At 34.4% G+C, this 144,179-nt stretch overlaps 11 protein-coding genes and 2 pseudogenes across 14 annotated transcripts; 3 read left to right on the top strand and 10 right to left on the bottom strand.

The window, feature by feature from the left end:
- Positions 1-2,474: 2,474 nt before the first annotated feature.
- Positions 2,475-3,762, bottom strand: LOC147392242 (uncharacterized). Its single transcript, XM_086457757.1, has one exon. It carries the CDS (start codon positions 3,395-3,397, stop codon positions 2,501-2,503), a length of 897 nt encoding a protein of 298 aa, XP_086313883.1. The 5' UTR covers positions 3,398-3,762; the 3' UTR covers positions 2,475-2,500.
- A 12,345-nt stretch (positions 3,763-16,107) lies between these two features.
- EMB2770 (pre-mRNA splicing factor-like protein) lies at positions 16,108-19,489 on the bottom strand. Its single transcript, XM_086458302.1, has one exon. The coding sequence runs from the start codon at positions 19,357-19,359 to the stop codon at positions 16,270-16,272; it is 3,090 nt and encodes a 1,029-aa protein (XP_086314428.1). The 5' UTR covers positions 19,360-19,489; the 3' UTR covers positions 16,108-16,269.
- Positions 19,490-25,397: 5,908 nt separating this feature from the next.
- LOC147392240 (putative polyol transporter 4) lies at positions 25,398-28,645 on the top strand. The gene is made up of 2 exons (XM_086460235.1): positions 25,398-25,873; positions 26,847-28,645. Exons 1-2 carry the CDS (start codon positions 25,654-25,656, stop codon positions 28,196-28,198), a joined length of 1,572 nt encoding a protein of 523 aa, XP_086316361.1. The 5' UTR covers positions 25,398-25,653; the 3' UTR covers positions 28,199-28,645.
- A 3,860-nt stretch (positions 28,646-32,505) lies between these two features.
- Positions 32,506-39,595, bottom strand: LOC147392239 (cold-responsive protein kinase 1-like; annotated as a pseudogene). Its single transcript, XR_015183136.1, has 7 exons — positions 39,571-39,595; positions 38,935-39,029; positions 36,583-36,695; positions 35,575-35,785; positions 35,246-35,482; positions 34,061-34,211; positions 32,506-32,946 (listed from the first exon to the last, which is right to left on the bottom strand). The product of XR_015183136.1 is annotated as a cold-responsive protein kinase 1-like (transcript).
- A 4,992-nt stretch (positions 39,596-44,587) lies between these two features.
- On the bottom strand, positions 44,588-51,525 carry LOC147392238 (cold-responsive protein kinase 1-like). Of its 2 annotated transcripts, XM_086459650.1 has the most exons (7): positions 51,288-51,525; positions 50,671-50,748; positions 48,662-48,774; positions 47,780-47,990; positions 47,444-47,681; positions 46,267-46,417; positions 44,588-45,121 (listed from the first exon to the last, which is right to left on the bottom strand). In XM_086459650.1, exons 2-7 carry the CDS (start codon positions 50,744-50,746, stop codon positions 44,783-44,785), a joined length of 1,128 nt encoding a protein of 375 aa, XP_086315776.1. In that variant the 5' UTR covers positions 50,747-50,748; positions 51,288-51,525; the 3' UTR covers positions 44,588-44,782. The 2 variants fall into 2 exon arrangements, with proteins under 2 accessions (XP_086315776.1, XP_086315777.1); XM_086459651.1 differs by lacking the exon at positions 48,662-48,774 and having other exon boundaries at positions 51,288-51,524.
- Positions 51,526-56,282: 4,757 nt separating this feature from the next.
- On the bottom strand, positions 56,283-64,227 carry LOC147392237 (cold-responsive protein kinase 1-like). Its single transcript, XM_086459492.1, has 7 exons — positions 64,068-64,227; positions 63,411-63,541; positions 61,612-61,724; positions 60,343-60,553; positions 60,014-60,251; positions 59,001-59,151; positions 56,283-56,780 (listed from the first exon to the last, which is right to left on the bottom strand). Exons 2-7 carry the CDS (start codon positions 63,484-63,486, stop codon positions 56,442-56,444), a joined length of 1,128 nt encoding a protein of 375 aa, XP_086315618.1. The 5' UTR covers positions 63,487-63,541; positions 64,068-64,227; the 3' UTR covers positions 56,283-56,441.
- Positions 64,228-67,746: 3,519 nt separating this feature from the next.
- On the bottom strand, positions 67,747-72,300 carry FLS2 (Leucine-rich receptor-like protein kinase family protein). The gene is made up of 2 exons (XM_086459849.1): positions 68,705-72,300; positions 67,747-68,388 (listed from the first exon to the last, which is right to left on the bottom strand). Exons 1-2 carry the CDS (start codon positions 71,850-71,852, stop codon positions 68,045-68,047), a joined length of 3,492 nt encoding a protein of 1,163 aa, XP_086315975.1. The 5' UTR covers positions 71,853-72,300; the 3' UTR covers positions 67,747-68,044.
- Positions 72,301-75,343: 3,043 nt separating this feature from the next.
- LOC147392235 (Leucine-rich repeat (LRR) family protein) lies at positions 75,344-86,204 on the bottom strand. Its single transcript, XM_086459493.1, has 21 exons — positions 85,986-86,204; positions 84,561-84,624; positions 84,313-84,449; positions 84,124-84,210; positions 83,119-83,194; positions 82,292-82,366; positions 82,097-82,166; positions 81,940-82,017; positions 81,755-81,815; positions 81,561-81,639; positions 80,020-80,110; positions 79,106-79,166; positions 78,966-79,033; positions 78,683-78,756; positions 78,063-78,200; positions 77,737-77,841; positions 77,339-77,463; positions 77,159-77,255; positions 76,308-76,382; positions 76,014-76,069; positions 75,344-75,679 (listed from the first exon to the last, which is right to left on the bottom strand). The coding sequence occupies exons 1-21, from the start codon at positions 86,048-86,050 to the stop codon at positions 75,604-75,606; spliced, it is 1,758 nt and encodes a 585-aa protein (XP_086315619.1). The 5' UTR covers positions 86,051-86,204; the 3' UTR covers positions 75,344-75,603.
- Positions 86,205-95,464: 9,260 nt separating this feature from the next.
- Positions 95,465-102,466, top strand: LOC147392234 (E3 ubiquitin-protein ligase AIRP2-like). Its single transcript, XM_086458334.1, has 5 exons — positions 95,465-95,850; positions 99,469-99,619; positions 99,707-99,773; positions 99,864-100,098; positions 101,852-102,466. Exons 1-5 carry the CDS (start codon positions 95,771-95,773, stop codon positions 102,060-102,062), a joined length of 744 nt encoding a protein of 247 aa, XP_086314460.1. The 5' UTR covers positions 95,465-95,770; the 3' UTR covers positions 102,063-102,466.
- Positions 102,467-109,002: 6,536 nt separating this feature from the next.
- On the bottom strand, positions 109,003-111,096 carry LOC147392233 (pentatricopeptide repeat-containing protein At2g21090 pseudogene; annotated as a pseudogene).
- Positions 111,097-117,487: 6,391 nt separating this feature from the next.
- Positions 117,488-121,788, top strand: LOC147392232 (Tetratricopeptide repeat (TPR)-like superfamily protein). Of its 2 annotated transcripts, none has more exons than XM_086460136.1 (2): positions 117,488-117,815; positions 120,307-121,788. In XM_086460136.1, exons 1-2 carry the CDS (start codon positions 117,549-117,551, stop codon positions 121,564-121,566), a joined length of 1,527 nt encoding a protein of 508 aa, XP_086316262.1. In that variant the 5' UTR covers positions 117,488-117,548; the 3' UTR covers positions 121,567-121,788. The 2 variants fall into 2 exon arrangements, with proteins under 2 accessions (XP_086316262.1, XP_086316263.1); XM_086460137.1 differs by lacking the exon at positions 117,488-117,815 and adding an exon at positions 117,836-120,192.
- Positions 121,789-123,883: 2,095 nt separating this feature from the next.
- LOC147392231 (aspartate--tRNA ligase 2, cytoplasmic-like) lies at positions 123,884-131,019 on the bottom strand. The gene is made up of 10 exons (XM_086457551.1): positions 130,417-131,019; positions 130,218-130,328; positions 129,884-129,997; positions 128,655-128,945; positions 128,449-128,559; positions 128,269-128,322; positions 126,997-127,076; positions 126,761-126,876; positions 125,320-125,434; positions 123,884-124,211 (listed from the first exon to the last, which is right to left on the bottom strand). The coding sequence occupies exons 1-10, from the start codon at positions 130,915-130,917 to the stop codon at positions 124,085-124,087; spliced, it is 1,620 nt and encodes a 539-aa protein (XP_086313677.1). The 5' UTR covers positions 130,918-131,019; the 3' UTR covers positions 123,884-124,084.
- A 1,413-nt stretch (positions 131,020-132,432) lies between these two features.
- Positions 132,433-135,217, bottom strand: LOC147392230 (E3 ubiquitin-protein ligase RMA1H1-like). Its single transcript, XM_086457552.1, has one exon. The coding sequence runs from the start codon at positions 133,488-133,490 to the stop codon at positions 132,546-132,548; it is 945 nt and encodes a 314-aa protein (XP_086313678.1). The 5' UTR covers positions 133,491-135,217; the 3' UTR covers positions 132,433-132,545.
- Positions 135,218-144,179: the final 8,962 nt, after the last annotated feature.

Here is a 144,179-nt window from a genome sequence, read left to right as displayed (position 1 = left end):
AATGAACCAACCTAAAATGCTTCCCCCCTCCACCTCTCCCTTTTTTGTTTTTGTTTGTTAGTTTATCATTTTTTTTTTTTAATGTAAATATCCTAATCTATATTTTGAGTTTAATTCATGAAATTGCTGATAATTATATATATATTATAAGGTAATATAATTTGAAAGCTGGGTTTTGATCCAGGTCTCCCTGGTCCACCCCTCGGCCAATGGATACCAAGTTGACTTGTTTGAGTTGGATGAATCAAATCGTTTAAAGTGATTTAGTAAATATTGAGTCACAAAATCTTATTTTTATATAGATGACTAGTATTTAAATTATTAAAAAATCATTATTTTATATAATAATTAAAATATATAAAAAAACACAAAACCTGATTGACTTGACCTAATTTTCATAATCTTGGTCTATATTTTCAATATCTGAGATGAATCCAGTTGGTGATCTGGATTGATGACAGCAAACTGTTCGGACACAAAAATATGCTATCACTCACAAGATTAGGTATTTGAGTTAGTTTGTGAGCAATAAATGTGAAGACTTTGCACATTTGATATGATGACTTGTACATTGTCTCTTTTGAGGGGGCAAGCAAAACCTTTTAATGGAATTCTAACAAAACAATTTAAAAAAAAAAAATTATTTCCATTACCTGAATCCTAAAAACCCTTATTATTGATGATCTTGTTCCCAAAGGTAAAATTGGAAAAAAGAAGTTAAATATTCAGGAATCCTAATCTCATGAGGTTGAGAGGGCAATTAAATATTTTAATCTAGAACCTAAATACTAAATTGGATTGAAATATTACACAAACATTGTCCTCAAAATTAAAATTTTGAAGATTTAAGATAGATTTTCAAATTTTCTTTGATTCCAAGCATGTGTGTTTTTTTCCAAAGTCTTTGTGATCTTTGATGCACCATTGAAGCAAAATGTCAACGTCGAACCATCACATACAAAATGTCTGACAATTATTTCAAAGTGCTTATTCTTTCAACCTTTTGGCTTTCGACAAATTCTTATGCTGATAATTGATTTTGTAACGGAATTGTCTATAAAATGCTCTCGTACAATTTTCCACAAATTCATGAACTACAGAATTAAGATTATTCATCAAAGAATAAATTCTCCGAGACCTTTAATCGATAGGAAAGTCAAGGACATCTAAATCAATTCAAATCACCAAGGATTCTAATTCAATATAATACAATTATGTCTTATTGCATCATCCTTTCTAGTACAATTTGTTGAATATTAGTTATAATACACTGTAATAAGGTGTGATTAAATGGACCAATATAATACAATTATTTTAGTATGTTTCAATGAGAATTTGTTTATTAATTCTTTCAGGTTTCTTGTATTTCAATCAAGAGAATCAATAGATTCATGTTCTACAAAATAAGATATATATACATAAGTTTGTAACATGGAAATTAAGGTGTCCTTCCCAATATATATAGTTTTAGAACTCGTAGAGTCAACTTGAAAAAAAATTACATATCGAGTAGACTTGACCGACTAACATGATTAGCAGCTACTCGGTAACAAGTATTAAAACATTGATGCCTAGGTGAGCAATTGGTAGCAAATGGACCCCGTCATATACTTAGCAGTCAAAGAGCGAAGACGACCATGACACCATCCCAGGGAAGACACTAATTAATCTTGTTGAAGTCTTAAATCAAAACTTCCATTTTATGAACATAGATATAAGTCAACAATGGAGATCTAAAAAACCTTTCCATTTACCTAAAAAGAGCATATATAGACCTTTTGTGATTATTTAAATTTAAAAAAAACCCATTGGAGATTAATGAAAACTTTACCAAAATTGAAACTTTCCATGTTTGGCAAATCACCACAAAATTAGCTAAATTTTCTTTATCCTTGACACTAATAGGATTCACAGACCATTTTAGCATCAAGAGCCTTCACAAGAAATACAAAGAAAGAAACAAACAACAACAACTGAGTGATCAGAGATAAACAAGCAAAGACATGTTCACATATAGTTACAAATACTTGGAAATTAACACATACAATCACCCCAGATGTGGGACACCTTATCATGTATCCCTGTCTCAATCCCCAATCCTATCTACTTCTACACTGAAATCCCATCCTTCCCTGCCTTACATGTATTATATCTTTCATGAAAGCAAACAACGCACATACATACACACAGAGGAGAGAGTATGATTTGTAGTTTGTACAGCTAGTCAATCCCTGCAACAAAGATACCATTGCTCGAAGAAGCCGAAACGAAAAACGACAGTTTCAAACCCATGAACATCTCATTAAAATTTCAATACAAACCTAGAGAGAGAGAACTATAGATCATACCATTAAGAACACCAAATTAAGTAGTATAGGCATATAGGCTTATCAGATTGTAAAAAATATACAAGAAAACCTATATAAATATATAAAAAAAGGTAGTCAACTTCCACACACATACACAGAGAGAGAAACTTGGTAACAAACTGAATTTCTTATTATTTGTTTTGAGAATCATCACTTGGTTGTGAAAGATCGGTAGAGATAAGTGTGTTCAGATCCTCCCAATTCCAATAACTCGACGAATCCATTAAATTACTTGTCGCAGGTATCTGTATCTGCCATGGTGTTGGCATCGGACTGGTTGATGGGTCATCGGCAATTTCAGTTTCTCCAGTGTAATTAAACATATTGGATGACTGAAAGGGTCGACCGGTGAGAGATGACGAAGAAATGGAAGAAAGGTGATTGTCAAAAGAAGTTAAACTTGTAAAAGGAAACTTGGGGGGAGGAAGTAGAGAATTTAATGGCAGTGTGGAACCCAAGATATTGTTGTTGTTGTGGTTGTTGTTGTTAATAAAATCAGGTGGTGAAGGCATCTGTATCGACGTTGTCGGCTGGATGAAAGAATGGTATAGAATCTCAGACATGTTCTTTTGATCACCAAATGAGAAGGGTAGATGTTGTTGTGGCTGTTGTGGTTGAATTGCAACATTGGTGCCTCTTCTTTCATTGCTAAGGTGGTGGTGGTTGTTTTTGTTGGTGGTGGTGTTGGTCACCTTGTGTCGCTTGTTCTTACGCCCCCCACCGACGGGAACATTGCGAAGGGTACCTCCTTTAGTCCAATGCCTCCTACATGACTTACAAAAATGTCGAGGCTGTGATCTATTGTAATTGTTGTAGTAACAAAACTTAGTGTTAGTCGATTCACACCGTGGACACTTCAATGGTACCAACTGTTGTTGTTGTTGTTGTTGCTGCTGCTGCTGCTGCTGCTTTACTCGAGTATTCTTTGGAAGCTCTAATGCTTCTGTTGGCATCAAATTCTTCATCCAATCAAACCCGTCACCGGATACTTGTTTCGAGCTCAAACCCATATTTTTGTATACCAACATGAACAGAAGAACAACAAGCAAGACTGTTGAAACAATTAATGAATCAACCCTTTGAAGGAGGGAGAAGAATACAAATTAAACCCAAGAACAAAGGGAAGATCAAGTTCTTGAGCTTGAACAAGAAGGTGAGCTTTTTTGAAGAAATCAAAGAGTGGAGAGAATTTGATTGAGCAAAAGAGATGGGAAATTGATGACAAGTGAGCATGTCTAGAGATGAAACTGGTTATGTATCTAATCTACCTGTAAGAGAGAGAGAGAGAGATCAAATCAAATTGTTTGTTGGTTTGTATGGTAGGGAATACTATTGAATTATAGACCTTTGGTCACCATCTATGATATCCCCTCTCTTTCCTCACTACATGATTTTATAGAGGGAAGAAGAGTAACAAGGTAGGCTGTTACTTGGTCCTTAAGTTGAAAGATGGATAAAATAGGGAAACAGCACAAAAAAAGGTGAGACCTAGGTGGTCCCACACCTTCCCTAGTGCCTCAAGTGGTCCTATGAAGGAACATTTCTACAATTTCTTGTACTCCTGTGAGTTGTGCTGCAACACGGCTTCAGGCTACGCTTGCAGGCCAGTTTATACACCCTTCTTGGCGCCATCTCACCATTCTTAACTTGGAATCCACCTACGAGCCTTCCCATAAAATATGTGATTTTGGGGTGTCCAGCCTTTAAGCCCAACTAAAAGGGACCAGACAACTAGAAGTATATTTCACCCAAACCCCCCCTCCCCGGGTACATACAATATGCCATCGACCACACATACCAGGTAAGACGGGATAAATCTTTGTGAAAGGCCAATGGAGGGGGTGTGACCTCAATAATAATAAAATAAAATAAAAAAACACTTAAAAGTCAATTCTTAGACATAATCAATCAAGTTAATTGATTTTTGGTGTTTGTAGTTGTTTGGTGCAATTTATCTGGGAGTAGGTCTTAGTTTTTATCAATTAAAATCTTTTGGATCTCAAGATTTGTGTTGGTTGCTTCTAGATTCCCACACAAATCAGAATTGAAAGGCCAATTTTGGCTTCTATCTTTTGTGGAACCTAGATAAAAAAGATAATTATGAATTTTTTCAATAAATTCATGGTACAAATCGAAATCATCTAAGTTTCCTTGATTTTCTTTAGGTTTTACCCCTTTGATCCTAGCATGGTTCCACCTATATAAACAATTTGACGATCAAATTAGTATGAAATTAATAAAGTTTTAATTCTTCTTGTTTAAAAATTTTAGTACAATTTGATTTTATGATTTTATGACCTTCTTTAATAGTGTTGTGTAATCTGATGTTACATCTCAGATTTGCTTCTTTACAAGTGGTATGGCATGAGTCGAAGATATTCATTGATGGTTATAAAGGAAAATTCTTCAAGACGCATATGTAAAGTCGTGACATATGCCAATCTTGTAGATTCATGCAAATTGTTGGACCTACCATGTCATGATTAACCTTTTTTTTTTGGTGATATTGATTTACCATCTTTCATTTACAAGATGTGATTGTTGTCTGTATAGATGTTAACGAGTACTGATTCCATTGCATTTGACTTTGATATTCGAGACCTCATTCCTGATTTGAGTACAAGGCTTGTGTAATTGGCATTACCACACCATTCCCCACCCCAATTTTTTCGTTCATGGCTGAAATACTCTCAAAAATTGTTTTTAAAATTAATGAACAATTATGATCAACCAAACACAATCTAAAATGTGAAACCACTTTCACAAGACGCCCAAAATCAATATATAACTTTTGAATATTGTTCCAATTGTGAATATATATCATTTGTTGAAAATAAGTGATTTTCACATAAATGCTTCTCTCGAAAGACAAGCCACCCAAACAGACCCTAAGGCTGTCAAATTGCGGGGACAAACATACATACCTCAATTGATCCGAAAGAATGTGCCACGTGATGGATGAAAGAACATGGGGAGTTGGTTTGTAAGTAAACTCCCGGGAGTACATGATATGCACTTAGTAGAGAATTTATGTCAGAAATAAATAAGTAAAGCAGAGAGTATATAAAGTTGCCCGAAAGAGACCAAGTACGCGTACTACGATCCGTGGTCGCAGTCTGTTTCGTAGACAAAGATGTTAGTGCGCCGCAACAAGACAAAACTCAAGAGTGAGGTCGGTGGGATCTAGAGAAAGTGGTGGGCCCCAGTAGTTGTAACACTTAAATGACAGTTGTCATCACGTGATTTCTCGTGGGGTAAGTAACTATTTTAATCTGATTGGTGGCTGTGATCATCCTTTGCACGTGACAACATTATTCAAAATGTGGTGTGAAGTTTACACACGTGTTAGTGGGGTTGGTAGATGCACATTACACCATTAGGCGTGTGTTAGAGATGGTTCGGGTGGTATGATTGACATAGTTGTCTTTGTTTATTACTTAGGATTTTGGAGAGGTGTTTGGTTCAGATTCGAGAATTAGAATCCGATTTTAGATTCAAATTTTGGATTATAAAAGTGATTCTCTCATAAATTGAATCAGAAATTTGATAAACTCGTACAATTTCAAAAGAGATTCTAGAAATCAATTAGAGAATGTTAGACAATAAGATCAGTGTAGACAAGTTGAGTTGGGCGCTTGGGCATGGTCAACCTAGGCATTATATTTATAATTATTTTAAAAATAATATAAAGAGTCAAGAAAAAAACATATGCTTCAGACCATATAAAGCATGAAATCCAATGGTTGGGATTTGTATACATCCCCCTCACGACTATCAATAGTCTCAAGGAATTTGAGGATTTCTTTTTTATTTTTCAAATGCACTTTTAATTTTCAATCTTATTTGTAAAATGATCGAAAGAGTGTCTTTCTTTGAACCAACGATATTGGTTTATTTTGGTTTACTTGGTATGTGCGCAATTAGTTTTTAGGAAATTGAATGTATCCAAGGGATTTGGACAAGATATAGTGTTTTGAGAGGCCACTTGCTTCTCCCTTGCGAATTGAACCTACGGGTCTAGACACCCCTACCATCAAGAAAAGAGAACAAAAAAGAAATAGTGTTTCTTTGAAATCGAGATATCCAAACCTTTTAGAGCACCCAACTAATTATTGGACATGTGCAGTTCTCCCCTTACATGTATCAGGTAATTTATCTGGGATAAAACCTTGAGGGTTTCCCATAAGGGGGTGATTCGAACCCAAAATCTTTGCTTCCTATGTCGTGGTCTTGGCCATTAGATTGAGCTAAAATGATGAAGTCCATCCAAATTGTGACTATTGACATAGACACTAGTGATTTTTTTATTTTATTTTAATATTAATGTGTGTCCTAGGGCACCCATTAAGGTGCATTAAATTAATTAATACACCTTGAAAATAAGCATTTTGGGATATTTTTTATTAAACAAAAAATAAGAACACATTTGATATGAAAATCAATTCTCAAAATGTATTTAATGCACTTCAACGTGTGTCCTTAGGGCATGTGTTAACAAAACCTATTTATTTAAATGGAAAAAACTTTGAAGCAGAGAGCCCACTTCAAAATTTTGAAGGAACTCTCCTCATTACAAGACACGAGGAATTTCTAAGGAGGTATTTCAAATTTTGACAGAAATGTAGTGGTATAAAATAAATTCAAAGTGCCACATGTCTTGTAACGAGGAGTGTTTCTTCAAATTTTGAGTCAGACTCTGTTTAAATAGTCATACTCATATTTGTAAAATGGGACCCATGGATCCCAAGAAAAAAGATCTATGATTTCGTGTCCATGCCATGTCACCACTTAGTCGAGTATTGATCGAGTGAAGCTTTTCTAATTAAAAGATCATTATTCTATGGAAAATGATGGAATGGCATAGGGTATTTACTGCGATTCTCACAAGTCTAATGTGGGATGTGCACATAACCATAGACATGTTTCCTCGTGATACGAGTAAAAATCATCTATGGTTATATATGCATCTCCAAGTTAGAATTGTGAGAATCATAGTAAATCCTGTGTCAACTCAGCACGCCTCTTATTCTATTAAAAACTTGAGTGTATAACTGAGGACGAATCTTTACTCTAACCTTCAAAGGTATAAATTATATCTAACTCCAAATTTAGGAATTTTTACTGGAAGGAGTTCGTCTTCAAAATTCAAATCACGAGAATTGCAATTTGAATGCCCTCCAACTTCATTTTCCAACCATACCACTATTTTGGAATCGTAATCTAAATGTGTGTTTCACGCAATAAACATGCATTTATATATTTATACACTACTGCTAAGGTGACATTGGATTTATTATGATTCTCACATTTCTAACGGAGAGGTCCATCTATAACTGTAGATATTTTTTACTCATATCTCGAAGAAATAATCTATGGTTATGTGCACACCTCCAACAAGAAATGTCAAAATTGCAATAAATCCCAATGTCAACCCCAACACGTCTCTTATTTATATGGCCTTTAGATACCTCATAGTGGTAATCCATCTGACCCTAAATAAATAAATAAAGGAGCTTCAGTTCCTATTGTTTATTATTATAGTATTGGTCTAACCTTAATGATATATCGGTATTTGCATGTAGACCAACACTATTATTAAAATAATAATAAAAATTTACACGTGTGAAATTTCAAGTCGTGTAAAGTTGGGTAAACTTTTATGACTTCAGATCCTATACACCAGCGAGTTGTTTTGCAACCAAACTCTCAGTCTCAATTACGAGCCACGTTGCAGATTATTTTTAAGCCCTCTTTATTATGAATATACGGCTGAACCACTGATAGGCCAGTAAAAGAATATATAAGAAATCGACAGTTAGGCTGATTTTAATATTTAGGATCACCAATAGGTGGGCCCAGCACTCATAATCACACTATTTGATGGTCCTCGGGATCCACATATTTCGAACACTGATGATCAAAATATCTCCTTCAGGACCCACCATAACGAGAGTCTAAATTGTCTGCCTGAGTCATCATTCTCTCTTCGAAAATTATGAAAGAATGTTTTACAATCAAGATTTGACTAATTAATTAAGTTTAATTAACATGAAATATTCCAAAATATCGTGTTTCAGGTGAGCCGCCCAGTTTAAGAATATATAATTAAATATAATAAAAAAGGAATGATCCTATACAACATGTGTCGTCAATTCTTGATGGTGGGCTCCACTTGGACCACTAATCGACCAAGATTGACAACGATGCTTGGACTTAAACGTATGATGAAGAGCTTAAGTTTGATGTTATTTTATCCTAATATGGACCCCACACTCTTCATTGATCCCCACGTGCTTTAGTTGGTGAGATGGGTCCACAATGTTATGTGATGCACATGAGGCCCATCATACTCAATAAAGCATCTACCTTACATCTTACACGTGGCTTTCTTATTCAACTCTCACAAAATGATCTAAGAGAATATGGACGGCTAATAAACATGATTATTTAACAGTTGGAAATGATGATAATTATGGTTATGATGTTGATGTTGATGTTGATGATGATGATGATGTGGTACATAGGTCATGATGGACCTCATCTTGATTTCAATTTGGTTTTGATGCAATTATCGTGGATCAAAACTAAGTTTGATTGTTAATTTTAAAAAAAAAATTAATTGAAATTAAAACTCTTATTTGACCCTAATTATGTCTTTATCATTCTTTTATTTAGCAATTTTTCAGAATGATCCCAACCTACCTAGGTGACAAGCTTTGATTATATACTAATTTCAATTATTCTCTTTTGAGTATTAGTTAAAACTTGACTCAACTGAGTTGAGTGAAGTTGAAAACCTTCAACAACTTGACTTTCATGACTCAAATAAGAATATATTAAATTTATAAACGTAAGGATAACTTCAGGTTGAGTTTTTGGCACAATTTGATACAATTTCGAGCTGACTTAGTTAAATTGACATCGATCGAGTTTTAGGATTGATAAGTCGTCTCAAAATCTAATATGTATTTTAAAACAATAACATCAACTATTTTTGTACATTCTATAATGATATTAATCATATTTATCTTGAGTTGACACATATACGATTAAGATTTTTTTAGTCTCAATTTACCGTTGAATTTTCATCAGATAGATTTCTAAAAATATATTATTGATATCAACTTATTAATATCTAGAAAAATCTTCTTTTTTCTCCTCTTATCTGGTGACGAACCTCAACCGTGGATTGAGGCTAGTATTTTTCATTCGATTAAGAATAAAATCATACTTTCACCTTCTAGCTATGCATTGTATTTAAATATTTTGTGTCATGAGCTCGACGCCCATGATGAAAAAAATTGTATTTTTTATGTGTAAAGTTGAAAGAGTGCCACATGCACATCTAGTGTCACCAAAAAGCAATTATTTGGTAGAAGTGTAGGAGTACGTTTCATGCATCCACTAGAGAGTTTGTCATTCACTTCAATTACTTTGTTCATCAGTTTATTTAAGTCTTTCCATTCATGCTTTGTTTTGTCTTTGTAAAACTTTAATTTAATTTAATTTAAAGAAGGAATCTGCATGAGAATTGAGAGATTTCTTTACTGTATATTTCTTAATGGCTAAGAAATTGTTGGACAATGCCCACTTTTGTAATCCACTTTGGATTCTTCTTTCTATGTTTTTGGGATCAATCGTCATGCAAGCTTAATTTTGAACTTTAAAGTACTGTTTAAAGGTCATATTTGCTTTTCTTACTCTTGAGGGTTTTTCTCTTTTTTGGTGAGTTTCTTCTTATTGATTGTAGATGTGACCACGACCCTCAATCCCATCGTACATCCATGAGGACATAGGTGCATGGTCGGAAAGTAGCAAGTCAAAGCTGAACCAAGGCCCAAGTCATGAGTCATGAGTTCTTATCTACGAGTTAAAACCGGGTCAAATTTGATCAAACTTAGGACTTGGTCCAATTCTTGTCGAGCCCAAGTGGATCTGTCTTTGGAAATTCCAGACTGGTCAAAAGCCGATCTCGGGTGTGTTTGTAGGTGTAAATGTGCATGTGGCCGTGCATACGTGAAAAAGAAATATTCGAAAGGTGTCAGTTTGCTAAGTTGATGAAAGCTTGTAAGCGTTAATACAACAACCTGAATTTGAAACCCGTCTTCACTAATCAATTACTAACCACTAATTTGCTTGTTTATTAAACATTATGTGAAAAATTCCACCCTAACTCCCTTTAAATGTTGGTTCTTGCTCATCTTTTTTAGTTGGATGTTTTATACGATTTTCATAAACTCAATATACCTTGAATTTGATCCCATATTGTATTTTTGTGGTATCCCAAATTTATACTATTATAATGAGAAAATTTTGAGTTTTGTTGATTCGTTAATATAATATAATGGGAGGTCGAGCAAACACACCTATAATGAAAAGAGAAAAAAAAAAATTAAAAGAAAAGATAAATCAGCGTACACTCTCACGCTAACGATGTTACCACTTAAATGAAAAATATTCGAAGAAGGTCCTCTTAAACCCCTTAAACAACTTAGGTCAATAGTTCATAAACTCCAAATCGTTTTGAAAGACTAACTTATATTTTGTCTACTTTCTCATAGGACATGTTATTAATTAGCCTTTGTAAATAGCAGTCACGCGATAGAACTCGGAGTTGAATTTACCCTTTTTTTACTTCGTAATTATTTGTTCCAACCCAAGTAAAACCTAAACTCGAAGGATTAGTCTTGGGACACATGCAACACCCACACATCACACACACCAGGTAAGTGAGGGTGTTCCCTCGTGGGTGGCCCCTGAAGAATTAATGTTCATATTGGGTATCAAACTCATGACCAACAAGCATCAACTACTTATCAGGTCTGAAATTGCCATTGAGCCAACCCCTTGGGGTTTAATTTGGGTTACTAAGTTTAAAATAACGTCAATTCAAACTTCTTGAATCGATCAATTGTTATCTTATTAAGGTATGATCTTCTTTGATCCAACTGATGTTTTTGTTCATGTATTGTTATTGCATCCACTGACCAAATTTAATCGGTTCTTTGCACCTAATTTTGGTGGAACACATATATTTCAATTTATCTTCTTCTAAGGATTTCTCAATTGTATGCTGGACCCATTTCATATTTATGATAGTTGCGAAAAATACATGAGGTAGAAAATAATTTATTCAAAGATGGTTTACACGCAAACTCTTTTGGTCCCAAATCATTGGGACTATTTTTTCTAACAAATAAACGTTGGTTACATTTCTTTATTTTATTTATAATAGTAACTTATTTAGGGATAAGTGGGTTAGTTCGGAACCTACACTTGGATGTGACTCGAGATCAACATAATGAAAATCTTACATAGCCTACTAAGGAGGCTCAATCATGATGAAATGCTCTTTAATGGACCTTTAGCTTTGATTTTTATCGACCAAGAAATCACTTGGTTTCTCTAGGTGGGGCAAGAATGCCTGACTTGTCAATTTGTCCAATAAACTACTTGGGTCATGTTGCCCATGCCAGATTGAGTGTATTTTTGGGCTCAAGCAATGAATCTATTTGATATGGACCTCTTACCTATTTGAGGGATGGGTTCTGGTGGTGGGGAAGTTATTTACCTCATAATAGTGCTTTGTATAACCCCACTTAGTCAAGAGTAGGGCTGTCAATGGATAGGATCAGACTCAAAATCCGATCCGATAACTTCAGGTGTGGATCGATGTTTTGGCTTTTGATAAGGATCTGATATCTTATTGGTTCGGGATGGACCATGTCCCAATCCGCTAAGGACCCAATCCGATAATAACCCGATCTGATAATGTGTCACGAAGTATATAAATTATATTATATTTTTGTTGAGATGTATGAAGTGTATTTAGACTTTGTATATAGAATCAGGTTTGGTCTGGTCTAGACCTGGTCCGATTGTTAATGGAACGGATTTGGATCTTAATATTGAGTTTAAAAAAACTCTCATCGGATCAGTACCAAATCAACCCCGACAATCCGGACCTGATGAAAGTATACCACCATATCCAACACTTAACATCTCAAACGATTTTCGTCATATTTGCAAATCTACCAAATCCTAAACTCCAAATAGAATGATTGCAAGCCCAACTCCTTCTGAAACATTAACACTATCTATCCAACAAATTGATAATCTAATTACTATAATGGAAAATAAATGAAATTAGTTGGTAGCGAAATGTGGCGGTATGTATATAAAGGTAACTCTAGAGGTACACCTCACAAGTTCCAACCGCAGTGGTCTCAGTCATGCCGTAACCCTGAAGACGACTACAAAAAACCATTAAGTATAGTTCACTCTCTTTCCACATAAACTACACGTAAGCCAGCAAACAATCATAATTTTTTTTGTTTTGATCGATAAAGATAAATTTATTGATAACCAAAGAAAACAAAGGGGTTGAGGGGACCAATCCAAAACAGAGAAAAACGACACAAAAAGAAAGAAAAAAAAAATGACAACAAGGAATCGCAAAAACAAACTACTCTCACGACAAAGAACAATCCTTACCCCATCTCACAACAAAATCTTCAAAGAAAACCCCTCTGAACAACCATAATTAAAATGTAGATGATGAAATTCTTACAGCATCGGGTCACTTTTCCTTGCAGTAACATAGACATTCTACATTCTAATGTAAATTCTTTTATCTTGACTACACACATAGCAAAGGGGGGAACTATACACAAGAGGGAGTCAAGAAATTAAAGACGTAATAATTTCTTAGCAGTCTTAAATGTCTAAATATGCTTCATTCCCTCCCCACCCCCACCCCCACACACACAAACACACACCAGAGTTGGCATCCAATTAATTTGGCAATCGATTAGTAGAGACCAATAAAGAACACATTACAAACTCAAAATTGAGTTGAAACCATGCAACACTATTATAATTTTCTAAATATAGGAAGTAGATGAGATGAAGCATTTCCAAAGACAAAAATTAGAGCTCATGAAGCACTTTAGCAACGACACTCCATTATTTTAGATTTTCATCATCTATCATATTGTCATAAGCATATAGATGTAGCACAAATTATGTAGGAATTGAATTGGTGTCTTCAGATGCATTAAAAGTTTAAAACATCAAAGCATAATTGATTTAAGAAGACATTTTTCAAACCTTGTATTCCCTAGTCATTCTTGAAACTCCTATACATTTGATTCATTAGTCATCAAAAAGATAAGCAATATACAATGGAAAAAATTAGAGAAAAAAGATTAAGACAAAAATAAGAAAAACAACTATTATAATATTGATGCAATCGAAGAAAATAAGAACACAACTAAATTATTGACAATGAGTAAAAGTTGGAGTGCCAATATGAGCTCTTTATCATTTTCTTACTAGATTTTTTCCCCAATTTTTACTTATTACATTCTAACTTTATTGATCTTACTGACATTTTCGGCAGTCGCAATTTAAACGTGACTCCTTTTGTAATGATTGTTCAGGACAATTGTTTATTGTGCATTATGACGTAGTTTTTGTAGACACCCCATTTTTACCTGCACTTGATTTGCTGACTCGTCACAAATATTGTCCAATAACTCTGAAATGGATTTTTAAACTACTATATTAAGTAAATTGTTGAGAATGAGTAAAAGTTGGGGTACCAGTATAAGCTCTCTATCATTTTTTTTTACTGTAAAACCATCGTTTTTTTTCGACAGTCTAAAGCCATCAATTTTTTCGATATTTTTGGCAGTTGCAATTTAAACGCGACTCCTTTTGGAACAACTGTCCAGGACAGTCGTTTTCTCGACAGTCTAAAACAATCAATTCAAACGCAACTCCTTTTGAAACGAATGTCCAGGACAGTCGTTTATTGCGCATTATGACGTAGTTTTTGTAGATAGCTCATTTTTACCTACACCTGATTCGTCGACTCGTCACGAGTATTGTCCAATAACTTCGAAATGGATTTTTAAACTACTGTAATAAGTAAATTGTTGAGAATGAATAAAAGTTGGGGTGCCGTCGTTTTCTGACATTTTCGGCAGTCGCAATTTAAACGTGACTCCTTTTGTAACGACTGTCCAGGACAGTCGTTAGATAAAATCATTAGCAAGCAATAGCATCCCTTTTTTGCTAGATAGGTTGTGTTTTGCACCAACATAACGCTTAATCAATCAATAGTTCAAGAAATATCAGAAATTCCACAGAAATATCACGTTACAATCTTAAATACTACCAGAAAAAACAACAGAGACCTACAAAATTAATTAAAGAAAATTCCTTACAAGGTATATGGCACTTGAGAATGGCTTCCTAACATAAAATGGCTCTTGACAATGGCAAATTTTGCTTTGGGCATCCATTACAAAGGATCAAAAAATTATGTCATCAACTATAAGAGCTTGCGTTGAAATTTTGTGGATATTCTTATATATACTGACAAATATACAAGTTGGTAGGTAAGTTGGGTCTAAACTCATTACTTATTGATTGTGTTGCAGTTCATCAACTAAGTTATGGAATCAATTCAGCTACCGAAGTAGCAGTAATGCTACTGTGTCTCTACCATGTATCTGGACATTCTCATTAATTTAGAAAATGTAGTCAATGCACCTCATTTGGGAATCGGCTCACTTGAAGGTTTTTCTTTGACTAATAACTGAAGGTTACTGAAGTTAACATATTCAATGGTAAAAATTAAGAGAAGGGGAAAAACACAAATAAACAGAAAGCAGGATTACAGAGTACATAAATATGATGTTTATAAACTGATCATATAAAACAAATGAAAGAATTGAAATTTATATCAAATAAATATTTTAAAATGAATATATATATATATATATATATATATATATATATATATATAGGATGGCATTATTACGACCCCTATTACGACTCACATTGCGACACACCGTTTGTCTTATATGGGCAAACATGTTTGGAATGGGCTGATTTTTTGTGAGGATGATCTCTGTGATGAGGGGATCATCCTGGCAAAAAATCATCCCATTCCAAAACTTCTAACCCTATCAAAATTGATTTACAAAAATTGGACGGTCTAAAATTTTTCAACTTGTAAACATGGGTTAGAAATTTCATAATGAGCTGATTTTTGGCAAAGATGACATCCTCACAAAAAATCAGCCTATTCCAAACATTTTTGCCCATATAAGACAAAACGGTGTGTCGTAATGTGAGTCTACGAAACCCGACCCATATATATATATTTTGGAGACAGTGCCTTCAACTATTTAAGTGAGTTAAACATCAATCTCACTACCTAAATCCACATCCTTTTTTTGTTTCCTATCTCTCTTTCGATACCTTCAACTCGCATATTCTTTCGTCTTGTAAATAGATAATTTATGGGGAACTGAATGAGGGTAGGTGTGGTTTGAGCATCATCAAGTTCTGCACTTTCCCCAAGGGAAAGTTTCCATCTCTGAAATGCTCCCCAGGATTAAGAATCAGAAAGTAGATCAAGAATCTAGGACAGCCAAGTATGCGATAACCTTAACCTGTTCAAAGAAAGGAACCCATTTTTCTAAGAAGCAAGACTTGGTGTCTGATTTTCCTTTTCTTCATTTTCCACTCCTCAAGGCTTAATCATAATCAAACTGTATTGCTGCTTACATTGCACCAGTTTGAAAGTGAGCATTAACAAGTGGGAAAGAAAATAAGCATGATTAACAGATTGTACAAGATATAAATTTTAGAAAATATGCAAATCAAGTGTATTTTAGAAAATATTCAAGTGTATTCTTATCAAAAGTGTATTCTTTTAGTTCCATACCATAAAAGACATCTGACAGAGATGAAAAGATACAAGCTTTGATGTTCAAAATGATTAAGTGAAGAAGGAAAGTAATGGGTAACCCCATATTTGTTCCAAATAAACAGTAGAGTTGCAACCAAATCTACAATATGAAAGACCTTTAACATATGAGAAATTCTAGTGTTTTCCATTCTCCGCAGCAACTGCAGCGCTTTCTTCCTTACCCAAAGCAACAACCGCTTTCTTTAAAATGGCTTCTATTGGTTGATGGGAATTCTCCACAGCTTTGGAAATCACCTGCCATCTCTCACCATGCTTTGGCTCCGCTGCAATGCATCTTCTCAAGACATCCTTCTGAATCTCCTCAGACCCGTGCTGAAGTTCAAACTTGTAATACAAAGCCCAGAAATCCCCGATATCAGGAGCAAGAGTGACTGCCCTGTTGAGCCAGTTTCTTGCTTTGTCCACCTTTCTGTCATGCCAAAATAACTTTGCCACAGCAGCGATGACATGGGGATCATGATCACACCGTTTGAGTGCATCCATGCTCTTGGTTTTGCGCTGTGGACGTGGGACCATCTCAATGGATGCCGCCCACAGGATCCCACTTGTGGGGCATTCCTGCAATGCCCTCGCCATCGAAACATCCGCTACCTTCTTCTGGCCATGCCTTAATTCAGCTCGTATGGCAGCAAGCCAAAGTTCAGGGTTCTGAGGATTCTTCATCCTAGCCATAGTAAGAATTGCTCTAGCTCTACTCAGCCCATTCATCTTCTCCTCCAAACTAGCAAGTGAAAGCCACAGAGGAATGCAACTGGGGCAATGCTTCAGACCCGAATCATATGCTTCTTTAGCCTGATCCAAGCGACCAAGACGGTCTTCTAGCTGTCCAAGCATCAACCACAATTTGAAGAACGAAGGGAAGCGTTGTAGTCCTTCCTCAAGTAGTCTCCTCTCCTCCGTAGTGTTCCCCAATTCTCTCTCGACAATCACCGATTTCATCCACACTCTCTCCGTCCCTCCTCTTTCTCGGGCTTTAGCAAGAAGCATCCTCGCTCTCTCAGGCTCATGGTTCTCAAATTCCAGCTTGAACGCCGCAAGCCAAATCTCCTCGGAGTTGGGAATGGCAGCATAAGCTTCTTGTAGGATTGCTCGAGCAGCGGGAACATCTCCAGCAAGCCACTTCTCTTTGGCACCCATTAACCATAGAACCTCAGCTTGCGGCCTGTAAGTGACCGCTTTTCTTAGTACAGCATCAAGAGATTCCCTCGTTCCATGGCTCTTCTCGAGCTGAGCCGCCTTAAGCCAAATACTCTTTTTAGTCACGAGTACAGTAAGTGCATGGGCATAGATAGCTCGTGCAGTCTCAATGGAACCCCTCTTCTTACACTCCTCTGCATCGGCAACCCATGTCCTCTTTTGATCTACTTCTTCCACCCCAATTCCAATTGTGTTACGGATAATAGCCTGGCACGTTGCAACAGATCCAGCCCGTTCTGCAGCCTCAGCCTCCTTCATCCAAGATTCTCTATTTATCTCCATTCCTTCTCTTTGCAATGAACGGATACCCCTCTCTATAATCTTCCCAACCATGGAAGTATTCCCATTAGCCTCTTCTAGCTTTGCAGCCGTAATCCATATAGCAGGTTCCCTATTAAGCTTCTCCCTCGCCTTATTAAGAACCTTCTTTGCATTATCATATGTTTCTAACCTCGCAAGAGCGAGCCAGAGTTCAACATGCAAGGGACAACACTCCACAGCCCTTTGAAGCAGAAGTCTTGCATCCTCTTCATTGGCAAGCTCCACAACAGCTTTCCAAAGTCTCACAGAATCAGGGATGTGTTCAAGCCCTTTTCTCAAGACCCTACTCTTGCTCACGTCGTCGTGCTCCAGCTTCGCAGCCTGCATCCACAACTTTACTGAATTGGGAATCGCTTTCACACCCCTCGCAATAACAGCTTTAGCTTCATCCGGGCTTGCCAGCCAACACGCCTCCAGCCACACATCCTCATTACCGGGGCACTCCTCGCACCCTTTCTGTATCAATTGTCTCGCAGCTTGAATCTTCCCCGCAGCCTCCTCCAGCCTCGCCGCTGCAATCCACCCAGGAGGGTGTTTTGGGTTGGTTTGGGTGACAGACTTTAGCAACAACCTAGCCTTCTTAATGTCTGAAATCTCCGCATCACTCGTGATTTTCATACTTTTGAGGTCCGTAAGATACCCTTTTGGATCAACAACTGTTAACCCCGACACAGAATCAGAAAGCCTATCCAACTTCAACGACAACACAGTACCTCTCCCTTCTCCTACTGCGGTTAAATCCGTCACGGGCGTCTGAGACCACGGTGTCTCAGTTCCACCAACACCCCTACTCTTAGGATCCAATGCAGTAACATGTTCTTGCTCTTGCCTAGCCTTCTCAAGTAATGTATCCGGCACGGGCACGAAACTCTCGAACCGTTTCTTCTTATTTCTCAACGAATAATCCCCAATCTCCGGAATACTATCCCACTCTTGTGTCGACAAAGTATACAATTTTCTCTTCAAGTCTGCAAATTGCTCTGTAATCTTAGGGTTTGAAGCTCGATACTTCTCGATCTCTTGCTTCAACCTTGCCTCTCTTCGATCTTTCCTCCTTGAATCCATCCTCTTATCGATACTCTCCCAAACCGCATCTGCCTCCCTATCATCCTCATCATACTCCGCAGAAGCGAAGAGCCCAACATCATTCCCTTCAAACTCATCGAACTTCTGATTCTCATCGTAACCCTTCTCGTCGGCTTCTTCCTCCTCTTCTTCTTCGCCACCATGTCCTTTCCCCCTTCCACGCCCAGCCCCACCAGGTGGGGCACCCGCAGCGCCACCAATAGTGGTTGCAGATCGATCGGGGAGATCTGGCGCGGCCCGAGCTGGACCGATATCGGACCGGGTGGTGAACCCCGTCGCACCACGACCGAGACCGGCGACATAGTTGGGTGGGGGTTTGGTGTTGAGAAATTCAAGTCTGGGTCTTGGGGGAGCGGGAGCTTGCATCCCTCCAAATAGGGGAAAATGGAGAGTTAGGGTCGAATCTGGTCGAACGCCTAAATCAGAGATGATTACAGACTCATCACCAATCAATCTCTTTGGAGATAAGAAGATTCTTTGAAATTTTGTTGGAACACCAGATTTTTCTTTGATTGAGAGTTTTAGGGCTTCGAGATTAGTGGAGTTAGGGTTTAGGTTTAATGCTAGGGTTTTGTTGTCGAGAGTTTTAACGAAAACCATAGTTTCTACTTTCTACTTCTGCAAATAGAGAGAGAGAGAGAGAGAGAGAGAGAGAGAACCTGAAACGAAACTTCTCGCTCTGTAGCCTGTAACCTAGAAACCAGAAAACGATAACTGAGAGAGATAGAGAGAGAAAATCGGTTAAAATACATTTAGTCGGTTAAGTTTTGAAACTCGGTTTGGCGTCTCGTCTCGTTATGGAGACCGAGTTGTCTCAGACAAGATAAACCACTTTAACTCAGTTATAATTATTTATTCAAGTATGTTTATATGAAAATAATTATAATTTTTTGTATATAATAAGTTAGATTAAAAGATGTTTGGTCATAAAATCATATTTTACTTAAAAAATATGAATTTAAATACTAAAAAAAATTATTTTAAGTAAAACATAAAAAATCTCATTTGACTCGACTGAGTCATCTTGTTTATCTTGTGAGATATGGCCCAATCAAGACATCATGTCTATCCGTTCACGGATCATATCGAGATGACTTGAGCAAGATCGACGAGATTTGACACCACAAACCTATATCGATGAATAGCATTCTGATCTCAAAATTCAATCCAACAATTTGGACTTGAAATAAAGTATTGTGATCGTGGACGTAAGAAATCCATTTTCTATACACATGGCATATATGAAAATAATGTTCATTGCCTTTTTAATGAGGAGAGCGTAAAAGCAACTTTAATAGTCTCTTTAACCTGTTCATCTTAATTTTTTAACATCTTGGATAAATTATTTTTAACCTATTCAACTTCATCTTCAATTTATTGTCTTCAATCTCATTTTCAACTTTATTTTTAGAAATGAAAACTTCTATTGCCACACCAACTTTTACTAATGCTACCCCAAGACACATGCCAATTCTTGGTGACTTACATATGAATTGGCGTGGCATTAGCAAAAGTTGGTGTGACAATAGAATCTCTATTAGAAATCCCTAAATTTTTGTACTTAAAAGTACATTTTCTAGTCCCCTAAGATTAAGTATGTTGTTATTGAGGTTTAAGGGGGGGGGGAGGTGATGGTCTGATTGGTTTTGAGAAGAAAATCAAGTATTTTACTAATGGTTGAAGATGAGGATATTTAGATTATTTTCTATTAATCTCTTACAAAATACCTAGGTCAAGGGACATGTCATCAATTTAAAACTATTAAATATCTTAAATATTGATAGAATCATAGAAATGTTAGGGGGCATGTCTAAATCACCATTTTTATAATGCACTTGAGGATAAGCAATTCAATAGATAAAAGTATTTTGATGTACTCCTACGGTGAAATGTTCCAAAGACATTAAAAGAAAAAAAAAGGTCGACTAGTTGCACATCATCTAGAAAATATTGCACTCCAACCTGGAAAAAAAGAGAGTTAATATTTTGACTTTGTCTCTTAAATTCTTATCATATCCTTGCTTGTTACACCCACGAAAGAATTTTACACTAATATTGAAGATAAAGAATTCATTATCAGGAGCCTTCTCCCACGATTCCAAGAGGCCTCCTTCAATCATATTTTTAAAAAAGTTAACATGACTGCGAATACACTAGTTTTGATGAACGATGATTTAGGTTGTATTTTTTTGGATTGTAATTCGCTCCCTAGTGCTTTGTTATCTATTCTTGTTCAAGATAAGAGGGAGATGTGTTATGTGAGGTTGTAACTGGTTTGGGTCTGCCTTAACCCAGATAATCTTTAACGAAAAAAAAAAAAATCCATTATTAATAAGAATTCCTGCAAAATTTTATACCAAATCTATTATTAACAAGAGCTCTTGCAAATTTTTATCCAACTTGTAGACCATGAAGTTTTGAAAACTGAATATAGAGTTTATGAAGCTTTGGTGTTGTGGTGCAACCAGTCCTAGGTGATGTGCGACGAGTTGGTCCCTAAAAAAATTTATTAACTATAAACAAAGATTAAGATAGTGGAACGGTGAAAGATAATGAGTCTGATATGGACATGTTTATTTAGTGGACTTAAAGTGACAAACATGAAGTTTTGAAAACTAAATCTAGAGTTTATGAAGTTTTGGTGTTGTGGTGCAACCGGTCCTAGGTGATGCGCAATGAGTTGGTCCCTAAAAAAATTAATTAACTGTAAACAAAGATTAAGATAGTGGAACGGTAAAAGGTTAGGAGTCTGATATGGACATGTTTGTTTAGTGGACTTAAAGTGACAAACATGAAATTTTGAAAACTAAATCTAGAGCTTATGAAGCTTTGGTGTTGTGGTGCAACCGGTCCTAGGTGATGTGCGACGAGTTGGTCCCTAAAAAAATTAACTGTAAATAAAGATTAAGATAGTGGAACGGTGAAAGATTAGGAGTCTGATATGGACATATTTGTTTAGTGGAGTTAAAGTGACAAACATGCATGCCTTTGCATAACCTTCTTGCCATCAAACTCAGCTCCAATTCGAGAGGAGCGATGTTGGATATCCAATTTTCATGCACTAAAGAATCTACCTTAGATATCTCCTTCCTCAGTTTCAAGTCAAATATATAAATAAATAAATAGATCTATTGGATTTGCTTTTTTTTTTTTTTGATGAATTAAGGAATCCACTTTAGGTGTCACACCTTCCAATTGTTTCAAATCTGATATATATTAGATATGATACGCTAAGGAATCCACTTTAGATGTTACCTACATTCTTTCGAATCCAATAAATAAGGAATTCACTTAAATATATATATATATATATATAGTCGAGATGGGGAACAATTATTTGTTACAACATTTTTTACATTGTTCGGATGTCATCTATTTTACAAGATTCAGTGGCATCCGACGGTATTGTACAAAGCATTGAAAAAATGGACAACATCCGAGTGGTGATGTAAAAAGTACCACAAAGGATCCGTTCTTAGTTCTTAAATATGTATTTGATCTTAAAGTAGACCATCTCTTTTGAAAATTTATGACTTTAAAGAAGATGAATTTAAAAAAAAAAAAAATTAACTCATATCTTTACTGAAATAAATTATATTTTATAGTTGATGCTTTTGTAGATAATTTGTTGTGTTCTCGAACTAAAAAAAAAAACTTTGTAATGACATAGAAAGCCTTTTCTCATATTTTGTGATAGAAAAACGACTTGCATTTAAAGAAGAGGGAATTATATTGTCACTCGAGAAAATTTCTCACATTTTTATACTTGAAAATTGGAATGGGTAGTCACGGTTCTTAACGTAGCTGTTTTTGGTGGTTCTTGTTCCAAGTACCTCAAGAACCAACTGGGATCGACCCGCTTATACCAACAACCCTAATTAATAATCTCCCTTCTCTAAATATATATGTATGATGTGGCCCCTAAAGATTGAAACATTTTACATATTCTTTAAATTTGTCATTTTGTCCCCTTTTCAAGTCGAAAGTCTCTTCCAAACATCTAATGCGACACATTTTGATCAAATTTCTTAGTCATTTTTCTTAATGGTGATTTTGACATATCCCTCCACGTTTTGGTCAATATTACAAATGCCCCCTTAACCTAGGTTTTATACGAGAGATTAATGAAAAGTGATCTAAATGTCCTTATCTTCATCTTCTAACCAAAACCTTTGATTTTTCTCCTAAATTTTTTCTCAACATCAAGATATTAACCAAAACCCCTTGATGATTCTCCTAAAAATCCATCATTTTCAAGCTCTGGAACCTCTACAAGAAATTAATTTTAACATGTGTATCCTTGGTTAGAATCCCATCTTAACCTCTTGTAGAAAATCCTTGTTTAGTTTTTTCTACACAAAGTTTCATTTCCTCTACTTCACAAAAAATCTTATCCCATTCTTAAGGTTTAGATAGCATTTTGATGTTGAAGATGAGGGTAAATTTTTTTACGTAAGAGATACGAAATGATTGATTTTCGAACGATTCCCCGTTGTACTTCTTCAAAATTCATCTTTTATTCTTCAATTTTGAAGGTTGAAGATTGGGGATAAAAAACTTTACCCTCAATTGAACATGACTGTTTGTTTTTTTTGGGGAAAAACAAGGGCTCGGCTAGAGGTTGAAGATGAGGTTGTTTAGGTTATTTTTGTTACTCACTCGTAGAAGACCTAGATAAGAGGACATGTCATCAATTTGAAAACATGGGATGTCTTTTATATTGACTAAAATGTGGAGGGTTATGTCTAAATCATCCTTATTTTTTCGTTCTTACCATATTTCAATACGGGCCTAGAAAGAATAAAAAATCCCAAAAATTGTTGGCTTGGGAATTAGTCGACCAGAAACTTGGTTGATCGACTTGACTCGATTGGATTTCGAGGTGCTCAGACACAATACTCAATAAAATCAACTCCTTGATTCAACTCAAGAAATCATCTCATAATTGCCAAGTAGTGAGCACGGAAAAGGCTCAATTCAGGTAATGAAAACTGGACTTAGTTTAGTGACTATATTTAATACTTTATATAAAAAAAAACAAAAATAAATATTATTATTTATTTTAGAATAAAAAAACCTAATTATTGAAGTTCAAAACTAATCCTTTAAGTAAAACATGACGTTTATTTTCACTAGAGTAAAATTAATAATACTTCAATTTATATTTTAAACCAAAAATTAATAATATTTTAAACTTGTTTTTCATCAAAAATTAAAATATTATTGATTTTTGGTTTAAAATATAAATTGAAGAAGTAGTCAAAGGGTAATTCAGTCTTTTCTAATATTTAACATGATCTCACGCTCTTGAGTAAATCTCACGAAACGAAGGAAGTCAACTTCCTAAGTTATCAAAACACAAATCAAAACCTAAGGGTTTGGTCAAAACTATCCTTAGATTTTTATTTTCATTTGAAATCATCTCTTTCGTCACAAGAGTAAATATAATTCAAAGGTAATTTTTTTTTTTTATAGTAATTTTTAAAATTTATTTCATAATTCATCTAAGATAAGAAGGAATGATTTTTAAATTAAAGTAGTATAATTATAATATACCTAATTTTTATTGTAATATCTATTAATTGGAATTAATCTTCATTTTAACTTGTGTTAGGAATTCCTAAGAGATCTAGATCCTGGAGATAACAGGCAAGATATTCAATGTGAATCGTCCACCACACTTCTCATCCAAGATCCAAATATTTTGAAAATTCTGTCGAGTCAACTATGTTTTGTATTTTTGATATAAAATATTAATTTTATTTATAAAAAATAATATAAAAAAAAGATTTGTGTGATCAAACATATTTTTATCCTACTTTATAATAAAAAAATTTATAATTATTTAAATATAAATATTTAAAAAAATAATTTGACTTTGTTAAGAGAATATGTTTCAACAATAGAATCTATCGTGAAAATCAAAAGCATTGGGTGTCGTGGCAAGGTCCTCCCTAAAAAAAAAAAAAGGAGAAATCTTGAGCTCAAGCCCACTTAGTAGTCATCTAGAGGGATTTATTTTAATATATGAGATTTGTGCGGTTACTGCATGTATCTGAGGGATTTTGACGAGATATGGTGTTCTAAGAGACTAGTTGCTTCGTCCTTATTAGTCAAGCTTACGGATTTGAACACCTCATCATCAAGAAAAAAAATAAAAAAGAGTGTTTCAATATCAAATCTTATTCAATGGCATTGTGATTATGAATTATGATAGTGATGCTCTTACATCCTTTTATGTTTCAATTTCTTTTTCAGAAATAAGAAAAATATTTTCAAAAAAAAAAAAATATATATATATATATATATATATATATATATATATTGTAAATCTTATAATAAAACCTTAAATCCAGCTCATCTCCTTAGCATGAAAAAAAAAAAAAAAAAAAAAAACCCTTGCTTCCTACATTTCTATTTTGTACCTCTATCTCTAATTTATTTTTTGAAGGGAAATTAATATAAAATCCACATGTCATTCTCACATCTAATAAAGGATTTAAAGTCTTTATTCTCCATTTCAAAACCCCAATTGCATGGAAGGCTCTATCTTCTATTCAGATAAAATAAGATAAAAGAGAACAATACAAGTGGGAGATGAGTCAAATCCTTAATGGGTTTCCATTATTGAAGTTTTCCCATTTGTCCCTTCAAACCTGGGTTACTTCCGAAGAAAAAAAAGATGGCCTACTTTTATATTCAGATCTTCCAATAAACTCAATAGAAAAATAGTTCCAATAGGACCCACAAAACTACAATATGGTCTCCTCTTATATTTCGCTCCTCCTTCAGATCTGGAGTATTTTGTTCTTCATCTGCTCTGAAATTTAAGGCCTTTGCCTTCATCTCTGATTCTTTTTTTGTTTATTGTTAGAGAGAAAGAAAGAGAGAGAGATGGGATTGGTGGGTGTTGAGGAAAATGGGAACAGAGATGGGTTGTCTAACCTTCCTTTGGGAACTAAAAATAAGTACCAGAGGATGGATATGGAACTTATAGAAGATGAAGATGCTTCACATCTTCATCAGCAACAGAAGGAGAGGAGCAACAACACTAGAAAATATGTCCTTGCTTGTGCTGTCTTTGCCTCTCTTAACTCTGTTCTTCTTGGATATGGTAAACTCCTACTCCTTCTCCTTCGGTTTTTTTTTTTTTTTTTGGTATCTCTTTGATTTGCTAGTTTTTTGTAGAATCCCACATTGAAATTCTTCATGGGCTGTATTTTTTTCATGAATTGGATAATACCCACATTGAAATTCTTCATGGGCTGGTGTTTGGATGTTTAGGTGTGAACATTAAAATGGAAATAAAGATGCAAGATTTTGGTTCTATGTCAATTGTGTTTGATAATAGAGATACCCATTTGGAAAATATCGCTAGTTATTGTGTTTTGGATTAATTTTGCCTTCATCAGAACATCAGCCAAGCCCACCAAGTTGACCCTGTCTGACAAAGGAACCATTTTTCGATCTAGTTTGCTGTTTTTCATCTTTGTTGGTTTACATTAATCTAACATTGACTTGTATTGTAGAATGTAGAATACATGATCCAAAGGATTTTTCTTTGGAAAATATGGCGAGTTATCGTGTTTTGGATTTTACTCATCTTGATGTTTATTAAAATTTTGCCTTCATAAGAACATCAGCCAAGCCCGCCCAGTTGGAAAAAATGAACCATTTTTGCGATCTAGTCTGCAGTATGTCATCTTTGTTGGTTTTCATTTATGTAACATTGACTTGTATTGTAGAATGTACAATACATGATCCACAGGATTCTTCTTCTCTCTTTGTTGTCATCAGGGAGTACCCATTTTGGGGAAATGCAAGATGATCATCCTCGTCATCAAAGCCTTGTCACGTTCATCCTTTCCAATGTTTTCACGGCGATTTAGTCAAAATTATTGGTTAACAGGCAATACCCCTTTTAGGAAGTCTTCTAACAAAGCATTTTTTTCCTGCTCTAATAAGTTTATTGATGTTCTTTAGAACCAACTTTCACACCTATCTAGTACTATCTGGTTTCTATAATTTGTGACTTAATTGTATGAATCCAAAGTTATGTGTTGAAGTTCGAACTTTTTGATCTACAGACGTGGGTGTCATGAGTGGAGCAATCATATTCATTCAGGAGGATTTGAAAATAACAGAAGTGCAACAAGAAGTTCTTGTTGGTATTTTAAGCGTCGTTTCACTTCTAGGTAGTTTAGGTGGAGGAAGAACCTCGGACGCTATTGGAAGAAAATGGACAATGGGTTCAGCGGCCATTATCTTTCAAATCGGTGCTGCTATAATGACTCTCGCTCCTTCTTTCGAAGTCCTAATGATAGGCAGACTCTTCGCTGGTGTAGGAATAGGCTTCGGAGTTATGATCGCGCCAATCTACATTGCCGAGATATCACCCGCCATCGCTAGAGGATCTCTCACATCCTTCCCTGAGATCTTCATAAATCTAGGGATCCTTCTCGGTTACGTCTCAAACTATGCATTTTCGGGTTTTTCGGTACATATTAACTGGAGAATAATGCTTGCTGTGGGTATCCTTCCCTCGGTCTTTATTGTATTTGCTCTACTCATCATTCCCGAGTCGCCTAGGTGGTTGGTGATGCAAAACCGAGTTGATGAAGCAAGAGAAGTACTAATGAAGACAAATGAAATCGAGGCAGAGGTGGAGGAAAGATTAGCAGAGATACAGGCAGCAGCGGTAAATACTAATGAGGAAAAAGCTGTGTGGCGCGAATTGTTGAGCCCTTCTCCTTCACTTCGCCGAATGTTGATTACTGGTATTGGAATCCAATGCTTCCAACAAATAACAGGTATAGATGCACTTGTGTATTATAGCCCCACAATCTTCAAGAGTGCAGGGATTGAGGATAATGCCAAGCTTCTTGCTGCGACTGTATCCGTTGGGTTTACTAAGACGATTTTCATCTTGGTAGCTATTTTACTCATTGACAAAGTGGGGAGAAAGCCATTGTTGTATGTCAGCACAATTGGGATGACTATTTGTTTATTAGTATTGGCACTGAGTCTTTCTATAATGGGTGGTGGAAAGGCTGTGATCGGAATGGTGATTTTAACTGTTTGTGGGAATGTAGCTTTCTTCTCGGTGGGAATCGGTCCTGTTTGTTGGGTCTTGACAAGTGAAATCTTCCCTCTTAAGTTGCGTGCTCAAGCGTCAGCTCTTGGGGCAGTAGCAAATAGAGTGAGTAGTGGCCTTGTTGCCATGTCTTTTCTTTCTGTGTCACGTGCCATCAGCGTGGGGGGAACATTCTTCATCTTTTCTGCCATGTCTGCTCTTTCGGTCGCTTTTGCTCATATTTTTGTTCCAGAAACGAAGGGGAAGACTCTTGAGCAGATCGAGTTGTTATTTCAGAAGGGAGAAGATTGGCAAAGAGTTGAAGTGGAGCTCGGAGATGTAGAGCAACTTGTGCAGAAAGAATGATTTGTTGTATGTTGGTGAGTTTGATGAACCAAAAACTTCCCACATGTCTTATGACACTACAAGCAACTCCAAAGAGAATGGCAAGCCTTCGTAGGTTTTTATTGTAGACAATTCTATTAGAATCCTTTCTGCCAACTACATGAGTTATAGGACGTAAATAGATCCAATTTTTATATGCAAGCAAGCTAAGAGGGAAATAATCTCTCACCTGATCTAATGTCTTATTGTTTTATTTAGTAGCATATTTGACCCTATTCAGAGCTTAATGTAAACATTTCTCCTTGTAGGGTTGGTATACCTTGTAAACTATAAGATTTAAATTTTTTTTTTTTTAAATAAGAATTGGAATGTATAGGAAAATTGGGCATAAAGTAAATGCATCATCGATCTTGATCATGTCTTGTTTCCACTATTATTATATAAGATTGTTTGAGATCTTTGATTTTAGTACAGAGAGCTTAATATTTGTAATCGTGATAATTAAGTCTCTGCAATCTCTGTAATCATCTCATTAATTTTATTAATTTCCCATGGATGATTGGTCTTCCTAAACAAAAATGCTGGTACATGTTATATACTTGTATATTATAAGCTCAATACAACCGTTTAGGGATAATGCAATGTGATGAGCAGATATTTCGCCAAGTTTGAGCCAGCATTGTTTAATTGCAATATGTGTGGATTTCATCAGACATGAAGTGGGCATGGTCCAATGTTTGGTGAACCAAAATGTGGTTGCCCCAAATAGAGGACTAGCACCAACTGCACTTTGTACTGCCTCCAAATGTACGCTGAAACTTGAGGACTTGGCTTTCTCTGATTTTTTTTCTTCTCGGTTTTAGAATTTATCGCTTAATCATAGTGGGTGTAGGCAAGGAAGGTTGGCAATTGGTATAAAAATACACCACCCCTAACATGAATTTTGATCCGATATTTCATTTTGTGCATGTTAGGATGTTTCATAGAAGCGACATGTTGTAGTGGATTCTGATCAAAGTGAGGAGTAGGCAAGGTCAACTCTCTTTCAATAATATAAGACTTGGCTTTGAAATAGTAAAATGGAAAAATAAGTTTCGTTTTAGAAGAATCTCTGTGATGATGTCCAATGTCTCCAGAATATTGGTGACCATTCGTTGCAGAAGATCGGCTCATTCCTGACGAAACTTATGAAAAAAAAATGAAAATTGGAATCGAAGTTAAATGTGTTTTCATGTTGACATTGGTGGAGTGTGGTCCAAGCAATTTGAAGTAAGAAAAGTGAGAGTTATCCCTGAGTAGTGGGTTTAGGTTTCTTCTATGTGAAAAGGGGTAAGAGTGAGCCAAAAATTATCCCAAGCATTCGTTTTTAGATCAACTAGGGAAGAAACACACTCGACAAGGATAAATAAAGGTATTGCTCTATTTTATACTTTAGACACATTATTTCAAATATATTAAGGTTAAAATTATATTTATAACTAATTTGAGAGATTATTATAGGAATTTTCAGTTGATAGTCTAATTATAATAAAGATATATTCTTGTAGATAGATTATTTTGAATATAGTAATGGATCTATCTAAAGATATTTTTGAATTTAAAAAATATTAATTATTGTGGATTTGCATTAACAATACTCACCCTACTCATTATAATAGTACGGGTGGTTGGTTACTTTATTATTTCTCTTTGTTTTGTTGTATGTTCTTGTGGATTTTTGATATTTATCTACTATGTTCCAATAACTGGTATCAAAGCACTAATGAATCAAGTGTTAGTTATAATAATTGCTACAAGAGCTTTTAAAAGATCAAAGCTTTGGGAGGATCACAATGTTCAAGATTGACGCAAAAGAATTAACGTAATGTTTGAAGTAGAAAATTTAATCCGAAGATCAATTTCAACCTCTAGCAAGTATTAGTCAAGGATGTGCTAACTAATTCAACAATGTTTCCACAAGGCTCTAAAGGGTTTAAAGGAAAAGTCTTTCATGTAACACACAACAAATGAAGGTACCATGGTGTTAAGAAAACAACTGCAATCGAACCAAGGAAACGAATCGAGAGAAAGAAAACAAGATGCAATCACACAAAGAAAAACAAAGATTTTAAGTATTTCCCTCAAGATTAGAGGCAGAGCCAAGATTTCCTTGTAGTGGGGGCGAACTATAGTTGCCTGATAAGGTTCAAGAACATGAAGATGAGTGATTTTGAGAAGAAAATTCATGGGTTTTTATAATTATTAAAGGTTGTAGAAAAGGGCATTTAGGTCATTTCTTATTAGTCTATAAAAAAAGGCCAAAGTCAATGGGTAATGTCATTAGTGGGGTTGGGAGCAATTACTAAATATTAGCCAAATAGAAGGGTTTTAATAAATCCAAAAACGTGAGTTGGGTGGGGATTACTGTTAAAAATTTGTGGGGGCAAACTTAAATATATATCAAATTCTAAGGAGGATAATGTCATTTCTTAAAAAATTTGTAAGGGCAAGTGCCTCCACTGTAAATCCACCCAAAAGTTGGTAAGGGAAAACTCAAATATATATCAAATTCTAAGATGATAATGTCATTTCTTAAAATAAAAAAAAAAATTTTTAAAAAAAAAATTGAGGGGGCAAGCGCCCCTACTGTAAATCCACTTATGTTCAAGATTGAGGTACGTCCACGGATCAAACTGATTACACTATGAAGAAAAAACTAATAATTACATATTAAACTCTTTCACCAAAAACAAGAAATATATATATTCCAGAAAACATGTTTAGGGTTTTACATAATACTAGTGAAATTATGAAAATACCCTTGGATGAACATATATGCTAGCTCGATCGACGGGACGCGTGGCTTGATTAACCGTACCTTCTTATTGACCAGTACTATCAGGCCCCACAAATCACAGCACATGGATCAATTTCTTGTATTGTTTTGTGCTGGGGAATGAAGGTAGGACATGTACTGTTTTATGCTTTCTTCAATCATCCTATGAGCATCAGATTACTATGCTTCCATGTCAAAAGGAATCCATTGATAGGATGAAATCACAGGGGTACCCACATGTCCTATGATATTAGGATGGTAGAAATTGAAACCTATGGACAGTGCAAGGGTATCGTAAATTTTCATTTCAGACTGTATGATCTTGCACAAGTATGACCCTATGTCAGATCTAGGATCTAAAATTGTTCATAGATATTTCTTTTGACCATCCAAAGTTTTTTGTTCCAAGATGGGTATTGATGAGTAAATGGTGCCATATTTACTAAGATAAGGAGGGAGTTTAATCAAACCTGTTATCATTGTTGGCATGAAATGATTGTCGACAAAAAATATCATAGATCTACCTTGAGATTCATGAAAAAAGATCATAAAATGATATTTATTTATTTTGATAAAAATAGGAGATACAAATCTCAGTACTATCCTCTGTTTAACAATCAAATACAAAAATAGTGGTGATGTGTGTGTAATTTTCTTTTTTTTAGACTACACGTTTGATCAATTGAAAATTTTACTTTAATAGTGGTTTTGTTGTGCTTGATCTTCTACAGAGTTTTTGAGTGAATTTCTTCTCTCTGGACTTCGTGTTTGATTGGTTGAGAATGATTTATTGGCTTCCGAAGAAGGATTTTGGGCTTAAACTTCTCTTTAATCGGAATCTAAATCTCTTGAAAAATTTTGCTTCTTCTTTGGAGGGGAACTTGAGAGCTTCTTCTTCTATAGAGGAAGAACTTTTATCTTCTCAGAAAAAATGATCAAGGTCCCATTCCAAATGAGGGATGCTTTGATATTAAAGTAGGATAGTATTTTACATTATGGCCTTTTCTAAGATGGGTTTTACATAATTGGTTTAAATTGGGTTTGGTTATTGGTCTGATCCATTTCATTGGATTTTGATCTTAACTATGAATTAACTCGTTTGTTAGTATATGGCCCAATATTTAATGTGGATCACTTAAACTAATTGCACTATGGGTTTTATATGTGAAAATCCAAACCCAATCTATAGAAGTCCTGTCCCAAGTCCCAACTAGTGAGCCTAATTTTGACACATGAACCCATTTCTGGCTTTTAGAAGCTTTACTCTGATTTACAAAGTTTCTAAGGGCCTCCTCAAAATTTTGATGTCTACAACAATGTAGAACTTAGAAGTAAAATCAACAGTTCACACTTCTGCCAATCTCAGATACTACCTGACATTTATGATTCCATGTGTCAAAACTTCTCTGATATGTAGAAACAACTTAGATTCTCCAATTAACAATAAGAAACAATTGAAGTAGGAGAAAGAACCCAAAAGGCAAAGAGATCAACTATGAAGCCTCTGGGGCACTTGCAGGTAACTTCATCTTATTCTATCCTTAAAAAATAAAAAATACACCCAATTCTACAAAATTATGTTGGTCTCACTAAAAATGACCGCATTCAAGCTCTAGATCATCATCGAGGAATAACTTCTGTGATATTGTCGGGATAATAAGTGACAGCTTGGCTGGTAGAGTTGGTGGATGTTTTTTTATTTGATGAAGAAGGTGAGGTCCTACTGAACCCCCCCAGAATGAAAGAAGCCTGGAGCCGTAAGTTCCTTCTCATTCAACCGAATGTCTCTAGAGAGCATGCAAACAACCTGAGTCATTGAAGGCCTTCGGTTTGCTGCCGCTTGGGTGCAGAAAAGGGCTACTTTTATGTACCTGACTACTTCATCTTCTGGGTATTCTTCTAGCGTCGGATCCACTAGTTCTAGTAGTGTCCCTTCTTCATATAGCTGCCATGCCTGTCAATGCAAACCTTCAATGTTACGAGAACTACATGTTGGGTATCAAAATAATGCCAGAGCAATATGCCACAAGTGTAGAAAGTCAAATCACTACATAAGTATGAAATGTAGCATTGTTTGTTTGAAATTGAAGTTGTTCTTCCTTTTTTCAGTGTTTTGTTAGGTAAGGCAGGACTTAACATGCAATCTACTGTTTAGGACATAAATTAGAGCACCACCTTTGTTTTTGATGCATGGGTGCCCAGACTTGGTCTGACTATTCCCATAGACACGTGAATCACTGCACATTTTTTTTGGAGAGCTGCTATTGGTGCCCCAACTTTTACTTGTTACACTAACTAAAGATTAAGACACACTCTTCAAATATTACAAAGATTTGCTCAAGTTATAATCTCAACATTATAACACTCATTCAAACAATTTCAGTAGTTGTTTACAAGCATGATTAGGCCCATATAAAATCCTAAACCTAAAAAATAAAAATTCTATCATTAGAAAAAAAAGAAAAGAGCTTCAATTGGCACCTCAACTTTTATGTATTCTCAACCATTCACTTCTTTTTCTTTATTTTAAATTGGAGTGTAATAAGTAAAAGTTGGGGTGCCAATAGCAGCTCTCTCTTTTTTTTGGTGACACCCCACAACCCATGGGATACATGAGTCCCCCCTTCCACCACGTGCCAAGTGTACTGGTAACATAGAGCACCACCTACTTGAGCTATGGAGCCAATCAAAAGAGAATTTGCCTCAGTAAATTCTAGCTGAGAACATAACATCTTCACTTTCCTTCAGCTAACCACAAAAGTATTTTTTATGTTTGATTCAGATTGTAATAAAAAAAAAGGAAAAAAAGAAAAACAATCCAGTTGAATTCCATAACACCCATGTTATTATTAAAAACATATGCAGGAGTAATTGTCCAATTTCAGTAGAAACATTAAAATTATTTGTTAAACTCAGCATCTGAACAATCACCAAAGAGGGATGGAAAACCTAGAAATCAGCAATTCAAAGGAAACCAAGAGCACAAAAAAATGATGGAAACTGCCATAAATTCCTCTGCTACAAAAAAGAGAGACAGAATTAAGAAAGGGATAACCCAACTCACTCACCCATTCAAGTAGAAGCTTCTGATTCCCTCCCCAGTTTGACTCTGCACTGCCTGTGCTACTAATTATTTCAAGTATGAGGATCCCAAAGCTGTATACATCAGCCTTTTTGGTTAACGGACCGACCATTGCATACTCTGGTGCCAAATAACCACTGCATGAAACAATATCAAACTGTGTTGGAATATATCCCACAATTTTATTTTAATCGATAGATGAAAATATATCATATAAATAAGGCAGACCATGTATTCTCAGACTATGTTAAACAGTCGAACTCTCCAGAATATTGATAATTTCTGCAACTTTGGAATCTTCCTAGAACCTATCTGCAAGTCTCCTAATATCTACGATACATAACTGTACAATAATCGAGGAACCATCGTAATTTCAAATGTTTTCTAGACTCTCTTGGATGTCCTTCATATTTTTTGAGATCTAGTTGCAGTCGTACCATGCAGGGCCTATGTTAGGAATTTTCTTGGTCAAGTGGTTTTGTATAGTCCATATTTATAGAATCACCAAAGTTGATGGAGATGTTGGCTAAAGATGGTGACTATCAGCATTCATTGTATGAAGAAAATGTGTATAGCTCTCATTTTCTTCGTTAACATAATTTTATTACTTTAAGAAAAAATTACATTTTCCAACTAATATGTAGCATGCAGACTTCCCATACATTTCAGAAATATTAACTAGAACCATACCACAAATATCTTAATTAGTTTCTAAAGCCACCAACTGTGACAGTTTTTATCAAAAAAATATTGAACTTGAAATAATATCGAGTTTATAAAGCTTGCCACACATGTATTACACAAAAGTTCTAACCAAATTAATTTATTTTCAAATGAGATGAGCTAAAAGAAAACTTTAAATAATGCACACTGGTGAGCAAAAAATATTTCATCTAGTCTTAAGGCCACACATCATTGCAGGAGGCATTCCCTTAACTAGTTTCCAGTGTAATGATCAGCTTCGAAAACCTAACACCTAGTAGATCTGAAGAACAGTTCTCATCTCATGCAATTAATAATCCACAATTTTTCTATAAGAGCCAAGAAAGGAAACAATGTTTTCAACAAGAATTTAACAATAGGTAACTTTCACTTATAATACTAAATAAAAACATGGACAGTGCAATATCATAAAATGTCACAGTTTCTATGACTAAGAAAAATAACTTACACTGTCCCCATTACTCGTGTACTAATGTGAGTAATATTATCAGGGAAAAGTTTAGCCAACCCAAAGTCTCCGATTTTCGGGACAAAGTCCTTGTCAAGAAGTATATTACTAGCCTTGATGTCTCTGTGTACAATATGTGGCTCAAGTTCTTCATGAAGGTATGCAAGTCCCCTGGAAGTCCCACACAAATAGCAGATCTAATACCCCAATCTAGCTTAATGTTTATATTCTTTGGACCTACAAGCACCCAAAAAAAAAAAAAATTCCTTCAGCATAAAGATCTTAAGAAGTTGTTCACCTTTCACAATACAGTGTTTGCAGAAATCTACCTAATAATGCACGATCAAGACTGCTATTTTCCACATATTCATACACTAAAATCCGGTGACTTTCTTGAACACAGCAACCTATTAACTCAACAAGGTTTGGATGCCTGACATTTGAAATCATATCAATCTCAGCCAAAAATTCGCGCACCCCTTGCTTTGATTCTGCAGATAATACCTTTACAGCAACTTGAATACCCTTTTTAAGGATTCCCTAGAAAAAGGACAATAAAGTTAGTAAAAATATATACTGTGAACATGAGAAAGGGCAAAAACCATATTTAACATGTCCATGAGGTATGAAAATTAACTGAAGCAGTCAGATCATGGAGGCAATGCACTAAATTCATCTTTTTTTGTAGTTATCTGTTAGCTGTACTTCCCATAGGAATGCTAATTTCTATCACTTTAGAACAAGCAAGCAATACACTAGAAAAGGCATTCACCACAAGAATGGAAAATAAGGAAAATGAGAGGGATCAAATTTCTCACAAGAATGCAATGTCCAATTGAGTAGAACATAGGATGATTCAAGGGTGTACAAGTTGTCCACAGTGTAAAATTTTACTATAAACCACAAAAAATTAATGTCTTCATGACTGATTTTCTTCAAAAGAATGTTCATAACTCATCTGTCGTGCCCTTGACAGATGAGTATCATTGTCTGGTGGTTTTAACTTTTATTTATTTATTTATTTCTTAATGAATGAAAATACCTTGATTAAAATAGGGGGTGGGGAGGTTGAGGTGACCAACCCCGGGTGAAAAGTACAAGAAAAGGGAAACAAAAGAAACAGCAACAAAAATCAAGAGCTACCCATACAAATGGGATATGAACCAGTGACTATGATGTTAAAATCATAAGATCTCTCCTTCCAAAGTGTCAATGAGAAGTTGGACTATGTGAGAGACTAAACAACTATTGTCAAAGCATGTTTGAACAAATGGCAACTTCTCAGAAAGACTAATGCTCATTACTTTCATGGACCGAAACAGGTAAAAACCATTTACCTTGTACACTGATCCAAAACCTCCTTGGCCAATGTTATTGCTAGGATGAAAATTGTTTGTAGCAGATATCAGTTCCTTGTAAGTAAAAAGTTGGATATTGATCGGCAAAGATCCTGACAGAACGGAAAAAAATTGGGCTTTCATGGATTAATAGAATGAGAAATAAAACAAATTTTTTATACAAATGAAAGCCCGCTATTTTTTTTTTTTTGTACGAACTCCAAAATTTCAATACAAGGTACAGTATCATCTACAACACATGAGGTAGCATATAGGAACTTCCAAGTTTTATTAGGCGACAACACATTGAACGTAAAATTCGTTTTAAGATAATGACCCACACATCCATAACTGCAACTGCATGAGATACGTTAAAATATCTTCACTATTCATTACTAATACATACGACTTGCCCAGTTTATGCATGATTGGAAAGCCCAAAGGTGGTAAGACAAAGGTTGACACAAAGTGAAAAAGAAGGTTCCATCTTCCCTAACTTAGATGTATGGATGTATGTTTACTAATCAATAATTCAAGTTTTCATTCATCGTGTGCTTCAAACCAACTAATGGACACGTTCATAAGACCCACGATGAGAAATGCTTAAACCTAGTGGATAGAAATCATCAATCACGCTGAATTTTGTTGTGTAGGTAAGGGATGTGCAAAAATTCCATGGTTCTATGGTCTTGAAAGAGTGCAACATGAATTGCAAGAGAGACATGGAGCTGGGTGGCTACCCAAATCCGGCAGGACATGACTCGGATTTAATATCCATAGGATGAATTCGTTTAGTCTTTAGCTTCTTTTCCTCTGTCCTATGGCCTTCTCTTTATGATAAATTCATTTGAAACAAAACAATAAGATGAACTGGACAAAACCATTCATATTTTGACAATGATTATTGATGAGATAGAAAGCATATTAAGTGAAAGAAGAGAAGGTTGGGTAAAACAATATAATCATAAAAACCATTTTTCTAAGCTTCTTGATTTGGAATTTGAAAAATATGGAAGGGGGAAGGGGGAAGGAGAATTGGAGATGGATATTCCATGGTTCTATGGTCTTGAAAGAGTGCAACATGAATTGCAAGAGAGACATGGAGCTGGGTGGCTACCCAAATTCGGCAGGACATGACTCATATCCTAGGATGAAAAGTCCTATGGCCTTCTCTTTATGATAAATTCATTTGAAACAAAACAATAAGATGAACTGACAAAACCATTCATATTTTGACAATGATTATTGAGAGATAGAAAGCATATTAAGTGAAAGAAGAGAAGGTTGGGTAAAACAATATAATCATAAAAACCATTTTTCTAAGCTTCTTGATTTGGAAGTTGAAAAATATGGAAGGGGGAAGGGAATTGGAGATATGGATATGAAAACTCTTCCCAATGAAAGATTAAAGGAGCATAAGCATGTCCAATTAAGGGAAGATGGAACCCTCTTTTGCACTTTGAGTCACTCCTTGTTGCACAACCTTTGGGGTGTCCAATCTCTTGGAGGGAATCTGCACATCCGAAGGTACTGTTTTGCTGAAGCTACTTTCTTAGAAATGAACTCAAGAACTTTCAAGTATGTTCTTTTCTTCCATAATTCATCTGAGAAAAATAAACATTTGGTTGGTTTGACTTTTAACCAAAGACTCGGTGATGATAAGAATTCGGATTTTTGTGAATGTGTTTTACGTGCCCATGACACGAATTCCAATGTTGATGGCAAAGATACTAATCTATTAATTCCATGGGTTATACTTTATGATGAAATTTCTAGTTTAGCAATGAGACTTGTTAGGTTCGGACAAATTTCCCCTTAGAAATTTGGGGTTCAAAATTTGGTTATTAGAATATGGTGTGCTTTGATGAGGAGATGAAATTCAGATTATAAGGTCAAGACACCAGAATGTGACTTCGCTATCGTTAACTTCTCATGTAACCCCTCTACCTCAAGAACGGCAGAGATTGTTAGGCAAGAGGTTTGGGGGCAAGAAAAGCTTCAAGAAAAAAGAATTATCTTCGTAATCTATCTCAAAATTATTTAATTGAAACGGTAATCTGAGGAAAAGGGGGGTGGGGGCAGGGGGTATCAAAAAATAGCCTTAACAAAGATACTGTCATTGAAAATCACAAATTTTGCATAATTTGTAGAACAAGAAACATTTATGATATATAAATTAACTTATGATTTCATTCATATATATTGACACCAAAATGAAACAAAAATAGGATAGTGTCCTAAATCCCAACACTATCATCAGCTAGATTCAGATATCCACAAATGTAATGCAACTTTCATTTTTAAAAAATTATGCACAACCAATGAAAATTGAATACATGGAAATGTCCTCACCAGTTAATTCTTGATGGTTATAAGTAGCGTCCTTTTTCCTTTCTACTCTAGAGGTACCAAAGCAGCACCAATTCATATCTGTGTGTAGTGTCCGGCTGCAATCTTTTAGACTTTAATTGTCCCTTTTCGAATTACAAGATGAACCCAAAGAATAAAAAGAACTCAAATGACCATTACTAGTTTAAATGGAGAAATTTAAAAATAAATAAATAAAATTGAAGAGTAATACCAATTTAAATGACATGAAGTATCCAAGAAATTCGAATAGTTCATCATAACTACTAAACCATAAAGAATAAAAAGAACTCAAAAGACCATTGATCAGCTCAGAAGAAAGTTGGAAAAGTTCCAACTCTGATAACATCTATTTTGAGTAAATCACACCAAACTCATACCATTAAGCAAAAAAACTTCATTTTTTTCATTGGTTACTACCAAGCCAACCTCTAAGATGAAGCAAAAATACTACATTTTTCAGATTCCAATCCAATTTTCCAAAAATTTTCTTCTTAAACATTTAAAAACAGGAAGAAAAAGGAATATAAATGGATGAACATCAAAGAATAAAAAAAAACTACTAAACATGATTAGAATCAGTTGCAATTAAAGGGAAAAAAAAAAATACTTTAAAATTACCTCGAGACTAAAGCGATTCTTTTTCGAAATTGAACTTTTCGCCTATTTTTCAGACCCAATAAGTATATAAAAAAATTGGTTACCTTTTGAGGGTCAACATTTCCTAGAAAATCTCCATTTTCTTAGTTTCACTCAGTTTATTCTTTCGTCTATACTTTTCTTCTTTCTGGCTTCGAAGTAGAAGAAACGGTACTCAGTCACTGTCACAGATGGTTCGCTCAAGCGTTCCCACACCCCGTTACAGAAAACTACCGTTACTTCTTTCAAAAAAACAAAAAAAAAAAAATCTTTAATATAGGAATTTCGATTCAGTACATCGCGCAATATTGGATTAAATAGTTCTTATGTTTTTATGAAGAGAGAGAACATTGTAAGTAGTTACATCAGAACCATCTAAATATTGATGGTACCATACATGATTTAGTACTTGAATAAAAAAGAAATATAGTTGATTACCTATGTCATTAAGTTAGGTGTTGCTACACTCGATCATGAATCTCACTATTTGACAATGAGATGCCTGTAGAGGTGATTTCAAGTTTATGCTTCCTTTGTTGAGTGGTGATACCGGTGTGGTATCTGTCAACCCAACCCCCCGCGATGATTAATCAATAATGGACTCTCTTACATTTCCAATCTCTTCCCTCTAAGTTTCCTCTTCTATTTATAGATTTTTCTAGAAATCTCTTCGAATAAGGAATCTCCTCGAGATGCCTAACATTCAAGGATCTCTAGCAGGGATTCCTTACTTTTAGGATAAGTTACTGAGAAAAGAAAAGATTCACATGGATTCCGTTATCCATTTTCTTGATTCCTGGGATCTTCTATGAAATTAAGGGAACTAGATTGATTCGGAGACAACCCACAATTCTACCCTGCTTGGTTTATATATAAGGCAGAGCTGATACTTCAGCTTTGCCCTTCAGCTAAGTTGGGTGCCTTAGGTACCACAACTAAAGTTACGTATTTCTGACCTTCCACTAAATTCAGTTTAAGACATGTGTTGGGTCCAGATGCTTTACCAATTTAATCCTCTACCGTGCCCTAAAGCAAAATTCTAGTGCCCAACATTGTTGGACACACAATATCCAAATAAGCAATGATATGGTCATGATCCTTGATGAAAATCCTTAAATTTAGTGCTCTGTCAATGGATCGAATTCAGTCCTGAAATCCATCCATTCCAATAACTTTGGATCAAGATCAAGGATTTGGGTTCCAATAAGAATCTCTACAATAATAAAGATCCAAAAAGGATAATTTATCTGGTCGGTTTTGGATATCCGATAAGATCCCAATCAGATAAAATGTGAGAAATCAGATTTGATCCAATCCAAACTAGATCAGTTAGTTATCTTACCGTATTTGTATTCATGTTGACTTTGTTGGAGTGTGGTCCAAAAATAATTTGAAGTAAGAAAAGGGAGAGTTGTCCCTGAGTAGTGGGCTTAGGTTTCCTCTATGTGAAAAGGGGTAAGAGTGAGCCCAAAATTATCCCAAGCATTCGTTTTTAGATATACTAGGGAAGAGACACGCTCTAGATTACTAGGACAAATAAAGGTATTGCTCTATTTTATACATTAGATTTAGACAGATTATTTCAAATATATTAAAGTTAAAATTATATTTAGCATTAATTTGAGAGATTGTTATAAGAATTTTCTATTGATAGTCTAATTATAATAGTAAAGATATATTCTTGTAGATAGATAGCTTTGAATATATTAATGGATCTATCTAAAGATATTTTGGAATTTTAAAAATATTAATTATTGTGGATTTGTATTAACAATACTCACCCTAGTCATTATAATAGTAAGACTCGTGATAATCTGACGCCCCCCTCTGGCATATGCCCCCATCACAGAACCGTATATCATTTGCCTCAAGATATACAAAGAAAGATTTATTATTTTGTGCATCCCTAGGTAAATGATCTATCATTCTGTGATGGGGGCGTATGTCAGAGGGGGTGTCCAAAAATCATTATTGGAAGAATACTCCAAAGAATTTTTTTTTTTTTTTTTTGTTGGGGGTGGGAGTCGAAAGGGCTCAAAGGGTCTATTGGGGATTACAAATATGAAGTTATGGGTATTGAACCATATTTTTTTAAACTTGTACGTGTGGTTGGTTACTTTACTGTTTCTCCTTGTTTTTGTTGTATATTCTTATAGATTATTGATACTTATCCACTATGTTCCAATAATTGGCATCAGAGCGTTAATGAATAAAGATTGATGCAAAAAAAATTAACATAATGTTTGAAGTGGAAAGTTTAATCCAAAGATCAATTTCGATCTCTAGCAAGTATCAATCTCGGATGAACTAACTAATTCGACAATGTTTCTGCAAAGCTCTATGGGGTTTAAAGGAGAAGTCTTTCATGTCACACACAACAAATGAAGGAACCATGATGTCACAAAAACAAGTGCAATTAGACCAAGATCATGAATCAAGAGAAAGAAAACAAGATGCAATTACAAAAAGAAACATGGGATTTTACAATGTTCCCTCAAGATCAGGGGTAGGAGCCAAGATTTTCCTGTAGTAGATGCAAATTATAGTTGCCTGATAAGGTTCAAGAACATGAAGATGAGTGGTTTTGAGGAGAAAATTCTTGGGTTTTTTGTTAGAGGTGGTAGAAAAGAGCATTTAAATCATTTCTCATAAGTTTATAAGAAAAGACCTAAGTAAATGGGTAATGTCATCAGTGGGGGTGGGATTAACTATGGCTAGCAATGATCTGACTTGGATTGAAATCTTAGGTTCGAAATTATTTCGGTCAAACTCAGATGTACCCCAATACGATAAATATATAAAAAATTCGATCCAAACATATTTCAATAATTTTTATTATTATTCTTAATTTCATATAAATACGTAAAGATAAAACGTTTGTCTTTTTAATTTCCCTCCATATTTGTAGTAGGAAAGTAATTTTTTTTTTAATTTTATATGATTTATATTTTTAAATTTTTTTGAACATTGATAATTTGAAAATAAGGCATGTGTTCAAATCAAATCAAGTACATCTTTAAAAAAAATTGGATTGGTTTGGAGTAGCACTGGTCCAATATTGAATCGATCCATTGCCAGTCCTAGGAGTAACTATCAAATATTAACTAAATAGAAGGGTTCTAATAAACCCAAAAACTTGAGTTGGGTAGGGACAACTGCCAAAAGTTTGTGGGGGCAAACTCAAATATATATCAAATTTTAAGGAAGATAATATCATTTCTTAAAAATTTTGCGGGGGCAAGTGCCCCCACTGTAAATCCACCCAAAATTTTGCGAAGGTGGGGGTGGGGGAGAGGGGGGCAAACTCAATTATATATCAAATTCTAAAGAGGATAGTGTCATTTCTTAAAAATTTTGCAGGTGCAAGTGCCCTAACTGTAAATCCATATTCAAGATTGAGGTACATCCATGGATTACATTGATTCCACTATGAAGAGAAAACTCGTAGTTAAAGATTATATCCTTTCACCAAAAATGAGAAATATATATACCCCAGGAAACATGGTTAGGGTTTTACGTAATATTAGTGAAATTACAAGAATACCCTTGGGTGGGTATATATGCTAGCTCGTCTGACGGGACTTGTGCTTGATTAACCGTACCTCGTTATTGACCAATACTATCAGGCTCCACAAACCACAACACATGATTCAATTTTTCATGTTGTTTTGTGATGGGGAATGAAGTTACGACATGTATTGTTTTATTCTCTCTTCAATCATCCTATGAGCATCTGGTTACTATGTTTCCATGTCAAAAGGAATCCACTGATAGGATGAAATCACATGGGTGCCCACACGTCTTATGATATTAGGATGGTAGAAATTGAAACCTATAGATAGCGCAAGAGTATCTTGCACTATAAATTTTCATTTCAAGTTGTATGATCCTGCACAAGTATGACCCTATGTTAGATCTAGGATCTAAAATTGTTCACTAATTGGATATTTTTTTTGATCGTCCAAACTTTTTAGTTCCAAGATTGGTATTGATGAGCAGATGATGCCATATTTACTGATATAGAGAGGGAGTTTAATAAATTTGTTATCATTGTTGGCATGAAATGATTCTCGACAATAAATTTCATAGATCTACCTCGAGATTAGTGACAAGAAATTTCAAATGATATTTATTTATTTTGATGAGAGTAGGAGATACAGATCTTAGTACTATCCTCTGATTAACAGTCAAGTACAAAAATAGTGTTGATGTGTGTGTAGTTTTCTTCTCTCCGAACTTTGCACTTGATCAACTGAGAAGGTTGTTTTGATGGTGACTTTGTTGTGTGTGATCTTCTGTAAAGTCTTTGTTATGAATTTCTTCTCTTTGGGCTTCACACTTGATCGACTAAGAAGGGTATCTTGACTTCCACAGAGAAAGGTTTTAGGTTTGATTTTCTCTTTAATCGAAATCCGAGTCTCTCTTCAAAAATTTTACTTCGCCTCTAGAGGAGGGCTTGAGAGCTTCTTCTTCTTTAAAAGAAGAGGTTTTGTCTTCTCAGATAAAATGATCAAGGTCCCCTTTCAATTGAAGGAGGCTTTGATATTTATAAACTTAGGGTAGGAGAGTATTTTCCATTATGACCCTTTCTTAGATGGATTTTACATAATTGGTTTAATTATGGTTTGGTTATTGATCCAATTCATTTCATCGGATTTTGGACTTAACTGTGAGCTAACCCGTTTTTATTTAGTGTATGAGCCCAATATTTAATGTGGGTCACTTAGATTTATAACTTTATCTGTGAAAATCCAAACCCAATCTTTAGAAGTCGTATCCCAATCAATAGGCCCAATTTGGACACATGAACCCATTTCCCGCTTTTAGGGGCGACTTTACTTTGATTCATAAAGTGTGTAAGAGCCTACTCAAAATTTTGATGCCTACCAAGGTATAGAACGTAGAAGTAAAATCAACAGTTCACACTTCTACCAATATCAGATACTACCTGACATTTATGATTCCATGTGTCAAAACGTCTCAGATATGTAGAAACAACTAAGATTCTCCAAGTAACAATAAGAAACAATTGAAGTAGGAGAAATAACCCAAAAGGCAAAAGATCAACTATGAAGCCTCAGAGGCATTTGCAGGTAACTTCGTCTTATTCTATCCATGAAAAATAAAAAATACATCCAATTCTACAAAATTATGTTGGTTTCACTAAAAATGACCACATTCAAGCTCTAGATCATCATCGAGGAATAACTTCAGTGATATCGTCGGGATAATGAGTGACAGTTTGGCCAGTAGAGTTGGTGGATGATGTTTTTTTATTTGTTGAAGAAGGTGAGGTCCCACTGTACTCCCCCCCAGAATGAAAGAAGCCCGGAGCCGTAAGTTCCTTCTCATTCAACCGAATGTCTCTAGAGAGCATGGAAACAACCTGAGTCATTGAAGGCCTTCGGTTTGCTGCCGCTAGGGTGCAGAAAAGGGCTACTTTTATGTACTTTACTACTTCATCTTCTGGGTATTCTTCTAGCGTTGGATCCACTAGCTCTACTAGTTTCCCTTCTTCATATAGCTGCCATGCCTGTCAATGCAAACCTTCAATGTTAAGAGAACTACAGGTTGGGTATCAAAATAATGCCAGAGCAATATGCCACAAGTGTAGAAAGTCAAATCACTACATAAGTATGAACTGTAGCATTGTTTGTTTGAAATTGAAGTTGTTCTTCCTTTTTTCAGTGTTTTGTTAGGTAAGGCAGGACTTAACATGCAATCTACTGTTTAGGACATAAATTAGAGCACCACCTTTGTTTTTGATGCATGGGTGCCCAGACTTGGTCTGACTATTCCCATAGACACGTGAATAACCGCACATTTTTTTTTGGAGAGCTGCTATTGGTGCCCCAACTTTTACTTGTTACACCCTAAGTTCTTCAATTAGTTATCACAACTTAACTAAAGATTAAGACACACTCTTCAAATATTACAAAGATTTGCTCAAGTTATAATCTCAACATTATAACACTCGTTCAAACACTTTCAGTAGTTGTTTACAGGCATGTTTAGGCCCATATAAAATCCTAAGCCTAAAAAGTAAAAATTCTATCATTAAAAACAAAAAGAAAAGAGCTTCTATTGGCACCTCAACTTTTATGTATTCTCAACCATTCACTTCTTTTTCTTTATTTTAAATTGGAGTGTAATAAGTAAAAGTTGGGGTGCCAATAGCAGCTCTCTCTTTTTTTCGGTGACACCCCACAACCCATGGGATACGTGAGTCCCCCCTTCCACCACGTGCCAAGTGTACTGGTAACATAGAGCACTACCTACTTGAGCTATGGAGCCAATCAAAAGAGAATTTGCCTCAGTAAATTCTAGCTGAGAACATAACATCTTCACTTTCCTTCAGCTAACCACAAAAGTATTTTTATGTTTGATTCAGATTGTAATTAAAAAAAGGAAAAAAAGAAAAACAATCCAATTGAATTCCATAACACCCATGTTATTATTAAATACATATGCAGGAGTAATTGTCCAATTTCAATAGAAACATTAAAATTATTTGTTAAAACTCAGCATCTGAACAATCACCAAAGAGGGATGGAAAACCTAGAAATCAGCAATTCAAAGGAAACCAAGAGCACAAAAAAATGATGGAAACTGCAGTAAATTCCTCTGCTACAAAAAAAAAGAGACAGAATTAAGAAAGGGATAACCCAACTCACTCACCCATTCAAGTAGAAGCTTCTGATTTCCTCCCCAGTTTGACTCTACACTGCCTCTGCTACTAATTATTTCAAGTATGAGGATCCCAAAGCTGTATACATCAGCCTTTTTGGTTAACTGACCGACCATTGCATACTCTGGTGCCAAATAACCACTGCATGAAACAATATCAAACTGTGTTGGAATATATCCCACAATTTTATTTTAATCGATAGATGAAAATATATCATATAAATAAGGCAGACCATGTATTCTCAGACTATGTTAAACAGTCGAACTCTCCAGAATATTGATAATTTCTGCAACTTTGGAATCTTCCTAGAACCTATCTGCAAGTCTCCTAAATATCTACGATACATAACTGTATAATCGAGGAACCATCGTAATTTCAAATGTTTTCTAGACTCTCTTGGATGTCCTTCATATTTTTTGAGATCTAGTTGCAGTCGTACCATGCAGGGCCTATATTAGGAATTTTCTTGGTCAAGTGGTTTTGTATAGTCCATATTTATAGAATCACCAAAGTTGATGGAGATGTTGGCTAAAGATGGTGACTATCGGCATTCATTGTATGAAGAAAGTGTGTATAGCTCTCATTTTCTTCGTTAACATAATTTTATTACTTTAAGAAAAAATTACATTTTCCAACTAATATGTAGCATACAGACTTCCCATACATTTCATAAATATTAACTAAAACCATACGACAAATATTTTAATTAGTTTCTAATAGTCACCAACTGTGAGTTTTTATCAAAAAAATATTGAACTTAAAATAATATCTAGTTTATAAAGCTTGCCACACATGTATTACACAAAAGTTCTAACCAAATTAATTTATTTTCAAATGAGATGAGCTAAAAGAAAACTTTAAATAATGCACACTGGTGAGCAAAAAATATTTCATCTAGTCTTAAGGCCACACATCATTGCAGGAGGCATTCCCTTAACTAGTTTCCAGTGTAATGATCAGCTTCGAAAACCTAACACCTAGTAGATCTGAAGAACAGTTCTCATCTCATGCAATTAATAATCCACAATTTTTCTATAAGAGCCAAGAAAGGAAACAATGTTTTCAACAAGAATTTAACAATAGGTAACTTTCACTTACTAAATAAAAACATGGATGGTGCAATATCATAAAATGTCACAGTTTCTATAACTACGAAAAATGACGTACATTGTCCCCATTACTCGTGTACTAATGTGAGTAATATTATCAGGGAAAAGTTTAGCCAACCCAAAGTCTCCAATTTTCGGGACAAAATCCTTGTCAAGAAGTATATTACTAGCCTTGATGTCTCTGTGCACAATATGTGGCTCAAGTTCTTCATGAAGGTATGCAAGTCCCCTGGAAGTACCCACACAAATAGCAGATCTGATACCCCAATCTAGCTTAATGTTTATATTCTTTGGACCTACAAGCACCACAAAAAAAAAAAAAAAAAATTTCCTTCAGCATAAAGATCTTAAGAAGTTATTCACCTTTCACAATACAGTGTTTTCAGAAATCTACCTAATAATGCATGATCAAGACTGCTATTTTCCACATATTCATACACTAAAATCCGGTGACTTTCTTGAACACAGCAACCTATTAACTCAACAAGGTTCGGATGCCTGACATTTGAAATCATATCAATCTCAGTCAAAAATTCGCGCACCCCTTGCTTTGATTCTGCAGATAATACCTTTACAGCAACTTGCATACCCTTTTTAAGGATTCCCTAGAAACAGTACAATAAAGTTAGTAAAAATATATACTGTGAACATGAGAAAGGGCAAAAACCATATTTAACATGTCCATGAGGGTATGAAAATTAACTGAAGCAGTCAGATCATGGAGGCAATGCACTAAATTCATCTTTTTTTTGTAGTTATCTGTTAGTTGTACTTCCCATACGAATGCTAATTTCTATCACTTTAGAACAAGCAAGCAATACACTAGAAAAAGCATTCACCACAAGAATGGAAAATAAGGAAAATGAGTGGGATCAAATTTCTCACAAGAATGCAATGTCCAATTGAGTAGAACATAGGATGATTCAAGGGTGTACAAGTTGTCCACAAGTGTAAAATTTTACTATAAACCACAAAAAATTAACGTTTTCATGACTGATTTTCTTCAAAAGAATGTTATAACTCATCTGGAATCGTGCCCTTGACAGATGAGTATCATTGTCTGGTGGTTTTAACTTTTATTTATTTATTTATTTTTTAATGAATGAAAATACCTTGATTAAAATCATAAGATCTCTCCTTCCAAAGTGTCAATGAAAAGTTGGACTATGTAAGAGACTAAACAACTATTGTCAAAGCATGTTTGAACAAATGGCAACTCCTCAGCAAGACTAATGCTCATTACTTTCATGGACTGAAACAGGTAAAAACCATTTACCTTGTACACTGATCCAAAACCTCCTTGGCCAATGTTATTGCTAGGATGAAAATTGTTTGTAGCAGATATCAGTTCCTTGTGAGTAAAAAGTTGGATATTGATCAGCAAAGATCCTGACAGAACGGAAAAAATTGGGCTTTCATGGATTAATAGAATGAGAAATAAAACAAATTTTTTATACAAATGAAAGCCCGCTATTTTTTTTTTTATACAAACTCCAAAATTTCAATACAAGGTACAGCATCATCTACAACACATGAGGTAGCATATAGGAACTTCCAAGTTTTATTAGGCGACAACACATTGAACGTTAAATTCGTTTTAAGATAATGACCCACACATCCATGACTGCAACTGCATGAGATACGTTAAAATATCTTCACTATTCATTACTAATACATACGACTTGCCCAGTTTATGCATGATTGGAAAGCCCAAAGGTGGTAAGACAAAGGTTGACACAAAGTGAAAAAGAAGGTTCCATCTTCCCTAAATTAGATGTATGTATGCATGTTCACTAATCAATAATTCAAGTTTTCTTTCATCATGTGCTTCAAACCAACTAATGGACACGTTCATAAGACCCACAATGAAAAAAGCTTAAACCTAGTGGATAGAAATCATCAATCACGCTGAATTTTGTTGTGTAGGTAAGGGATGGGCTAAAATTCCATGGTTCTATGGTCTTGAAAGAGTGCAACATGAATTGCAAGAGAGACATGGAGCTGGGTAGCTACCCAAATCCCGCAGGACATGACTCGGATTCAATATCCATAGGATGAATTCATTTAGTCTTTAGCTTCTTTTTTTCTATCCTATGGCCTTCTCTTTATGATAAATTCATTTGAAACAAAACAATAAGATGAACTAGACAAAACTATTCATATTTTGACACTGATTATTGATAAGATAGAAAGCATATTAAGTGAAAGAAGAGAAGGTTGGGTAAAACAATATAATCATAAAAACCATTTCTCTAAGCTTCTTGATTTGGAATTTGAAAAATATGGAAGGGGGAAGGGAATTGGAGATATGGATATGAAAACTCTTCCCAATGAAAGATTAAAGGAGCATAAGCATGTCCAATTAAGGGAAGATGGAACCCTCTTTTGCACTTTGAGTCACCCCTTGTTGCACAACCTTTGGGGCGTCCAATCTCTTGGAGGGAATCTGCACATCCGAAGGTACTGTTTTGCGGAAGCTACTTTCTTAGGAATGAACTTGAGAACTTTCAAGTATGTTCTTTTCTTCCATAATTCATCTGAGAAAAATAAACATTTGGTTGGTTTGACTTTTAACCAAAGATTCGGTGATGATAAGAATTCGGATTTTTGTGAACGTGTTTTACGTGCCCAGGACACGAATTCCAACGTTGAAGGCAAAGATACTAATCTATTAATTCCATGGGTTATACTTTATGATGAAATTTCTAGTTTAGCAATGAGGCTTGTTAGGTTTGGACAAATTTCCCCTTAGAAATTTGGTGTTCAAAATTTGGTTATTAGAATATGGTGTTCTTTGATGAGGAGATGAAATTCAGATTATAAGGTCAAGACACCAGAATGTGACTTTGCTATCGTTAACTTCTCATGTAACCCCTCTACCTCAAGAACGGTAGAGATTGTTAGGCAAGAGGTTTGGGGGCAAGAAAAGCTTCAAAGCAAAGAATTATCTTCGTAATCTATCTCAAAATTATTTAATTGAAACAGTAATGTGTGGCAAAGGGGGGTGGTGGCAGGGGGTATCGAGATAATGGCCTTAACAAAGATACTGTCATTGAAAATCACAAATTTTGCATAATTTGTAGAACAAGAAACAATTATGATAAAAAAAAAATCATGCATGCACGCATATAAATTACCTTATGATTTCAATTGACACCAAAATGAAACAAAAATAGGATAATGTCCTAAATCCTAACAATATCATCAGCTAGATTCAGATATCCACAAATATAATGCAACTTTCATTTTAAAAAATTTATGCATAACCCACGAAAATGACCTCACCAGTTAATTCTTGAGGGTTATAAGTAGCGTCCTTTTTTCTTTCTACTCTTGAGATACCAAAGCAGCACCAATTCATATCTGTGTGTAGTGTCCTGCTGCGAACTTTTAGACAAGATGAACCCAAAGAATAAAAAGAACTCAAATGACCATTACTAGTTTAAATGGAGAAATTTAAAAAAATAAATAAATAAAATTGAAGAGTAATACCAATTTAAATGACATGAAGTATCCAAGAAATTCGAATAGTTCATCATAACTACTAAACCATAAAGAATAAAAAGAACTCAAAAGACCATTGATCAGCTCAGAAGAAAGTTGGAAAAGTTCCAACTCTGATAACATCTATTTTGAGTAAATCACACCAAACTCATACCATTAAGCAAAAAAACTTCATTTTTTTCATTGGTACTACCAAGCCAACCTCTAAGATGAAGCAAAAATACTACATTTTTCAGATTCCAATCCAATTTTCCAAATAATTTTCTTCTTAAACATTTAAAAACAAGAAGAAAAAGGAATTATAAATGGATGAACATCAAAGAATAAAAAAAAACTACTAAACATGATCAGAATCAGTTGCAATTAAAGGGAAAAAAAAAAAAAAACTTTAAAATTACCTCGAGATTAAAGCGATTCTTTTTCGAAATTGAACTTTTCGCCTATTTTTCAGACCCAAGAAATATATAAAAAAATTGGTCACCTTTTGAGGGTCAACATTTCCTAGAAAATCTCCATTTTCTTAGTTTCACACTGTTTATTCTTTCGTCTATACTTTTCTTCTTTCTGGCTTCGAAGTAGAAGAAACGGTACTCAGTCACTGTCACAGATGGTTCGCTCAAGCGTTCCCACACCCCGTTACAGAAAACTACCGTTACTTCTTTCAAAAAAACAAAAAAAAAAAATATTGGATTAAATAGTTCTTATGTTTTTATGAAGAGAGAGAACATTGTAAGTAGTTACATCAGAACCATCACAAAATATTGATGGTACCATACATGATTTAGTACTTGAATAAAAAAGAAATATAGTTGATTACCTATGTCATTAAGTTAGGTGTTGCTACACTCGATCATGAATCTCACTATTTGACAATGAGATGCCTGTAGAGGTGATTTCAAGTTTATGCTTCCTTTGTTGAGTGGTGATACCCCCCCCCCCCCCCCCCCGATTATGTTAGTTCTCAAGTTAATCAATAATGGACTCTCTTACATTTCCAATCTCTTCCCTCTAAGTTTCCTTCTCTATTTATAGATTTTTCTAGAAATCTCTTCGAATAAGGAATCTCCTCGAGATGCCTAACATTCAAGGAATCTCTAGCTGGGATTCCTTACTTTTAGGATAAGTTATTAAGAAAAGAAAAGATTCGCATGAATTCCGTTATCCATTTTCTTGATTCCTGGGATCTTCTCTGAAATTAAGGGATCTAGATTGATTCGAAGACAACCCACAATTCTACCCTGCTTGGTTTATATACCAGGCAGAGCTGATACTTCAGCTTTGCCCTTCAGCTAAGTTGGGTGCCTTAGCTACCACAACTAAAGTTATGTATTTCTGACCTTCCACTAAATTCAGTTTAAGACATGTGTTGGGTCCAGATGCTTTACCAATTTAATCCTCTACCGTGCCCTAAAGCAAAATTCTAGTGCCCAACATTGTTGGACACACAATATCCAAATAAGCAATGATATGGTCATGATCCTTGATGAAAATCCTTAAATTTAGTGCTCTGTCAATGGATCGGATTCAATCCCGAAATCCATCCATTCCAATAACTTTGGATCAAGATCAAGGATTTGGGTTCCAATAAGGATCTCTACAATAATAAAGATCATAAAAGGATAATCTATCTGGTCGGTTTTGGATATCTGATAAGATCCCAATCAGATAAAATGTGAGAAATCAGATTTGATCCAATCCAAACTAGATCAGATAGTTATCTTACCGTATTTGTATTCATGTTGACTTTGTTGGAGTGTGGTCCAAAAATAATTTGAAGTAAGAAAAGGGAGAGTTGTCCCTGAGTAGTGGGCTTAAGTTTCCTCTATGTGAAAAGGGGTAAGAGTGAGCCCAAAATTATCCCAAGCATTCGTTTTTAGATATACTAGGGAAGAGACACGCTCTAGATTACTAGGACAAATAAAGGTATTGCTCTATTTTATACATTAGATTTAGACAGATTATTTCAAATATATTAAAGTTAAAATTATATTTAGCATTAATTTGAGAGATTGTTATAAGAATTTTCTATTGATAGTCTAATTATAATAGTAAAGATATATTCATGTACATAGATAGCTTTGAATATATTAATGGATCTATCTAAAGATATTTTGGAATTTTAAAAATATTAATTATTGTGGATTTGTATTAACAATACTCACCCTAGTCATTATAATAGTAAGACTCGTGATAATCTGACGCCCCCCTCTGGCATATGCCCCCATCACAGAACCGTAGATCATTTGCCTCAAGATATACAAAGAAAGATTTATTATTTTGTGCATCCCTAGGTAAATGATCTATCATTCTGTGATGGGGGCGTATGTCAAAGGGGGTGTCCAAAAATCATTATTGGAAGGATACTCCAAAGATTTTTTTTTTTGTTGGGGGTGGGAGTCGGAAGGGCTCAAAGGGTCTATTGGGGATTACAAATATGAAGTTATGGGTATTGAACCATATGTTTTTTTAACTTGTACGTGTGGTTGGTTACTTTACTATTTCTCATTGTTTTTGTTGTATATTCTTATAGATTCTTGATACTTATCCACTATGTTCCAATAATTGGCATCAGAGCGTTAATGAATAAAGATTGATGCAAAAAAATTAACATAATGTTTAAAGTGGAAAGTTTAATCCAAAGATCAATTTCAACCTCTAGCAAGTATCAGTCTCAGATGAACTAACTAATTCAACAATGTTTCTGCAAAGCTCTATGGGGTTTAAAGGAGAAGTCTTTCATGTCACACACAACAAATGAAGGAACCATGATGTCACAAAAACAAGTGCAATTAGACTAAGATCATGAATCAAGAGAAAGAAAACAAGATGCAATTACAAAAAGAAACATGGAGATTTTACATGGTTCCCTCAAGATCAAGGGTGGTGCCAAGATTTTCTTGTAGTAGATGCAAATTATAGTTGCTTGATAAGGTTCAAGAACATGAAGATGAGTGGTTTGAGGAGAAATTCATGGGTTTTTTGTTAGAGGTGGTAGAAAAGAGCATTTAAATCATTTCTCATAAGTTTATAAGAAAAGACCTAAGTCAATGGGTAATGTCATCAGTGGGGGTGGGATTAACTATGGCTAGCAATGATCTGACTTGGATTGAAATCTTAGGTTCGAAATTATTTCGGTCAGACTCAGATGTACCCCAATACGATAAATATATATAAAAAATTTGATCCGAACATATTTCAATAATTTTTGTTATTATTCTTAATTTCATATAAATACGTAAAGATAAAACGTTTTTCTTTTTAATTTCCCTTCATATTTGTAGTAGGAAAGTAAATTTTTTTTTAATTTTATATGATTTATATTTTTAAATTTTTTTGAACATTGATAATTTGAAAATAAGGCATGTGTTCGAATCAAATCAGGTACATCTTTAAAAAAAATTTGATTGGTATTGGAGTAGCACTGGTCCAATATCAAATCGATCAATTGCCAGTCCTAGGAGTAACTATCAAATATTAACTAAATGGAAGGGTTCTAATAAACCCAAAAACTTGAGTTGGGTAGGGAGAACTGTCAAAAGTTTGTGGGGGCAAACTCAAATATATATCAAATTTTAAGGAAGATAATATCATTTCTTAAAAATTTTGCGGGGGCAAGTGCCCCCACTGTAAATCCACACCAAAAGTTTGTGGGGGTGGAGGAGAGGGGGGCAAACTCAAATATATATCAAATTCTAAAGAGGATAGTGTCATTTCTTAAAAATTTTGCAGGCACAAGTGCCCTAACTGTAAATCCATATTCAAGATTGAGGTACGTCCATGGATCATGTTGATTCCACCATGAAGAGAAAACTCGCAGTTAAAGATTATACCATTTCACCAAAAATGAGAAATATATATACCCCAGGAAACATGGTTAGGGTTTTACGTAATATTAGTGAAATTACAAGAATACCCTTGGGTGGGTATATATGCTAGCTCGTCTGACGGGACTTGTGCTTGATTAACCGTACCTCGTTAATGACCAATACTATCAGGCTCCACAAACCACAACACATGATTCAATTTTTCATGTTGTTTTGTGATGGGAAATGAAGTTATGACATGTATTGTTTTATTCTCTCTTCAATCATCCTATGAGCATCTGGTTGCTATGTTTCCATGTCAAAAGGAATCCACTGATAGGATGAAATCATAGGGTACCCACTTGTCCTATGATATTAGGATCGTAGAAATTGAAACCTATAGACAGTGCAAGAGTATCGTAAATTTTCATTTCAAGTTGTATGATCCTGCACAAGTATGACCCTATGTTAGATCTAGGATCTAAAATTGTTCACTAATTGGATATTTCTTTTGATCATCCAAACTTTTTAGTTCCAAGATTGGTATTGATGAGCAGATGATGCCATATTTACTGATATAGAGAGGGAGTTTAATAAATTTGTTATCATTGTTGACATGAAACGATTCTCGACAATAAATTTCACAGATCTACTTCAAGATTTGTGACAAGAGATTTCAAATGATATTTATTTATTTTGATGAGAGTGGGAGATAGAGATCTCAGTACTATCCTTTAATTAACAGTCAAGTACAAAAATAGTATTGATGTGTGTGTAGTTTTCTTCTCTCCAGACTTTGCACTTGATCAACTGAGAAGGTTGTTTTGATGGTGATTTTGTTGTGTGTGATCTTCTGTAAAGTCTTTGTATGAATTTCTTCTCTTTGGACTTCACACTTGATCGACTAAGAATGGTATCTTGACTTTCAGAGAAGGGTTTTAGGTTTGATTTTCTCTTTAATCGAAATCCGAGTCAATCTTCAAAAATTTTACTTCATCTCTAGAGGAGGACTTGAGAGCTTCTTCTTCTTTAAAAGAAGAGCTTTTGTATTCTCAGATAAAGTGATCAAGGTCCCTTTCCAAATGAGAGAGGCTTTGATATTTATAAACTTAGGGTAGGAGAGTATTTTCCATTATGACCCTTTCTTAGATGGATTTTACATAATTGGTTTAAATATGATTTGGTTATTAATCAAATTCATTTCATTGGATTTTAGACTTAACCATGAGCTAACCCATTTTTATTTAGTGTATGAGCCCAATATTTAATGTGGATCACTTAGATTTATAACTTTATCTGTGAAAATCCAAACCCAATCTTTAGAAGTCATATCCCAATCAATAGGCCCAATTTGGACACACGAACCTATTTCCCGCTTTTAGGGGCGACTTTACTTTGATTCATAAAGCGTGTAAGAGCCTACTCAAAATTTTGATGCCTACCAAGGTATAGAACGTAGAAGTAAAATCAACAGTTCACACTTCTACCAATCTCAGATACTACCTGACATTTATGATTCCATGTGTCAAAACGTCTCAGATATGTAGAAACAACTAAGATTCTCCAATTAACAATAAGAAACAATTGAAGTAGGAGAAAGAACCCAAAAGGCAAAAGATCAACTATGAAGCCTCTGGGGCATTTGCAGGTAACTTCGTCTTATCCTATCCATGAAAAATAAAAAATACAACCGATTCTACAAAATTATGTTGGTTTCACTAAAAATGACCGCATTCAAGCTCTAGATCATCATCGAGGAATAACTTCGGTGATATCGTCGGGATAATGAGTGACAGTTTGGCCAGTAGAGTTGGTGGATGATGTTTTTTTATTTGTTGAAGAAGGTGAGGTCCCACTGTACTCCCCCCCAGAATGAAAGAAGCCCGGAGCCGTAAGTTCCTTCTCATTCAACCGAATGTCTCTAGAGAGCATGGAAACAACCTGAGTCATTGAAGGCCTTCGGTTTGCTGCCGCTTGGGTGCAGAAAAGGGCTACTTTTATGTACTTTACTACTTCATCTTCTGGGTATTCTTCTAGCGTCGGATCCACTAGCTCTAGTAGTTTTCCTTCTTCATATAGCTGCCATGCCTGTCGATGCAAACCTTTCGATGTTAAGAGAACTACAAGTTGGGTATCAAAATAATGCCAGAGCAATATGCCACAAGTGTAGAAAGTCAAATCACTATAAGTATGAAATGATGCATTGTTTGTTTTGAAATTTGGACATCTCTGATTCTTTAAGTTGTTCTTCCCTATTTTAGTGTTTTGGTAGGTAAGGCAGGACTTAACATGCAATCTACTGGTTGGGACATAAATTAGAGCACCACCTTTGTTTTTGATACATGGGTATCCAGACTTCGGTGGTGTTTGTTTGCGCTATTTTTCAGCGCTTATTGCTGAAAAAAATTAAATTCAGCACTTTTGTCAAAATAGCGCGTTTGTTTACTCTATATTTTCAGCACTATTTTGATGCTGAAAAAAAGTGCTAAAGCGGTAAGCACTTCACTTTTTTCAACACGAATAAGAATGCCCTTTGTTTTTTTGAGCATGGACAAGTATGCCCTTATTCTTAAAAGGATATTACCTCTTATATCTCATGGATAAGTATATAAACACCCCACAAATTAATAAACCCACACCATGACTAAATTATTTTGTCTTATATGGGTTAAAAGTTTTGGAATGAGTTGATTTTTGGTGAGGATGATCTCTACAATGAGAAGATCATCCTCACCAAAAATCAGCACATCTTGAAACTTCTAACCTTATCAAAACAAGTTCAAGAACCGTAAATCGTCCCTTTTTTTTTAAAGCTATTTTTGACGAGTTAGAAGTTTCAAAATGGACTGATTTTTGGTGAGAATGATCTCTAGACCATATAGACCATCCTTACTAAAAATTTGCTCATTCCAAAAACTTTAACCCATATAAAACAAAAAAAAATTGTTATAGTGTGGGTTGCCCTTATTAATTCATAGGGTGTTTTTATAATTACACATCCTTCATTTCCATCGAAAATTATTCATCCAAAATTAAGTTATTTTAAAGTTGATTTCAAATTTTGTGACTTGTATGACATTATTATTTTTAATTTGAAATTTGTGGGCTTTTATAAATAGAAATTATTATTTATAAATTGAAGATTTGAGTATTATTTATTATTTAAAAATAAATTATATTTTAATTTTATAAGAAATAATATATTTTATTGTGTTTGATAATAAATAAGCATTTGAAACATGCAAACAATGTATAATATAATTGTAAGGGTAACAAAGACAATTTACCAGTTTCAGCAATGTGTAACAAACATGATTCAGCATCTAAACAAAGAACATTTTCAGCACTTAAATTCAACGCTTATAAGTTTCAGCGCTTAATGCTATTCAACACTTATTTTTTTCAGTTTAACAAACAGCACCTTAGTCTAACTATTCCCATAGACATGTGAGTCACCCCACATTTTTTTTTTGGAGAGCTGCTATTGGCAACCCACCTTTTACTTATTACACCCTAATTTCTTCAATTATTTATCAGAATCCAATTAAACATTAAGACACACTCTTCAAACATAACAAAGATTTGCTCAAATTATAATCTCAACATTACAAAACATTATAACACTCGTTCAAACAATTTCAGTAGTTGCTTACAAGCATGATTAGGCTCATATAAAATCCTAAACCCAAAAACTAAAAATTCTAGCAAAAAATATAAAAAAAAAAAGACAGTTTCTACTGGCACCCCCAACTTTTGCATATTCTCAACCATTCACTTATTTCTTTATTTTTAAATTGGAGTGTAATAAGTAAAAGTTGGTGTGCCAATAGCAGCTCTCTTTTTTCATGTGTGTCACCCCACAACCCATGGGACACGTGAGTCACCCCTTCCAACACATTCCAAGTGTACTGGTAACATAGAGCACCACTTAATAGAGCTATGGGGGCAATCAAGAGAGAATTTGCCTCAGTAAATTCTAGCTGAGAACATAACATCTTCACTTTATGTTTGATTCAGATTGTAATTTTAAAAAAAGGAAAAAAAAAAAAAAAAAGCAATCCAGTTGAAGTCCATAACACCCATGTTATTATTAAATACATAGGCAGGAGTAATTGTCCAATTTCTATAGAAACATTAGAATTATTTGTTAAACTCAGTACCAGAACAATCACCAAAAAGGGATGGAAAACCTAGAAATCAGTAATTGAAAGCAAGCCAGGAGCACACAAAAAAATGATGGAAACTGCCATAAATTCCTATGCTACACAAAAGAGTTAGACAGAATTAAGAAAGGGAGAACCCACTCACCCATTCAAGTAGAAGCTTCTGATTCCCTCCCCAGTTTGACTCTGCATTGCCTCTGCTACTAATTATTTCAAGTATGAGGATCCCAAAGCTGTATACATCAGCCTTTTTGGTTAACTGACCGTGCATTGCATATTCTGGTGCCAAATAACCACTGCATGAAACAATACCAAACTGTGTTGGAATATATCCCACTTCTATTTTTTTTCTTTTCTGTTTTTTGATAGATGAAAATAACTCATATAAATAAAGCAGACCATGTATTATCAGCCTATGTTTGCTAATCATGATTCAACAACAGTTGAAATCTCCGCAAGACTGAATTTTTGCAACCCTCCTAATATATATGATACGGGACTATACAATAACTATGGTATAATAGAAGAACCCTCGTGATTTCTAATGTTTGCCAGGCTCCCTTGGATGTCGCTTATATTTTCTAAGACCTGTTGCAAGGGGAGAAACCTGATCGAGGTTTTGAAATGTAGCTGTGTCATCTTATTTGCAGTATCTTAATTTGATCTTTAGTTAACAGAGTGGAAGATATGAATTATTAAGTAGTCTCAAGAATGGAGGTGACCATTCCTTGTTTCCTCCTGAGTTTCTTTGTGTTCTTTCCCATACCCATCGTGTAGGGTTCCAGTGTAACCACTAGCTCACACAATGGAGGGGGAAAATATCATTCTTGCTTCAATCTTCCAATAATTATGAAGATATATTATGATAATGCCATTGTTTACTGTTACATGCCTCCAAGGGTCCTCAAAGACTGCAAATATTTTGGATTTCTTTGCTCAGAACTATTGCAAGTTTGATAAATTTCGCAAAGTTGTCTTTTGCAATGAAATTAAGGATGGCATAATTTAGCATGCAATTTTGAGGGAATTTAAAGGAAACCAAAATTTTCAACAAGAATTTTAATGATAGGTAACTTTCACGTATAATATTAAATAAAAACATGGAAGGAGCAATATCATAAAATGTCACAGTTTCTATAACTATGAAAAATAACTTACGTTGTCCCCGCTACTCGTGTACTAATGTGAGTAATATTATCAGGGAAAAGTTTAGCCAACCCAAAGTCTCCGATTTTCGGGACAAAATCCTTGTCAAGAAGTATATTACTAGCCTTGATGTCTCTGTGCACAATATGTGGCTCAAGTTCTTCATGAAGGTATGCAAGTCCCCTGGAAGTACCCACACAAATAGCAGATCTGATACCCCAATCTAGCTTAATGTTTTTATCCTTTGGACCTGCAAGCACAGAAAAAAAAAAAGAATCCTTCAGCATAAAGATCTTAAGAAGTTGTTCACCTTTGACACTACAATGTTTGCAGAAATCTACCTAATAATGCACGATCAAGACTGCTATTTTCCACATATTCGTACACTAAAATCCGGTTACTTTCTTGAACACAGCAACCTATTAACTCAACAAGGTTCGGATGCCTGACATTTGAAATCATATCAATCTCAGTCAAAAATTCACGCACCCCTTGCTTTGATTCTGCAGATAGTGCCTTTACAGCAACTTGCGTACCCTTTTTAAGGATTCCCTAGAAAAAAATACAATAAAATTAGTAAAAATATATACTGTGAACATGAGAATGGACAAAAACAATATTTAAAATGTCCATTAGGGCATGAAAATTAACTGAAGCAATCAGATCATGGAAGCAATGCACTAAATTCATCTTTTTTTGTAGTTATCTGTTAGCTGTACTTCCCATAGGCATGCTAATTTCTATCACTTTAGAACAAGCAAACGATACACTAGAAAAGGCATTCACCACAAGAATGGAAAATCAGGAAAAGGAGTGGGATCAATTTTTTCTCACAAGAATGCAATGTCCAATTGAGTAGAACAGAGGATGATTCAAGTGTGTACAACAAGTTGCCTGCAAGTGTAAATTTTACCATGAACCACAAAAATTAACGTTTTCATGACTGATTTTCTTCAAAAGAATGTTCACAACTCATCTGGAATCATGCCCTTGACAGATGAGTATCATTGTCTGGTGGTTTTAACTTTATTTATTAATTTTTTTTTTAATGAATGAAAATATCTTTATTAAAAGAAGAGGGGGGGAGGTTGAGGTGACCAAACCAGAGTGAAAAGTACAAGAAAAGGGAAACAAAAGAAACAGCAACAAATATCAAGAGCTACCCAAACGAATGGGATATGAACCAGTGTCTATGATGTGAAAAGCATAAGATCTCTCCTTCCAAAGTGTATGACATTGACATACGAAAGAAGTTGGACTATGTAAGAGGCTAAACGACTATTGTCAAAGCATGTTTGAACAAATGGCAACTCCTCAGAAAGACTAATGCTCATTACTTTCATGAACCAAAAGTACAAGAAAAGGAAAACAAAAGAAACAGTAACAAAAATCAAGAGCTATCCATACGAATGGGATATGAACCAGTGTCTATGATGCTAAAATCATAAGATCTCTCCTTCCAAAGTGTCTATGACATTGACATACGAAAGAAGTTGGACTATGTAAGAGACTTAACAACTATTGTCAAAGCATGTTTGAACAAATGGAAACTCCTCAGAAAGACTAATGCTCATTACTTTCATGGACCAAAACAGGTAAAAACCATTTACCTTGTACACTGATCCAAAACCTCCTCGGCCAATCTTATTGCTAGGATGAAAATTGTTTGTAGCAGATATCAGTTCCTTGTAAGTGAAAAGTCGGATATTAACCGGCAAAGACCCTGACAGAAAGGAAAAAATTTAAGGAAAAAAAAAATGGATCAAGAAGAAGACAAAAGAATAGAATAACCTTGGCAGCATAACCTAAATTGGGCTCTCATGGATTTATAGAATGAGAAATAAAACAAATTTTTTATACAAATGAAAGCCGACTATTTTTTAATAGAAGACTCCAAAATTTCAATACAAGGTATAGCATCATCTACAACACATGAGGTACCATATAGGAACTTCCAAGTTTTCTTAGGCGACAGCACATTGAATGTTAAATTCGTTTTAAAATAATAAGAATCGGGTAAACCCAGATGAGATTCTCATTTTATGTCCCACACATCCATGACTGCAACAGCATGAGATACGTTAAAATATGAGCTTGAAAGAGTGCAACATGGATAGCAAGAGAGACATGGAGCTGGGTAGCTAACCAAATCCCGCAAGACATGACTCAGATTCAATATCCATAGGATGAATTCATTTAGTCTTTAGCTTCTTTTTTTCTCTATCTGCTTCTCTTTATGATAAATTCATTTGAAACAAAACAATAAGATGAACTAGACCAAACCATTCATATTTTGACAATGATTATCGATGAGATAGAAAGCATATTAGGTAAAACAATATAATCATAAAAACCATTTTTCCAAGCTTCTTTATTTGGAATTTGAAAAATATGGAAGGGGGAAGGGGAGAAATGGATATGAAAACTCTTCCCAATGAATGATTAAAGGGGCATAAGCATGTCCAATTAAGGGAATATGGAACCCTCTTTTGCACTCTGACTCACCCCTTGTTGCACAATCTTTGGGGCGTCCAATCTCTTGGAGGGAATCGGCACATCAGAAGGTATAGTTTTGCTGAAGCTACTTTCTTAGGAATGAACTCGAGAACTTTCAAGTATCAATAAGAGGGTCCTTTTCTTCCATAATTCATCCGAGCAAAATAAACATTTGGTTGGTTTGAGTTTTAACCAAAGATTCGTGATGATAAGAATTCGGATTTTCGTGAACGTGTTTTACGTGCCCATGACACGAATTCAAACGTTGAAGGCAAAGATCCCAATCTATTGATTCCATGGGTTATACCTTATGATGAAATTTCTAGTTTAGCAATAAGGCTTGTTAGGTTTGGACAAATTTCAGGTAAGGTTCCCTCAGAAAATTTGAGTTCAACATTTGGTTATTAGAATATGGTGTGCTTTGATGGGGAGACAGAATTCAGATTATATGGTCAAGACACCAGAATGTGACTTCTCTATCGTTAACTTCTCACGTAACCCCTCTACCTCAACAACGGCAGAGATTGTTAGGCAAGAGGTTTGGGGGCAAGAAAAGCTTCAAGGCAAAAGAATTATCTTCGTAATCTATCTCAAAATTATTTAATTGAAACGGTAATGTGTGGCAAAGGGGGGTGAGGGCAGGGGTATCAAAATAATAGCCTTAACAAAGATACTGTCATTGAAAATCACAAATTTTGCATAATTTGTAGAACAAGAAACAATTATGATATATAACTTAACTTATGATTTCATTCACATAAATTGACACCAAAATGAAACAAAAATAGAATAATGTCCTAAATCCTAACAATATCATCCACTAGATTCAGATATACACATATATAATGCAACTTTCATTTTAAAAAATTTATGCATAACCGACGAAAATTGAATACATGAAAAATGTCCTCACCAGTTAATTCTTGAGGGTTATAAGTAGCGTCCTTTTTTCTTTCTACTCTTGAGGTACCAAAGCAGCACCAATTCATATCTGTGTGTAGTGTCCGGCAGCAATCTTTTAGAGTTTAATTGTCCCTTTTCGAACTACAAGATGAACCCAAAGAACAAAAAGAACTCAAATGACCATTACTAGTTTGAATGGAGAAATTTAAAAATAAATAAAATTGAAGAGTATTTCTAGCTTAAAGGACATGAATTATCCAAGAAATTCGAATAGTTCATCATAATTACTAAACCATAAAGAATAAAAAGAAGTCAAAAGACCATTGATCAGCTCAAAAGAAAGCTGGAAAAGTTCCAACTCTGATAACATCTAATTTGAGTAATTCACACCAAACTCATACAATTAAGCAAAAAAAAATCATTTTTTTTCATTGGTACTGCCAACCCAACCTCTAAGATGAAGCAAAAATACTACATTTTTCAGAGTCCAATCCAATTTTCCAAATAATTTTCTTCTTAAGCATTTAAAAACAGGAAGAAAAGGGAATTATAAATGGATGAACATCAAAGAATAAAAAAAAACTACCAAAAATGATCAAAATCAGTTGCAATTAAAGGAAAAAATAAAAAAATAAAAAAATAAATAAACTTTTACTTGAAGAATTACCTCGAGATTAAAGCGATTCTTTTTCGAAATTCAGCTTTTCTCCTATTTTTCAGACCCAAGAAATAAAAAAAAAAAAATTGGTCACCTTTTGAGGGTCTACGAACCCTTATAAATTTCTATTTTCTTATTTTCATATTTTCGTACTATTTATTCTTTCGTATACTTGTTCTTATGGCTGGCTTCAAAGTAGAAGAAACAGTCACGTGGCACCGTCACAGCTGCTTCGCTCAATCGTTGCGTTCCCACACTGTCCGCCTCCGTTACGGAAACGACCGTTAATTTTTCTTTCTTTTTTTTTCAAAAAAAAATATTTCTTTAATATAAAAATTTCGATTCAGTACATCGCGCAGTACTGTATCAAATAGTTCTTATGTTCTTATGAAGAGAGAGAGAGAGAGAGAGAGAGAGCATTGTAAGTAGTTACATCAGAACCATCAAAATCTTGATGGTACGATTCCATGATTTAGTAACTGATTCAAAAAGAAGTTGACCTACTTCATAAAGTTAGGTGTGGCTACACTCGACCACTAATCTAACTATTTGCTCTAGGTGCCTTAAAGCAAAATTCTAGTGTACAACTTCGTTGGACACACAATATCCAAATAAGCAATGATATAGTCGTGATCCTTGTGATGAAAAATCCTTAAATTTAGTGCTCTGTCAATGGATCAGATTCAATCCCAAAACCCAATCCATTCCAATAACTTCGGACCAAGATTAAGGATTTGGGTTCTAATAAGGATCTCTACAATAATAAGGATCCAAAAAGAATAATCTATAGTCATTTTTGGATCAACAATGTCTTCATCCGGTAAGATCCTGGTCAGATAGTTATCTTACCGTATTTGGATCTTAATATTGAGAATCAATAAGAAAACCCAATCCAATGAGGATTTGATCATCAGTTCGAGTCTAATCAAATGTGTCCCAAATCAACTCTAAACCCATTCACATCCGATCATTAACATCGCTACTCATATCCAATGGCTAAAAATCATTAGTAATGCTTCATATTTCTTTTAAGAGTTGTGATTTTCTTTCAGTACTCTCTCATACTCTCCTGATGTGACATGTGGTGTAGCACATACCACATCAAAAGAGTATGTCTAGTGGTTGTGGGTGTCATGAAGTCTAAATAAACTGCATTTGTGCGAGAAAGTACCTTGAAATTTCTAACATTGTTATATTTCACCAAACCCAATAGAAAAGTCCAACACTTGAAAATTACTAAATGTTACCCATGTTACATTAAACTTGACATCAACAAATCAAAAAGCACCTTAAATACTGTTGAATAATACGTGGCAAGATATGAGTGGTTGATATCGATGCTTTCCTTGTGTCTGATGGGAACAAGTCTTCTTACCCAAAAAAAAATCTACTAAATTGACTGGAATCTTATACCAATCAGTGGAGAAATATAATGAGCTTGAAAATATTATAATCATGATATGGACATGTAATTATAATTATTTTCTAAAATGAATCCGTGGTCGACTACTGGTCCAATTTTTTTCTTTCTTTTTTTTTTCCTTTTTTGGACCTTGTTCTCTCCTAGTTTTAAATGTATAATGGTGAGAACATGCGATCGATAAACATTTAAGAAAGACAGGATTAACTGAAGTTGTTCAAACACCATGCGACACGTGGTAGGTGAGAAAATCACCCATTTGACTAAGTATACGTTATATTTTGAATGAAATTGTTAGTGGAGCTGAAATAATGTGGGGGTGGATATGGTTTTAAAATTTATTATATATTCATTAAATTTTGTAATTATTGACCTTTAACTCTCAATTATTATTTTTTAACATTTTTCTAGAATTATTATTATTCATTTTTTCAACATTTTTTTTTTTTATTTGTTAGAATATTTTACTCGGTCGAATTCGTTGTCCCAACGATTAATTGTTTCATCTCTGAATGGACAATATCATTGTGTCTTGGAAGGTGTACACCATACAAACTTGATGGCATCAAAGGCTATCGCTAAGTGGGGGCAATGTGATAAGAACCAGGTTGAGGTGCAAACAATGTCGCTCTCTTTAAGAATGACACAAACAAATGTACAGCATGCGACGGGGAATCTATTGGGTGCCTTGAGCCAATTAGTCCAACCCAAAAATGACTTTTGAAAAACTAAAAGTCTCTTGTTCCCAATCGATGTGGACTAAATCCATAGAAAACCAACCTTGTGACAAGAAAAAAAAAAAAAATTAGAGAGATTATACTGGCACACTATGCTTTACTTACAACACACCAACACTTTTGAAATTCAACAGATTGGTGTGCTATAAGTAAAAGTTGGTGTGCCAATAAAAGTTCTCAAGCTTTCACATGTTAAAGATGAGAATGTCAATGGGCTGGATTTTTACATTGGCCCCACCCATCATGGATTGGGTTTGGAAACTGTTGTAAAACCGTTTAGTTTTCAGTTCGGGCCAGAGTGAGCTTAATTGATGCTTAGAATTGGGCTCAGGGGTTAGGCCTGCTTTGCGTATATATAATTTGTGAGCCAAGCTGTAAATAGGCTTAAATACTTGGGTTGGGCCCTGATTGGATATTGGTTAAATTAATATATGGCCCATTCCGGCCCGGCCCGGCCGACACATTTTCAGTCCTAGGGGCTGAGTGCGTGGTATGTGAAGGGGAAATTTGACAAGAATGGTGATAATTTAACGTTCTTTTTGGTACACTCTTTGTACGTTCCCTTCACAGAACTATTGATCCATTGCTTCGGGATACACAGGGATAGACATGTATGGTTTTGTACGGTTCTGTGAAGGGAGCATACAAATAAAAGAGCGTTAAATTATCACGACTCATTTGACAAAGGATTCATATTTTGAAAATACAAAGCTTGAAGTGCATGAAATCTTCTACATTTGAGTACATGTATGGGGATTGAAGGTAGTTTTACTCTTGAGAGTATCTCAAATTGATAGAAAAATCTGATGAAATTAAAGATCATTCAATATAAATTATCTACCTCCAACTATTAGAATCTACGTGTTTCTATTTTCGTCATGATGTTCTGTGTGTTTTGTGATCACACTCCGACAATTAAGTCAGTTGCAATTTTAACAGAATAATGAGATCATCGATAGAGAAATTACGTAACTTAGTTGCCCTTGAAGATCTCCTTTTTATAGTGATTGCTATTCCTTGGTTATATCCTTCGTTGTCCAGTCAAAATCCCCTTCTCTCATCAAGTGTCGTTCATCCTACATCACTCCCTTGAGATATGATTTTATCAGAGTTATAAAGTACATACTTTGCCAAGTTGTTTTGCTAGGAATGACATCTCTTCTTTGTCAGGTTTCCTTAGTATGCATTACTCCTCATATTAGTGGATGCATCTTGCTTGGTGTGCATGCAACCGCTATTTTGTGACTAATCGGCCCTTTCGCATGGATTGCCCAAGCCATTATCATTGGGAAGAACAATTTCACTTCTTTCAATGGGGTGGGAAAATAAATTATTTTTGAACCAAGAACAATTCTTGTCCTCAAAACATTATTTTGTGTTACCTAGTTATACAAAGTCCATATCCTTGCTTTTCTATCAATCTGTAATTCCAAGCTTCATTCACAGAGTCTCTAGATGAAGAGAACGTAGTAGAAAAAGCACTCCAACTTGATGAATTTACATGGTTAGACTAGAAACTGAAATCAAGATAGAAGCTAATTTAACATAATAATATAAAGGAAATAAGTTTATTATAATCAACTAGTCAAATTATAACAAAAACATGAAGAAAATTTGATATTTTGACTGACATAAGCTACAAGATGAGAATATTTTCCTCCATCTAACAAGTTGAAACTCTAGTATTGATGAGATTATCTGTCCTGGATAATGGTAAGTCATCTCCTTTCGAGACAAAGATCTCAATGTTGGGTTCAACTTCGATCTGATTTGAATCCCATATTTTGCATAATCTACATTGAGGATGAGATCATGGGTTCGATGTAATCTTACACGAACTTGCTTATCTTCAAAAGGGAAGACAACACCTCATTCATGTCAGGCCGATCCTCCGGGGTAGGACAAGTGCAAGAGATGGCGAGTTCAAGGAGCTCCACCATTTTCCCTTCCTCTTGTTGGGTAGAGACACTCAAAGCTAGATCAGGATCTATCACTTGAAGAAGCATTTTGAACCCATTCAAAAGGGCAGTCTCCACGAATTGACGCAGAGTGATGGGAAACCCATCCTCTTCTATGGTCCCCGTTGGTCTTCTCTTGGTTAGGAACTCCATGACTGTTATACCAAAGCTGAAGACATCTGCTTTCGTGGTAACTTTCCTCATATACGCAAATTCTACGAATGAAAATATGCTTCGTTATAGTGAGAAGAAGCATTAAAGAAATTGTATAACTGTTGAACATTGAGATGATCATAAAGAATATGGCAAATGGTAGAGAAAAAAAGCACAGATAGATGGTTAAACGATCCAATCCAATCTTCTGAAGGACCCATTGATCCAATCCAATCCACCATTCTTTAGAATGTTTCCTAGGTAGGAACCATTGATTGAATGGTCTCGTAGCCCTCACACGTTGTTCTTACAGTCCTTAGCACATATATCTATCTAAATACAAACAAACAATTGGAAGAAAGGTTTGAAAAGAAATACCTGGTGCCAAGTATCCTATTGTGCCTTGGAATAAAGAGGACGCCGAGGAAATACTACCTCCATCTTGGAGATGAACACCCAAAATCCGAGCTGTTCCAAAATCGCTTACATGGGCCTCCCAATCTTCATCAAAAAGAATGTTTGAAGGCTTTAGATCACAGTGAACAATGGGTACACCATAACCTGAGTGCAAGTAAACCAACCCATTCGCAACAGAAACACATACTTTAAGCCTCTCAGACAAAGTCCACCGTGAGATATCCGTTTGAGGATCATGTATGACGTTTTCCAAACTCCCATTCTTCATATACTTCAGAACCAAAGCCTTTAATTTTCCACTCTCCCAAGCATAACCGATTATCTTAACCAGATTTCTATGCCTCAAATGACTTAACGTCTTCAATTCTACGTCAAAGCACTTATCAGACTCGGCTGAAAACTGTTCCAAATTCAATTTCTTTACAGCTATGACCACCTCATTTTCCAGTCTACCCTTGTAAACGGTACTCAACCCACTTCTACCAATCACATTATCTTCATTAAAGAAACCCGTTGCAATTGCTAAATCCTTTTGATCAAATCTCTTGAGTACTGGGGCTAAAGGATATCGTGGTTCCGGATTCTCAACTTGCTTTGTCTTTGGCTTTTTTCTGTATCTTTGAAGGGTTAAAATCGCGCCGACTAGAAGTAAGAACATGATAACCGATCCAAGAATGAGAACAAATACAGCCTTTTTGGAAAACCGGTGTGAGGAGGAGGTTAAGTGGTTTTGGCATGATCTGAGGAGTTTAGTTCCACAGAGTGCAGGATTACCTCCCAAACTCGATAAACTCAGGTTTCCAAATATTCCATTTGTGGGAATGGGACCTTCGAGTTGATTGAAAGAAAGGTTGAGATGTTTCAGGGTGGAAAGATTTGTGAAGCTCATGGGAATCCTTCCACTGAACTTGTTTCTAGAAAGATCCAGTGAGTTCAGATGTTTCAGCTCAGAGATGTTTATTGGGAGTTCTCCATCGAACATATTGCCCGAAAGATTCAAACTTGTTAGCAAATCTAGCTTAGAGAAAATATCACTAGGAATTTGACCGAAAAGTTTATTTCCGGAAAGATCAAGCGATAACAAATTCTCACAGCCTCGAAGTGTTATAGGAATGCTTCCGGACAGATTGTTGTTTGAGATGTCGATAGCTTGAACCATTTCCAATCCACCAAGCTCATCTGGAATACTTCCAACCAAGAAATTGTGTGACAAGTTTAGATACATTTGTATATTTTTCATGCCAGCTATCACAGACCCAGGAATAGATCCCACGAGATGATTGTGAGACAGATCCAATGTCATAAGTCGATTAAGATAAGCCATGCTTCTTGGAATGGGCCCTTCAAGATTATTTCCATGGAGATCCAAGTATGAAAGCCACTCAAGTTTTGAGAGGACATCGGGAATGGGACCAGTGAATTTGTTAAGCTCCAACCGAAGATCGGTAAGCTTTTTCAGTTTGAAAAAATTCTCAGGAATCACTCCTTCGAGAGCATTCTCACCCACCGAAAGACCTTGAAGGAGAGAAAATTTCGATATCTCATAAGGCATCTGACCCGTAAAAAAATTTCGATTTAGTTTCAAACTGATCAATTGGCTAAGATTGCCAATCTCACGAGGAATTGGTCCCGAGAAAGCATTTGAGCTGAGCTGCAATTTTGAGAGGCTAAAGAGTTTGCCAATGCTCCGTGTGAGAGGTCCGCTGAAATTGTTTTGTGCTAAATTCAAAGTATGTAAATTGGTGCAATTGAAGAGATCTTCTGGGATTTCCCCAGACAATTGGTTTGCCCCAACGGATAAGAAGGTCAAGTTCGGCAAATGCTCTAGACCCTCGGGGATTTTCCCCGTTAATCTATTATAAGCCACACCTATATTAAGAAGATGAGTACAATTGATAATGCTGGATGGAATCACACCCTCGAGGAGGTTGTTATTCAGGGTAATGTTCTTCAAATTATAGAGTGATCCAAAGTTTGATGGGATTTCGCCTCCTATGGAATTGAAGCTCAGAGACAAATATGACAAGTTTGTCAGGTTCATCAAAGACAAAGGGATATTCCCGGTAAAGTTATTCAAGTGCAAGGTCAGCACTTGTAAAGACATCAGAGACCCGAGTTCGGAAGGAATCGTTCCAATTAGTTTATTCTCCGAAAGACCCAAATGGGTCAATGATTTTGATTTGGACAACGAGGGAGGGATTGTCGAAGATAACATATTTTTGTATAACCTTAGCATTTCTAAGTTGACCAAATCTCCAAGCTGAGAAGGAATATTTCCTGTTAATTGATTGGAATACAGGTTCAAATACACGAGATTTTTACATCGTCCTAGTTCGGGTGGGATTTTTCCAACAATTTGGTTTTCAAACAACTGAAGATACTGTAATTTGGATAAGTTCCCAATCTCCGAAGGTATAACTCCCGACAACTGGTTTTGACTCAGATCGAAAGATTGCAAAACACCCAACTTACCAATGGAAACAGGTATTGAACCTACCAAGTTATTTGAAAAAGCTACAAAAATTTGTAGATTAACAAGGTCACCAATGCAAGAAGGGATTGTACCGGTAAGGTTGTTCAAGATTAAGCCGAGCGCAGACAAGGCTGAACAATTACAGATGCTCATGGGGATGCTTCCTTCTAAAAGATTTTCCCCAAGATCCAAACTCTGCAGATTTCTAAGGTTTCCAAATTCTGTCGGGATCAAACCAGTTAAAGAATTTTCGTATAATACTAAATCAGTAAGCTTTGAGCAAAGCCCAAGCTGAACAGGAATGAAACCTGTAAACACATTCGATGTTAAATCGAGAATTTGTAAACTTGAGATGTTTCCAAGAAATGGGGAGATCTCACCTTTGAGATGCATCTCAGGCAAAGAAATTGAAATGACACGATTAGATAAAGGATCACAAGCAATGCCAGTCCAGTTGCAATGATGGTTCCCATCAATCCAATCTACCAACACTTCAACCGATTCGTGGCTGATTGAATTCTTAAAAGCCTTCAAGGCTTCAATTTCAACTTGAGAGCTCATTATCTCCACAGATACAACTATGGGTACAAGAGAGCACAATAAGACTAACTTCAAAACAAAATCTCGAAACGACATTTTTTCTGTCAAATTAATCAATAATGATCAAAGGGTCTATCACAACTATGCTTTTATAGTTAAAAAGATTCAACTAATGAGACCACTAGCATTATCAAACAAGAAAAAAACACGGTTTGACTTTGAAATTCAAGCTAAAATTTAAAAAAAAAGGTCACTTTTTCGACTTCGACTAGTTGTAAAACAGGGAAATTGAATCTTGTCGATTTCAAAAACTCTATGAGTAGAGATCCCAAGACCTTAAGCTGCAAGATCAAATGCATTGAACTACGTAAGTCCATGTTTATCTCAATTCCTCACTAAAAATAAACCCTAGTCTCAAAAATTAGTGTAAAATGATGGTTCGCCAGCATAACCTTATCCAGAACAAACCCATAAGTCCAAGTGAAAATGCATTAAAAACAAAAAACCAAAAAACAATTTGGGGAATCTATCTTTATTAGAATATTAAATTATTTAACCTCAACAAGTTGATAGAAAGAGATGGATCTGCCATGGATTCGCTGTAATTTGTCTCTGGTGTTTAGTTGCAGAAAAGAACCAAAAACGCCAACGGTTTTGTTCCTGTTTAGTGTTTCTCAAGCGCGGGAAGCGGTCTCGACTTTCGAGTAAACGTCAACGTTTAAAAACGCCTTTGTAACGGTAACGTTATAAATATTTTTAGGTAATTTAGAAATATCACTCCAAGTTTTGGGGAATATTAGAGGCACCCTTGTATTTTCAAATTTACAAATCCCCCTTGACTGTAGTTTTACTCTTAACTAATTAATAAACGGCCGAAATACCCTAGTTTTCAAACTCTTGTTAAAAATATCCTTGATATAAAATTTTAGAGTAAAAAACTTTGATTTATTTGATAATCCTTCATTTTTTTTTTCTTGAAAAATTATTATCTTCAATCTTTTACATGCCCTCATCTTTAACCTCTAATTGATTTTCTTCTCAACACCAAACATCTTCAATGTTAGGTAAAATATTTTTTTTATCGTCTTTTTTTAAACTTGAGATATTATCTTCTTCTTTGACATTCAAATTTCAAGAATAAAATAGAATTTTTGAAAATTAAAAACAAAAAGACCAATGGAATTAACCCTAAAGTTTAATAGTTTGAAGATAAAAAATTGTATACTTTCATCCTTAATTTTAAGGTTATATCTCCTTCAACCTTCAAACCTAATGAATAAGATCAATTTTTTTAGAGTTGAAAGATGGATTCCAATCCTCATTGGCCACTCACAAGGATTTATCCTTATTTATATGTTATATGTGATTTGTGGGATATTGTATGTACCTCAGGGATTTGGACGAGATATGGGGTTCTAAAAGACCAATTGTCTCGTCGTTGCTAGTTGAGTCTAAGGGCCTGGAACCCATCATCACAACAAAACAAAAAAAAAGATGTAATTAGGGTAGAAAAATCAAAGAATTTTTATTTGAAAACAAGGTTGAATAAGTTAAGAATGTATTCGTTAGAGGTTAAGAACTTGAAGATACATAAAATTTAGGAGAAAAATCAAAAGGTTTTGGCTTTAGCTCGAAGAAAAGAGCATTTAGGTCATTTTATGATAATTTCTCAAACAAGGCCTTGGTCAAGGGGGCATTTCTTCAGTTTTAAAACACGGGGGTTATCTCTTACATTGCTTAAAAAGTAGAGGGACATGTATAATAAGAGAGCGGTAGGCCGTGGGCCCACATTTCAGTTACCCAGCCCAATAAATCAAAAGTTTTTCTAGTGTACTGTCAAGTGGACGAGCGTTCCTACTTTAGAGTTAGACACGTCTGTATCAAAAACTGGATACGTTTTCCTCCGAAAAAGGCATGTGGGCCCCTTCCAATATGAAGTACGTACATTTGGGCACCTCTAATCACTCTCAACTCTTAGCCGACTTAGAAAAACTGTAGTCAACGTAAACGCGTTGACTCTTTTTTTATGAAATAAATTAATAAACCCATTAATGGTGGGCCACCAGTCACCGACTAATTCTACGGTCACACGCACCGGCCCCTCAAAAAGTTTTACGTGCAATTGATTGAGTAAAGGGTCAATCGGATCCTAGACGATGGCCCAAAGAAATTCATAACTTTATAAGATTTGGAACACTTGACTTACCCTTTCTGAGAAGCTCATCAAGACTCGACTTGTTAGTAGGCCAACCCCTTGGTGTTTGATCTGGCTCAAATCGACAATTGAACCAAATCAATGGTTTTGGATTTGATTTGATGAAAGTAGAATCGATTAATTCAGTTTAATTTTTTATTTAAAACTTATATAGAATCAAAACAAAGTGATTGTCAAACCTTTATTAATTTATTATAGATTGTAGCATGGAGGAAGGTGGTGGGTGGTTGTTTTCTTCTTAAAAAAGTTCTTCCATGCTTTCCTTTTGGTAAGGATGGAAGAAGGTCAATAATAGAAGACTTAGCTTTATATACGTTTTGACATAGAGGAAAATGCTTCACTAGCCACCTTAAAATCTTTTGGATAAAATTTTGCCGATAACGTTGAACTTAAAAAAAAAAAAAATTTCTTAATCATTATTTTTAAGGTAGATGACCTTTGTAGAAATTCTCTTTGCATCCTAAATAGAAGAAAATATAAATAAATAAATTAAGATTGAAAGAATGATTGTTGTGGAAGTAAAACAAGAGCATGTGTATTTGTAAAAAACCAGTTAGTGTGTTGGAGTGATTGCAAAGGACACTGCTTTTGACACTGAGTTGACATAGAGTGCACAGAATTATATATACTTAAAGAGTCGTGATAATTTGCCAACCCCCTTTAAGATATGCCCCCCTCCCTCACAAATCATAGATCATTTCTCTCGAGATACACAAGAAAAAGATTTATGATTTTATGTATCCCAAGGTAAATAATCTACAATTCTATGATGAGAGCATATCTCAGAAAGGGGCATTAGAAAATCATTATTCATACTTAAACTCGAGGAAAAACATCCATGATTCCGCACACACCTCCACGTCAGCTTAGTCAAGTGCAGTGTCCTCCACAGTCACTCCAGCATTTTCCATTTGTAGAATTCTTTACTACACACAAATGGCTGTAACAAAACTGAGCAAAGATTCGACCTTGATCCAACCCATTTTACTAATTTTCAGTTAAATCATCTACTACGTTCTTAAAATATTTTAGAGCACAAAATTTTAAATTTCTAAAAATTAATTAAATAATAAAAAGACAACACATTTTAAATTTGAGAGTACAATGAAGGGCATTCGTAAACGATTTTTGAAATATTCGCAAAAATCCCATTCAAACCATTATTTTGTGCATTCTTAAAGGTAAAATAAGAAACTATTTTTAGAACAATTATGATAAATAATTGGTTTTAAAGGCTGTCAATGTCCATTGAGGGTTTGGACGATAAGCTCCCACCGGTAGTCCATGTGTGTGTATATATATATATATATATATATATATAAGTTTATAATGTCCATAGGAAACTTACCAACTTGATTCTAGGGTCGTGGGATTACAATTTTCTAATATATTCTTCCTTTGTTTCATATAATTAAAATAAAACGTATTGGAGTTTAAGAACAAAAATTTATTCCAGTTTCATACATGGTATATCAAATCAAGCCTTCAAACAAGTATTGTAACAATTTCTGCCATCGCAACCATAAACTCTTCTGGCTTATCTCTTCAACCAACACATACAGATCACAATAAACTTAAGCAATTTAAAAGAAGGAAGAAGGATAGAATAAAATAGTGGTGACTGAGACTAAACTACTGCTCTGGAATTTTTTCCTTCAAATAATTCAAAACAGCTTTAGTTCCTCGATCCAAAATAGTCCGTCGGATGCTGCAAAAATGTTAAAATCAATGAATTATTTCTGTTATGACGTAGGGTTCTTAAATTATTAATTTTATTTTAGATATCCCATAAGTTGAAAGAATTGACTAGCCAATCGACTTAGAGACCAGCCCAAACAAATTGGTTCCTTTTAAATAGAATTCCAATTACAATTTCAAATCCGTGACCATGGAAATGATTCAGCTATGTCAAACTCTAGACTGGAGAACCTTTCTGCCTCAAACCGACATTTTTAAAAACCGATTAACTACAGACATCATCAAACCAAACCAAGGTTCTTAATTGGAACAAATAATGTAAAAGTGAAAAGTTTAAGGAATACCTTCTTAATGGGTTCCCATCAAGTCTCAAGGCCTGCAGGCTTGATTCCAGTAAACCCTGGTCAAGAAGCAAACATTCTGCCTTAGAATAACACAAAGCAGTCTACTTTGACAGATCGGATGGATTCCAGTAAACCACAATTATAATCATTGAGAAAAACTGAGGCACCATAGAAAGGAATTGAATACAGGTAAAGGAATTTTCATGCAACATTATATGTTCGAATGCCACCTCAGCATTTTAATATCCTCAAAATTGAAATAAACATATAAGAAGCCGGGCTTTGTATACTGACCAATTCAGGGGGAAGTGCAGCAATGTTGTTGTCCGACAGGTCAAGCTCAGTAAGAGAAGTAAGATTCCTGAGTTCCTGCGTGTCATTGATCAGAATACAAGTTTCAGCAGCTAATAGTGAAAAATGCACAGAAAAATTTGGCATTGAAATGTAGTTATCAGCAGTTATACTCTACAGGAAATATTAGAGAGAACATGTGGGATTGTTACAACATTATGCCCCCATCAGTTCTTAGATGCAAGCATGTTACATATATATTCCAACCACATGACCTCAAAATCAAGTCGATAGAATAAATTTCCATTCCATAGCTTTTTGATAGCTAAGGATGATGTTATTACCAATATAGGTAAGTGGCCTGTAGGGCAGGCAGCACAAATATTGGTCCTATCATCATTATCATCTCAGCCTTATACCAAAAAATTAGGGTTTGGCTGAACAAATCTTGCTTCCATCATTCAATTCTGTCTAAAGCCATGTTTTCTGTTAATCCAATTATAATGCTTGGATAGCATACAATCAAGGTGGTTGCCCATTAATTTGTTGGTCCAAATTGACGAGCACAGTAAGTGCACATGTACTACACGTAGCTGAGCTCATCACAAAATTATATTCAAAACCTCATATATGAATAAGAAATCAGTCTTGGTGAGTGACTTAGTCCATGAAAATCTTCATGATTTTACAAAATCGGCCGAGTTGATTGCTACTAAGTGGATTTTGTTTTGAACTGTACTCGAGACTCGGTACCAGTTCCCCTGGCCAAATCAAAATTGACTTGATCAAGTTTTTTTTTGGTTAACCTCGTTTTGAACATCAAAAACATGTCTATCAATCAAGAATACAGTTACCTCTGGTATTGATAGAATGGAATTTTGGCTCAAATCGAGAATCCGCAGATGCTGTAAGCTCAGTAATTCTGAAGGAAATTCACGTAGTTGCGTTCGTCTGAAGAGTTAAAAAGATTTAAAATGAAGTACACAGAAATAGGGTAACTTAACAGAAAATAATGATACCAGATTGGCTCATACCTCAAGTAAAGCTCTTGCAACTGCGGCATTGAAGAGAGTGAAGGAGGTTCTGGTAATGGAGAAAAGTTACCACTCAAATCCAGTATTTGGAGTTTTGACAGAGCTGCAAAGCCATCTGATGGAATCTGGGAATACAAATACGCAAAGAGACTCTAAGGGAAAAACACAGGACACAAATATGAAGGTACAAATTAACATATTTAAAAATTGAACAATGAGAAATAGACTTGATGTGACAGCCTTGTTTTCTACAAATAGTTTCCGGCTTTTCTAAAAGAGTTTATGGCAAAATTTTCCAAGTGTTTTTAGATTCCAAGTTCTATTAAGTTGTCTCGATGAATAGTGAATATTTTAATTTAGACAGCAGCAGAAAAAATATGCTATCACATGCAATTTACCTGTGTAAGGGGATTATTGTCCAGCTTCAAACACAAAAGATTTGGAAGTGATCGCAAAACCAAACCGGGCCAATTTTTTATCTTGTTCCCGGACAAAATCAAAGTCTGCATATTTCAACACATTGAATGAAATAAAAAATCATCCTCAAACTTGAAAAATAAATTTACTAATCAACTTTCAAAAAGCCCTTGATTAATCTAGAGCTCAGCCAAGTGAACCCAACTTGATACACTTCAAGTAGCAAGGTTGGTAAATCCTGCCAAGTGCAATGCATTAAAATAATGGGTAGTTCCCTGTTAGTCTGGTTAATCAAGAACTATAATACCTGGAGGGAAGCGCACGATGAAAGCTCATTTGGTAGCTCTTGAATTGAATTTCTAGAGAGATCAACTTTCACAATTTCACCTGATTCCCATACTGCAGGTGGGACAGTGCTCAAACCCAACCCGCTTAAAGAAATTTCCTGAGAGGATGAACATACAGAAGGTTAAAGAATTCATATATATATATAAACCTAAGCAATCCAAGAAAAATGCTCCCAATAGGGTAGACCATACAAAGGGCCCATAACCAGCATAATTGCATGTCAGAAGCCCATGCAAGGGGATTGGACCCACCTTTCACAAACCCTAGTTAGGAAACCCCCAACTCCAACACTGACAAGCAACCTGATTGAATAATTGTAACATCCACCTAATGCACTCTATTAGACCATCAAGAAATATGTTTGAAGAATTCTTGAAAAAATAAGGTGAATACACTATACTCAACAGTTCAATTTCTGATCTTTATAGAACTCTTACATGAGACTCGCCAAATGGTGGGATTCCAACCGCTTAAATGTAAATATCATGCTAGTGGTAGACTGTATTTATGGTCTACCCAAGGGAGAATTCAGATTTCCCCAAAACAATGTTGCCATGAAATATGAAGTTAAAAATAGACCTTGGAATGGAGAGATGATCGAGCTGCCATGGAAATTTGATCTTCTTTCACGGTAGTAGTACCAGATCCAGACTCTACAAGAGAAACTTTACTTGTATTACTAAATAATTGCTATTATAATATTTATAAACATGAACAACTAGTATTGTGATTCACAATTGAAAGCAAGGAACACTATTCACAATAATCACAACTAAGCACAGTGGAAAAAAACTGAAGCTTCAGATACTTGATATCTTAAAAGCGTATAAATTCCACAAAGTCAAAAGTGAGAGGTCTTTGCCTTCATCAGCAGAGAGTCTACTTCTTAGATACTTCATTAAAGCTGGTGTAGGTCCGGATACCAATGAGCTGATAATAAACTTCAGTTAGGTACACTGTTCTATCATTGAACCAAGTAAATGACTAAGCATCACTTCAAACCTTCGAAGAGTTCGTAAAGGATTTCCACTGAGCAATAGCTTTCTGAGAGTCGTCATCATGCCTACAACATGATTAATGTAGTATAGAATCAATTATTTAAAATTTCACCAAACTGAATCAAATGTAGCTGATGAACATGATTACTGTGACTAGATTCACCAAGTTGTATTGCAGAGAAAGGTAATCTTCTATATGAGTAAGCAACAATTACACCTACAAGCTTTCCTCCAAATAAATGCATGAAGTAATCAAAGGGAAAATAGCCTGTCTATAGAAGCTATTAACTTGCCTGATACCCAAGCTTGTATTGATTCACCGTGCTTTGATCAATATGAAGTGGACTACTACAAGGTTGAGTATCAGAATTAGCTACATTCATCTTATCACTCAAATATCGATCATTTCCCTTTCCAGATTGATTTTCAGGATCTTCTAGTTCAATTCTCAACTAGGAAAAAGTAAGAGCTACAATTGCCTAAGAATGGGAGGATGGGAAACAAAAACAAAAAAATGGTCCCAATTTATGCAGCCCTCACAGAAGAGGTGCATAAGTTCGGACCATCCACTCAATGGGTCCCACCCAAGGAGATATGGGTCATCAACCCAATCAGATGATAGCAACTGTAATATCCTTATGTTCTTTTCTTTTCCAGGAATACTAGCAATATTTTTTTTAAACTGTCCAATAGAATTTTAAAAAAATGGATGTTAGGGTCAAACAATAGGATACATAATTCACCTAGATGATAACCTAGGTGGGTACCCTTTGGATGGTGTGGCATTCAAGGAAGAGGGCTTCTCCCATGCTCCCACTCCATTTATGTATTTCTCATGAAGTTAAAAAATAAAAAATAAATAAACTCAATTACAACAAAACAGTAACCCTATTTCCAGCCAACATCAGCCAAACTTACCGATCTCTGGAGGAAGACCAGACAATGAGTTATTCGACAAATCTAGGACTGAGAGACGCAATTTGCATGCCTCGGCAGGATATTCCTTCAACTGCATGTATTTTAAACCATCAGCAGCTACACTAAAATTTAGAGGTTCCTTTGCCAGATCATGGCCTCCAGTAAGTTAAAAAATCAAAAGACTTAAAAGAGATGAAAGATAAAACACAACAAGAGTTCCAACATTTTACTTTTTTTAGGAAAAAATGAGATTTATATGTTGGAAAGTACAAGTGACACATGAGAAGCGGTGTGCACCTAAAATAGATTATGGACAGAGTTATTGCTTTTCTGAACTTTCCATCATATGCGCCTAATCAGTAGTGTTGATTTTGTGATGTTTGACAGTAGGGTGCCTCTTGTTAATTTACCGCTGATTAAAATTTATTGGAAATGAAAGGGAAGAGGGGAAAATCAAAGAGGTGACAAATTCCAAAGACTAAAGAAGACCTACTAAATGCACCCTCTCCAAGCCAAAGATATGAAAGAAACGAACTCAACTCTCAAATTAACGCAGGCTTATCTCCACAGACCTTGACTCTTTATTCATGTCCCCCATGAACATGTTGCTACCAGATTTTGTGGCGCTTAGGAATCAGGAGGGATATTTCACAAGCCAAAGCCTTGAAGCATAAGCTTCACAAGCAAGCATTTTTACACGGACAAATAGAACACCAAAAAATTAAAAAAGAGAGAGCCTGGACTAGCTAAAAAATAAGTGGAAGAATATACTATGATAATGCGCAATTATCACATTGCAAAGTTTAATATTCAAAATTCCACATCTAAATTTCAAAGTCATTAAAATCAAATTAAAAGTAAACCGCATCCATAATTTCATACTACTATCTTTCTAAGTCAATTGCTCAAACTAAAAAGTAACACTTAGAGTGCAACAAACAAAATAGTAGAAGAAAAAGAGCCACAGATTGTTGGAGTTGCAAATGGAGATATTATAGACAAAAGAAAAAAAAAAGCAATACATATAATAGAGGACCTTTATGTAAATTAAATGTTATAAGAAGTATAAGTTTATAAATTGCAAGGATTGTTATCTAATGGCAATACAAAAACAGAGAAAAAGGATTAAAGGCAAACAATACATCCCCATAAGGTGTACACCTACATCAAAAGCAACAAAAGGCGTACATTTCCCGTAACGCATAAGCTTTTTTCAATGCCACTGTGAATAAAGCATAAGCCATTGAAGGAAAAAGAGTTTCCTTAAAATCTCAAGGCCCTTTCTTGAGAACCTCGTCTTGGGGCAAGCCTCCCATGCCTTAGAAAACATCACTTACCACCATACTAAGTGGAACAGTACAAAGGTTGTAAAATGCCAAGTTAGCATCTCCCTTACAATACCTCATAGGAACTCAATGAGATAGAGTGGTTATTTTGGACATTCATCAAAGGGAACAAATGCGATGAATATAGTAAGATATTTGAATTAAATCAAGTTGTGAATCGTTAAGTAAATAAGAACAAAGAAAACTTGTAACCACCTGATTCGAGTGAAGATCCAATGTTCCTAAGTTCAAAAGTGCCCCCATCTCTGAAGGTAATGAAGACAGCATATTGTTTCTGAAATTGGAAGTCAAAAATGAAATATAGTTAGCAAAACCACAATAGAAAAACTGTATGGTGCCAAAATGCACTAGTCTACAGATATGGCAAGCAAGAAAGGATGAAAAATGACCCCATATAGAACTCCTTGAGAGAACAGCAGCCCATGATTGATGATGGGATGGAGGAAATTTCTGCACAATTCAAGATGCACACATGTCACATCGGTAGAAGATGCAGAGGTAACAAAACAAGGAACTCAAAGGACATTCAAAGGGATATGTATTAAGTCACTAGAGAGTGGGAAGAGTCACTCACTGTTCTGATGGAAATCAAGCCGAATAAGTCGTGAAAGGATTCCAATATTCTCTGGGATACTGTCAAGCAAGTTTTTTGCTGTAAAGAGAACAAAAAATAATTTCATGATCTCTAAAAAAAAGATTAACAGATTAATAGCATCCTTAAGCATACTCACAAGCATTGAGTTCTGTAAGCATGGTCCATGACACAAGATTATTCGTGCATAACATAGTTAACTTGTTTCCCTGACATAAGCTGAAGACATGTTAAACAATTTAACACACAGAAAAAACAGTTATTATTTGAAAGGGGAAAGCAGAATAAAAAACCACTCCACCAAGACTTAGAATTTTTGAAAGTTGGTAACCACCTCCACATCCAGTTTCATCAATTTTGCACAGTTCACCATATCTTCTGGCAATCTGGTTATGTAATTGTTGGATGCCTGAAGAGCAAGTATAAAAACATCTCAGACCATGTGATATGCTAAAATGATGCATAATCAATAGTTTCCTTCTGAGTGCTGAGTGGAGAATTGAGAGGAGGGGAGGAGCTATGATAATTTTTTGACATTTCAAAACTTTTAAATGGATGTTTACATTAAGTGGAAAGTCATGAAGATGATGTACTAACCACTGTAGGCTTCAACACACATGCAAGGGGTTAGTGTAGGACCAACCATTCAATGGGTTTCACCTTGGAGATTTAGACCAAAGACACCCAATTGAATAATTACAAGAGTCCAATTTTCTGCCATACAGCCAGAAATGGTCCAGAAAAATAGTCCACAGTCAGGTGATGACAATCATCCAATCAAATCACTGCTTGAACTGGAAATCTCGTAGGGTTAACTTGTTGAATGGTGGATCACCATCCTCCATATATGTGCCTAGTGAACCAATATTTTCTTTTGGATGTATATCTAGCAAAGATTTTCTTCAAAAGCAAGTTTTTAAAAATTCATTCATGTAAATTTGTAGTACGTTCATATTAAAACACATACCAGCAGAAGTCAGATTTCTTTTTATTATTACTATATGCCTAGATCAGATTCAAGCCTTTGAAAACAGCCTTCAAAAATTCAATATCCATACTATGCATATGTATGTATACCAAGTGTAGATGGATTCAGGTTGGTAAGAGTAAGACCCACTTCTGAGCTAGTAAATATGATAATGATTCAAAGTACAGCATCACCTTAAGTTCTGACAAATCTAAGCATCTTCCAAGAGAGTCTGGAAGTTCTTTAAGTAGGTTGTTTGAGCAGTCGAACCTGGAACCATCTCGATAAAAAATTGAACAATGTCAAACACAAGGGCAAGCAAATCCAACTCTGATGTTGTTACACGGACATTCAGCGGTAAACCCAGGCACCCAGCATGGAAATAATAAAGAAAAATATTATTCATATTACTATTAATACACATTTTTTTTATAAGTTCTTACATGCATGTTAAAGTCTCCTAAACCTAAAGAATTACGGTCACCATACTATTAAGTTCACCCTTGCAAAAGTACAGAACTACGCATGCTTACACACAAGTATAAACATGTCCATGCATAAAGGTTCTTATTTCTTCTGCAAGGTGTGCTTCAGATAGTACAGGCTGTACAGCTACTAAGGGATACAATTTTTTCTCAAGCAGTTGGCTTCTATACACTACAAACAGATATTTGCAATATGCATATTGTATGGAAGCACAGGACATCACCCTAACCAACTCTTTATCAGGCATTTATTCCTACGCAGATACCATACCTTGTGATAGAGAAAAATCAAAGGTATGTGACAGTGCACCAGAAAAACATCTTTTTTTTTTCTTTAGTATGTAGAATCAAGAATCGCTACTCAGTGATAACCATATATTATGTGGGGTAACCATTAATTTCATAATATTTGACCATCTCTACAATGTATTTTGGACTAGTTAGATGTCAGTGTAACCTAAATTTGATTCTATTCTTTGTTATCGTATCTCAAGTCCCTTGAATTTGTTTGAGATTGATGCATAACATTAGTGATCGAGTGTGCGTAACAAGAAGGAAACAACTAGGAGATATTTTAGCACACTGAAGTTGTTGGCAATTCTTATATGTTAGATGACTAAATACATTTAAGATGGTTAATGAATTGGCAGCTTTCAAACACTTCCAAAGCCACAAACATGAGGTGGGTGGGGGGTGAAGAAAAGAATAACCTACTTGACAAGAGAAGATGCAGATCCAATCTCTTCGGGAATACTGACAATTGAGTTAAATGACACATCTAGCGCTTTCAACATGTGAAGCCTGCCAAATTGGTAAAAAATTGTCAGATATCAACAAAAGACACCAAAGGAACGAAAGGTAGTTACATGCAAAACCGTGGCCAAGGGGACTCGGATCACTTACTCTCCTATAGCGGCTGGAAGGTGAGAAAGCTTGTTGTGACTGATATTCAAGACAGATAACAAAGATAAATTTTTTAAATCTTCTTTCAATACTTCAATGTTATTATGAGCTAAAATCAGCTTTTGTAGCTCCACAGTCTGCAAATATGAGAAACCCTTTTCATCATATTCAACTTATAGGATGAGATATATGCTTACTTTAATGAAGCTTGTCATAGATGAAACGAAGTGACAAAGTAAGAAGAGTACCTCCCACCATTTTTCACCATCCCCAAGTGTATCCGAATTTCCATAAACTTCCTTGGGCACTTCCCTGAAACAAAATAAGAAATGGCAATAAGAAAAAAATCCAAAAATGTCGTATCATGCTTCCATCTGATATATTGCAATGTATAAAAGGGGCACTCCATAACTCATCTCGGAAGCAACAGAGTTTTATGAGAGCATGGTCACTGAGGTGGATATGTTAGAATATTCCACTCTTAAGTGTGACCCACATGTTTCCTATTTTGATTTATTTACTTCTTCTATTATTTAATAAAGAATCCTAACTCACATTGCCAACTACTAACCCTTTACCTATCAAAGAAAAAGAAGAAAAAAAAAAAAGAATCCTAGCTCAAATAAAATTAGGGAAATGTAAAAGTTTAATTTTTATTAACTTCCTTCATGGGTCAAGCAGTATAATAGCCTTGTAACTCTTGGCCTTCTCCCTCCATCTATAAATATATCTCCATCACTTTAGTATTCTTCATGGATCGTTATGGATTGTGTTTGTCAATGATTAGAAAAGTAGGTTAATCATTATTGCAACATCGATGTAAGGTAACACAAAGTTATATTTTGGTGAGATTCAATTATGGCGTGATCCCAAGATCCGTATATTGTAATGATTATGCATCTTGATTAATTGCGCCATGAACATATAAAATTCACAGGAGAACTCAATGGGACCACACGTTTCGCTTCCTTAAAATCTCCCCATAATGGAAATTAGCAAGTTTCAACCCGACAGCATTATTTCTTGCATAAAACAGTGGCGGTTCAGGCATTTAGCTTCACAAAACTGTTTTCCATGTATAAAATCACCACTTTGTAAGCAACTAACATTCACTCTCAATTTGAAAAATCAACTTAATTGATTTCTGTAAAATTTTGCGTTATCTCTTGCATTGGAAATTTCCATGATTGACCTCGGCTACCTGCAAGCGATCCTTCCCATGACACTAATTGTGAATTAAAACAGTCCTAACTACTTCAACTGAAATAGCTAAATCAAATCATAAAAAAAAATCGTTTTTTTTTTCTTGACTTGCACATAGAGAAAATTTAAATAAATAAAAAAACTTTATTCACAAAGCAAGGAAACAGTAGATGCAAGTCAACAGATCTGAGCCATAAATCCAAATCAAACTTCTCATAAATTGGAATTCCATTAAAGAAACTTAATGAGTGAAACCATTGATCTGTTCATTTTCAGATGGATCCTAGATTTAAAACTTCTTTGGATCGCCATTTAGAATAAAGAAATGTTTAAAGCAAAAATGGCGATCTGAGCAGAAAAATCTTCTTAACAGAATTCCAAATTCATAGATCTCTGGAATAAATACGATAAACTACAATAACGATAGATGGATAGTTTTTTAGGAGAATTTGGACCAAACGGACTCTCACCTGAGTGACCGATTCGAGAGGTTAAGAGAACCTGAAGTTCTTGCAGCTTTCAGGATTCGATCCATAGTTTCCTGAATTTTGGCTATTTTGCTTGTTTCAGAGATCCATGACGAGATGAGATGAACTGCTGCTAATATCGGCGCACGTTAGCTTTCAGGCAATATAAGGTCTCTTCCCGCTTAAAATGGAGAGGAGAAAAAGTAACATGTCTTTGTCTGAGCTCTTATAGACCTTAAGTATGGTCTCCCTTCCTTTTTATTCGAACCTATTGGGACTAGGGGTGCAAACCAAGCTAAATCGATAGCTTTGGGGTGATTTGGTTCAGTTTGGAATAAATTGCAGTTTGATTCCAAGTTATGAAAATAGAAAATCGATCAATTTGATTCGATTATTGGATTAAGCTTGTATACAATCGAACTACACTGAGAATCGAATACCTACGCAAAAAATAAATATATATGTATATAATAATTATTATGAATTATTTTAAGAATTAAGGACATATATTAGTGATTTTTATGAATAAATTAATGACTTTTTGTGGAAAGATTAGTGATTATTGTATAAAATTTTATGTTTATTATATATTTATTTTTTCATTAAAAAATATTACTTACAATTTATAGAATATTGACAATCCATAGAACCAAATCGAATCAAATCGACTTTAGTTCGGTTTGAGTTGGTTTGATTCAAATGGAATTTGGTTTGGTTCTAGTTCTTATTTAGTGGAACCAACCTATGTTGGTTCGATTCCAATTTGACATCAAACCGAACCAAATTGCACCCCTAATTAGAACTAGGTCTAATATGAAACTAAACTGACAGAGATAACAATTAAGATGAAGTGATTCCCAGATTAATCGATCTCCGGTGAGCATTCTATTAAATAGTTACTGGTTGGTTATATACATTTGGTTAACATAACTACTATAACTATAAAACATGGTTTTAAAATTCAGTTTTGAGTCTCGTCCATGTCAGATATTGAGTCGTCTCAGATAAGTTTTTCGATACATTTGAGACGTCTCATTTAAAAAAAAATGAAAAATGAATGTGAGGTATAATATCTCGTTTGAAAATTTGACTTATCCTTCTTGTCCATGCCTAAATCGAGACGACTTGGACGATACATCTCAATCTCAAATGAGTTGTGAAACTATGCTACAAAGCAAATATGATTTAGTGAATAGTAGTTTATTAAGATGTGTCAAGATCCACTAAAATCATATTTGTTTTTGTAGTTATAGTAGTTATGTGGTTATGTTTACCAAATATATGTAATCTACCAATGTCCATTTACTAGAATTCTGACTAGAAATCAATTAATCGGGTAATCACTTCATCTCAATTATTATTAGATAGGAATCGAAACCATTAAGTTCTATCTGATGGGTACCCATGCACCTCATATCGCACATCCCAATGTGAAAGTGTATCAGAACCATGGATGCTTTTTCACTCATATCTTGATGAAACGTATGTGATTCTTATACACTTTCATGTCAAGAAGTGTGATGTAAAGTACTGGCTCAAGTTACTTCAACATTATTCTTTTACTATTTCTTTAAAAATTGTGATGGGAGAAAAATGATTATTGTTGATGTAAATCTTTACTACTATAATCGAGTCGGAATAATCTGATGACTCCCCCACATGTCATACTCAAAATACTCTCCTGACATGCCACATGCCAAAACCATAGATTTATGCCTCGAGATTCACATGTACACATCCCCATAAATATGTGCAGTTGTGTATTCCAAGGAAAAAATTTCAATGGGTTTAGCACATGCCACATCAGGAGAGTATTTTGAATATGTCTTGTGGAGAAGTCAGAAAATCACTACTCATAATAATAAGATAAAAAATTGGCAAGTATTATTGTCAAATTATCTTTGGTGAGAGTTTAGTTAACATCAAATCTTTGAGATAAGATTTATTCTATTGTTGTTATTGTTCATAGAAACCTAAATATTATTATTATTTTAAATTTATTCTTATATTATTATTATATATTATATATTTTTTTATGAGCAGATCTTATGAGTGGCTTAGTTAGGGGGGTTTGAATTCAAGACCTCTCGTTTTTTGGAGGGATGCACTGGCCACTACATCCAACGCTCATTAGCTATCCTTATATTATATTAAATAATACAACAGTTTAAAAAGATAGATTATGTATTTAAAATTTTAAAGAATATCTCATAATTTATTTATAAAAATAATCTTAATGTGATATAAATAATAGTTATTATAATTTGTATAAATATATGTAGCACCAACCAATCACATGTAATGAAAGTCAATTTTACTTTTGAAAGAGGGGATCACTTCATATATTATAAATTAATTTTTAAATATTTACTAAAAGAAATTATGACGTCAAACATACCATTAAAATGGTTGAAAAATATAATTCTTATGGATTAGTCATTTTTCCTAGGCTATCCGATAACATCTTCCCATCTCAAATAAATTGAATCCAACCAAACAAATCTTCTATTCTTTATAAAGTATTTTTCTAGAAATATTGTACGAAACATTATTTATTTTTACTTTGAAAAAGAAAATATTAATGAAAATATAAATTCCACTAAAATCAACAAATGGGTGCATTTATAAAAATATATAGCGTGAATGCTTGAGTCCAATAATTAAAATTAAATGAGGTTTATCTCTTTACGAGTAGGTAGGTTAAAGGATGGCGGCAAATTCATTTATGTATGGGCCAAAAGGACATAAGATAAAATAAGAGTTTTGATATTTAATGTGTGTTTGAGACATATTTAGTGTGTGTGTGTGAGAGAGAGAGAGAGAGAGAGAGAGAGAGATTGGGCTACTTGAAATATAAAAAAGATATTTTCATGGTTGATTGACTCATTTTTTATTTATTAATTCAACAACCACCTATTTTCAAAGTTTTTGATGAAGCAAAAATATAAATAATTTTAATTCAAATTAAATCATAAACCTAAAGGGTTGATGAATCATTTAAACCAACGGGGTAAAATAAAATAAGAATATATCATTTTACGTCGTTCAATATTCTTCTGAATAATGTTGAAGTGACCTCAACATTGTACCTCATATCAAATTTTTCAGATATGAAAGTGTATAGGAATCATAGATGTATTTCATCGAGATTCGTGTGAAAGTATTCATAGTTTCTACACACTTCCACATCAACAAAGTGCGATATCAAGTACAAGGTTGAGGTCACTTCAAGATGATTATATTTTTTCTATCATTCAATATTTTTTTTTATAAATAATATGAAGTGATCTCAAGATTGTATCTCAGATTGCACATCTCGACATGAAAGTTTGTAGAAAGCATATATATATATATTTTTTTTTACTCGACAGGATGTGCAATACGAGGTACAATATTGAGGTCATTCCAGCATGACTTTTTTTTTTTTTAACCTAGAGAGCTTTGCATTAGCTCAAATGGCACGTCAAGCCTCTCTCCCTCAAGTCCATGAGTCTTGTTTTAAATTAGATTTAAGAATAACTTAAATGGTAATATATATATATATATATATCTTTTAAGAGCTCTTGAAAATATCTACAAGACTCTAAATTATATTTTTGGGTACCATTGGGTACCACAATGGACAAGTCCATATGGATGAGTGGTCGATGCAACCCAATCTCATTAAAAAGATTGACGGATCATCCATTATTTAATAAGAGAAATATACCTTTAGCTAAGAAGAATATATAAATTAATAGCATATTATAAGTACATGAAAGGATAAGAGAGGAGAGGTTGGCAGCTGAGTTGGATGGCACCCTCTTCACTTTAAAACTTAATCTATTTGTGGTTAATCTATTAACAACATTGACTTGACCCTTGGTTTGCTCACCTCAAGAGTGTTTAGCTGTATCCCTCTCAACCTCACATCAGATTCAACAATCCCATTCTACATATTTAATCATCATATTTTGTTGTTGACTTAAATACCCTCATTATTTACTAAATATTTACCAAAATAATACAGTAGATGACTTAAATACCCTCATTATTTACTAAATATTTACCAAAATAATACAGTAGAACCCTTCTCATTTTATCTCTGATACCCCATATAAGGTCAAATGAGGACTATTGATAATTTGACGGTCGATGTGGCAAGTGAACAGAATCGTAGATCTTTTTCCTTATGTATCCCAGAGAAAAAGATCTATGGTTCTGTGCACTTACCACGTCAATCGAGTGAAAATATTCGAGTCAGAATAGTACGTCTCTATTTGTATTTATATCTATCTTTAATTTCTCTTCGTTTGTTTCTAACTCGTTTACAACATACTTTGATCCGTCTTGCAAGAGAAAATAAACATAATCACTATGTTGCTATTGTTAAAGAGTCCTACAACATTCTCGTGTTTGGCAAGGGGTATGAGGCCTTGTTTTAACAAATTATATCTTCTTTCTTTTTCTCCTCAAATGAACCCTAATCCATTCTAGCCCTCTTATTTCTTTCTCAAGTTCATCATCAACAACTCTAACCCTTCTCTCCCACGATTCTTTTGTCACATCGAGAGGAGGCAACAAATGTTTTTAATTTTATTTGCCCTAAATTTTAGGATTTGTATGCGAAGAAATGACATTTGCTTCTTAAACGATTCACAAAAAACTACAGGTCAATTGATTTGATGGTTGAACCAAATTCTCACTTTATAATTAGAGTAATGATTTTCTGATGCCCCCCCTCCGACATACGCTCACATATGCCATCTACTGTGGCATGTGCTAGAACCATAAATCTTTTTTTCATCGGGATACACAACTGTACACATTTATGGGGATGTGCAATTGTGTATCCCGATGAAAAGATCTATGATTCTACCCCATGCCATGTCAGGGAGCGTATGTTAGAGGGGACGTCAGAAAATCACGACTCTTATGATTAACTATGAATATTTCTAAAGAGAAAAATCATTTTACATGTATTTCACCAAGAAAATCATAAATATCCATCAAATCTAATGTTAGGTCAAATGGAATAATTGTATATGTGAATCATCACATGAAAAAATAGTTAATGTCACTCTCATGGGATATCTCATTCTTCAAATCCAAGTCAATCAAATGGACCAAAATCATTATATCTATCACATTCTCTTGAAACAATAAAAATGATTTGGTGAAAGTTTCAGATAAAAGTTTAATATTGGTTGCATCGTCTTTTTATCATCCCACTTTTACTACCAAATATTTCCTAAAGATTCGTGTACAACGCAAATCTTGAAGATCATTCATCGATCTCAACATAGAAACGATGATTAAAGATGCTGGTGAAAAGTTGTTACTGTCATTTAAAAAAAAAAAAGAAGTTCAAATGGTTACTATTTGAGTTGGTGCAATCTTTAGGCATAAGCAATCATTTGGCCCACATAAGAAATAGAATGAAATGTTTTTTAAGAAATTGTTTTTGCTAGGAAATAAGATTTTTTTCATAATAATCGATAAACTTTTTCAATACACTTTTATCGGAAAAATGATTTTCCCAAATTTTTATTAATTATTTTTAATAACCAAAATTTTCCATGCATGTTCAAATGAGGACATTTTATTTCTGTGTGAAAACCATTTGATATGTTAACGATTATTAATGAAGTGTTTTTTTTTTTTTTATTATAATTATTTTCTCACTAAAAAGAAAAAAAAAAAAAACACCCGATCCTCAAAGAGTATGGTAGATTATTACTTCTGTAGTATATAGGCTTGATTTAACTCCAAAGGGTTGGCCTAGTGGCATGCCGAACCTTGATAAGCTCCTTAGGAAGGCTAGGTAAAGTGTTCGAAACCTCATGAAGCTATGAATTTCTTGGGGCCACTTCCAAGGGCTAGTTAATCCTTGACTCAACTAATTGTATATAAGACTTTTCGAGGGAGCAGTGCATGCGGTTGTGGGATTAGTCTTGCCACGATGGAAATACTTACGATAAGTAAAAAAATATATATGTCTAATTTGTATTTTGGACCCCTCAAGCTTGGACTTGAGAATTAGACTTTGTCAAAGGTTTCAACTGTTGTTGAATCCATGGGTAGGCACAGCACAACCTGGCAAACTGAAACATCTTAGTAGTCAGAGAAAAAGAAAGTAAATGCGATTCCTGTACATAAGAAAATATACGATCGGCTCGACTTAGGTTTTAAATTAGCTCTAGTACTTGAGAGTGAAGCTAGACTTCGCCTAATGAGATTTTTAAGTGTGATTGACGTTCATGCCATTAATGTAGTCCTTGTCAAGGAATAAGTTAAAAACTTAAGGGTCTATTGGTTCATGGAGATGTACTTATGAGAATTAGACTTTTGAAGTTCAACTTTTGAAAATTAACCATAATAGTTAATTACAACTCCAATTTTTGGTTGCAAAATTCACCTTGGAGTTGGAGATAACTTGGTAATTTGTCGGTTTAGATTGCTTGAATTGAATAGTGTATATCCTTTAATAGGCTTTGTGACCCACCAAGATTAAGTGGTGCAAATCCATGGCCCACTAGTTATGTTTTTATTTAGAGTTGTGATAAGCTCCGTTCGCAAAACCGTAAAAAATCATAAATATATGTACTTGTGTATCCCAAAGCAATGGATCTACGATTATGTGAAGGGAGCATATGAAAAAAGAGCTCAGATTATCATGAATGTTTTATTTATTATTCGGAGAATAAGATGTTTAACATAAATTGGGTTCAAGTTTATATCAGTATATCCAAATACAATCAAATAATAATGTTTTGGAATCATGATAGATCATCATAATCATCGTTTGATTTCTTATATTGGCCTCTGGAGCAAGGTATCATGCATTTTTTCTGAATCCTTAAAAATGAGTCATGAAAAGTTGGATCATACCAATACTCACGGATATAACAATGTTTGAAAATTGCCAAGTTTCACCCCCCCATCTCTCTCTTTCCAAACGGGCTTAAGTATAATTACAACACGAAGGCATCAAACACTATTACAATTATAAAGTTTTTATCGTCACATCAACATTTGCTAATGCCACTCCAGGATGTGCATAATTCTTTGATGATATACATATGAATTGAGGTGGTGTTAGCAAAAGTTGGTGTGACAATAGACTCTCTCTAGAATTATGATAGAGTTCTTTTAAAATTAGATGATGTGGCACACTTAATACATCCAACACCAATAACGTATTAAACTATAAAAAGAGAAAAATAGTTTACGACGAATCACCATTTCAAAAGTTGAAAATGGGTTATTTATGATTCTAGCTAGTTGTTCATTTTAATTACCTAAAAGTGAATGATCACGTTTTCATTATAAAAAAAAAATAGAACAATAACAAATTCGATGTTTTTAAAAGTGACTAATTCCAAATAGTCACTTTAAACTTATGAAATAGTCACTTTAAAAACCTCTGAATTTGTTGTGGTCCACGTTTTGGTAATTAAAATGAACAGCGAGTCGAAATCGTAAATTTATCAAAAGTTGATAACTTTTTCATAAATATCCCAATAGTTTATTAGTAGGGGAACAAATTGCCATTTTTTTTTCTTCTAAAAGATAGTTATAAAAAAGGTAGGAAAAGAATCAGTCAGTAAGGTTTTCCTAATCATACTTTTATAGGTAGCTTGTAGGTCTCATTCCCAACTTTCATCATCTTAATGGTATTGTATACTACAAGCGACAAAACACACTCGATGCCCACATTAAAAAATTGGAACATTGGCTACTAATTAATGATTAGTAAGCAAATTGATTAGAATATCTAGATACCCTTGGACCCTGATTCCAAAACAATGAAAATTTCCTTTCAAAACAAGTACTTTTTATTAGGATGAAGAATTTTCTAAGATCCACCTTTGATTGATTACTCAAGTAAGTTATTTTTACCAAAAAGTTTTCACTTCTTAAAGAATTTATTTTGCCATTTCACACTTATGGTACTTCCTTCAAAATCATATTTTTTCTCTTTAGATATCCTAAAAAGTTTACATATATGTACCATTTTTTTTCCTTTTAGTAGCAAAACAATGGTATTTTGTATAAATATTATAACAATAAAGGTTTATCTCAAAGATATCTAATTTGTCCAAAGCAAAGTCTTTCGTTGTTGGGAGTGAGTTCATATATTTTTCACTATCTCCGTTCATGTTTTTCTGGGTCTTCTTCTCTTTCATTGAGATATAATTATTATAAATACTTAAGAATTATTTAATGTAACTCAACCTGATAAGGTACCTCAAAAACTCAACTAGCATGTACCCTACAAGAATCGTAGATTTTTCCCTCGGGATACACAACTTCACATTCCCATAAAACATGTGCAATTACGTATTTCGAGGGAAAAAATCTACAATTATTGCACCTGCCACATCACTGAGTTACCTTATCAGGTTGAGTTACAAAATCAACACTCAATTATCTATGCAAATGCTAATGATACGGATTATTTTTTATTATTAAGCGATAAAATATGATAGATTTTCGAGGATATTAATGAAAAAAAAGATTTAAAAGTTGTTAACATTCAATATTTGAACAAGATATTAACATGTGTCATATATATATAAATTATGAAATTGATTACACTAATGATCAGCTTGAACAAATTCCTTGATATATTCGATTAAGACTATCTCAATGTCTCCCTCTTTCGACAAAATTGAATAGAGAAACAAGGGCCAATTGTACTCAAAATATTTGAAATTAGACTTTCATGATTTATTTCTACATGTCAAGAATTAGCTTGATAATTGATAAGTTTGAGAGTCTAACTTGAAACTAATTGACAATGAGTGGAGAGGCCTAGGAACATATAAGGAGAAAGAGAGACAAGGTAATGAGTGTCCAATGTAAGACTAAACTCAACACGCACGTGTGGGCCAGACTGGACCAAAGCCCGTGAAAATATGATCTGGATGACATGAATAAGAGAAAGGCTCGCTCTGATACCATGATAAGTTTGGGAGTTTACTCAAAACCAATCGACAATGACTGGAGAAGCCCAGGAGCAAGGCAATAAGCGTCCAATGTGGGACTAAACTCAACAAATATAGGTAGACATTATATTATATTATGATCAAAACTAAAGCTTATATCACTTCGCTTAAATATTATTCTTGGATAGAGATCTAAAATGACTAATGAAAAAAATACAAAAACCTTACCATTAAAACATGAAAATTAATTGACTAAATTTATTCTAGAAATATGTCATGTATTATTGGGATACGTATTTCACAGATTTTATATATATATTTCTAAATTTAGAAAGGATGTTTGACATTTTTAGATTTTATTCATAATAAATTTTTTGGAGAAGAAGTTTTTTTTATCTTCAATTTCAACATGATGATAAAATCCACATTTATTCTAAATTTTAGCATTGAAGGGCATTTCAGTTATTAGTTGCACTAAATAGGGGCAAATGTAGAGGTAATGGATATTTCCATCATCGCTGCGTGGAGGCAAAGCTACCGAAAGCGAAGGAAAAGTGGTAGCACAAAGGGTGAGTGGATAAGGGCGTCAAATATTTCGCAGCCCAACGTCGATCCATTTTGACGCTTTTCTTGACGCCTATGTGTCCACGTGGCGTCAAAAGAGTCCCTCTGTTTTTCGTCTTCGCTTTCTAAAACAGAGCAGATACGAGGAGCAAAGAACGAAGACGAAACACGCAAGCGAGCGAGCTAGGGTTTTGAAGAAGAATTAGGGTTTGTGGGGTAGAGATTGTTGGATGGTTTGTGTTTGATCTTCTCTGAAAGGGAGAGAGAGATAGAGAGAGAGAGAGAGGGAGGGAGATGTACCTTGCTTCCATGCGAAAATCTTTCAAGGATTCTCTGAAAGTTCTTGAAGCCGATATTCAGCATGCCAATACACTGTAAGTGTAGTGAGTTTTGATTTTCTTTTTCTTTTTTTCTTCGTTTTGATTCATGATCAGGGATGGTGATTTTGGTTTGAATTTGTGATTATAATTCAAAATTCGTCTTTCCGTACTTGAATTTGATTGATTCTTCTTTCTCGGTGCGCCTTTTTAGCTTTGGATTCTTGCTCTAAAATGGTGATCCTGGTTTAAATTTCCCCCCTTGGATACCTTTTCCCCCTCTCGGATGCTAGTTGAAATGGACGATTGTACCTAAAAGTTTGTTTTTTTAAGGTGTTAAATCAGTTTATATTTCGTTAAAATTTACTCGGAATGTTGTTTCTAGTATCAATTTCTGTGTTTTTTTTGGTCAACTCTTTGTTGGAACTTCTAGTTTTAGTTGACGGTTAATTTTTTTTTTTTTAATTATTTAATCGGTGTGAGATTAGTTGTTTTCATGCAGTCTCTGGTTCGAAATCTGTGTTTCAGTGGCGAGTTTGGGTTATAAACATTTACTCATCGTTATAGAGTTGCACTTTGTTTGGTGCAATTTGATAATATATTCTTGATCCCATTGAAATATTATTTAAAGAGGAGACAGCTTCTGCAATGTATGATTCCTTACTGCAAAGGCAGTTCTTGTCCTATTAGTACAATGCAATCATTCCTCAAAAGAAGAAATTGTGGATCGACAACTCAACATGTGATAAAAGATGATCGTGTATTAAAAACTCTACTGGTGATGAAAAAGGATCTTATTGATCGAATATCGAGATGGAAATATCAATGATCTGTCAAGAACTTGTTCAAAATTCTGTTTTATAAGTTGTATCTATAATCAGCTCCGTTAATAGATGACTGGTAATTGCCTTTTTAATGATGCGTGCATGTGAACACTCTGTTCCATTTTAAAAGTGGAGATAGAAATATCTTCAGGCTGTCAAGAAGTTGATGCTAACTTCCTGTCTAAATTCTGTTTTATAAGTTGTATCTGCACCCAGTTCTGTCTCATGAGATGATGGGTAATTTCCTTTTCAACAATGTGTGTGTGGGATTGTTTCACTAATTGCTCCATTCTGGTGTGGGTGTGTGTACTGGCCAACTATATAGCCATCATGTTTTGTCCTATATGGGTTAGAAGTTTTAGAATGGGCTGATTTTTGGCGAGGAGACTATATAGCCATCATGTTTTGTCCTATATGGGTTAGAAGTTTCAGAATGTGCTGATTTTTGAAACTTCTACCCCCAGTTTACAAGTTGACGAATCGTGGGCTGTCCATTTTTTTTTGTAGACCACTTTTAAAATGGGCAATGTCCATTTTTAAGTTTTCGACAGAAAAAGTTGAAATTCTGTCTTGCTTTAGAAATTATTATTCATTATGGACATATTTACCTGGTGTCCATGGAATCTATGGGTGACACAAGATGCTTTGTTGTGCAATGTCCTACTTCCAAGGAGCCACATTTTATGTATCTAATTTCAAAAGCCGGAAAGGGAGATGTTTGTTCTCAAATGAGTCAAGAAGTAGGATGAAAGAATTACTTTTCAAAAAAAAAAAAAAAAAGTAGGATGAAAGAATTATCTCTATGATGTGAGAAAATCTAAGGATCAGTCATAAGTTCAAAGGTAAACATTAATAGGAAAGTGCATCCCCTTTTATATTGTTTCTTCTTGTGCCAATCATCTTTTGGGCCTGTTTAGTTGCTAGTGCAAACTTGGACACAAGTTCGGGTGGTATTCAAACACACAAGACCCCAAAAGTAGCATCTCTTGTGCCAATGTGGCCAGCGTAGACGTTGTTCATTTTATGGATGAGTCAGTCACATGTGCAGTGTCCTTGTTCATATTGTGTATGGCATCATACTTGTGCATTGCATTGCATTACTTGAAATTTTAGATAGAGAAGGCAATGAAGCATTCCCCTTCTCGCTATGTGGTGAATTGTTGTTGGACTGAAACTTGCCAATTGAGATTCTGAAGTGGCAGATGCATGGACCCATTAGGGTCCACTATCCTAGCTTCCTCTTGTAACTTCACTTCTTAGAAGAGATTTGGGTTGTCACTTAAGAAAAGCTTTTTTAATGGAATACAATTAGCTTATGTTGTGCTACGTGCGGCAATTTTGATGAATAATACGAAAGAGAAAAACAAGAAAGAAATAAAAAATAAACACACAGATTTAACGTGGTTCGGCGATATGCCTTCATCCACAAAAACGAGAAATTGAATTTTCACTATATGTTAAATTAGAGTTACATCATAAGAATTTATAATAAACCCTAGTTGTACAATAGGTATTATAAAATTCCAATAATACCCCTATATCATACCGCGGGGGCGTTACCCCCGCACCCCCAACCTACAAAATTCATACCTGGCAAACATATGTTTTTAACAAATGCTGTCATTCATTCTGTTCCGTTCGGTATGTTATGCATTCCAAGGGGAGCAAGGAACGCAAAACTCTCCTCTCTCCACTCCAACATCTGCTTGTATTCTTTATATACGTGTTCCACTCAATATGAGCCACATACATCAACAACCTTACTAATGATTTTGTCTATAGAGACTTGAATACTATTATTAGAAAATATAAGAAATCACAAATAACAGTATGCGATGATATAGACTTATATGTGATTTTGTGGATTGGGGAAAAACTTTTTAGGAGTTTAGGGTTGTGTTACTTTGAAGATTTGTTGGGTGGGTAGGATTGGGTCTGTTGTATTGTTTTTGTGTTATGTTTTGGGTCTTGTCTATGGCCTATTCATCTTGACCATCCTTTTTTGGCATGAATAAGATTTTACTTATCAACAAAAAAAAGCTGCCTAGGTAGTGATGGTAATAAAAGAGGGCTTTGAAGTTGGCTTGTACCTTTGGTAAAACATTTCCACTTTTGAGGTGCCATGGATCGTGAAATAGAACAATGGTGGGGTCCACTTGTGGGGGATAAATGCCCCATCAGCTACAGACTATTCCTTTTCTCTCCCCCCTTCAACTTTGTCTTTACTCTCATCCTCCTCCACCCCCTCTTCATTTTCAATAATACCCCTCTAATTTTACTATCTTTCCTCTTTTACCCATTCAACCCTAGAGATTTTGTAATAATACCCCTCCAATTTTATTAGTTCTCCTCTTTTACCCCCTTAACCCAAGAGAGGATACATAAAGCAAAAATCGTACTAGTGAAGAAAACATAAAAGTGTTTTGCATGAAAATGATTGTAGTGTCTTTGCACTCACGAAATTTCTTGGATGAAAGAAGTGGAAGAGTGTGCAAGAGAGGACCTAGGTTTGGTAATGAGCAAGTGGATGTTGCCAAGGTACTTTTAATTGGAATATTTTAGAAAAGGGATCGGGAATGAGACTTTGGAGAGGAAGGGGAGAGGGGAATGGCAACTAGGCTAGAAGTTTCAGCAAATTAATATTTTTTAATAATTAATATATTATTAATATCTAAAAGAAGCAATGCTGGTTCATTTTAAATCTTCTTATTAGTTCATGTCAAAAAATCTCTCTTTCTTTGGCTTACAAGATTTCTTTCATTTTATCCCTTTTGATTATTTTTCTTCTTTGAATAGCTAAGGTACTCTTTCATTCTATTTTGTGAATCTAATCCTATAATGCAAAATGTAGGGCATCAGACTTTCCAGGGGATTATGATGGAGCCTGCCTCCAAATGAGAATGTCATACAGTCCTGCGGCACACTTGTTCCTTTTTCTTGTACAATGGACGGACTGTCACCTTGCTGGTTCCCTGGGACTGCTTAGAATCCTAATTTACAAGGTTGAAATCCATCTTTTCACATTATTTAGTTGCTAGGAACTTTAATCATGGATTTACCTGACCTAAGGATCTTGCTTTATGCTATAGGTTTATGTGGATGGCACAACGACCATGTCAACCCAGGAAAGAAAAGCAAGTATTAGGGAATTCTATGGTAAATTTTCAGGCTTAAACCAAACTATGATGTTCCACCTATGCAGGTCTTTGCGGCTCTTTTCTTACTTTGGCTGCTATTTTTGGGCAGCTGTAATTTTCCCCTCTTTACTTCAGCTTCAAGAAGGCATCACGGATATGGAAGATAAAAAGCAGAGGGCAGTATGTATTGAAAGGTACAGAAGAAGAGACGATGAAGAACGCAAACAATTTTCAGAAATTGATATTGAAAGAGAAGAAGAGTGTGGAATTTGCATGGAGATGAATAGCAAGATAGTGTTGCCCAATTGCAACCATGCTTTGTGCATGAAGTGCTATCGTGAATGGTACCCCTTACGCCTTTCTTTTCTCCTCCTCTTCCTCTCTACTCACTAGTAAACAATTTTTTTATTTTTTGGATAAAATGTTTGAAAGTGGGAAATTCCATGGAGAGGGTATTTTGCACATGTTCATTCACTTGGGAATGATGATGGTAACACCTTGAAAAAAGGAAACAAATTGGTTCTTTACGAGATAAGCCCATCCAAAAATGAGGCTTTCAAATATTTTACCCTCACACTGTCCTGAAGAATTTTATATGTTTGTTACTTCATTACATTATTTTTATGTTTAAGTTATGTTACTAGTTATGATTCTGATCTCATTAATTTGTAATTTATATGAATTATGATTTGCTTCTGCTCCTCGAATTATGGATACAGTCTTCTTTTTTAACATAAATATCCTTGTTATGTTACATTCACATATATTATTTTATTGTGCAATGATCACTTTTTAACTGCTATATTTTTATTACTGCATATACTCATTTGTTTTTCCTGAGCCAAACCATTGGGATGGTAGTATAGATGCTATGGTATTTGTTGCCTCACTGTTTTGACAATTTTGAGGGTAGTCAGTTGTTTCTGACCTGGAGTAAATGCTTATATGATGTTTCAGTTCCTTGAGATAATTCTTCAATTTTTTCAATGGGGTTCAGATGGTCATTGATATCCTTGAAATTTGCGCGATTTCTACCATCCAGCCAATCTTGTTTCTTTGAGCCCTTGGACTTACCTCAACCAGGTATTCAGGTGATGGTTTTGTAAAATTAGATTACTTGAAGGGAAAGGATCTATTCCTTGAAGATGGAAGGACTTCAAGTTGTTGGTTACTCATCAGGTTCCAAGTTGTAATATGACAAGCTCACAGTCTGAATACGAAAGAATGGACATATGTCGATGTTTGATGTTGATACAAAGTGTCAGATTGACCACCACGGCCCCCCCACATACCCGTTGTGTCCGCACATTGTAACTGGACAGTACATAATGGATGTTTTATCCTCGTCATGTACTTCATTCTGAATTGTGGAGCCTTGTTCATATATTGAAAGAATGTATTAGATATGTTGATATAATAGATAGGATGGGCAATACAAAACTAGAACTATGAAGAGAAGGTGTTGGAGCCCAAGGGCTTTAGAATGAGTAGAACCCAGACCAAGTACGGGGTGTAAATTTAGCATTGACACCTAGGAAGAGCAATGTCCGATTAAAAAATTAATGGTGTAGAAATCCTATGGAGCCACCATTTCATTATCTTGGGGTTATCATATATAATGATATAGAAATGAGGAAGATGCTGCCCATAGGATCAGAGCTGGATGGTTGAAGTGGGGGTGTGCTTCTAGAATACTATGTGATCGATCCATCACAATCAGATTAGAAGGAAAATATTAGAAGATGACAATAAGACTAGTTATGATTTATGGAGCTGAATGTTGGGCGTTCAAGAAGCATCATGTTAATAAATCGAGTGTATTAGAGATCTGGATTTTGATGTGGATGAGTGGAAATATTGGGAAAATTCAAACTAGAAATGAAGGCACTCGAGAATAGATAAGAGTAGCTTCAATAGGCAATAAGCTAAGAGAATTTCTACCGAGATGGTTTGAGAGGATAATTATGGACCACCCTATGCATTCTTGAAAAATCTTCTTTTGTTGTATTTAATCTTTTCTTGGACCCTTATAAGAAAAATCAATTCCATTTATTTATTTTATATTTGAGAATAATGTTTGGTTGACTCCTCTTTCAGGCATTCGAGATCACAGTCGTGCCCCTTCTGTCGTGACAGTCTCAAGAGGGTGAACTCGGGGGATCTCTGGGTCTTCACTGATAGCAGGGATGTTGTTGACATGGCAACATTGACAAGGGAGAACCTGAGGAGGCTCTTCATGTACATAGATAAGTTGCCTCTGATCATCCCAGATTCTGTTTTCGAAACCTATGATTGTCACGTAAAATAGATAAGTCTCAATAGGGCACAAACCCTGTCTTCCCTAATCTTCTGATTAGCGGTTCAAGTGGCTTATTAAGAGCCAAAATTTGCTTTTTTAAGTTGTTTAGATAGAAGAAGTCGATTAGAAGTGTTTCTTCCTGTTTCTGATCCAAGGAATCAAGCCTCGAGTTTATATAATGGGCTACTGAAGGCGAGGAAACCACATGGGAGGAGGGGTCTGTAAATTGTATTTAGGAACTGTGTACATGCTTGTACAGTTGGAGAGTTTGTCCCTAAGAGGTCTTAACATTCCTCCTTTCTTCTCAATTTACTCTAAAATATTGCACATTACCTTGGGTAGTAGTATAAGCCTTCTTTCAGGGATTGCCTGTGTTGTTACTCAAGTGAAGTCGTATTTTGTTTATGTTTTAATTCTTTTATTAGTGCAGTTATTCAATATATATATATTTTCAGATAAGTCGAATAAAATATAATTGGTATAAAGTAAATAGATATGCAAATTAACTATATTAGCTAGGGGTGTCAACGGGTGGTACCCATTTTACTAGAACTGAAACCTCAATCCCAGATCCTATTTTCAATAAGAATAGTGCTCAAGTGACCTCACAGAGGCTGGAACAAATCTTGATGGTTCCCATGCACTTTCATGTCAAGAAGTGGTATATGAGGTTCCAGCTTGAGGTCACTCCAGCATGACTCTTTCAATATTCAACTAGAGTCAGATCTAAAAGGATTCGAACCACCAAAAGGGGAACCAAATACCGTGTTTGGGGAACCAAATACCAAGGTTTTCGTATCCTTTAAAAGTTAATAGATGATACATAATTTTTTAATGTTTTCATATAAATTATTTATTTTAATTTAAAATGTTCATCTTTATTATAAAGAAAATAGATTCTAGTTTTTTTATTTTCTATTTATTATTATTATTATTATTATTATTATTATTTCTTTCAAAAGAAAAGAAGTTATATATATATATATATATATATGGGGGCGTTCAATGGCAAACTTTTTGGCAAAACATTTTTCAAAACATGAGTTAGAGGTTTTGGAATGGGCTGATTTTTGGTGAGGATGATCTCTACGGTGAGGAGATCGTCATCACCAAAAATCAGCCCATTCCAAAACTTCTAACCCCATCAAAAACAGTTTACAAAAAATGGACAGTTCACGATTTTTCAGCTTGTAAACATGGGTTAGAAGTTTTGGAATGGGCTGATTTTTGGTGATGATTATCTTCTCACCGTAGAGATCATCCTCACCAATTCCAAAACCTCTAACTCATGTTTTGAAAAATGTTTTGCCAAAAAGTTTGCCATTGAACGCCACCCATATATGTGTATATATATATATATATATATATATATATATATATATGGGAGGCGTTCGGAGCCAGTTGTTTTAACAAAAGAAACTCCATCGTTGGATTTAGAGGCGTTGGACGGTCGAGATTGAATTAATCGGCATATAAGTTAAGTTATTGATTTATGCTATTTTTACAGTGCCATCCCTCATTTTTGGGATTATTAGTGACACCTCCCTGGCACAATTATAACCTGAGAGTGAAAAAGAACAGATGAGAACTCTCTATTCTTTCTAACAGTCGAAACCTACCTCTCTCTCTCTCGCTCGCTCGCTCGCTCCACTGAAACCCAAGTTGGGGAACATGTTATATGTTGGTCAAGTTTCAACCATGCCCGACCAGGCTCTCCAAGCTCTCATTGACCATGGTACTGTATCAAGGACATTCTATCGGAGGCCAAAGGCATTTACAGCGCACTTGAAAAGTTGGGGATTGACTGGGATGAAGTTGTGACTCAACTTGAACTCGAAGGAGTGGATTCCTTCAAGAAGAGCTTTGATAGCCTACTTGTTACCCTGCAAGAGAAGGCAACCACCTTTTGTTGTTAACATTTTGAGTTCTATAACTCATTATCTCTCTCTGTGAGAGAGAGAGAGAGAGAGAGAGAGAGAGAGAGGTATTGTTGAAGATAACTAAGGGGTTGGGAGGGGCATTAACAAATGAAGGTTTATTATGCTTAAATGATTACGTAGCTCTTACTTTCTAATCGCCAGTTGGTATGTGGTTTGTGGTTTGTTCTGATATTTGGTGGTGCAATGGAAAAAAATGTTAGCTAATTATTGTTAAGGTCAGCATCATAATTGAAGCCTTATTTGAAAATTTTGGGTTGGCTTCAGAAATCTTTATACCCCATTTAATTCTATCCAAATCCAAATCTTCCGTCAATTTAAGTGTGTTCTTTCTGCTCTCACTACCATAAACCCATTCTCTCTCTCTCTCTCTCTCCCTTTTAGTGTATCTTGGTATCTTCATTTTTGCTCCCCAACTTGGGTTTCAACGGAGCAAGCGAGCGAGAGAGAAAGAGGTTTCAGCTGTTAGAGAGAACAGAGAGTTCTCGTCTGTTCTTTTTCACTCTCTGGTTATAATTGTGCCAGGGAGGTGGCACTAATAATATCAAAAATGAGGGATGGCGCTGTAAAAATAGCATAAATCTATAAGTTAACGTATATGCCGATTAATTCAATCTCGACCGTCCAACGCCTCTAAATCCAACGATAGAGCTTCTTTTGTTAAAATGACTGTTAAAATAGATGGCTCCGAACGCCTCCCTATATATATATATATATATATATATATATATATATATATATATATTACCATTGTATATAAATGTATATTTGCAATAATTTTATAACCCGTACCTACCCAATGACATCCCTAATATTACCATTGTATATATTATTATTATTATTAGGTATTTTGGGTGGGTAATGCAACCATTAGTTTGTAAATCATTTTTGATGGAAGTAAAAGTTTGGGTTGATTTTTTTGTTTTTAAGAGGACGATCTTCTCATCTAATAGATCATTCTCACCAAAAGTCGGTCCATTCCAGAATTTTTTAAGTCTATAGGACAACTTTATTTAGAACTTTGACTCTCTATATATATATCCTAAACTTTTAGTCCACAGAGAACGAAACACGTCGGAGATACATATATATGGGAATAGATCAAGGGATATATGAAAAAGCATATGTAAAAACAATGTAACATTAATAAAATTTTAAAATATGAGTTAGAAGTTTTGGATTGAGCTGATTTTTTGTGCGGATGATCTCTATGATAGAAAGATCATCAAGAAAAAAAATCAATCCAATCTGAAACTTCTAACCCCATTAAAAGTGATTTAGAATGTGAATTGTCGATTTTTTGTCAATTTTTGTCAATAATTTGTAAATCACTTTTGATAGATTTAAAAGTTTCAGATGGAGCTGATTTTTTATGAGGATGATCTTCTCATCATGGTGACCATCCTCGCAAAAAATCAGCTCAATTCAAAATCTTTAACCCATATTTTGAAAAATCATTGTTTTTATATATGTTTTTACATATGTCCCATGAACCGCCCCCTATCTATATATATATATATATATAAGGTCAGGATCCATGTATACATATATCTACTCATATATCTATAACGTGTTTTGTCCTATGTTGGCTAAAAGTTTAGGATTGAGTTGATTTTTGGTGAGGATGATCTCTATGACGAGGAGATCCTCCTCATAAAAAATCAGTTAGTTATAAAATTTTTAACCCCATATTTATGAGTTGAAGAATTGTGAACCGTCCATTTTTTGTAAATAATTTTTGATGAGGTTAAAAGTTTTGGAATGTACTGATTTTTGGTGAGGAGGATCTCTTCATCATAAAAAATCAGCTCAATCCAAAACTTTTAGCCCGCATAGGACAAAACATGTTGTAGATATGTGTTCATGGATCTTGTTCGTATATATAGATAGAAGTAGTATACAGTAGTTAACGTTGACAGTCAAAATTTGTCCTTTCAAAAGTACTTTACAAATTAAGGTAAAAAATCTAAGTGTTCATCATTCTAAATAACTTTTGATGGGATTATAAATTTCAGATTGGACTGATTTTTTCTGAAAATCATAGAGATCATCCTCACGAAAAATCAGTCGATTTTAAAACTTCTAACACAAATAAGAAAAAGATGTTGGCTCCTGACAGCTGAAGGGGACTTATATATATTTTGTTACAAACTCAATGAGTGGAACCAGGGGTTTGACATTCAAAAAAAAAAAAATCGGTTAACAAGATTGATTGGCAAAGATATAAATAATTCATTTCAGATCCAACTTAGAAAAATCTGGTCCAAAAATTCGGGCACCTTTTAACATCCAATACTATATATGCAATAAACATGTAATTTTTTTTTAATAAAAACATATAATTTAATAATTAAAAGTATTTAGCTTTTCTACTAAAGTTCATTAAAAGTAATTAGCTTTTCCATTAAAGTACGTCAACATGAATGGGTCAGGAGACTTGAAACTCTGCTTTCATCTTTTAAGGGAGTTCCATTCATTTCTTGCACCTATTGCATTGCAATTGGCTAAGATATCTCTCAATGCCTGTGATTATGGATGAGACTCGAATCGATGATTGAAATTGAGGCCAATTTTGATTTTGATTTTGATTTTTTAGCACTTCCCTTCTCCAACACACTTGAATTAATTAGAAATCAAATTCAATTACTCACGAATCAATAAAAGATCTTTCAATCAAATTCAATTGATGGTTGAAACACACATCCTGATGATACTTATCTCGAGGACAGTTTTAAATCGTTAGATTTTGTGTTTACATGGTCAAATTCTTGAACAACCCATAATGAAAATGCTCAATATCACTCTAATGAAATTGACTGTGTATCGACCCAACAAAAAACCTAGCTATTGAGGAATAGTGCGTCGAAAAGTGTTAAATCAACAATGTATGAACTATGAAGGTGCCTCACAAGGCAAAATGAGTTCCCATGATTAATTGTTCATTTTTCAAACTGGCATTCTTTTGTCTTTAAGTTCTTGTTTGCCAAATTGAGAGGGGCACAAGGAAGACAAGATTACAATAGAGAGCCGAAAGCCTAGACTAAAATGCAAAGAAGAGAGCCGGTTAGATTAAAACTCTGTCTAGGCCCACCCTATCTATCACCATATCTCTCTACCTCTTTGGGATTTCTATCTTTAATATTTCTTATAATTGGGAGTGAGATACTGCCCATCTTTTCTTTTCGTATAGAATATAGTATATTATTTCTATTTTCAGAATAAATTATGAATTTTTTTTTTTAAATAAATAAATTAAATGGAGGTATTGTTCGATTTGTGGGTAGTCATTATTTTTTTAAACAATTACAATGAAATCCAAAAATCTTGCTGAGCCAAAAAAAAAAAAAATTAATAACAAAATTTAATTAAATTTGATATTTCTATTTAAAGATTTGAAGTAGTTCATCTATTTTCCCAAAAAGTATTGGGGGTTGTGGATCTTCATATAGGTGGGCCAAATATTGAGAGGCGCCCCCATCGACCCTTGGGACCTCTACAGTTACTTGTAATAGTTTTGAGCGATTCAGATATCGCTACATCAATAAAACATTAAATCTAGACAATTTAAATTTGAGGGTTCAAGGACCTTTAGTTTTCAGAACCTTTGATTGTGGTTTTAATTTTATAGATTTTCCTTTTTTAAATTTGATCAAACTTGAGGATTTGGGTGCTATTGAATTTAAAAGTGATTGAGGGAACACAACGGAAAATTTTACTACAAACCATCCGCTTCCACCCAAAATGCCATGTGGCATTCGTGATTGGGTCCACGTGGAAATTAATGTCATTTTGAAGGATAGGACACTACCCATTTCCCTCATGTTTTCAGATTTGCCATCAACTAAAAATCCTAACCATAGAACAGTTCCTTGTCCTTATAAAACAAAGAGTATTTTAGAAACATCCCCCCTATAAAAATGGTGATATTAGGTTTACCCCCTTGACCGTAAGCCAATGTTGCCTTTTTCTTGATGATTTAAAAATAAAATTTTGAATTTTTCCAAAATGCTCTTTAAATGCTTAAATTACTAAATCAAAATTTGGTCTCTAAATCATCAAGAAGAAATAATGTTGACTTATGGTCAAGGTGGGTAAACCTAATCTTGCATTTTGCGAAGGGGTAAACCTAATATCACCAATTTTACAAAGGGGTGTTTCTAAAATACCCTAAAACGTGCACAGTTTGACATGGCAAGCGCAAAAAACCATAGATCTTTTTCTTCGAGATGCACAAGGAAAAAGATCTACAGTTTTGTGCACTTATCATGTCAACTGCATCATCACCGTGTACGTTTAGTTCGTCATTTTATCACTAGTCTAAGAGAAAGACTAATGATAGAATGACAGACTAAAAGGTACATAGTCTGCACGCAATTGACATGACAAGTGCACAGAATCATAGATCTTTTTCCTTGTGTATCCCAAAGAAAAAGATCTATGGTTCTATGCACTTGAGTCAACCACGTACAAACCACATATGTTTTTAGGGCATCATTTTTTCACGACTCTAAGAGAAGGGTCAGGCACATGTTAAAGTGCATAAATATTATTTCATCCCAACAGCTAAAACATGTCCCTGCCCAAAGAGACCTCTTTAATGAAGATGAGTTGTGCGAGGAGAAATCAGAGCTGCTTTTGGAATCTGTCATTTTACCTAATACGGGAAATGAGTATGAAGACCTATATTAACAAATTTTAGATTCATCCAACCTTGATTTTTGGATCTTATTTTAATTTAAATTTCAATGTTTTGTTTTCTCCTTTCAATGATGAACACAATCACTTGGAACAGTGGGAGTTGCACTGTTACAATACCAAATCCTAAAATTTAGAGACTGCCTTACAAATATAACACACATGAGAGAACACAGCTTTAACATTTTCTTAGCAAACATTTTACATTTTTTTCCCAAGAAATTGCTTTTCTAGGACTACCGGCAAACACGAGTAGCTTGAATTAATGCTTAGTGTTTCTCGTGCTTTTGTACAAGTTTACAGTTAAAAAGTCAAGATGAAGAGAAAGGTTGGGAATATTATCGATGAGACACCTTGATTGCCCATATGGCTCTAGATAACGATGAAATGGGGATCATGTTGACGACCCCAACATGTAGTGCAGAGATGATGATCCCGCTTAATACATATTCCTTCAAGTTATATTGAATGAAGACTCTATCCAACTACCTGCCTTTTGCTTTTTAGCTCCCATGTCCTTCATCATTGTCCTCAATTCAGTAACTTTGGTCCAAACTCCCTTGTCACCATGAATCTTTGACAACATCGAGTACACCGCAGGATGATCTTGTTCCAGCTTATACAATTCCTTCGCAGCAAACAAACCGAATTCCAAACTAGAATGCAAGCCACATGCACCAAGCAATGCACCCCACACAACAACATCGGGCTCAAATGGTATTATTCTAATCAATTTCTCCGCCTTTTCTAAATGACCCGCTCGCCCAAAAAGGTCTACCATGCATGCGTAATGCTCCTTCCCTGCTTGGATCCCGTATTTGCTCTCCATAGATTCGAAATACATCTCGCCTTCTTCAACCAAACCCCCACGTGCACATGCCGCCAACACGTTAACAAGTGTGATGTAATCCGGCTTAAAACCAATTTTCTTCATTCTTTCAAACTCCTCCAACGCTTTTGTTCCATACCCATGTATAGCATAACCTCCAATGATCGAATTCCAACATCCCAAGTTCTTCTTCGAAATTGACTCAAAAACCTTAACCGCTTCATTAATATCCCCACATTTTGCGTACATATCAACGAGGGAACTCAACAATATTGCATCGACCAACACACCAGATTTCAAGATGTTCGAATGGACTTGCTTCCCAAAGAGAAGAGAAGATGAACCTGCACAAGCGCTAACAATACTTGATAACGTAAATTGATTTGGTTGAACCCCTGATTTCCACATCATGACAAACAATTCTAATGCATCTATAAACTGATCATTTTGCTCGTACCCACTAATCATAACAGTCCAAGAGATCACATTCTTTTCATGCATTCTATCAAAATGAAAACGAGCTTCGTCGAGCTTATTATTGGAAATGTACCCACCAACCAAAGTAGTCCAAGAAACAATATTTCTCTCTGGCATCGTCTCGAAAGCTTCTCGACCCTCGGTCACACACCCCAAATTCATATAACCCAAGATCAATGCATTCCACGACGTGACATCTTTTACTGAAATCTCATCAAACACCTGAAGCAAACCAACACGACACCCTAAATTCGTGTAACCTCGCATCAAAGCTGATCCAACGAACACGCTCGAATCTAGAGCTAAATGAAGCACACAAGCATGAAATTGTGGAATTAAAAAACTAAAGTTTGTATCCGAAATCGCACTAATGGCCGTTGACAAGGTGAATTCAGTGGGTTTGAATCCAATTCTTCCCATTTGTATGAAATATCCAATGAAATTTTCTGGATCATTGATTCGTTGGAACCCCACCAACATTGTGTTCCATGAAATGACATCTCTTTTGGGCATTTTATCAAACAGTTTCTTTGCATCTTGGATTTGATGGTTTCTAGTGTACCCATTGATCATAGAATTCCATGAAACGATGTCTCGAGATTCGGGATGTTGATCAAACAGTTTTCGAGCATCGTTAATACGACCGTTACGGACGTATTCACTTATCATGCAGTTCAGGTTAATCGTTGAAATGCTAAGAACCCCTCTAATTTGCGCCAGGTGCATTACGGCTTTAACCTACGCTCAATCATAAAATCTTTTTCACCACCTAACAAATATTTATTAAAATATAAAAACTAGGGCTTTCGATGTATAGATCAGACTCAATTTTTGTTGTTTGTTGTTGTTGTTGTGTGTTTGTGTGTGTGTGTGTGTGTGTAAGGTATTTGTGGGGTGTTTGGAATTTTTCTTAACAATTTATCTAATTTGTGTGACATGAAGTTGAATTTCAGTGGATCGAATCGTGACATCAAGGTTATTTTGGATCAGACTCAAAATTTGATCTATTATAATTCAATAACTTCAAATATGGATCGAGGATTTGTATTCTAATAAGAATCTGATCCAATAACCTATAAGGGTTCAATCTATACTTATCAATTCGATGATAGGTTTGATTTGATTATTAGCAAATTGGTCCCAAATCAACCCTTACCCAGTTCTGACTCAATCCATTGACATCACTGTAAGAATGCGGTCGATGATTTGTTTACCAATAAGAATCAAATCTTGTAAACTTTTGGATCGAACATGTCCCAATGACCCAAACCGATGTTATAAGGTTGGATAATGTTGAAGTGACCTCAGACTAGAATCTCATATCGCACTTTTTGATGTGAAAGTATATGAGAATCATAGATGCTTTTCATGTCAAGACGCGCGATATGAATTTCCGACTCTTATCAAGTTTTAATAATTGTTCAACCCATACTTATGGAATTGATTATAGGTCCAATTTGGTTCTTAGTAGATTCCCAAATGGATCCAATCCGATCTAGATCCAATCCATAAACATCCCTATCAAAATATATAGTGGACCCAAAGAGTTGCCACCGGGCATTTTGGAGATAGTTTTTTTGGGAAAATTACTTAAAGGACCCTGGAGAAGGATTATTTCTAATTGATTCAAAGTTTTAGGACTTCTCTTAATAGTCCTTTTTAGTAATTTTTTTTATTTATTATTTTTAATTAATCCCTAACCTCATTCCCTACATTGCTTACGATTGAAACGTTGAATGTATTATAACCATTCGAAATCACCATTTTTATTAAAAAAAATGGATTTTTGACATCCCAATCGAGTCTCGGAGAATCCATCCAAATGTAAAGGGTTTGAGAAGGAACAAGAAATTTTTTTCAAGTATTTCAAAGACGTATGTCAAAAAAAGTAGGACTTTTTCAAAAAAAATTACTTCGTTTTTTGATGAAAAACAATTAAAGATGGTTCTTTTGATTTGAAATCATCTAGACAAGCCGTTATGTCAAATTTTTAGTCAATCTTTCCATCTATTTTAGTCGGAAAAACTCAAAAAGCAAAAAATGGGTGGGTTTTACCATCGTCAAGTTCACCAATTTTTTTATGTCGAGTTTGATATTTTTAAAAAATTATCGAATTCAATAATAAAAAATTTCGAACTTTATAATAAAAAGTCGTGAGCTCGACAATAATAAGGGGCTATTAAGAAATAAAAAAATATTTATTAAATGGACTATCAAGTTATCGACTAAAACTTAGGGACTATTTTGAAAGAATTCCCTCTGTCTGGATCCTTTAAGTAATTTTTTCTGTATATGGGTCCCTCTGGTTATTGATTGTGGCTGACAGAAATATGTATCAAGATTTCAATTTTTAGGGATAGAAAAACTATTATTGGACTCTTCTTTACTAACAGTCCTTTTTAAAGTTAGAATCACATTCATCATGTAATTTCAAATTAAAGCAAACATGATTAAAGTAGGTTCCAATTTTATTATCTGAATGTGACTTTTAGGATCTAAAATTATTGTGGGACCTGATAATGAAACCTGATTTGGCAAGCCTAAGAAAAGGTAGGCCACTTGCTTGGCCCATTAAAATGTTTATTTTTAGTATCAGAATTAAGTGAAGGTAAAATAAATAAATATGTTTGATGAAATAATCTAGCTTGACTAGAAAGCGCAGAGCGATTGTTCGAATCAATTGATATCATCATCAAAGCCTTATCCATTAAATTTGGGGTATGTTGAACAAATCTTGCCCCTCGAATCCATTATGATGAAATAGAGAAAAAAAATTAAAGGATCAGGATTGAGAAAAAAAAAAAAAAAAAACTACGAAATCGTGATTAGTGAAACATGAAATCCAATGAATGAGATTATCAAAGGATATGTCACATATCTTCTAAGAGTTGTGATAATCTGACGCCACCCTTTGACGTTTGCCCCCATCACAGAACCATAGATCATTTGCCTCATGATATACAAGAATCAGATTTATGATTCTATGTATTCCGAGGCAAATGAGTTACAGTGTTGTGATGGGGGCATATGTTAGAGGGGGTCAAAAAATCATTATTCGTCCTCGAATTATGTGTTTGATTTTGATCATTGAGTTTTGTGTTTTTAGTAGCTAGGATTTCATGTTTTTAGACCAATCTTTTGGAGACATTGATAGAGAGAATCGAGACCAATGACATCACAAATCTCAATGAATATTACATATTTTTGCATTTAAGTTTAGTCTAATAATATTTTTAGGAAAAGAATAAACACGCATTAACTATTAATTTCATAAAATAGTAACAAATTTTTATATGTATTTACTCTTTACTTTAGAAGTGAATTCTCGATATATATAAAATCAGGAGGGTTCAAGGGACAAAAGTTGTGACAACGATTTTTGACAAAAGTTGGAAGTTTTGAAATGAGTTGATTTTTTGTGGATCATCAATTATTTGTAAAGAATATTGATTTTCTGACTCCCCCTCTGACATACTCCCCTGGCATTGTATTTTCCTTGGGATACATAATTGCACACAATTACATGGATGTGCAATTGTGTATCCCAAGGAAAATCTATGGTTCTAAACATTGCCAAGTTAAGAAGAAAGGGCAGGGGAGTATGTCGGAGGGGGAGTCAGATTATCACGACTCATTTGTAAATCACTTTTGATGAGATTAAAAACTTTGTAATGGACTGACCACGAGATCATTCTTACAAAAAATCACTTTCGTGGATCACTAATTATATATATATATATATATAATCAGCCCATTCCAAAACTTGTAAACAAAAATCATTTTCACAATCTGTGTCCCTTGAACCGTCCTCTGGTATAATATATATTTATAAAATAAATGGTTTGTTTCAATTAAACAAAATTTTACTTAAACCTTAGATCATCTGATGTGTACATGTTAATGTCAAACGTATTAACTTTAACTAGTCAAATATCTCCAATGAACTTATTAAATTGTGTGTTAAACATGTTAGAAATTAAAATTCCTGATAACTGCTGTCAACCTTTTGGCTCGCAACATCAACATGTTAAACCTCATACCTAAAATTTAAAGAGTTGTTATTGACACACCAACTTTGCTAAGACCACACCAATTGTGTGCAATTCTTTGATGATTTATATAAGAATTGGAATGGCATTAGTAAAAGTTGGTGTGGCAACAATAGTTCTCAAAATTTAACATTTACATTGGAGTGGTGATCAAGTTTGCTTATTAGCATGTTAAAAGTGCCTACGTGATACCTTTTAAATAATATCTCCATTGGAGATGCTCTTAGCCTAATTAACTATATGAGAAAATCTCTCCACTGAATCACACGTGGCATATTTGAGAGGTATTCCAAATTTAGGCGGAAATATAGGGGTGCCAAATAAATTCAAAACGCCACGTGTCTTGTAATGAGTAAGATTTCATCAAAATTTTGATGCTTCCCATTTCCGCAATGAACGCAATCATGATCCATTATAATTCTTTGGTGGATCCCTCCCCAAATTTCTCTCTATTTAGAAGACGAGATCAGTCTTTACTTGACAAAGCTAAAGAACAAAGCAAGTAAGTGCAAAAGGGGGAAAAATAACGAAACCTTAACCCTAGAAATCGTAATTCTTCTTCTTCTGTTTCAGATGGAAATGGCGGGTTTTGAGAAGCAGTTCAAGGATAGAATGAAGGAGCTCACGTCCTTCTGCAAGAAAGGTGTGAAGATCGTTGGAGATTCTTGCAAGAAAGGATGGTACAAAGTCAAGCACATTAAGGGTTGATGATCTGATCTGATCTCAACGTAAGCCGTAATTCGTTTTAGGTTTTAATGTAGATCACAGATATCTTTCTTTTGGTCTACATTCAGATTACTTAATGTTTTATTTGTTTCTTCTTGTGGTTTGATGTTTGATGATCTATGAACCCTAATTTTGTTATCTGTTTGGGTTTCTCGATTTGATTGTAATAATTTTATTTCAATTTTTTCCTTATTTTTTTAGCTTCAATTTAGTGTAGATCTTGGGTTCATGATATGGAAACCAAGTAAAAAATATTTGTTTTGGTCTAATTATAAAAGAATCAGCCGCAACTAATTCTTTTGTAGGGGTGCAACTAGGGGTGTCAAATGGGTCAGTTCCGGTTCGGTTCCTAAGGTTCTTGGAACCAGAACCATTATATTTAGTTCGGTTCCAAAATAAATGGAACTGGACCCGTAAAAAATCATGGGTTCCCATCAGTTCCTGTTCTTAAGAATCGAATGAGAATTTTTTTTTTCAATTTATTATAAATATTTTTTCCTTTAAAAAAAATTTAACATTATCAACAAAATTATTAACTAGGTTATAATTTGTTATTTTAAAGATATAAATTAATGATTTTTTTTTTTAAATAAAATTTTTTTTTTGGAAGAAAACTCATTTTAAGCTTCAATCGATAATTTATATAAAAAATTGAAGAATTTTATATAACACACATGTGAAATGTAAAAAAAAATCTTAACTCATTTATATTATGAAAATAAGTGATAAAATAAATCGGTTCCGATTACCCGTTGGATAGAAACCTAACGGTTCTAATTCCATTTTAGACCTGGCTCGAATCGATTCTAATAAAAAGGGAACCGGAATTATATAACTGTTATTGGCAGCCCAACTTTTACTTATTACACCCCAATTAACAATAAAGAAGATAGGGCAAATTACCATTTCATGTGCTAATATGAAAAAAATTTCGAGTTTGGTATACTGTTCATTTTAATTCTCAAAACATGTTTTGAAGCGAGTTTGCTAATAGGTATTCAATTTTACAAGTGACAATCTCGCAAATATATTACTAGTAATCTTGCTGTTAAAAAATAAGGAAATTTAACGTTCAATTTACCAGCGAGACCGTCATTTTAAAATCAAGGATATTTTTCTTTAAATTTACTAGCCAGATCATCATATTTTATCAATGATTAGAATACCCACCATTGAACTCACTCAAAAACATTTTTTGTAAATTAAAATGAACAGTGTGTTGAAATTGAATTTTTTTCGAAAAATCTCAAGAAAATAAGTGAATGATTGAGATTAAATAAAAGTTGGAGTGTCAATAGAAGCTCTCTCATTTAAAAGGGGGGAGAGGGGGTTAGGATTTTATGAGCTTAATCATAATTGTAAAGAAGTAATGAGATCATTGGAACGTGTATTATAATGTTTTGTAATGTTGAGATAATAATTTGAGACAAACCTTAATTTGTAATGTTTGCAGAGTGTATTTTAATCTTTAATTTGGAGGAGGGGGATAAATAACTTAAGAAATTGGTGTGCAATAAGTTGAATTTGAGGTAACAATAGCAGCTCTCGAAAAAAACAGTATTTTTAAGTTGGAGTGCAATGGATTGAGAAGCGCTTTTCATGAATCACTCTCTACATTGCACCATCTGTGCTCCAATCACACATTAAACCCACTTTTTCTTCAAACAATTAGGCCATTTTCAATATAAAACAAATGAGTTTCTGGAGAAAAATTAAGGATGATCGCACTAACATCAAATATTGATGCATATTTACTTGGGAGGATACAACTTGAGATTTTGGATTTAGAAGACTTTTCAATAATTGGAAAACTCGAGATTGGTACCCTTACCAACCTGGTCTCTCTCAATCTCTCCATTGTTTCCAAATGAGGAAAAACGTTGTCTGTTGACTAGCATTCGAGATGATGAATTCTCCATAAAATCCTTTTATCAATCTCTTATTCCTCAACTTGCTCGGGACTTCTTTCTCTCGATAGTTTGGAGGCCCACAATCCCTTTCAACATGGCATATTTTATTTATTTATTATTATTTGATATGCAATTTTGGATAAAGTCTTAGCCATTGATCGTACCATGTTTAAGAGAATCACCTTTGTGAATATGAGCTTCTCGTGCAAAGTGAGGAAGAAATCAATTAAGCATTGGCATTTACCATTCTCTTAACTTTTTTTATTATGTATGTGTGACATTTGATCCAACTTCTTACTTTGCTCCATACATTTTTCGTGTTTTCCTCGATTAGTTAAATCTTTATTTCAAAATTAACAAATTAAACGTCTCGCTTCTTGAAAAAGATTTTGTGGAGTACGATTTCTTCTCACGATATATATATTTTTTATAGTATTTTTGGATTAATTATTTTAATTTTAAATTTTTATGAATTCACAGAGGTGTGTTTCAAGGATTTGCTCTATAAATAAGATTCAATCTATATAGTAAGGCAGTTTTTATTTATTTATTATTATTTTTCGTATTGATTTTAGTCCTTATTTTGAGATCACTTTTACTTATTACAGATCAATTCATATGTGTTCAAAAGGATTGGTGTGTTTTAAGTACAAGTTAGTGTGCCAATAGAGTCTCTCTCTCTCTTCTCTCAGATTAATCAAACCAGAAATTTTTATGATGGACTAAAACACAGCCCAATGAGAAATAAAGGCCCAATAAGAAATGGGCCTCCATTTATATATGAACTCTTGAAAAACCCTGTCGTCTTCCTTGAGTTCCTTGACATCTCTTAAACCCTGAAATTTTACTCTCTCACTCAAAAACCAAAATCGATGAAGCTTGTATACTACTCGAACAGATTCAGATTTCTCTCTCATCCTGTTTTTTCTAGGGTTTTACTATACTCGACTCAAACCCTAACCTCCTCACCTTCCAAGGATACTCTGTTCAGAAGAATTTCTCCAGTAGGAGATCCTAGGGTTTCAATCGTGCCAGTTCTCGATAAATGGATCGAAGAAGGCAAACAGGTCGAAAGAAGAGATCTTCGGATTATGATCAAGAGTCTCAAACTTTACAAACGATTCTCGCACGCTCTCCAGGTCTCTCTCTCTCGTCTTCCTTTTGATTTCTTCTCTATTTAATGAGTTTTTTTTTTTCCAGAAAACCATATCCTCTATAAAAAAAATCATCTTTTTACGATAGATTTTGTCAATTTAAGAAAATGGGTGAGCTAATATTCAATCAAATGGAGAAATTAAAAAAGAGAACAAAAAAAAAAAAGGTCAAATTTTAAATGTATATTACATGGGAACCTTCAACAAACATTTTTTTTTTGGTCTCTTAATTTGAATTTGTTTTTATTCTCTTTTATACTAAAAAGTTGAGAAACTTTAGTTGAATTTGTGGTCTCACAAGTAGTTAACCTGAAATGTGGTATTAGTTTCCTTTCTTGGGTACAACTGTAATTTGTATGACCAGAGGTGATCAATGCAAAAGAAAAAGAAAAAAAGGCCACCCAATAATTGCCTTAGCAACTTTTGGTGCAAAGAATAAGTATTTAAGATTTCCATATGTTTTGGGAGTTTTGCGGCTTAGGCTTTGAATGAATATACACAGAGAAAGTATAGTGAGGTGGACTTGACACACTACCTAAATTAAGAAGATGGTTGTTCTGGGTGGTTGCACGAGTTGACTGAAGAGAACGAAAACAAAGATGAGGAAAAAATGAGCTCCCTTATCTCGTGCCCAAAAACTTATCTTTTATCAGCAAATGGGTATAAAATGCCACCCTCAACCCTTGACCTACACTGTGATGCATGAACGTGCGATCACATTGGTCATAATAATCTCCTAGCCTTGAAACATACATCCTCTATATCCCTTCGTGTTGACTGCGCTTTTGTGGTCTCACTCGTGACCAATCCACGTGGACGTATTCATTTTGTGCCATCTACACTTTGTTTTCCTTTTAGGTGTAAACTATGTTGGTTTGGATTGGATACCCAGATTGAGTTACTAAGCGAAGTTTTAATGGATATAGTATTGGTAACCCTTGACTAGTGCCAATAAGGAGTATTTTTGGAATTTTTTGTTTACTTGCTCTATAAGATGGCCTATTGTTAGGACTATATAGGGCGTTGTGGATGAGGCTGGGATGCATGCACCTTAAGCTTGTCATTTAGTTCTAATGGTGCATTGCGTAGGTGAATCCCAGCCTTATTTATTTTTTATAACAGTGGCAAATACCCAACCTCATTGGCTGTACCAACGAGGAGGCCTCCAATACCGAATCCCATCTTTAACAGGAAATCCTTGAAAACCACACTTTTAAACACTCAAAATGCCTAATGATAACCTTCTAAAAGGAGTGCTCATCCACTTCAAAAAACCCACCATTCGTCTCCTTTTAAAGGCCTCAGCACACAGCGAAGGGGAGTTATGGTGAGTAATCTTAAGTAATCAGACTCGATGAGTTGTATTTTGGATAACTAGGGATTGGAGGCGGTCTTTGGTTTGGTTATAGCTTTTTCTCAGAGAAACTAAATCCAGTTTCAAAGCAGGTTGGCTTGGAGGGAATGTGGTTATGTCTAATGTATGTATCCTCTAAAAGGTGCAATTTTTTGCCTCTAGGGGGTGTATATATATAATTGGAAAAAAAAAAAAATAGAGTTCCCCCATTAAGTTTTGATTTTGAAAATTTTGACTGAAAATTATAAAAGTAATCCTCCTTTTTATTCTTTTTAATTCAAAGACTTCTGTTAAAGTTTTTTTTTTTTTTTTTTTAAAATTAAAATTGTTAAAAATTTCATTTATGATTATAGTTTATCAAAGCATGAAGGTCAAGGGCATCCTTACATTTGATGATTCAAGTGTGATTTACAAGTTAAATGTTACAATTCTTTCAAAACTCGTGATTTAGAAAGAAAAAATAAATATTGGGTGCATTTTCATGTTCAAATAATGATTCTTATTTTCTTCATTTTTTCACTCAACATTAAAAAATAAAAAAAGGAAAATAAGTGGGGACTTTTATTAATTATCTAACATCACCTGACGCTAATGGTAAGAAATGCATTGGGGTTTTGAAATAATATTAATACTATTAATGAGAGATGGCAACTTGTTTAATTTGACTTTGAAGTGCTGATGTATACTTTTACTATTTCGTTTTAAGAAAAAACAAAAAGATCTTTGTTTCTAGAAATATGAATTTAAAGTAATGTTTTTGTCGTACATATCATGATTGCCAACTATATTTTTAATTTTTTTGGATACCATTTCATATTTTTCCAATGTGTGTATGTGTACCTATCATGATTGCCAAACATATATTTTTTTTGGGTATTCTTTTCACATTTTTCCTTTATCATATGTTGTGACGCAACAATTTGGATTCCAATTCAATGGGAATTCTACGATTTGAGTTCGATTCTTACATCTATTGTGAATTCTCAACTATCAAATAGAGAACGCAAGGTAAATATGATTGAATACTTGACATACTGCATTACAACCATGCATTCACAGGATTAATCCTAGTTTGCCTATGAAGAAAGAAACATCTTACTGTTGTTTATATTCTTATTTCAGTTATCTGAGTGGATGAGCAACCGGAGGTACATTCCCCTCTCACCATGGGACATGATGAACAGGCTAGAATTGATTTCAAAGGTTAATGGCCTAGAACAAGCAGAGAAATATTTTGATAACATACCAAAAAAATTAAGAGTTTTCCCAATCTATAATGCTCTTCTCAACTGCTACGTCAATAAGAAAGCCATCGAGAAAGCAGAAAACCTAGTTCATAAGATGGAGGGGTTGGGATTTGCAAGGTCATCCCTGGCTTACAATGCATTGTTAAACCTCTTCTATCAAGTCGGACAGCATGAAAAACTAGACACCCTGATGGAAGAAATGAAAGCAAAAGGTATCCTTTACGACAAGTTCACATTCTGCATCCGATTGAGTGCATATGTAGCAACCTCTGATGTCGACGGAATAGTGAAGATTATGAATATGATGGAAGCAGATCCCAATGTCATTATGGACTGGAAATGTTACTCCATTGCGGCAAATGGGTACATTAAAGCTGGGCTGTTCGACAAGGCTTTGGAAATGCTGAAGAAATCAGAGGGACTAGTCACCGGGAAAACACGGAGGATAGCGTATGAGTACTTCCTTACATTGTATGCAGGCACTGGGAGGAAAGATGAGGTTTATAGGATATGGAATCTTTACAAGTCATCAGAGAAACTCTATAATACTGCTTATTTCTGCATGACAAACTCGCTACTAAAGCTAGATGACATTGAGGGTACTGAGAAGATTTTGGATGAATGGGAATCTGGGGGAACTACTTACGACTTCCGGATTCCAAACTTGTTGATCGCTGCTTATTGCAAAAAGGGTCTTTTAGAGAAGGCTGAAACATTTATAAACAAGGTTGTAGAGAAAGGAAAGAAGCCATTAGCGAGTACATGGGACAGTTTGGCAACTGGGTATGTGAAGGACAATCAAATCCCGAAGGCAGTTGAGACAATGAAGAAGGCGATCTTGGCTAGCCGACCTGGATGGCAACCGAACCGTGATACCCTGGCTGATTGTCTGGATTATATGAAAGTGCAGGGAGATGTCGAAGGAGCAAAGGAGTTTGTAAGAATACTTGGGGCCCCGGGTCCATTTTCTGTGGATGTTTGTGAGCGGTTGCTGAATTATATCGGTGATGGAAAACTAGAATCTAGCATAGTTAATGAGATAGATGGAGATGGTTTGGACGACTATGAAATAACGAACATTGAATCCTGGAATCAAGAGCGGAGAGCCACTAAAATTACAAAGAAAGCTATCTGATGGTCAGCATTGGCTTGGGATTGCCAGTTCCCGATCTTGAACCCAAAATTCTGTGAGTTATTTTTGACAATTGAGTGTTCTTCAAGAGGATAATCTTCTTGTTTGCCAAAATTATGTCAATGTGCCTGAAATTTTAGTGAAGGCGTTGATTGTCTTTAGATAGTGACATTAAGTATGTTTTAGTACTAGATTTTTAATGAAATTGTTGGTTTTTAAAGGTCCTGATTTTGGATTGAATGGATAGGTAACCGATCCAGTAACAATTGGATTGGATTGGGTTCTTCTCAGATCCTAATATACCTGGCTCCAAATCCAAATCCGTTCTTTGATTTTAAACGAGATGACTCAATGGAGACAAGACGGGAAGCATAAAATGCTTGTTTGAACTACTTGAAAAAAAAAAAAAAAAAAAATTTATATGCTAGTTAACATAGATCACTGTTATAATCATTTATGATTTATCCCAAGTATTAGGGTTACCAACATGAATTTATCCCAAGTATTCATTGGAAACCGTGATTACTCAAGTGGGTCATCCTCATCTCGGAGGCTAATTGTCCATCTCATTGACTTGTCCGAATATATGAAAACTTGGCTTAGTTGACGGGGTTTGTGATTTTTAGATTTGATATAAAATATTTATTGTTTTCAATGATTTCATTATTTGTTATTTAAATAAAAAATGATTTTGGCTTTCTTAGTCTTACCACTCTTCCATCGATAATCTGATGCCCCCACCACCACCATCATCTGACCTATGCCCCCATCACAGAACAGCCATAGATCATTTGCCTCGGGATAAATAAGACAAAGATTTATGATTCTGCATATCCCGAGGCAAGAGATCTACGGTTCAGTGAGGGGGCGTAGGTGAGGGAAGCATCGGAAAATCACTATTGTAACTTATTTCAGTTATATTCATTCCATGAACATGATCTTTAATTGTTTAACATTCAGTTCCATTAAGGAAAGTTATCTTATCAAAAATTTAGGCGTATCTCAATATAATCTTAGAACTGGAGGATTGCCTCAAATTACCGTAAGTTATATTTCATGATAATTAAAACAATTTTGTATATTTAAAGGGAACTTTTATTAAAAGCTTTAAGGGTGAACCAAATATTATTTAAAAAAAAAAAAAAGTAATTAAAACTCTATTTTTAAAGGCACCTTCTGTTGGTTCTCCTTCTCCAGCAGCTCTGCGACTGTCGCATCTTCTCCGGTGAACCTCACACACAACGATGGTCATTCTGATCTCTCTTCTTTTTCTCCTCCTCCTATCTCTCTCTTTTTTTTTTCATCTCTGATCTCTCTCCCTCTCTCTGTTTTTCTTCTCCTGCTCCTCACCTTAATCATTGGAATCGTTGAAGGATGAGAGGGGTTCCTTTTAACATGGAGTGCCCACAACAATTTTCTGATTTTTAGAGGTGTGCCTAAATATTGGAGGGGCCTTAAAGTTTTATGGTGTGTCAATAAAAATTCCCATATTTAAATGTGTCATGTTGCATTCATTTAACATTTTCTTGGTCCACGCAATTTTCTCCATTTTTGCCATGAACTTAAAACTTTTATAAGAGCACCATGAGCTTAAAACCTTTCTTCTCTTCAGTCTTAGCTAAAGCTTTCTAATTTCTATAGTCCCAATCTTATGGCAATTTAAATGCCATGTGGTTTCTCCAGGATTAATAATCAACTATCATTACATTCCATGCCCTTTACCAATACTATATGATCTCCACACTCTCAACATTTAGCATGATCCCCATGCCTTCAAGTTTTTTATTTTTTAAACCAACAATTTTATAACACGCGCTAAGGTGCATTAAACACACCTTGGAAATAGATGTTCAAACCAAAACTACACTCAAATCAATTCCTAAGGTGCATTAAACAAACCTTAAGAATTGATTTTCATACCAAACAAAAGTAAAGAATTTACCATTTTTGAAAAACAGTTAGTTAATCATTTAATGAGTCTATGCACCAAAATGAATGGATCAGAAGTTTATGCCTTCACCAAAAACTATGTCCAACTTTTGATCACATTAAAAAATTATATCTTCAAAATAATAAATGTGTCATTCATCATCACAAATGGGCAGAATGTATAACAGTAGCTACTGAAATTTTCAAATAAGGTAAAAGAGAGTGAGAAATGGTACATTGGGCACTTCAAATCTTTAGATGAAAGGACATTTAGATGAATCTTTTTAGTAAATTAAGTTAAGACACCAATGAGGCATTTAGAAAGAAATTAAGAAAATTTCTCAAATGAAAAATGAGACTAAACCAATGACAGGATAGAGAATATACGAAATACACGCTAAACCCACACATGATATAATTGAAGCTAATCCAATTCAAGGTCTTACCACCAATAGGTCAAAGATGTCTGTCTTCTCATATGGCATAAATAGTTGTGTAGTTTTTTTTTTCCTTTATGAAAGTTCTATCCTAAAAAAAAACACGACCATGATCCGAAATAGATTCCAAGTATAAGCCCATTGAATGAGAAATATTATGGAGCAATCCTAAGTGGATCGCGCGGAAATAAAGAGGTTTTGCGGATGTTGTTAAGGGCACAGAAAAGCATCACCACCCGTTCCAATCCCACTCCAAATCCACCATGTGGGGGTGCACCATACCTGCCACAGCATTGAATATGGAATATATGAAGAAAATTTGACGTTCTAAGTAAATAACAACATTGAAAAGGGGAAGGGATTTATGCCTAAGGGACTTGTGTCACAAACATAATTTTTTTTTCTGTGCATTGACATTTAATAATGAGTCGTGATAATATGACGCCCCCCTCTGACCCCCCACATCATACAAGTGTATAGATCACTTGCCTTGGGATGCACAAGAAAAAGATTTATGGTTATGCACATCCTGAGGCAAATGATCTATGGTTCTGTGATGGGGGCATGTTAGAAAATCATTACACGTTAATAATGCATATAGAATATGTGAAAACAAGTTGAAACTTCATGACATACAATGCCATCGATCTCAAATTTATCTTTATTCTCATCTCATTCAAGAAATTTGTAGATAAAATATAGAAGGATAACACCAGCAAAGCCTTATCCCAAAGATATGGTGTCAGCTAAGCAAATCCTACTTCATTCCATTTGAGAGGAGTTCATATCACTATAATATTAAAATTATCTCCATAATATTAAAACAATAAACATGACTGATTGAACCATCAAATATAAAATTTTAAAAGTTGAGCATTAACAGACCAACACTGGAAATTGAATGGAGCCGGCTATGTAACAAGGACAGTCATTTTACAAATATATTAATTAATTAGTAATCTTTTTTTTTTTTTTTTGATAAGTAGAACTCTCCTTATCATTAATTAGTATCACGTGCAAATATCCTTATTTAGAAAACATATTCTTATCAAATATATTTCTTTGTGCTCTTACATGATCTATTCTGAAACACTCATCATATACTAGTTGAGGAAACAAAATATTATTACGTGAAGAACGGATAATAGGTTAGGTTGGCAAAGCATTTAGCCAAAAACAGTCCAAGCAATCCAAATTGGTTCAACAAAATTCAGTGTACCAGTAACCTTTTGAAAATTGACTATAAATAGAGATGTTACTTGTTGGGAAAAAAATAATTAATTGTCTTATCCAGTAGAAAAAATGACTGTTTTAACTTTTAACTATCATGCTAATCAGGGAAAATTGATAATAGGAAGAAAATAGCTAATAAAGAGCAGAAGAAATTTACCTGAAAGAATCAATGTATGTTGATATTGTACTGACATCAATTCCACATGCTTCTGCTCGAGAAGCCAATAACTCAGGCACATGTACACGCTGAGCTCCTGATATAATCTCCTCACCTTCAGAGATAAAAGGGAAAATGTTTAAAAACAAAAAAGTTAACATGAAAGACATTTTTTATATGCTTCCACCAAAAAGGACATTCATGGTATGCATTTTTAAGAAGAACATGCATAACATGACCTCAGATGGGAGGTGTCATTGTCAAACATGATTACCTGAGGCATCCCAAAAAATTAACACATTTGTCCAGTTGGCCAACATAATAAGCGACTTTTCTAACCTCAACCCACAGTTAAGGCTCTACAACAAACAAATGGTTGAGGTAAGAGGTAAAACAAAAGTTTCTTAGAGATCAATTCTTGTTTTCTAGGGATTAATATAATCTTTTTTGAAAATACAATTTTATTGTGAATCCCCAGCATCTCAACCTTCTGTTTAATGGAGACCCCTTCAGCGGTGGGTTGAGGTTGTTTCCTATAATAAATCATTAAACGGCACTAGCGTTGATACAGCAGACACCATAAGAAAGAAAGAAAAAAACATTCTTTTCTTTTTTATCGTGGGAAAAAAAATAGATGAGTTGTGCCTACCATTAGGTGTGATCCACAGATAGCAACAGTTAGTAACAATATATATGATCTAAAAGGAAGACATTTTTTTAATATTTTAATTGTTATCATCATCAAAGCTTTGTCCAAAAAATTTAGAATCTGATGCACATTATCCTGAATTTCAGATTTGAATCAAAGCAAATTGGCACATTAAAAATTATGAAGAGCATCAGATGTTTTATTTTCTTTCCTTTTTTCAGTAAATAATAAATGTGCTTAAAAGAAAGGGACCACAATAGAAGAAATCCATAATGGTCAGTGATCCCTTTTTAGCAAATTGAACAGAAACTGAGTTGCCCTCAAGATGATATACACTTAAATAAGACACCTAAGACTTGATGTTTTTATTTTATTTCCTTTTATCAGTAAATAATAGACGTGCTTAAAGAAAGGAAGCAAAATAGAAGAATTCTAGAACTGTCAGTGATTTCCAAAGCTTAATGCCTCTCAAGCATCAAAACTCCCTTTTAGCAAATTGAACAGAAATTGAGTTGCCTTCAAGACAATATACACTTAAATAAGACATCTAAGACTTGAGGTTTAGGAAAAATCTCATTGATAACGGATGAACGCAGCTAAAGAATGGAAATGAGAGAGAAATTTGTAAAGCATTATTTCATGTATGATGCAAAAGGAAAAGGATGCAACAATGAGTGATGTATTACCAAGGAAGAAGATTACAATCCAGACCTTACAGAGCTAGAATAAAAAAGTCATCGTCAAATGTTAGTGTGGAACTAAAATATTGACATAAAACCACGCATCAGTTACCTCGAATGAACACGTCAAATGAATTGCTGTATGCTGGATCATCAAAACAGGGCATGGTGTAGAATGGCCTGACAGCCAAGGGATACCGGTGAAGGATATAGAACTCGGTACCATACCTAAGTTCAAACGTAAAAGTAGCTTTAGCCATCATGATTCTTGCACTACTTGAATCGAAACATATGAAATAGAAATTCAAAAAGTTTGAACCATAAAGATGTTGATAAACATAAACTTACTTCTCTAGTACAAGCTGACCCAATTTTCTCTCTGCCTCTGTGTTTAGATCACCGAAAGGATCCACTTCTACGCCAGCTTCCTGTATTAAAAAAAAAAAAGTCAAAAACCACATTGCTAAAATGATAAATAAATTTTGACCTCCAACTGGAGCTGTCAACTTCTTTGTTGCACAAGACCAACCCAACTCAATCAATTTTCTCTTAATTTACAATCCATTCAGTTTTCTCCTAATTTATCACCCATTAGGACTTATCCTACCCAATCTATGAGCATTTTGTTTCTTGATTTCCCTACATTCAACTCAATAATTATAACCAGACTTTTTGTCGTATTACACTCAAGTCGCAAACCTCCACTTTAATCATCCATATATAATTTTATGAACAAAAATAGCTGTTGGATTCTAAGGATTGAGTTTAATACAAATATCACAATATTTCAACCAAGGTTTAAAATCTCATCTTGAGTCAATGTTTTGATCGAGGGAAAAAATGGATACCTGTATCAACTAATACATTCCCAATATACCATTACATTAACGAAACATTCAATGTTTTGGGGTTCATCTTTCGTATTAGTCTCAATAGATTATAATGGCTGATACATTCTGATACAATACGATATTATGAACCATGATTTCAAAATAAAACAAAAAATTCAAGGAAAATAAAGAACAGAGTTTTAACCATATTTGTAATAATATTGTCCTGCACTTCCAAATTTTCCCTTGAACAAGCACAAGCACAGCACCACCAACCTAAGAGATGTGGTAATTGTTTTCCTCCAGACAGCTAGAGAGAGAAGAAAACAAATGTGATCTCTAGGAATTCTTGAGTATCCAAGTAATTGGTGGGGGCACCAAAAATATTCTTACTATGTATACATGTCGGCTCTTGGATCCCTAGAGATCAAAAGTTTTCTCAACGCATGAAACCAAAGAAACCCAGGGGAGAAAGCATCCATTGATTACCCAAACAATTAAATCTTCATTGACTTGGTGATTGAAAAGTTTCAGACGTTCTTAATCATCTCAATACCATCCAATCTAAAATCAAACTCTTTCTAGTGGTTTCCTCTTTGAAGTTGTGAGATTTGGGCCATCCCTACAATCCAAAGGATCACATTACCAAATTCCTCCTTCATATTATAATGCCATGATGCCTAAAGCATTTATTGTCTATTTAATAATGTATGTAACCTTCACCAACTTACTTAATCACTATTTTATTTTTTATAGGTAATGGAAAAATGAAAATTTGTGTTCTTCGTACCTTGAGCATTTGAACCCCTTCTTGGAAAGTAAGTCGCAAGGTGTTCCGTAAGTACTGCCACATCCAATACAATGTCAATAATTTTATATATATACACAAATATGAAGGCATCAAATTGCTTCAAACTTTTTAAATAGTAAATCAAAATTCAAATTTGATAGTCAAAAAATGATATTTCACCTTTAAAGGTTCAAACGGATACTGCTTTTTGATAGCCTCAAGCTCCGTTTTGCAATTCTCATTCAAACTGTCAAACATTGCAACAAATAGGCGATCCACAATGTCCATCACCTGCATTAAAAACACAATTCCTCAGTAAAACATGGGTAATCTATATCATTAACTCTAGTCGCATGCACAAGGAAACCCCCAAAAGTGCCCATTACCTCAAAATAATGCTCAAAAATCTCCATTTCAACATCAAGACCAGTAAATTCACACAAATGTCTATGCGTAAAGGAGTCCTCTGCTCTAAAAACAGGGCCAATCTCAAAAACACGCCCAAAATCACCACAAATTGCCATTTGCTTGTGGAGCTGCGGTGATTGTGCTAAGCATGCAGGTTGACCTTTATAATCAAGTTTGAAAACAGCTGAACCACCTTCACTTGAGCCTCCTATCAACTTTGGAGTATGGATCCCAACAAATCCTTCAGACAATAAGAATTGCCTAAATATCTGCACAATACTATAACTCGATTAAAATACATGGCTCTTTTTTTTTGTAGAGAACAAAAAAATCTATTAATATGGCAAGAAGAACATATATTGCTAGAGAAAGAAGAGATTTCTCAATGATCTCCAAAAAGAAAGAGTCGAATGAAAATGGAAGGAATCTCATTACAAATTAAGACCCACGATCCCCAAGGATTTCCACAATGGTAGTAAAAAAAATCGTCCTGTGGCACCACATAACTATTGGTTATGACCCGCAATCCCATTATGGAATTTCCCAATTACAACGAAAATCTTCAAAATTCACCTCATCAAAACCACCAGTATTAAACCCAATTAAATACAAAATCTTTCAAATTTACCTCACCAAAACCCTCACATTACCCTAATTACATAGAAAATCTTCCAAATTCACCTTCCTCACCAAATCCCCCCAAATTACCACGCAATAAGACATCTTCTTACGGCACTACACTACTCCTCCAACATCCCTTTTTCCACTAGAGAACTTCACCTAATATGATTTTCTAGTTAAGAGTTATTTTTCACACCATATATAAATTCTAGTGTTTCTTCTTCGAGGGGTTAAAACTTAAAAGGATGAAAGTCTGAAACTATGGGTCTTCCCCAACTTTTCTCTTTCACTGGACTTTTTTGTAAAATTTATTTTTGTATATTAATTATTTATCTAGTTTAAAAGTGCACGCTCATAACAGTTACGCATCGAGGCTGAAATGCCTCTCTCTATCACCTCACACCTTGGCATCTAGAAAACAGTAATAAAAAGAAACTTCAGCTTTGTAGATACTCTGAGATAGACTAAAAAACTCAAAAAGTAAGGTTCCAAAGCAAACACGATTGCTATAAACGTTCCTAAAAGACATAGAATTATCCATGAAGGGGAAAACAAGATGAAATTAATCTAGAAGATGTGAATGTACATTTTCAACTTGACATTGAATTCGAAAAATTCCTTGATTAGCAGGTGTGCGCATGTCGAGAACCCTGAAGTTTAACCGTGTGTCCTGGTTAACACGAACAAATTGCTCTCCTGCCTGCAACATTAAAAAAATAAAATAACATATCTACGAAACAAACAAATAGAGGCAACTAGAATTCATTTTTTTTAACTAGTGAAGATCATTTTGTTGGAGCTTTTCATTTTTCACTTGAAGAATAACTACATTGTTGCCAATATTTGCAAATTGAGACATTCGAATTAGACAACAAAGAACACAAATTAATTTAACCCCAAATTAAAGAAATCAAATTTACCTGTAAAGCTTTCTCAATTTCAACTTCACTTCGCGCAGCATCCTCAATATTGATTGGTAGATTCGGCACAGCTTTACTAATACAATAAATTTTTCTGACTTGAATTTCCACCTATAAAACAAAAAAAAGATAATCTTTTAGGGTTTTGAAAGTCCCAAACTATATATATATATAAAATAAAATAAAAAACCTAAATTACTTGTTGTGATGCGCCCGTGATCGGTTTACTTGGGACGGAAACAATCCCTTTGATATCAACATGAGATTCTCTGTTCAAACTCGAAGCAAACTTCACCATTGGTTTACTAACGAGATCTAGTGCGACCGTTAACACACACTGTACGGTAAAACCCTTCTCTCTCAAAACCAAGAACGCAATGTTCTTCCCTACAGTACGCGTTGTATGGACTCTCCCACGGATCAGAACATCTTGATCTTTCAAATTTTCATCGAGAGATGAGATTTTGGTCCAGTTTTGACCACTAACAGCCTTCGATTGCAAATCTTTGAGAGGAACATCACCATAATTTGCAGAGAGAAGATCGGATTCTGCAGAGTTTGCAATGGCAACTGCGGCTGCAGCTTCTTCTTGGCGCTTGAGTTTCTCCAATTTCATGGCTTCTTTCTTTGCTGCCTTTTTGCTTAGAGTAACCTTCTCTACTTCTCCTGCAACTGCAACTGCTTCGCCTTCGGAAGACATACTGTGCGTCGTGTGAATGTTGAATCTCAGAGAAGAGAAGGCTTGGGATTAAAGCTAGCTAAGGTAAGATGAGATAAAAAAGAGGAAAAATCCTCAGATTCAGGCCGTTGGATAGTCCTTAGGTTCACAAGTTGGAATCTCGAGCTTAGCTAGGTAAGATGACATAAAAGAAGAAAAGTCCTCAGATTCAGACCGTTGATAGTCCTTAAGCTTACTAGATGAAATCTCGAGGAATATTGGAGTTGCTTGCGTTACAAGTTCAAGCGACTCGCGAGGTTGACTTCACTTGCCATTTGAGGTCATGGTTTTATAAAACCATGGTCTATATAAGATATATCATTTAACTTGGATTTATAATTATTATGAGGATGTATTTGAAGGGTTGATTTATAATTTAAAATTTAATTAAATGATAATTGTGAAGATTATATGGTAAAAAAATATTTTTTGTATTTTTTTTTGAGGGGAGGGGGAATAAGGTAAATGTTGTAATTTTAAAAACTAACCAACTTGATTTTAGAGATCTACTATGACAATTTTTTTGATTTTTAAGTAAAAGGACATTGATTATATTAAATGTAAATGTTAAGATAAAAGTATTTTTGAAATTCAAATTTTGAGGTCAAAGCACTTATATCTGTGTTCTATCAGATTAAATAATATTTATACAAGAGATGGGGTTACAATCAAGAGGGCTAAGGTGTCATTTGGCTCAATGTGACAGTCCACATGCCTCAAATAAGGATTTTGATTCAGACTCTTCATGGTCGTTCAGTACATTCCACCTTTTAATTATTTATATTTATATTGAAAAATCAAGAACCAAGTTGTTGAGTATGGCCAAAAGTATAAAACTTACCCAATATTTTGAGAGGGATCATCCAGAGAAGGATGAGTCATGGTGAAGGACATTGATATATTTCTCTTTCAATTATATTGATGTACCATTTGGTGAATCGTGATGTTTTGTGTGAGATCCAACACTTAAGATAAGAGATATATTTCAAGAATATTTTATGGATTTCTGAGATAAATCTCAACTATTAAATCTCACATATACAGTTATACACACTCGAGATTGTGTGTGAATAGATGAGCTCACCTTGATGAGTCTACCAATTCCATCCCAAATTAAGGGCACACGTTAAGTGTGTCCTTAATACCAAAATCCAATAACTTGAGTATGTATGAGATTATAAAAAAATATTGGACAGTCATGTTGAGGGCTTGATATGATTTTCAAAATGGAGTCGTGTAGGAAAAATAGTTTTTCACGCCTATTTTCTCCTCTTTAGACTTTGATATAACTTCACTGACACATTTAGATTAAAAAGGATGCTTTGCTTGTTATACCTTTAAAGCCTTGTAATATAAGTTTCTATATAAGGAGATCTGGTTTGCTTCTTCTGCGAAAAAGGGTTTTGTTGCTTGTTGCTTCTCTTGAAGAGAAAACCAGACTTACTTGGTTCTTGGATTGATCAATAACAATTTGAACAGCTAATTTGGTTCTTAGAATAAACATAAAAGGCCTTGATGGGCGCTATATAAAATCAGGCGAAACTCAGTGATCTTTACAAGTATACAGAAGGGTGAAATAAGAGAGAGATTGCGACTTCTAACAGATACAATCAGAATAGGAGAAGGCACAACACAAAACAGCAAAAGAGGAAGATGGAAATTCTATTAAGCGATTTCTCAGCCTTCATCTCTCGCCTTCTCACCCTCGGACTCCTACTCCCCATTAGTTGGTTCGAATTCTGATATCCATAAAAATCTACCTCACTCGAATTCCCAAACACTCGTCCGTACACCATTTCCCCAAACATACCCACCATCGGATGTGTCATCATTCCTCCAAGATTGAACATAGGTGCTGCTGCTGCAGCATAATTACTGTAATTTTGTGGGTAATATTGTTGATTCTGATTCAACCTAGTAGGAGTAGTAGCTGTTGTGATCATGGCATGGACTCCACAAGCAGGAGGCCTACTCGGTATCTCTAGACCACGACCACAAGAGGATCCCTTGCCATTAGATTCAACTTCTGGGGAGGAGTGTCCATGGACGTATAAAGGGACCAATGTAGTGTGCGACACATCGGCCTTACAGACAGGGCATCGTGACTGTTGCCGCTGCAGCTCTGGTTCTGAGGAATTGGTTTGGAAGTGAAGCCACTTGTAAATACATGGCCAACAGTAGAGGTGGCCACAGAGCGTGACAACAGGATCCCGAGCATGATCCAGGCAGATGTTGCAGTCGAAACAACCATTAGTAGTGTTGTCTGGTGCTGTTATTGAAACATCAGCGACAGATTTCCACTTCTTCTGTGAAGACAATTCGTCTTCTCCATCCACCATGTCGTGGTGGGCATAGGCCTCATGAAAATATTGCTCTAGTGCCATGTTTTGTTTCCAAATGTTTCCTTTTGCAACCAATCTATTGATCGGAGGAAAAGAGAGAAAGATTAGAATCTTGTATTCCAACATATTCGCAAGCAGACAGCAACCAAAAGCATTAAAAAAAGATGGATTATCTACCAATACGTAAGTAAACTCCCTAGGGTAAATTACCATTTCGAGACCTGAATATGATAAAATTCTGCTTCAAACTTACTGTTCAAAGTGACAATCACTCTTGTTTAAAGTACGGAGATTGCCACTTTTAAGGAGAAAAAATTAGCGATCTTGCTACTTTAAACCATCGAGATCATCACTTTGAAAAATCTGTGATCTCGCTGCTCTTCATGTTTTGGGAATTAAAATGAACAATTAGCCAGAATGGGTAGTCTTTCTTCAAAAGTTGATAACGTTTTGGAAAATTTCTCTAAACTCTATGGTAATGAGAAAATTAGGATGAATTATAAGAAAGGGAAAGATTACAAGTAAATGTGGGTAACACAACACCAAATAATTGTAGGCATCGGTGATCGATTGTAACACACTATAATCCAATTTTTCGAATTTTCTTGATTACAAACATAATACTACAAACTTAAATTATAGAGATTCTAAAATAACAGGATTACAACAATTAAAACAGGAATAAAGGCAACAGTTGTTGTATTTGAAGGTTAATTCAATCTATGTAATCTAACTATGGTTTTTGGCTTTGTTTGTAAAACATTTCGAATTGAATCATACTTTCGTTCCAAAACTGTAAAAGAAATGGATTCAACTTTTACCACTTAGTTCAGTTATGGGAGAAAACGCCAAAAATATCATATAAAAAGAATCTCCAAGCCTACTCATTAAGGAAACACCACCAGAGGTTTCTTGGGTGAAAAGATATTCTTTTCAAGGACGAATCAAGAAGCTTAGAGTCATCCGAAACCCTTTAATGGCTCAATTGAAATATTCAGGTTGGCTGAGTTTAAATAGAGCCTTAAACTTAAAAAAGGGGTGGAAGAGAAAGGGAAATATAGAAAATCTGATAAATAAAAATAAAAATAAATTGCCTAAACAATTTCGGAGCTTAAGCCACGATTCAATGGGAAAGGGCATAAGGGATGTTGACTTCTTAAGCCTGAAAATCTTTTAAAAAATTGCTTAATAACAAATAACTTTTGAAAGAAGATAAGAATTGCGAATCAGGTAGAGATCGTAAATCCAAGACAATCAGGAGACGGATGATTTGCCCAAAGAATCCTATCGGAGACAATTTTTATCTTTTCGGAATCGACTCAAGCTATTTTTTTCCAAAAGCAAAAATAATAATAATAATAATAATCTGGATCTCCTTTTTGACAAAACAAGTAGTTTCTCTACTAACGATTTTAACTAAAAAGAGAAAGAGAGGAAAAAAACGATTTTCATCTCAGAACAACAACCATCCAATCCATCATTCAAACCAAGATTTTCGATTTTCATCTTAAAAAAAAAAACACACACACACACACACACGCAGAAACAATAGGGGGGAAAAGAGAAAAGGCTGAATCTGACCATTCATCGATGAACAAAACTCGAAAACGCAAATATATTCTTCTCGATCCAGAAGCAAGAAACATCCATCCAATCAACAAAAATAGAAAATCAAAAAAAAAAAAAAATTCATAGATTTCTACAGTGATCCATCTATTGAAGTTCTCCAAAAAGGATTTCGATCTCGTACCGTTAGTTCAAGGCGCGTGAGAGATCGATCAGTTCTGATTCTGAAGTTTACAGAAAGCTTTTGTAACAGAACTTTAATGGCGGATCAAACGATGAGAGAATAAGAAATATAGAACAAACAGAGAGAAATTTTCAGAGAAAAAAAGAAACAGAATACGAAAGAGAGTTGGAAAGAGATGGTTGAGAATCCTAATTTAAGGCAGTATTTATAGAGAAAATCGGATAAATATCTCACCTCAAACAATGGGCCATTGATTCGTCTCACTCGTGGCACGTGAGAGATACTACGCGTGTGTGGGAGTCTTCTTATTCGGTGGGTGTTCATATCTTTGGGCAAGTATTTTATGTTATTAACTACTATAAATGTTTGGTCTTGGAGGGGCATTTAAGACGCTTTAGCAGGTAAAAATATGATAGATTAGGGGCTTCATTGTAAATGGTACCTAAACCTCATCTCCCACATTTCTCACAATTGAAAGTTCTAATTACTTGAAATTATCGTTTTCATTCAAAAACGGGAATTTTGACATCTTAATCAAATTTAGAGGCTTCATTTCATGAGAAAGGATTTTTAAAAAAATAATCATTTTCAAAAAGATTTTCAAACATTTTAATAATATATATAAGATTTTTTCAATTTTTTTCACTAATTCTTATTTGAAAATCGATCAATAGTGATTTTTTTATTATTTGAAAGTATTTAAACAAGTTGTTATCTCAAGTTTTTAATCGATTTTTTCATGTATTTTAGTCAAAAAAATTTTTTTTAAATTGGTGAATTTTACCAATGTCAACTTCACCACGTTTACAAAAATTGTGAACTCGATAGTAAATAGTGGTGAGTTCAACAATAAAAAATATGAACTCAACATAAATAAAAAAAGCATCGAGTTCAATAGTAAAAATTATGAACTCGACTGTACGAAGGACCATTAAGAAAGAAAAAAAGTTTACTAAATGTCCTATCTAGTTAACACGCAAAATTTAGGGACTATTTAGAAAGAAACCCTTTCACGAGAGTCTTTTAAATAATTTTTTCCACATTTTAACGTCTCGTTAAGATGTGCTCACCTAGGGGAATAAACATTTAAAGATATTTTGATGATAAAAAAAATTATTGAGGGCATTTTCAATACAAAATTCAATTTCCTATGTATAATTAATGCACTTTAACGTGTGCCTTAAAGACACGCATTAACATGACCTACATTTTTCCATGGAATAATGCTAAAGTGGCCTCAAGATTGTCTCTTATCGCAGAGGTAGACATGAAAGTATGTGGGGGAACTAAAGATGTTTATCATCGAGATACAAGATAAAAAAAGTACATATAACCACCTTTCACGCCATGATGTGCAATATGAGGTACAATCCTAAGGTTGCTCCAACACGACTCTTTTCCATATTTGCTTTTTATAGAAATCTAGAAAGCATATGAGTGTGTAGTAGTGGGGTGGGTCGATTTCAACTTTAGGTACGAGATCCCACAACATGAAAAAAAAAACTTATATTTGACAGCTCAAGACTGACAAATTTCATAAAATTTGACGGACGAAGTCATGAAATTTTTCATTGTCAATTTTTTTTTTCAATAGATCAAAATTGTCAAATTAATGGAGGATAGGAGAAATTTGATTGCTCTAAGCCGCTGAATTGGGGAACGTAAAAAATTTCAAAGGCCATGGTCCGTTGAAATGTGATTTCTAAAATTTGCGAGCTTTGACACATCAAATTTGTTAGTTTTCACGTAGTGTCTTTGGAATCAAAATCGTAAAATAAGTCAAACTTTTTAAAATAAAATCATAAAAATTATCATAGGGATCATTAATTTTATTTCAAGTACATTTACTTCTACATATTTAATTAAATAACTAATTTTATTATAAAGAAAATAAATTTACTAGTTGTGTACCTATTGAATACTCGTAGAGTACCTGAAATGAGACCTGATTCTTATCAAGTTCTCAAGATAGCCACTTAGAACCAGACTCGAAATGATCGGATTCTTAATGGTAAACCCAAAATCGATTGGTCGATTTTAAGTACATCAAGTAATTGACACCCTTAGGGTACTATAGTGCTAGAGTGAGTAGTGACGTGCTAAGGCTAGTGCATACTCTTTGGGGTTAAAGAGGAAAGAGACACTATAGTTAGAAGGGTATTATTGACAAAGATGGGAAGAGGAAAAATAATGTATAAAATTTAAAGAATATTTTGAAATAAAGGGTAAAAGAGGAAATGTAATAAATTTGGAGTGATTCTTAAAAAAAGAGAGGAGAGAAAAAAAAAAATTAAAATTGAAATTGCCCATAGAAACATTCTTTATGGGAGATAAAGATTGAAACAAAAGGGAGATAACTGTCAAATTTCTTTATATAGATATAAAATGATGTAATTGAGCATCCACTAATCTGGACTTGGCTTGAGAAAAAAATTACCATGTATATAAAATAAATTATTTTAAAATAGTTTAAATAGCTATTCATCCAAAAAAAAAAAAAAATAGATAATTTGGACTTGGCATGTAAGAGGGACAAGATACCAAGCTCTAAAATCATAGTGTATTGTATAATCTACTATATCCATGAAGTCGACGGAAGTATTTTAAGTTTTTGAAATAAAATTCATTAATTATATTTTTTTTATTGACTAAAAATATAAGCATTAAAATATTATTGGGTAATTTTAAAATTTTATCTAAAAATAATATTTATATGTTAAATTTCTCTTTTATTTATTCAATATATATAGCCTTTAAAACACTATTAAATAATTTATCTGCCTTTATATTTATTCTAAATTCATTTGTCTCGAACCACATTTAAGATTCTTCATCAAATGTACGACTAAAACGAGAAGAAACTCATAGGGATGATAAAAATAATGGATTCTTACAAAATTTGGACAAATCTCTTGAAGCAAGTATGAGTGTATGACATACAAAAAATGTGTATTTTTCTTTTCATCCTAGACTCTCAGTCTATGTTTAAAATAGAGCCTCAAATTTCAATTAAGGTTGGAAATAATTATTTTCAATTGTGACTTTACAATTCTTATCTTGAAAAAGTAATTTATTATTTTAAAAAATAATTAAGTTTTAAGTACTAAATTTATTAAAATCATCTAATGAATGAAATTAATATTTTCATTTTCTTTAAATATCAACATTCTCGTTTCCGACCCACCACTATCCCTAACCTCACTCTCTCCACCACCACCCCCACGATGTATCGTTGTCTCATTTTTTTGTTAGTGATAACAACGAATGTGTGGGCAAATAAGAGAGACATGATAGGGAAAGTGAGACATTTCTTCGCCAACCCCACTCAACCCCTAGAAGGCGATATGAATATGGTGATAAAGATAGAAATGATCAATCATAGATGATATGTAACTTATGATATTTCAATGAGAGAATTTCATTGTTATATTTGTTTGTATAATGTGGATACATCTATTGCAAATGTATTTGTATTGTGAGGGTAAAGATATTTTGAACGACGTTGGGCCAAATCGACATTGGTTGTTTTCATTAAATAAGAACCAGAACCCAACCAAAATGCCAATAGAACCGAACCAATCCAAATTGAACTAAGGTCGATTTGGTTCTATGGAGTGCCAATATCCTACGAACTAAACATATTTTTAATGAACTACATAAAAAAATAATAATAAACATGAAATTTTATATAATAAGACATGAATTTATCTTCCAAAAAGGGAGAGCTATTGAGTTCAAATTCCCTCATTGGCCACTCACAAGGATTTATCCTGATTTATCTAGTATATGTTGTTTATGAGGTATTGCATATACCTAAGGGATTTAGGCAAGATATGGTGCTCTAAAAGAATAATTGCCTCACCCTTGCTAATTAGGCGTATAGGTTTGGACACCCCCATTATTAAAAAAAAAAAGTCATTAATTTGTCCATTAAAAAAATTCATTAATCTATATCTTAACTCCTAAAAATTATTCATAAATATGTATATATTATATAAGGACGTGGTTCTTGATTTGATTTGATTCTATGCAAGTCTTACACCAAGAATCAAACCAAATTGATCAATTCTCTATTTTCTTAACCCATAACCAAATCGCAACTTATTCCAAACCAGTCCAAAGCTATCAGTTTTGTTCGGTTCTCAATTTAATCTAGACCAAGTTGCACCATTTACCCGGAACCGAAAACCTCGGTTTCGATTTACTTTTTATTAGAACCGTTTAGCTGTCAGGTCCAATATGAAATCGAACAATAGGAACTCAAACCATTAGGTTTTATCAGATGAGCACCCAATGGTACCCAGAATCGATTTAGTTCATTTATTTTTACAGTATACACGATTGAAGGTTTTCCTATGTTTTAAAATTAACACATATGATATTACCTAAAGTTGTCAATGGGTTAGGATCAATTTCAATATGATCTATTGGATAACTCTAGATTTGGATGGAGGGTTTAGATTTTGATAGGATCCAATTTGATAACCTATTAGATTAGTTCTGAATCGATCATGCTTTGATAGATCTATTATGATTGTTAATCGATCAGATATGGATCAAAATATTGTGATTTCATAAAAGGCCCAGTTGGTATCATGTCCACCCAAACCCATTCCATTGAAACCCTTATAATGATGAAAATAAGGGAAGATTTTTTTTAATAGACGTGTCCAAATCTTTTGATATTAGATGATTTTATTAACCTAAGATAGGTTAACTCACCGACAAAAGGATAACCCACGGGCGTGACTGTTGAGGTACTAGTCTACCTATTGGCCTTATTCTTTGACCTTCTAGAAAAGTTTTATCTTTAAAATAAGAATACGGATGAATGCACGCGATTCGGTACGCACTGATGTGGCAAGGATAAGAAATCGCACATCTTTTTCTAGTGGATCCCGATGAAAAAGATCTATGGTCATGTGCTCTTACTATATCACCTATTTCTTAAAATCGTGCGCATTTATCACGACTCTTAGAATGATGATGAATGCACGCGATTTTGATACGTGATTGACGTGACAATGGCATATAACCACACATCTTTTTCTTATGTATCTCGATAAAAAAGATTTATAATGTTATGTTGTTGTCACATCAACTGCTTGCATGCATCCATCACTCCCAACTAACGGAAAAGGTGAATGTAAATTCATTTATATTATAAGATGCTGTTGCACTTTTTTCTTACGTTGAATAATAATCTTGGATAATGGGTATAAGCCCGAATCAATATCTATTTTGATTTGAAACTGATAGAAAGAAAAAGCCACACCTCTTACTGTGGGAAGAGAATGAAAAATGTTAAGGGTTCTGAAGTTGAACCCGACTCTTATCTTTATCGCCAAGCATGAATGTTGCTAACCTATTCTAGGAATTAGCAATGTTTGCCAACCCTAAAATCAATCAGGATTTTATTTGTATGGTTTAAGTATGAAACTTACAAATATTAAAATTTATTGTTAAAGATAATTTTGACGAATGTTATTTTTCATCATTACTGTCTCTCACATTAGCATATAAGTTTCAAAAATTCTTGGTAAGGATGTTGGGATGTTAATGGTTAATCAAACTGGAGGTCCAATAACTTTTGATGTGGATTTTAATGTGTATTTAAATCAATAAGATCCAATTTTAAAAAAGCCCTAATCTGATAAAATGTGAGAGATATATAAATTAATTTACATTTTACATATCAAATCGGATTATGTTCTATCGAATTCAATTGTTATCGAAAGAGATCTGATATTAAAAAAAAAATTGAATTAGAAAAAGTTCAAACTTAAATTTTATTGGGTGAGTTTTGGATTTGATCTATTTCTTATCGAATTTGATCCCAAATCAATTATGATTCTATCGGATGGACTTGAATAACATAATTGGTGATTTCAACTTCTTTATTTGAGATTTTTGAATTGGCTCCAAACCCCTAATCAATAATGTTCAAATTTGCAAAACCCCATCAAGATATAAGAAGTAAGATAACAAAGAAAACTTCGGTAGCATAAAATCCTCACTTCCCAATCAAAGTACAGATCGACATCATACTATGGGCCGCCCATCTAGTCCAATCCACTTAGTTGAAAACGATGTGCACCAGCAACTGAAGCAATCACTGTTTGACGAATCACGAGCTGAGGGTATAAAATCGTGGCGCACAATAAGACAAACAGGCGCAGAATAAGAGGAACACCGTGGAGCCACATCAGCTAGAATCCAAGACTCAGAAAAAGCTTGAATGTTTCCTACAAGTTTTCTTGCACAAGTGAACTTCGTTTATTATTTTTCTAACATTTCTTGTTTCATATGAGGGTATTTTCGTAAAAAATTAATTTTTTAAAAAGTATTTTCGGTATAAAATTCATTTCCCAGTGTGTCCTTCTTCACATGTTAACAAAACCCAAAAAAATATATCCAATTTTTTTTTATAAATATAATTAATGAGGTATATTTATTGGATAATGTAGAAGTAATAGTAAAATGTACCTCGGTTGTACACTCTAATCTAGTGGTCCACACATAATCACTTTCCATCAAGATACGAGTGAAAAGCATTTATGATTATATGTGTACCAACACATCAGAATGTCAAAATCGATGTACATTTCAATGTTATTCCAGTACAACTCATATTTATTGGATCGGGTTTAGTCAAAGTGTTTTGTCTTATATGAGTTAAAAATTTCGAAATAAATTAATTTTTTGTGAAAATGACTTTTATGACGAAAAAATCATCCTTATAAAAAATAACTATTTTGAAACTTCTAACCCTAATTTATAAGTTAAACAATTTTGGATCATCAATTTTTATTGTTAATTTGTAAATCAAGTTTAATGGGTTATAAGTTTTGAAATTTACTTATTTTTTTTATGAGAATGACCTATTCATCATAGAGATCATCGTTACAAAAAATTAGTAAATTCTGTAACTTTTAGTCATATAAGGCAAAACTTTGACAATCGAACATTTTCCATTTTTATTTTATTTGTTTAGATATCTTCTTTTGATAAAATTGGTTACGTTCATATAAAGAAAAGGGATTTATTAAGGGCACAAGTTATGCATTAAATATGAATTGATAATTCATTTTCATAATAAAAAAATACCCTAAAAAATACTTTTTTATATAAAAACTACCCCTAATGTTTGCTCCAAAGATTTATTTAATGCACTTTAAGGCACACGTTCAACACTCATAAACAAATTTCTAAAAAGACATCCATTTTAAAATGGTTTGAAAAAGTATTTAAGATGTCAACCTCATTAAAATTAATCCTTCAATTTTAAAATTCATTTGAACTACCATGAGGAGGCACCAACCGTTCGGCTCATTTGACTTCCATCGAACCAATGAGAGGTCCATCCAATTTGCATAATTATATATATATACATTACAATATAGAAGAAATGAATTATTTTCGAATGGTCAATCCATATTTAAATAGATATTATGTCAACGTGACAAGCGAAATGATTATGGACATTTCTAAATACATGTCTAATGGATTTATTTATATTTAATTTTGATTTTTTATCTAATTTTTTTTATTTAAATTGTTGGAGTCTTTGTTGTGCTTTTAACCAATTTAATTAATAAAATAAACAAATATTCCCCGCTCATTATGCAAACAATGGCTATGTACTTTGTACCATTTTTTAAATATAAATTTATTCTTGACTGGCTCTATTTTTGACATGTAACCCATACTACTTAAGTTTTTAAAAATTATGAAATTTAATAAAAATAATAATTAATCTCAATAGCTTTCGTTCTCGAGATATGTAAATTTCAAGTTTTATATATTATCTATTACTATTAACAATAATAACTATAAAATAGTCTCTAATAATTTTTATAATAAAGAATAAATTTAATTTAATTATTAGGAAAACTGCTTAAAAAAAAGAGATGGACTGAATTGTTCTGCACTTATATTAGAGAGCAAATATACTATACATCATAAAATATACAGGGTCCATCATCAAATTGTCAACCTAGAACGTTGGTTTGGTTGGCCAATTCTTGGATTGGCAGGTAAAGTCAATTGTAGTGACATGTTTGGTTAGATCAAATTAGGTGAACAATCCTAGGTTACGAGTAGTGAGTCGATTTGATGACCTAAAACACATCTAACATGGCAAATAGAGTCTTGTTAAAGTGACCTCAGCGGGGACACCTTGACACATGTTCATAGATGCATTTTACTTGTATCTTAGAGAAAGTCATCTATGGATATACGCGCGCCACCACGTTAAGATGTTTCTCGTGTGTCCTTCACTAAAGTCGTTCCAACATTAATCTAGTAGATAATGATAATATTTGGTTAACATGAGAAGTTTATCTAGAATTGTGTTGCAGTAATATTGAAATTGACATTATTTCACACATTGGTGTGCACAGAACCATAGATGATGAAAAAAATCTATGATTTTATACACACATCCATGTCAGCAGTGTGTGAAACGATGTCAATATTTATATAAAGAGTCTCTGATGAATGCAAGAGATTTTGGTATGTGATTGGGTATGAGGCTGACATGTCAAGGGCATAGAATCATAGATCTTTTTCATTGGGATACACATTAGCATCAATGAGAAATACTTTTGATTGTAGAAGCACTTCCATTAGACAGACCCCGTCAAACAAGGCCCAAGGAATCCAATTCCACATCCCAAACCAGACAAATGGCCAGACGTGGAGAACATGAAATATTTACTCTGCTGTGGAAGCTTTTGGAGTAAAAATTCATTTAGTTTGTCTGTCAAAGAATCTCTTGGGTCTGTTGGAAATTTAAATTATTTTGGTACCTGACCCTGTAACCCAAATACGATTTATTGGATAAGAGAGACAAAGCACCGACCTACAAATCTAAATAAGTACTTCACTTCAACCAACAATTATTTATTTATTTATTTTTAATATAATATTTTAAATACTATCTAACTTAGATTAACTTGTAAAATCAATTTTAATGTCTCTGCTCTCTTTATAGTCTGAGCATTTTGTGGTGTTCTACTCTTCCCATCTTTTTAAGTCCTCTACAATTATAAAATTAATCTTGGTGGAGAGGGAAGGTCAAGTAATTTCATCGAGATATGTATAACACATGATTTTGATATAAGAAAATTAAATAAATTTGTTCTGATCAA

The sequence above is a fragment of the Akebia trifoliata genome, chromosome 11 (genome assembly GCF_017979445.1).
Source record: "Akebia trifoliata isolate Shusen 1 chromosome 11, ASM1797944v1, whole genome shotgun sequence".
Classification (NCBI taxonomy): Eukaryota; Viridiplantae; Streptophyta; class Magnoliopsida; order Ranunculales; family Lardizabalaceae; genus Akebia; species Akebia trifoliata.
This window is presented reverse-complemented; position numbering and strand designations above follow the sequence as displayed.

Bases quoted from the DNA above. Each gene is read 5' to 3' on its own strand.
- LOC147392242 (XM_086457757.1), bottom strand. From the start codon at position 3,397: ATGTTGGTATACAAAAATATGGGTTTGAGCTCGAAACAAGTATCCGGT.
- EMB2770 (XM_086458302.1), bottom strand. From the start codon at position 19,359: ATGGTTTTCGTTAAAACTCTCGACAACAAAACCCTAGCATTAAACCTA.
- LOC147392240 (XM_086460235.1), top strand. From the start codon at position 25,654: ATGGGATTGGTGGGTGTTGAGGAAAATGGGAACAGAGATGGGTTGTCT. The intron at 25,874-26,846 runs GTAAACTCCTAC...TTTGATCTACAG, and splicing joins CTCTGTTCTTCTTGGATATG to ACGTGGGTGTCATGAGTGGA.
- LOC147392238 (XM_086459650.1), bottom strand. From the start codon at position 50,746: ATGAATTGGTGCTGCTTTGGTATCTCAAGAGTAGAAAGAAAAAAGGAC. The intron at 48,775-50,670 runs GTGAGGTCATTT...CCGTTCTGTCAG, and splicing joins TAACCCTCAAGAATTAACTG to GATCTTTGCTGATCAATATC. The intron at 45,122-46,266 runs GTGAGTGAGTTG...TTGCATTGACAG, and splicing joins AGAAGCTTCTACTTGAATGG to GCATGGCAGCTATATGAAGA.
- LOC147392237 (XM_086459492.1), bottom strand. From the start codon at position 63,486: ATGAATTGGTGCTGCTTTGGTACCTCAAGAGTAGAAAGAAAAAAGGAC. The intron at 61,725-63,410 runs GTGAGGACATTT...CCTTTCTGTCAG, and splicing joins TAACCCTCAAGAATTAACTG to GGTCTTTGCCGGTTAATATC. The intron at 59,152-60,013 runs GTAAGTTATTTT...TGTTTCATGCAG, and splicing joins ACACGAGTAGCGGGGACAAC to TGGTTATTTGGCACCAGAAT.
- FLS2 (XM_086459849.1), bottom strand. From the start codon at position 71,852: ATGTCGTTTCGAGATTTTGTTTTGAAGTTAGTCTTATTGTGCTCTCTT. The intron at 68,389-68,704 runs GTATTTCTTTTC...TTTCATTCGTAG, and splicing joins AATAGGATACTTGGCACCAG to AATTTGCGTATATGAGGAAA.
- LOC147392235 (XM_086459493.1), bottom strand. From the start codon at position 86,050: ATGGATCGAATCCTGAAAGCTGCAAGAACTTCAGGTTCTCTTAACCTC. The intron at 80,111-81,560 runs GTGGTTACAAGT...AAATACATGCAG, and splicing joins TGGATCTTCACTCGAATCAG to TTGAAGGAATATCCTGCCGA. The intron at 76,070-76,307 runs GTCAGTATACAA...CTTCTTGACCAG, and splicing joins CTGCACTTCCCCCTGAATTG to GGTTTACTGGAATCAAGCCT.
- LOC147392234 (XM_086458334.1), top strand. From the start codon at position 95,771: ATGTACCTTGCTTCCATGCGAAAATCTTTCAAGGATTCTCTGAAAGTT. The intron at 95,851-99,468 runs GTAAGTGTAGTG...TGCAAAATGTAG, and splicing joins ATTCAGCATGCCAATACACT to GGCATCAGACTTTCCAGGGG. The intron at 99,774-99,863 runs GTAAATTTTCAG...ATTTTTGGGCAG, and splicing joins AAGTATTAGGGAATTCTATG to CTGTAATTTTCCCCTCTTTA.
- LOC147392232 (XM_086460136.1), top strand. From the start codon at position 117,549: ATGAAGCTTGTATACTACTCGAACAGATTCAGATTTCTCTCTCATCCT. The intron at 117,816-120,306 runs GTCTCTCTCTCT...TTCTTATTTCAG, and splicing joins GATTCTCGCACGCTCTCCAG to TTATCTGAGTGGATGAGCAA.
- LOC147392231 (XM_086457551.1), bottom strand. From the start codon at position 130,917: ATGTCTTCCGAAGGCGAAGCAGTTGCAGTTGCAGGAGAAGTAGAGAAG. The intron at 128,323-128,448 runs GTGAAATATCAT...TGGATGTGGCAG, and splicing joins ATCCGTTTGAACCTTTAAAG to TACTTACGGAACACCTTGCG. The intron at 126,877-126,996 runs GTAAGTTTATGT...GTTTGAACTTAG, and splicing joins GGTCAGCTTGTACTAGAGAA to GTATGGTACCGAGTTCTATA.
- LOC147392230 (XM_086457552.1), bottom strand. From the start codon at position 133,490: ATGGTAATTTACCCTAGGGAGTTTACTTACGTATTGGTAGATAATCCA.